Source organism: Perognathus longimembris, chromosome 14 (assembly GCF_023159225.1).
Source record: "Perognathus longimembris pacificus isolate PPM17 chromosome 14, ASM2315922v1, whole genome shotgun sequence".
NCBI classification, from domain to species: domain Eukaryota; kingdom Metazoa; phylum Chordata; class Mammalia; order Rodentia; family Heteromyidae; genus Perognathus; species Perognathus longimembris.
Window position 1 is genome coordinate 36,879,845 of NC_063174.1, and position 144,179 is coordinate 37,024,023.

General features: G+C 48.3%; 1 protein-coding gene across 3 annotated transcripts; it reads right to left on the minus strand.

Moving 5' to 3' along the window:
- Positions 1-944: 944 nt before the first annotated feature.
- Positions 945-98,641, minus strand: Actn1 (actinin alpha 1). Of its 3 annotated transcripts, XM_048361734.1 has the most exons (22): positions 98,274-98,641; positions 46,786-46,900; positions 39,929-40,048; positions 33,377-33,463; positions 31,351-31,438; positions 30,898-30,976; positions 27,964-28,045; positions 26,895-26,980; positions 19,667-19,759; positions 17,907-18,137; positions 15,209-15,356; positions 11,281-11,431; positions 10,608-10,716; positions 9,951-10,091; positions 8,762-8,944; positions 8,355-8,489; positions 7,112-7,291; positions 6,093-6,239; positions 5,139-5,219; positions 4,703-4,768; positions 3,344-3,502; positions 945-1,308 (listed from the first exon to the last, which is right to left on the minus strand). In XM_048361734.1, the coding sequence occupies exons 1-22, from the start codon at positions 98,376-98,378 to the stop codon at positions 1,150-1,152; spliced, it is 2,745 nt and encodes a 914-aa protein (XP_048217691.1). In that variant the 5' UTR covers positions 98,379-98,641; the 3' UTR covers positions 945-1,149. The 3 variants fall into 3 exon arrangements, with proteins under 3 accessions (XP_048217691.1, XP_048217689.1, XP_048217688.1); XM_048361732.1 differs by lacking the exon at positions 5,139-5,219; XM_048361731.1 differs by lacking the exon at positions 4,703-4,768.
- Positions 98,642-144,179: the final 45,538 nt, after the last annotated feature.

Here is a 144,179-nt window from a genome sequence, read left to right on the forward strand (position 1 = left end):
TCATCCCAACCCAGAAAGTTCTTAGTCTTACTCTTCATAATCAAGATCATTTTAGGAATTCTATTTTTAAGATTCTCATTAATGGAATGGATCCCCAGAAACCTAAAATAAGATTGGCCATAGCTAACACATATGCTCTGGTGTTCTCTAAGCACTGTTATACTATCAAGCTTACGACAGCATGACCGTCCCTATTTAGTAAAGAACCCTGTTGTTTCTAGTGTGTGTGTGTGTGTGTGTGTGTGTGTGTGTGTGTGTGTGTGTGTGTGCTGATACTGTGGCTTGAACTCAGGACCTTGAAGCTGTCACTCGGTGTTTTTCTGCCTAAGAGTGGAGCTCTATGCTTGAGCCATCCCTCCACTTCAGCCATAGCTCCACTTGCGGCATTTTGCTGGTTGGAGATAAGAATCTCTCAGATTTGTCTGCCTGAGAGAGCCTCAAACCTCGGTCCTCAGATCTCAGCCTCTTGAGTAGCCTGGCTAATATTTTGTTTTGTTTTGTTTTTTTAAGTATGCACTGATAGGCTAGTCACCCCTCTGAGATTTAAAAATTGGCCACATAAATTAACTTCCTAAAAAAAAAAAACCCAACCATTTCCAAAGATTTTCTTTAATATCATAAAATATTTTCATGGACAAATGAGCTAGCAAACACACATGCACCCGTGTGCCTTCCGACAAGAGAAGCCCCCAGCCCCCACCTAGTGGACATGAGATCAGAAAACTGAATACAGCAGGTGGAGCAGAAGGGGAGAAGAAAAATCAGTAAAAAGGATGGACCAGAACTTTGTGCTTGGTTCTTCTACTGTCACAACAAAACAAAACAAAAAGAAAGAACATCTCGGTGCAAATAATTTTTCCTCTTTTCTGTTTAAGTCTGGTGGAGAAAAAAATACTTTTTTCTATAATAAAATATGTAGGGGTTTTTGGTGTGTTTTTTTGTACTTTTTAATGTAATTTTTTCTTTTTTTTATTTTTTTGCAGAAAATATTTTTGTAAACTGTCCCTTGGCGGGGAAGGTGGCTGGAGGCCGCGTGGGTCGCTGCGCACGCGCGTCCCGCGGGGAGGCCGAGCGTGGGAAACCCGAACCTGGGCGGGAGGCGGGGCGGCCGAGGCGGTGGGGCGCGAGTGCGCAAGCGCGACGGGCAGGTTAGAGGTCACTCTCGCCGTACAGCGCCGTGGAGAAGGACATGTAATCCAGAGCACCGGGCACAGAGTCGGGGCCGGCATAGGGTGCCATTCTAGCGATGCAGTATTCGGCCTGGTCCGGCGGCAGCTCCCGGCGCAGTTCATCCACGGTGATGTAGTTCTGTGGAGAAAGCATGGCCACCGGTCGCAAAGCCAGCAGCGGCCGTAAAGTGACGCCGTGCGGCAATGCCGCAAAACCCTGTAGACCTAAACCCGCCCTGCAGGTTAGGTACCCAGGGTTTCTCCATCTTCCCTCCCTCCGGGGCCCTCTGGATATATGCATGCATACATGCACATTAAAATCATGTTTTCCACTTTGTGTTTTGGGTTTTTTTTTTCATGGTTGTGGGGCTTGAACTCAGGGCCTGGGTGCTGACCCTGAGCTTTATTGCTCAAGGCTAGGGCTGTGTTACTTGGAGCCACAGCACCACTTCTGGTTTTCTGGTGGTTAATTGGAGATAGAGTCTGCCAGGGCTAGCTTTGAACCACAATCTTTGCATCTCAGCCCCCTTAGTAGCTAGGATTACAGGCATGAGCCACTGGCACCCGGACTCCTATATTCTTTTGTCATGTTACTCTCTCCTCTGCACTAAGCATGTGCTTTCAACAGGCACAATGGAGGAACATAGTGGTTCCTGGTGGTTCCCAGACCCACTCAATTGTGCTCTGTGGAGGCCTCTATCACGATCTGTCATTAAGGAGTGTTGACCAGGTTAAGATGGGCATCCAGTTTGAGAATCACTATTACCCACAGCAGCTTGGCTACCAGCCCAAGTGTTGACCTTGTCCTAATTCACTAAGCTCCGACCCAGGGTCCTCTGCCTTCCCTGTTTCCTCCACTTGACAGGTCTGTGTGGAAGCTGCTTCCTATAGGAGCTCGAAGGCCCAAGAGCCCTCACTCAGCTCTGCACCACAGGGTAGTTCCATAGCCTCTCCCTGAGTTCCCTGGAAACGGGTGTGAGGAAGAGGGGCTGCCCCCTTGTCATAACAAAAGTTAGGCCTTTTGGGGCCTGTGCTCCCCCTCCTACAAAATGAATCATTTTCAGAGGATCCTACCAGCTCAAAGCGGCCCTCAGTCTAACGAGGGATCCTTGAACTTAGACTTTCAGGGACCCCTTCATCGGTTCTGCCTTTACTCCTTTATGGAGTGAAGCATTTCAGGGGTTTTGCTTTTTCATTTCAATTTTGAGGGAGAGATAACATAAAGATTCCCCTGTGAATGTTACAGAAAGGAAACCTAGCCCTCAGGTATCCTTTCCATTCTACATTTCCTCTGGATCCTCCTTGAATCTTTTTTTTGACCAGTCCTGGGCCTTGGACTCAGGGCCTGAGCACTGTCCCTGGCTTCTTTTTGCTCAAGGCTAGCACTCTGCCACTTGAGCCACAGCGCCACTTGTGGCTGTTTTCTGTATATGTGGTGCTGGGGAATTGAACCCAGGGCCTCATATATACGAGGCAAGCACTCTTGCTACTAGGCCATATCCCCAGCCCCCTCCTTGAGTCTTTTCTGTAGTATTTAGGGGGATCTGTGGCTCCTGAGAATCCCTTCAAATCCCAGAAGTAAAGGCTGTTGGTGTGAGTGTCATCCAAGTCCACCAATGATCATCTCGAATGGTCAAGACCTGGACTGAGCCTCTGACCTCCATGGAGACAGCCCCTCTGTACCCTGCCTATTTTCTTACTGCCAGGCATGGAGTTAGAGGTAACTGGAAGATTTGGGAACCTGAAGCAGGCTGCTGCTCAGGATAGAAAAACGAGACATTCCCTACTGCTCTCCGTCCTGCATCCTGCTTACCACCAGCATTCTCTGCCTATGCCCCAGGAGGATTTAATAGCCAAGACCCAGATATCTTCAGACAGACTTTCCCATTATCCAGCCATACCTCCCAACCCACTCCACTGCACCCAAACCATTACAAGGGCCCCTCACTGATTTGCATTGCACCTGGTAGGAGCCCCCCTAAAGCTAATACTACATCCTAACTCCTTAGCTGAGCCAAAGGCCTCATAGAAAAAGGTAACCAGGTAGAGGCTCATATCCATGGGCGACCCAATGGGGTCTGGGAAGAAAGGATGGCTGAAGTGCTCCCACCCTGGCCTTGTTTCCTCCAGCTCTAAGTCCAGCCAGGGCCTGTCACCCCGAGCACAGTGCTTACCTTGTCCCCAGCCAGGATCTTGAAGGAAGCCATGACTTGATCTGCAGTATCTGTGTCAGCAGTCTCTCGGGACATGAAGTCAATGAAGGCTTGGAATGTCACTACCCCCAGGCGGTTGGGGTCCACAATGCTCATGATGCGGGCAAATTCTGCCTCTCCCTGGAGGGAACAGCCAACCCAGGCCTGTCAGTCCATGGCCTGCTGAGAATCTCAGGTAGACCTCAAACCCCTGGGTAGCATATAGTTTGAAAGAGGAACATACAATAGCCAACCTGGCTAACCTGGCTTTCCTTGAGGATATGACAAGAGACTCAATACTCATCTGCCCAAAGGTTGAGCCCAGCTTAGGGCTTCCCACCCTTTACATGTATCTGGATTCTCCTTAGAAAAAAGAATATTGCTACTAATTATAAAATAACAATGGCTGACATCCACACAGCATATATAATATGCTAAGTGCTTTATATATTTAATCTTTACCACAACTGTATAAGATCTTGTCCTTTCTGTGCATAGATGAGAAATCTGAGGCCTAGTCAAGCTAAGAAAGTAGAATTTGACCTCAGGCAGACTGGCTCCGGAATCTGTGGTCTCCCTACTACTTTATTTTCTAAGTGCCAGATATGTGCATAGCACTGTTAAGGTCCTTCATTTAATCCTTAACAATAGTCCTTTGGGGTTCTTCTTGCTTCATATCTGAGGCCACAAGCTGGCGATGGCAGTGTGCTGCTAATTCCTAAGCTGACAAGCCCTTGGCCCTGCCTTGTTCTTCATGTAGGAGGTGAGGACCTGGGGTTGTTACCTATATCACAATCCAAGCTAATAAGGTAGGACTCAGGGGTTCTGCACTTGTCACCATGCCTCGGAGTTACCTGCCTGCCCAGAAAGCCAGATGACAGAGGGCACATGAAGAAGGTTAGCGAGGAACCTGGGATAATGGCAGAGTGATGGCAGACTTGGGCGGAGCCATCACCAGGGCAGAGAGAAAACTGAAACCTCCATGCCTCATATAAGATGAGGTGGAGCCAATCATATACTGGGAGTGTCCATCAAGGCTTCCTGCTTGCCTCAGAGGCAGACCAGGGATCTACACGAAGAGTAACAAAGCCCAGTTGCCATAATAAGTAGCAGAGGATAAGCAGGAACAAAGACTGAGGCAAGACGACCGGTCATCTGACTACACAAACCCTTGGCTTGGCCTGGCTTTTCCTGAGGAAGGACACTTGGGGCTCTTCTGGGGAGGGAAGCCCTAGGCAGAAGGCTTCCAGCCCCACCATTACTCAAGACCTGGCCTCTCCAGTGTGCTGGCTGTCTCCGGGCCAGGGCAGGCTTAGGCCAGGAGGGTGGGGTTTACGTTACCATGTTGTAACCCATGGAGATCAGGCAGGCGCGGAAATCATCCGTGTCCATCATGCCTGTCTTCTTCTGTGAGCCAGTGGCACAAGGCACAGGGGGAACAGACAGGGAGGAGGAAGAGGAAGAACCATCCCGGGACCAGGGAAGACAGGGAACAGATGGAAGGGAAAAGGAGGGTTATGATTGGAGGGCAGGAAGGGCAGAGGAATGTAGGAGAAACATGACCGCAGAAAAGAGAAAGACAGAACCGGGAGATGTCAACGGTTGGAGGAAGGAGGAGCCCAACACAGGGTAGGAAGAGACAGCAGAAGACGAGCCCCATGGCCCACAGGAAGGGAGACAGGAAGATCCAGACAGGGAGAAAAGAGAAAAAGAAGAAACGCGTTATTTCTCGCCCCAGAGGCCACCTCTGAGCGTGCTCCATGCAGGAGGTGAGTACCTGGGGGTCGTTGCCAATATCATAACCCAAGCTGATGAGGCAGGCTTTGAACTCCTCGGGACCCAGCGTGCCGGAGTGATCCTGGGGCCGTGGTGCGCCAGGCAGCGAGCCATGCGGAGCCAGGGAGGTGGAGGCCGTGAGGGGTGGGGGATGGGGTGGGCCATGCCCCAGGGGGAGAGTGGCATGTGTGGGGGAGACACAAGAACAAAAAAGGCATGCGGGTGGAGAGGGTGGAGGGTGGAGGATGGGGGAGAGGGGAAATAAAAGTGTACACGGTTAGACACACGGACGAGCTTCCATGAGGGGACCCTGTCCCTGGCACACACAGCTCTGCTTCGGGAAGCAGGGCCACAGGGGTGCAACGATGAGCCAGGAGGGTGAGAAGCTCCCCCAGAGGTGTCCTAGGCCATCCCAGTGTCCCCGAGGGCTCCACCCACCCAGGTGCCTGGAGGGCAGTGAAGCAGGCAGGTGGTAGGCAGTACCTGACCCCATGCTCCCCACCCTTATGGCTGCCCTACACCCTAGGGAACTGGAAAGGGACAGCCCCCCAGAATTGAGAGGACACCCTAGGTGGAGGTAGGCCTCTGCTTCTCTGTCTTGGGGCAGTGGGGATAGGCAGCAGCAGAGGACTTCAGTTGAGACTTTGGTAGCCTCCCTCCAAGGCTTTAGTCCTTTAGGAGAGGAAGGGTTAAGGGTCAAAGGCCCTCCTCCCACCAATGACATCAGCGCTCTCTTCAGGGAAGCAGGGGGGCTTATGGGGCACCAGGATGGCTTTCAAAGGCCAGCTCAGAAAGCCTGACTATGAGGTGCGCTGAGTCGGGGCAGGCTGATGGTATTTCCTCCCTCTTCCACTTCTGCCCATAGCATAGTGGCCGACACTCTGGGCAGTGCCCTCCAGGGCCCTGGGTCAGGGGCTGGGAGCTGCTCTAAGTGAGAGAGGGGTGGGGCGCTCACCCGGTCAAAGTGGTTGAAGGAGGCCCGGAACTCATTCATCTGCTCCTGGCTGATGCCTTTGGCATCTCGGGTCAAGATCTGATTCTCCACCTCATTGATGGTCCTGGCAATGGTGGTGAGCAGCTGCTCCCAGCCCACGCGGATGTGCTAGGGGTAGGGGGGAGGTGAGGGGGCTGTCAGGCCTGGGCTCTAAGTTGCCCCTGCCCATTCCTTTCTCTTGACTGTCATGAGCAGTCAAAGCAATCAAATTCAGCCTTCTGTCTGGAGCCATAGTATCACCGAGGTGAGGAGCGAGGACACCCTACCAGGTCAGAAGGACCTGAAGGTTAGAGGGCTGGGTGTTGGCCTCTGCCTGGAACAGCACTAAGACCAGCCCTCATCAATGAGGGTCTGTGAAGAAAAGGAGGTAGATCTGGTAGTGCGAAGGAGCAAAGGACAAAACATTGTGTGATTCCTCGAACATCCTTCTCCACAGCCACACAGGAATGCACACACCTGCACATACAAGTCAAAACAAGTACAGCCGTACACCACATAATGGTCTCCTAGCCAACAGCAGGCCAAATACACCATGGTGGTCCCAGGGACCACCTAGTGACATTGTAGCCATCACAGTGTGTCACAGTGATGTCAGCCCAGTGAGAAAATCACCTAAGGACACATTTCTGAGAAGGTACCATCCTTAAGAGATGAGTGGCTGTAATCTTTGGAAGGCAGGTGCCCAGGGCAGTGAGACTTGGGACTCCACCAGCACTGGCAAGGTTTGTTAAATTGAGAATTAGTGAGCCAAATGTTGGAGCCAGGGCACATGTGAGCTCATTTTTCAATGAGTTTCTGGGGTACCCAGAAAGCCCTGCAGATTGAAGACACAGAGCTTCAGGGGTACAGAGAAGTGAGTATCCATCCTCTTGCTGTGACCAGACTCCTTGGGGAGATGGGTAACAACCCTCACCCTGGCTCGGGTGGAGGGTGGAAGGGGATGGTGCCTCCCCGCAGGGAATCGGGCTAGCCCCACCCACCTCCATGGTGTAGTTGGTGTGCTTGTTGTCGAAGATGAGCGCCTCCTGGATCAGCTGGTGGTCGCACTCCAGTTGGTCGATCTTTGGCTTGTAGTTGACGATGCTCTTCTCGTACTGCCGCAGGTGATTGAGCTGGTCCTCCAAGGTCCCGTGCATCTCAATAGAGATCCTGCCGATCTCCTGCTCATCCAGAAAGAGGCACGTTGTCAGACCTCTCTCTGTCAAACTCATAGAATGCAGGCCCTTCAGGTCATCAGTCAGTCTCCACCCCTCTCCAACAGGCTGGATGATTCTGGGTTCCTATCTCAGCCCTAGCGAGGCCAGCACTGGTGATGCCCGACACACAGCAAACATGGGAGCTTCTCGGCATGGAAATAGCACTCTAAAAGCATATGATATGTGTAATCATGGGTGATAGCTCTACCATCCTTTAGGTTAGTTGCAGAAAGGAGATGCTGGCTTCTGTTGATCTGAGTGTTGTTTTGGTATTTTTTTTGGCTTGCCATTCAAATCCCCTCTCCAAGCCTGTTCTCAATTATTGCCTCTCATACAGTGGGTCTTCCTGGTGCCCACTGAGCCAGGACGGCCACAGCCTCAGTTATGCCCGGCTTGCCTCTTCAGATCCGACTCCTAAGATGCCTACTCTGATCCCCAAGTCCATCCCTCCCCACAGGACGTTTCCACCTGTCATTCACCCATGTAAACAGTGCTTGTGTGTGAAACCGTTTCTGACCATTCAGTTTAGCCCTGAATTGATATTCCCTTGAATATCAACTGTGGGCATGTGCCGTGTCCTGGGGGCAAAGGAAGGGGAACACACAGCACCAGGAACTTGACATGGTCTCTGGCCTTTCTTCTTGGCAATATCATCCTCTTTGTCTATGCCCTTTGCCAGTAGGACAATAATGGAGGCAGAAAAACCTGGCTAACATGGCAAGCCAAAGGGTTCATTAAGCTGACCCACGCATTCAGGAGCGAGTCATCCTGTGGTCTTTCTTATGTAGCTCTATAGAAATGCCCTCCTGTCCATCTTTGCTCCCAATCAGACATCAGAATCAAGCCAGCAGCCTTCCCAGCACAGGCCTCCACACCCCTACAGAGGGCACCCCCTAATCAGGGCCTTGTAGTTGACAATGCTTATCTCGTACTGGGACTCCTGCCCCAGAGGAGATAGCTGACCTGCCTGGCACAGATGGTACTGGGGAGAAATAGGAAAGCAAATACTTCCCATCGGGGGACCCACCTCCATTTTGGTCTGGATCCAGGGCCCAATGACATTGGCCTGGGCTCCAAACTGTTTGCGTAGCCTCTCATTATGCTGCTGGCGGGCATGCTCTTCCGTCAGAGCTTGGTCTCTCCGGGGCACCAGCTGCCGAACCTAGGACAGGGACAATCATGAGACCTCGGAGATAAACCAGCTGTCTCCTCGTGTGCCAGATGAGCCATGACACGGAGGGGTGGGACAAAACCAGAATAAGAGCAAAGATGCTGACCTCATCTAGGAATTCATGCATTATTTGGATAATGTTTACTATGTGACAATGAAGTAAATGAAATCCACGGAAAGCAACAAAAACAGACAAACATCTTTGTCCTTCTCAAATATCCAATGGCTCAACCTGTGCCCTTCAGCCCAGCCCTTCCACTTACATGGTCCCATTTGCCATTGATCTCCTGAGGTGCAATGCTTGTGTAGGGATTGGTGCCTGCCATGTTGACATGATAGGTCTGGACAATCTTGGACACCTCATTGTGGATACCCAAGATAGCCAGGCGCTCCTTGTCAGCATCAGGGAGGGTGGCCTTGAACTGCTCGTGGGCTGTGGTCAGTCCCTGAACAGACATAGAGATGCAGGATAAATACAGATGCTCAAGAAGGGCTGGTGATTTCCTGGGGCAAGATAAACAAAGGGAACCCTGGAGGTCACAGGGCAAGGAAAGCAAAGTCCCACACCAATGGGAGACCCAGAGGCATCAAATCAGATCTCCCGGCTAAGAACTAACTCCTAAGGCAGGGCAGCTATGGGAAGGAGAAGCGAGGGGCCAGCAATGCAATGGTTGCATCGTTGGAGCTGGTGAGAATGACAGCCATCACCCTGGGACATTCACCATCCCACAGGGGGAGCAAGGAAGCTCCAGAGCAATGGGCTCCAGACAACCTCTTCCCATACAGGGCCTGGGAGCACTCTGTACAACCTGAATCTAATACCCTGTAGTTTTGTCAAAGATAGAGGAAGGAGCTCATTTTGATACAAAATGAACTCCAAGATTCATGTTTTTCTAATTGTTATTGTAAAGGTGATGGCTAGATGGGTTACCGTCTCATAAGTCAGGTAAAGAGTATATTTCTTTTTGGACAATGTCACCCCTTCCTTGGCTGTTTCCCAGTTTATCCCTCCCATCCCCACCCACAAGTTGTATGGTTCATTTTTAACACAGTGCCTAGTGAGTTCCACAATCAATGTTAAAAGTTAAGGACTGGGATATAATCAAAGCTACTTTTTCTAAGCAACAAAAAAAAGGGGGTGTAGAGAAGAAGGTGCAAATAAATATGTAGACTGTATGACCATACAGCTTATGTCTGTGGAAGGGAGTAGGAGGGGAGGGAGGGGACAGGGGTAGCCGGGGACCTTACCATATACTTGTTTACCATTTGGATCTTATGCCATGTGCATATTGTTGGTTCAAACTAAGTCAAAGATTTCAAATCTGAAATCTTGGGATGATCTTCCTCAGTCTACCCTACAGGGCAGTCCTATAGGAATGCAGTCTAGAGCAGGAGCTGGGGACGGCTGGGGTGCATCTTCTTTGGGGGCGGGGCAGGACATGGCTGGCTCACCTGGATCTCCTCAATGGTATGCACAATGAAAGTGTCCTGCAGGTCTTCCATGGCCCCTTCCATCCAGTTGTTGAAGGGTGCAGCCCGCTTGGCGTACTCCAAGTACAGCTGGTCAATGGTCTCCAGCAGCTTCTCTGTCCGCTGGGAGTTACCAAGCAGGTGTTTAACAGAGTGATATTCAGAGCTACCCCCCACCTCCACCAAGATCTTCCAGGCTAACCCCAAGGGGTCCTGGTCTAGAAGCACTGGACTAAAGCAGAAAGAACCAGTTCTCACGAGGGCAAGGGTTCTGTGTGACAGGTGATGGATCACCTCACATTGGAATCATGTGGCCTGGCCCCCACAGAGTCTGATTTGTAGCACAGTTCTCAGTTTGCTAGGGTTGGGCTGTTAAGCTCACTAAACAGGATGTAATGCAACAAACATGAAAGAGGATGAGACATCATTAGGGTACAAAAGGAGGCATCTCCATGAGGGCAATGTCTAATTCCTATGCCAAAGTGAGTCTTGCAGTTAGGCTAGGGTGGGGATGATCCAGGGAACCATGCAGACTTTTAAAACAAAGAGAACCAAAGAGGAGGAAGATGCATGCGCACAGACACACATGCATGTGTGCACGCTCACGGATGGCCCTGCTCTCTCATCCAGGGCTCTTACCTCTAGAGCTTCCCTCCGCTTCTGAGTCAGGGCCCCTAGATTGTCCCACTGGTCACAGATCTTTTGACAACGAGCGTTGACACTGGGTGAGTCGTAATAGTCCAGCTCACTAGGGTTGGGGAAGGAGAGACAAGGAGTCAGGTGACATCTGGCACAGGTTGATTCTGGAGGCTGTGCTCCCTTTCCTTGCGTGGGGGTGGGCTGGGGACCACTGCTGGTGTTGGGAGAGTCAGGGGTGCTTCCATCTGCAAGACTTCCAGTCTCACCATCTTGTCTTTGAGGAGACCAGAGGTGGGAGACTGAAGACAGCCATTCTTTTTCTCTGATGTCCTTTGCCTCCAACCAATGCTGGAGGTGAGGCTGGCCTTGACCCTGATGCTTAACAGCAGGGGACCCTGGGATTCACGAAAAAGTGTAGCACCCAAAACCAAGGCTTGGTCCTGCCTTAATGACAGATGAAGACCCAAGGTCTGTACCAAGAATGGTGTAGTCTTAGTTCCTTCCCCTCTAAAAGGGCCATTCCTTATCTTCCATATGACTCCCTTCCCGTTTGGGCACTATCTGTGCGCCTCCCCACTTCCCACCCCCACTACCACAGCAGCTGACAAAGCCAAGCCTCAGCCCCACTCCTGGCACCAAAGGGTAGGGTGGGAGGGCACTGGGGCGGGCCTACTTGAGCTCCTGTGCGATGGCGGCAATCTGCTCCACGCGATCTTGGTGAGCAGCTAGGTCACTCTCGAAGGCCTCATGCTTCTTGAGCAGGGCCTTGATCTCTGACAGGGTGGCCGTCTCATAATCTTTCTGCCGCAGCATGGCCTCTTTGCCTGGATGCAGAGAGACAGGATCACAGCTGAGCAGGAGGCAGGGTATCTTCTTGGTCCTGACACCCACCCCTCAAGAACCCAGGACTCCACTTCTGGGGGTGCTTCCCACAGAGGCATCCTCCAGACTGTGATCCCCAGTGTGAGAAAGCAGGTGTGTGGCTGGACATCCAGGCGTGGTGAGTGAGGGAGAAATCGTCACTCTCTATGGAGCATGTCCAGAGCATGTGGAGCAGGTTTGAATGAAGGCAGGAATACATGGGAAGGTACAGCGCACAGCATTTGCTTTACACACAGCCAGCTATACCCCGTGACATACGTAGGAGGAAAACTTGCCAACACACCAGCCTCCCTCCAATCAGTATGTGGCTGGCTCCAAGCAGCCCTGCAGGGACCCCTCCCCAGGGAACCCTCAGAGCAGTCTAGATAGTTGGTACATCTGAACATTCTAGAACCTTCTCTGACCATTAGGGGCACGACCCTTTCTCTTTAGGGCAAAGGACACTTGAATTTCTTGGATCTCTTTCTACAGGAGGAAAGCAGGGATGAGAAACAATCTGACAACGCTTCTCAGCTGCCTGGTGACAGACAGCACAGGGAAGGAGCTAGCTTAGCTGGTCCTCATACCCACTCTCCATGCCACCCCTGAGGCTGCTCAGCCTCTGCCAGTTAAAAGACACTGAAATTCAAGCCATTTTGCATTCCTTCTATTGTTTTTTCTTTAAAACATAACAAGGAACATATGTTTAGATAAGAGAAATGATAAATAAGCTTACTTGCCTACTCCTTTTCACTTTTTCCCTGTATGGATATTATGTTAACTCATTAGATACACATAAATAGTTTAAAAATAGTTAGCAGTACATTTGTGTGTGTGTGTGTGTGTGTGTGTGTGCGCGCGCGTGTGTGTGCGCACACTAGTTTCAGAGCTTGGATTCAAGGCCTAGGCATGGTTCCTTAGCTTTTCTGCTGGCTCTCTACCACTTGAATCACACCTCCACTTTTGGCCTTTGGTGGTTAATTGGAGGTAAGAGGCTTACAAACTTTTCTGCCTTGGCTGGCTTTGAACCATGATCCTCAGATTTCAGCTTCCTGAGTAGCTACCATTACCAGTATGAGCCACTGGCAACCAGTTAGCAATACATTCCTGAAATTTCTGTTTAGATCTGTGGTCTCCCTATGTAAAGTCTTCCTTTGATATATCTTCGGAAAATTCATTTCAGGACCCTCAAGGATGCCAAAATCTAAAGATACTCAAGTCTCTTAAATAAAATAGTGTAGAATTTGCATATAATCCACTCATATGCTTTCAACCATCCCTAGATATCGTACAATGCTTAACACAATGAAAATGCTATATAACTGGTTGTTAAGATTATATTGTTTAGGGAATGATGACAAGAAAAAAAAAGTCCACATACGTTCAGCACAGATGCCCTATTCTTTTGTTTGAATATTTTGGTTGGTAGAGTCCAGAGATTTAGAACCCAGATATGGTGGGTGGGCTGGGCACCCCAGGCTGTACCCCCCAGGATAGAATCACTCACTGAACTACTAAAGGACATGCAGGACCCTCAACTTGCATGGTGCTAGATTTCTTATCACCAGTGTCTCCTGGTACATGATTTCCCCATGTTGAGGGTCAATTCCCTAGTCTTAGTATTTCCCGATTTGAATATGATGAAATCATTAGGTGTGAATTTGGGTAGCCAAACTGCTCTCCTCTGAGGCTGTGCTGGGTGCCGGGGTTCCTCATGCTCTTGCTGGCAAACTAGGAGAAGTGGGGGACATCCTTTGCTCTGTAGGTGGCTGTGAGCTGTCCTTGACCCAGGAGAGAACACCCCTAGTACCTAGTGGGTGAACCAGGACTGACTATCCACACCTGCATGGGCACTTAAAATAGGGTGCTCTAGCCAACCCTCTTAGTCATGAGCCAATGGCATGCCAGTCTTTATATCAAGCCAGGCCATTCCCAAATAACCATTGGTCCTTTCTGTTTATCTCCAGCCTAATGTTGGACAAACACAAAACAGGGCTAAATGGGGGAGAAGGGGGTCTCAACCTCAGGGTTTGCTATTGGCTAAGTGGGGCTCCCGTTGGTAGAGTTAGCAGGGCCCCTCCTTCCCTACTACTAGCCTAGGTTGTGAGGTCAAGATCATCCAAATATGAAGGCCTCTCTTCGGAGTGCTGGCTGCCAATAAGAAAACTATACATGGCCGAATGCCTGACTGTCAGAATAAGAGGACACATATTCTAAAGGCAAAGAAAGGCTTTGGTTCCCTGTACTCGGAGGCTAGAAAGCAGGCAGGAAGCACAGAAAAAGCCAAGAGCTGCCCTGTACTGAGGGCATTTCACTTGCCAGGCATTAAAGACTGAAGACAGTCCCTGAGACTCTCATCTCCAATTAACCACAAAAACACACACACACACACACACACAAATAAAAACCGGAAGTGGAAGTGTTGTTCAAGTGGTGGAGTGCTATCCTTGAGTGAAAAGGGACAGTGCCCAGGTCCTGAGCTCAACAACCAGGACAGGCTCAAAATAATAAACAAATGCCTCTATCTGAGCATGGGTAAATATGGTGAAAAAGTGGACTGGGATTGGATTCAAATTCACCTTAGGATGAGTGCTCCCTTGGATTTCACATTTGGTATATTCAGTCTTTCTTGCTGCCACACTGTTTTCTCAGTTGTCCAGCCTTGTTTGTGCTGGTTCTTTTTGAAGTAGGGTCTCATGAATGTCAAACCACAATCCTTCCTGAGTTAACCAGGATTACAGGCATGAGCCACTGAAGCCTGGCTTGTGCTGTGATTCTTAAGCCTCACAACCATAGTATGAGGAGGTAGGCAAATAATAAAACTCATTTTAACTTGGAGCTACAGAATGTAACCTTATTAGGAAATAGTCTTTGCTAAGGTAGTCAGTTAAAATGAGGTTAAACTGGAATGGGAGGGGCTAAATCCTTTGAGTGGTCTTTACTAACCAAGAGGAGAGAGAAAGACCCTCATAGAGAGTAAGGCTTGTGGGGCTGGGGATATAGCCTAGTGGCAAGAGTACTTGCCTCGCATACATGAAGCCCTGGGTTCAATTCCCCAGCACCACATATATAGAAAACGGCAGAGATGGCACTGTGGCTCAAGTGGCAGAGAGCTAGCCTTGAGCAAAAAGAAGCCAGGAACAGTGCTCAGGCCCTGAGTCCAAGCCCAGGACTGGCAAAAAAAAAAAGAGTAAGGCTTGTAAAAAGGGAGGCAGAGGCTGGGATAACGTCATTGGGTTGCCACAGACTCAGTTCTACCAGAAGCTAGGGAGAAACAGGATTCATCTCCACACTAAACCTCTAGAGAAACCAACCCTGTTGACACTCAATCTAGATGTCTAGCTTCCTGCACTGTGAGGAAACATTTCTGTTGCTTTAAGCCATCAAGTGTGTGGTCATTTGTTACAGCAAACCTACCCCCCCTCTACTGACTGGGGAGAAAGAAACTGACAGAGACAAGAATAATTAAAGACTAACCTTACCTAGCACTACACTATGTCTCAGCCCTTCCCATGGCCTTACTGATTCAATTCTCATAAATATATAAGAAATGTATAATAATAAATGCAGAAGAAGATAAGGACACTGAGATAATGCAATGGCTAACAAACCTACCTGATGCCAGAAAACTACTGAGAGACAAGGTGAAACCAATAGAAGGCCAGAGAAGGAACTGTGGCTGGGGGTTGGGAGGACAGATAGCCAGAACCCCTGGGGAGGTACGGGCTGGGCAGCCTCACCATCTGTCCAAGCCTCGTGGATGGAGGCCTTCTGCCGGAACTTCTCTGCCAAGTGGTCGAGCCGCTCCAGCCTCCGGATCTCATTCAGAAGCCATTCCTCATAGCCCTTTTCCGCCTGTTCCAGGCAGCCCCAAGCATTGTTGATGTCCTGTGGTGATGGCAGGTATATAGGGTCAAGGTCTGGCTAGGGCCTAACCCCTAGCCCCCTGGTCCTTGGAACCCTGCAGCTGCTTGCTTCATATTTCTAGGAAGTGTCTTCCCAATCTTAGCTCCCAGCAAAAAGTTTCGCCCTACCTCTGAGCTCCTATGGTATCCCCTGGCATTTCCCTGGGCTCCCAGGAAGCAGGCATCCTCGATGGACAGAGGGCCTGAATCCACATGTGCCACCAAGCTATGAGGATCTGACTGCGAAGCTCTATGGGGTAAGAATTCAAGACTCTCTGTGCCCTGCCAGGAAGAGCTTCCAACAGGCCCCTGGTTCATCCCAGAGGCCATAGAGCCAACCAGGAAACCAAAGCAAGGATGACAGGAAAGGGGGCACTGGATTCAGGCCTCTGGGTTCTGTGAAGTAGCCTGGGTGAGGGAGCCATGATTGTGACAGGACAGATGCTAAGCACACACACCAGGCAAGGTCACCCTCACAGTTAGTACACGCCTGTGGGCACAATTGGTGAAGCAGCCAGTGTGCCATCTATCCCTCTGTGTGCCCACACTGCACCTGCCCCATGGAAGGGGCACTTCTCAAGAAAACTGGCTAACAGTGGTTCTGGTTGCATAAAAGCTACTGAATCAGCCTGAGAACCTGAGAGGACTAGTTTTCCAAACTGCACACATGATACCAAAAGCCTTTCTCTCCCTTCAAGATTCCCAGATTCTGCTCCTGCCTGGTACTGTTTGTGTTTTTGCTCATCTCCTTTTAGTGTTGCACAATATGCCTGAACATTCTCACTCCTCCTGTGAAAAGACAAACACTTCTCCCACAGGGAATTGGTTCAACTTCCTTCTGTATGTTTCCCTGGCTTCTAAAATGTTCCCCAAGTCCCAAGGATGTAAAAAGGGACACAAGAATATTTCAGGCAATCGAAAGCTGGCTACAATAGAATGTTAGGGTTTTTAAAATATTGTTGCCAGAGAAGGGGTGACATTGTCCAAAAAGAACTCCTCTGTATATCGCCTTTATAATAATTTTAAAAGGTAAAAATGTTAAGCTAGGCAAAAAAAGTTGTTGTTTTAAGTCAATTAAATAAAATATATCTTAAGATTCCCTTATGGGGGAAACAGGTGAAAATGGGGGAGGGGATAACACTGTTCAGAAAGAAATGTACTCATGACCTCATCTATATACCTGTAACCCCTCTGCACATCACCTTTACAATAAAATTTTTAAAAATTAGAAAGAGCCCCTTGTAAATTGTATTTATACAGAAAAACTAAAAAGTTATTTTCAAAAAATTTTAAAACACTGGCAGGCAGGGCACTGGTTGCTCATGCCTGTAATCCTAGCTACTCTAGAGGTTGAGATCTGAGGGTCATAGATTGAAGTTAGCCTGAGGAGGAAAGCCCTGAGACTCTTATCTCCAATTAACTACCAAAAAAGACCAGAAGTAGAACTGTGGGTCAAGTGTGAGAGTATTAGTCTAGAGAAAAGAAGCTCAAAGACAGTACCCAGGCCCTGAGTTTAAGCCCCAGGACCAGCAAAACATTGACAGGTACATGCCTATAACCCCAGCTATTTGGTAAGTGGAGATAGGAGGATCAAACACACTCAGAGGGCAGTCCTTGGCAAAAAGCTCCAGATTTTACTTGAAAAGTAAAATGGGCTGGAGTGTATAGCTCAGTACCACCAAACTAAAACCAAAACCAAATAAAATATTGATTATAAGTAGTAAGATTGTGAGTAATCTTTATTTGTGCATTTTACTTATTTGTATCTTTACAATAGCCTACTCCCCAAATTTATTAAGCTTTTTCTTTTTCTGTTTCCCCCCCCCCCCCTTAAGTATTTAGGATTCCATGAAGGCTGGTTCAACATGTTCACGGGTATTCTGTCTTCAAAGATGGTACTGGGGCTTGAAATCAGGGCCTGGTACTCTCACTTAGCTTTCCTGCTCACAGCTGAGGCTTTACTACTGGAGCCACTTTCAGCTTTTTGCTGATTAATTGGAAATAGGAGTCTCAAGGACTCCTCTGCACAATGTGGCTTCCAATTTCTATCTCCAGATCTTGGCTTCCAGAATAGCTAAGATTATGAATGTGAGCCACCAGCACCAGCATCCTGGGATGACAAGGATTCTTAAGCTGGGCTGGTGGCTAGGATGTCTTGGAGTTGGAAGGGAAAGCTTGACCCAGAATGGTCAAGGGTAACAGGAACCACCGGTATGGCAGAGGCCAGAGAACCAGCTAGGAAACCAGAGCAAGGATGAACAAGATAAGTGGGTTCTGGGTTCTATGCATTAGCCGAGGTGAACGAGCCATGGTCGCTCAGAAGATATGCTGAGTACACCCACTGCGCTTAGGCTCAAGCTGGGTGATGATGTGGCAGGGAGAAATTACTTCGGAGCAGCAGGTGTGGGCAGAACACTTGTCCCACTCCCCCACCCACACCCAGGAGGCTGCATTTGGTCTGATCAGGAGCCACTCAGGGATGAAGGGATGAAGGCAAGCTAGGCTAGGAGCCCAGGGCCAACATAGCACTCACCGAGACCATCCTGCCCTCGGAGGGCATGAAGGCAGGTCGGTTGCTGAGGCGCAGCTTGGTCTGCAGTGTGTTGAAGTTGATCTCCAGCTGACATTTCTCCTGCACCTTGGGTGGCTTGTGCAGGCGCCGGTAGTCACGGAAGTCCTCCAGCTTCTGCTGCATGGCGTGCATGGTGTTCTCGGGCACGCGGTTTTCTAGCCATGGAATGGTACGGCGGATCCACTCCAACAGCTAGGGGGCAGAGGCAGAGGATGAGGGTGTCCAAGGAGGGAGTGTGCAAGGGCAACCCCCACCCCCACCCTGCATGCTCTTCCCACACAGGGTCTCCTGACAGCGCTCTCCCTACCCACTCCTATCCAGGGGCATTCCTACTCAACTGATGCCAGGCTCCAAGGTGCTCCTTCCAAGAGCCACAGCTCTATGATGCCTAGCTACCAGGGTATGGAACTTAGGGCTAATATCACTAAGCCTCCTAAAGCCACAAGCTCCATGATGCTTAGCTACCAGCCTATGTCAACTCAACTCAGAGCCAACATCACTAAACCTCCCTACCCTGCCAGAGGCAGAACCACAGAGCCATTGGCTGCTTCACCAAGGGGCAGAAGCCCTGAGCTGCAGCCCAGGTCCTACTAAGTGGTTGGGCTTCAATTTCCTCAGGGTAATAGCTGTTATCTAGAAATGTGGGTGCCTGGCCCAAAGGGGCACAGGCTGGCTTTTGGAACAGAGCTGCCTGGAGCCCAGGGCAGGGAAGTGCCTGGATTGTCTGCCTGCAGCAAAGGTGAATCAAAGGAGCAGGCAACACCTGCATGGTGTCAGGCCTGTCCTGTGAACTCACTTCCCAAGAACCACAGGAATCTCATGGGGTTTGGGTGTTATGATCTCATCCGTCAGATCATGTGAGTTGCTGCCACGACCTGGCAAGGATTTAAGCCTGAGCACCAGGCTCTATCTGTGCAGTACAAGAGGCTGAATTCTCTTAGGTAAGAAGCACGTGGATTCATAATCCAAACAAAGCAAATGGCAGAACAGCAAACCCATCCCTGTTCCATCCTCACCCCTGGCAGGTCTGGCTGCTACACCAGCCCGAGCTGCAGCCCACACCATCTCCACACCAGACAGAGCCCTGTTCTAATTCAAGTAAAACTCATAGAGCAGCAGTACACCAGGCTGGGAAAGCCTTTGAGATTCCCTGGCTCAGCTCTCATTTGATAAGTTTAAAACAACGACAGGAGCTACAGAAGTGAAGGGAAGCTGGGAGCTGGTGGCTCACACCTGTACTCCTAGTTTCACGAGGCTGAGACCTAAGGATTGCAGTTCAAAGCCAGCTCTGGCAGGCAAATCCATGAAACTCTTATCTCCAATTAACCACAAGAAATGGAGCTGTGGCTCAAAGTGGTCAGTTACTAGCCTTGAGCAAAAGAGCTCAGGGACATTACCCAGGCCCTGAGTTCAAGATCTCTGGCTGACAAATAAAAAGAAGGTGGGGGAGGTGAAGGGATTTCCAGACTCAGTGTAGCCCAGACAGGCCCCTCTGCCCTCCAACTCCCTATTTCTAGGATATGTACAGCAGAACCTAAGCTGCCCCGGTGTTAAATGAGGTGTGAGTGTTATCTACACCTAGCCATAATTCTGTCCCCAGGAGGGGTTTGGAAGTACTACCTGGGGTCTTTGTCTCAGGATAGGGTGCAGGATCTTGCTAGAACCAGGCAAAAAAAAAAAAACAAAACAAAACAAAAAACAAAACACCCAGGGGTACTCACATCGCTGGCCAGCTTCTCATAGTCTTCCATAAGCTGTTCATTCTCCTGGTTGACGGCCAACACCTTGCAGATGCGATTGGCTGCGGTCTCCGCCTGGCAATAAGATAGAGACAGTCACAAGCCAGATACCCCAGCAGCAGGGGCACCTGAACACACCTGTGCTGCAAGAGCCTCTCCCGCACCCTGCAGCTCTCCATGGTGAGGAGGAGCTCCCAAGGCTCTGAAGCCACCTCTCTCCTCACCAACTTCTTTGCCAGCCCCTGGCTGGGTCTCGTGGGCCAGATGAGTCTCACTAAAGGTCTAGCCTGGGCCCCTAGTGGAGAAGGGCCTTGACCTCCCAGCACACCTGCCAAGGAGAAACAAATCCAGTAGCCGATTGCCATCAAAATGCTCTGCTCAGGTGAAGAGGAAAGGACACCCACGGCCATCCTGGAATTCCTAGAATCTCAAGGCAAGATGTGGGGATTTAAATCTGGAGTCTATTGGAGCCTCTCAGGCTACCTGCAGAAGCATTCTGTGTCCCGAACTCAACGCCTGGAGCCTTCAGAGAAAACAAGGCACAGCGCAGTGTGCTGGGGGCAAGACTTAAAATCATCCTCTCATGGGCAAGATGCTCAGAATGCTGCACATCCCCTGAGCACCGCTGGGACAGCCAAGCTTGCGTTGGGTGCCAAATGCTGGGCAAGCAGAGGCCAGAGATGGACAGTCTCAGCAGTGAGAGAAAAGAAAAGACCTGGAAGAATGCAACTAGCCAACAAATGCCTGCAGAGCTGAGAGGCACAGCCTTCCCTACCTGAGTGTAGGTCCTAGTGGACCTACACTCCCTCTCAAATCCAGCTTGCTCTGAAGGTCAGCTGGGTCTTTGTACATACTCTAACCTATGCCAAGGGGAAGTAAATACGCACCCCTTTGGGGACCACAGGGTAGAAAGACACAATCTGGGATACAGATAGACAACTTGCAGATGACAAAGGATATCCGGTTTAGGGAAAGGAAGACAAAACCTCTTGGTGAACCAGACAAAATGGGTTTCAACTGCAGCAAGACCAACTCAGGTCACAGATGAGAAAGAACTTCCTGAGAATTGGAAGGAATGACTAAGTAGATTTAAATGCTTTTCCCTCCCAAGAACTTTTCAAAGACGATACACTCCTACCAAGTCACATGCCTTGTGGTGATGGTTTGGGGGCAGAATGAGATCATCCTACAGATCCCTTTAACTGCAAAGTCAAGAAGACTGTACCCTACAGGGCATCAGAGCAGGCTGGGCCTCCCAGAGAAACTAAGAGGTAGGTGGGAATTTCAATCTCAAGAAACAGGCAAGGAACACATCTACAGCCCTCACCCCCTGCCTCCAACTCAGCTCTGCCCGGGAGATGCCATGGCCCCAACTTGCATACAGAACTCCTGACTGATTGTCACTCTTGCATAACCACAGGGAAACTACATTCCTTCCCCAGAGCCTGGTGCACCCCAGACAGAAATTGGCATCATGGAAACAAAGCAGATGTATCCCAAGAGTCTGACAATCTGCAAGAAGTCACTGAGATTATGTCCATTGCAGGCTCCAACAGTGGCCCATGGAGAGAAAATGTGCTCTCTACTGGGATGACATTTATGTTGAGAAGGTGGGGTGCCACAAACCCCAGCCACCAATGTTCTTACAAGCAAAGAACCACGGGTGGCCTTTATCATAGGCAGGAAGCACGATTGCCTCTGTGATTTTATTATTATTATTATTGTTGTTGTTGTTGTTATTTTGGGTGCTGGTCCTCAGGCTTGAACTCAAAGCCTGGGTGCTGTCGCTGAGCTTTTTTGCTCAAAGCTAGCGCTCTAGCACTTGAGCCATAGCTCCCCTTCCAGCTTCTAGGTGGTAAATTGGAGATAAGAGTCTCATGAACTTTCCTGCCAGGGCTGGCTTTGAACTGTGATCCTCAGATCTCTCAGCTACCTGAGTAGCTAGGATTACAGGTGTCAGCCTTTAGCACTCTGTGGGCTGCTGTGATTTCTATGGGTAAGGCTCACCTTGACCTCATTCTCTGAACACATCCTAAAACCCTGGCCTATGAACTTTGACATGCATGGATTCAAAATGGCTATGGATTCAAATGGGCTGACAGGTGGGCCCTGTGGGCTTGAGGCCACAGCCCCTCCCCCGAGGCTACTGACTGTTTGGGGTCAAAGGGATCCTGTGGTTAAAGTCTTGAGGAGATTTCCCGTGGGATACCTGCTCCGTTCCAAGCCCACATCTCTGCCGGCCTCTCCTGGGCTGGCCTCAGCAGGCCACAACGACTGAAAATTTACCCAGGACAACCCACAGATCTGCTATTGGGAATAACAGGTCACCATGGGCCCAAAGGGTGCTTTTTAAATAAAGGGTCTGCTGCAAATGCACCTCCAGGCTGTAGTGTCCAGGGAACAGCAGGTAACTAACTGGAAGGCAGCTGTGCTGCATAGAGACAAACAAGGGGCAGATCCCCTGGAACTCTGTCCCTCCTACATGCTCCCTGCCAACTTCCTCCCATAGGATGCACCCCTTCGAAGCCTGCTGGGTGGCTGGGTAAACTGATTTCTCTGAAGAGGGGCCTGGTCAAGCCCAACCTCAGCCCAAGTGGTGAGGCAAGACAGCTCAGGAAGAATTAACGTGACCAACTTACAGATACCCCCACTAGAGGAAGGAGAAGGGGACAGCCAAAGAGTGGGAGGCACTGGAACCCAGGAAACCCAAGTGTTTGGCTTTCTAGCTTTGTCCTCTCACAACGATGAGAATTCTAGACCCTGTGGAAGACTGAGGGGCCAGCACCCAGAACTCCAAGTCCAGACGGGACCTCAGAAAGAGTAGTTCAGAAGCTTGGGAGAGACAGCCCAGGGGAGGAAAGCTGCATTCCTGAGAGAAAGGCAGAACTGCAAAGAACCTTCTTCTTCGAAGAAAACCCAGGTGAGCCCCATCCCCATCCCCAGGTTCTTTCCAAAAGAGACAGGCCACGCTGGAGCCTAAGGAAAGCCAGATGCCCTTCAGATGTGGACCAAAGTAACCTGAGACCACGAGATCTAGGCATAGCTATGTCAAGGGGCTGAGAAATACTCTTTAGAAACAGGCACATGTTATTTATTTCCAAGTATCAAAGGAAATGTGAGTTTCGTGTTCCATGATTTGTGTTCTCATGTGTCTTTGTGACCTACTTTTTAAATTGCTGAGTGTACCATTTTTGTTTCTGTTGTTATTTTTGTAAATTGTGTACAGTTTATTATCCTGGAGTACTTATTCCATTGTCCCAGGCCAATCTGCTACCCACCGGATCAGCACCAGATTACTTACAATAGGCATGGTGTAGAGAGGGCTGGCATAAATTAAGGTGACATCAAACATTCACATAAGTCCAGGTAAGGTACTATGGGTCTACCATACACAGCCCACAGATTCACATGAATACCATAAGAATCTTACTGCTGACATTTTTAGACCAAAAATTTCCTTCCTCCCACAGCCACTGGCTACATAGTCTCTCCTTTTGTCTCAAGCTGGCAACTAAACCCAGCCATGGGCCCAGGTTGGGCTCAGGTTGGCAAGAATCCTGTCTGTAGAACGTGTGCTTTCTTGAGATGAGTGGGCAAGGTTAGGTCACAGGACAAAGAGAAGCTGACAGGCAGATCTGCAATATCCTCTCTAGTGGTGCCTCAGTTTCTCCAGGACTCCCTGCAACACAGCAGCCTGGCAACAATGACTTGCTCTTGTGTCACAGGCTTCCTCTCTCACACCTTGGTCTCTCATGATTTCTGCATGTGGCTCCTTTGTTGACACCCACTGTTTATCCCTCTCTGAGCCTTTCCCATGAGGGCTTTTCTCGGCCTCAGTACCGCCCTGAGCTCCAGAGCTCAAGATCACAGCCCAGTAAGAGCCCTTGGCGTTGTGCACAGCGTCAGGAGAGCAGCCCTGTTTCCTCTGTGTCTCTGGGGCTCCTCTGGGTGGACCCCGAATTCCCAGGGCAGCAGCAGGCTGCTCCCGTAGAAGGATCACAGTAGTAGACTGAGTAGCTGACCAGTGGTCACTGGATGGGTGTGTGCAGCCCCACTGAACCCTAAAGTAGGCAGCAACACCCACATCAAAGTTCCGTCAAGCCTTCTCAGAAGCTATTCCCAAGAGATCAGGAATTTTGAATCCCTAGGGGAAGATGGGGAGAGGGGACTGAGAGAAAATGAGAAACAAAGGCAGCTTGTCTCCCAGGAGAGGCCAGGCCATCCACATATGTGTGCCCCAGGTGCTTGCACGAGCACACAGGCTGCGTACACACATGCCTGTGTGTGCCAGCTGCAGCCTAGCCGGTACCACCGTCCCATGTACACAGAGAAGGGCATAGAGGGGAGGGCTGCAAGCGTGAGTTTGGGAAGACACCCCCACCCCCCATCAGTGCCTGCCCAAGGGATGGTCAAGACAAGAAGAGACAAGAAGATAACGGGGCAGAAGGGCTCATCCTTGGCTCTTCTCCACCCTGCTCGCTCTAAGCAGCCACTTCAGAGGGGGCTGGATGGCTCTGGAGAAGACTCCTGATCCAGGCCTCACAACCCCTGTCCTACCCAGCTGGTGACCCTGTCCTGAGATGCAGACAAAAGCATGAAATGGTTGCAGCAGGGATGAGGAAGAGGTAAGGGGGCAGGGGAGGGAGGGAAGGGGACTCTGGAGGGAGAGAAGGCTGCCACACGTACCCCGACGCCACCACCCCCACCCCCACCACTACCCCCACATACATGCATGCACTTCCCCAATATACTCAACACACCCCTTCTGAGCAATGTCGTCAGCCAGGACAGAGCCCCTGAAGGAAAGGGGGACAGAGAGGAGGGAGGAGAGTCTGACAGAGAGGAAAGGCCGTAGCAGAGTCAGCCTGGCCGGAGCTGTGGGCAAGTGCACTCTGGGTGGTCACCAGGCTGGAAGCCCTAGCTGGGCAAGCACACATGCTGCTGCTCAGATCCAGAGGAAGCTGGTGAGAGAGCAGCAGAAGTGGGGGGCAGACAAAGCAGAAGGCAGGCTGGGAGGGCTGGAAGGGGCCCAGCAGCTGATGGCCTAACACTTTGTGTTTATCTCCTTCTGCATTCAGGGCCAGAGGGTCTGGGGTACCTTTCCAGCAAGGAATAGGGCTACAATGGGCCCATCTGGGGTTTCTTTGTTATTCTTTTAAAGGTACGTCTTCCCTAAGGGACTTCATCTGGAAAAAATACCACATTGCTTTTTTGTGTAAGAATGTGCCCGTCCTGGGGCCTAGGGGCTGTCTCTGAGCTTCTGTGCTTAAGGCTAGTGCTCTATCTCTTAAGCCACAAATCTACTTCTGGCCTTTTTGTGGTTAATTGGAAATAAGAGTCTCACAGACTTTCCTGCCCAGGCTGGCTCTGAATTGTGATCCTCTGATATTAGCTTCCTGAGTAGCTAGGCTTATAGGCGTGAGCCCCCAGCATGGGCAATATTGCTTTTTTAAGAAGGCTTTTTTACTGCCACCTGCAGGGTAATTTTAGCAGTAAGCATTTAACCCTCCACTGAACTGTGGTACACATGGCACTCTTACACAGTGTGCAACCACAGTGGCTCTGGCTGAGACGTGTCAGGTGGGGATCCAGCCTGGTCTGGACACCAGGGAGGAGGCTGGAAGCCTTCCCTTTGCCCTGGCCACAAGCTGAATGTAAGGACCTGGCCTAGCTCAGGCAAGAGGAGGAGGAGGAAGTGGGGAAGGGGCCCTGGGCATTTAAGGGAAGGGCCAGGAAGCAGTCACAAGTTGTGTGTCTTGGAATATGGGCTCCTGTGGGGTCCTGGGAAGAGGCTAGGACCCGAGCACACTTCCTGTCTTGGAATCTGCTCTGCCATAAGGATAGAGGCACGGGAGGCCAGGCAGAGGCTGGGCTTTTCTGGCATCTTCAAGCGTCCTGGCCATGGCTCAGAGAGCATCCTATCCCCTGCTGGAGGGAGAAGGGCTTCACCATCCTTCCTCACACCCAAGGCCTGGGGCTGGAGTGCCCAGCGAGGATGGAGGAGATCAGCCAGAGTGTGGCAGGGGGAGTGGGCGAGGCCAAGGGTGAGCTCACCTTCTGCGCACCGAGAAGGCGCGGCAGTGACATGAAACATGAGGTCACATGGCCTCCCCTCCGGCCTTAGCGGGCCTACATATCTGCACAGAGAAGGAAAAGAGGTTGAGAGGAGAAAGTAGCAGCACAGCACAGAGCAAACCCAAACAGCTGTAATGGGTGGGATGGACACAGAGAGGCGAGACAGACAGCAGAGAAGGGAAGGAGCAGAGAGAGGGGATGGCATGGGGGAAGGGAGGGAGATGAAGGAGAGAGACAGAATGGGGGCAGAGCCAAGGGTGGGGCAAGCTTCCCTTCATGCACTTCAAAAGATGACCAGTCGGACCCCTGTGGATGGTCACACGGATGCCATGCAGAACACGTGATAGGGCCTGCGGACTAAAGCTATGGCTGTTCTGTGGCCAGGGTGACACGATGCTTCTTCTGGGGTCCTGACTCAGAGCAGAGTCTGGAGGATGGACATTTGCTGCCCAAGCTAAGCTTGGTAATGAAAATGTTCCAGACTTCAAGGCATGTAGTGTGAACGGGGCCCTTATACAGTATAGAATCTGCACAACTGGGCTTTCACCTCAGGCCTCCCCGAGCACACCTGGACCGGGACACTTGTAGAACTCAAAGCTGCTCACCCCTCTCTCCTGTGCCTCACCCTCTGCCCCCCCGACTGGGGCTCCTGCTGGCTTACATCCCAGAACTCCAGTGACCCCATGGTCACTCCATGCGATACAGGAGGTTTCTAATGCTTCTTGCAAACATGGGGAAGTGAAGAGAGGGGATGATGCTCAGAACTGCCTCCCGAGGAAGCCCGGGGAAGCCCATCACTTCCAGTGAGGGAAGCCTGGTGGGTGGCAGCCCACGTGGCCCTCGCACCCGGGACCAGGCTGCACTTGCTCCCAGCCCTCACTGTGTAGCCCAGCCAGCTGGTCCCAGAGGCAAGCTCACCTTCAACCATCTCAGTAACAGGAGAGGAAGATGAGAGAGACAGCAGAGGTGAGGCATGAGAAAAGAACACTCCAGAACCCAGGCTAATTCTACCCAAAAGAACAGACCATCCAGATGCCTGCAAGGGGGCAAGGTGGGTGGTGGGAGGGGCAGGAGGGTATGGCTGGGGTCCCCCATGAGGTGTGCTAGGCCCAGAAGGAGCAGGGGCCCCAGGTACCTTCTGGGCTCCAGAGAAGGCGTGGTAGAAGCTGGACACATATGTCATGATGGCTTTCTCATCTGGCCGGGCGGTTCCAACAATGTCTGCCAAGAAAGATCTGTGGTTAAAGCCAGCAGGTGAGTAACTGGTACCTCCCCTGATACAGATGCAAACAGGCTTGCACCTTGGGAGGCTGTCTTGCCAGAATGTCAGTCAGCTAGCCAGCCTGCTGACAGGAACATGGGATGTAGAGGGATACGGGAGAATAAGGGATGCTCTGCAGGGCAGCAGGCCCGCTTCTGACCCACGTTCAGTGGCAGGAGGGAAAAGGTCAGAGGGAGAAGGAAGGCTGCGGATTAGAAAAGACACACAGAAGCTACCAGCCTAATGCCACAAGGGGGCCTTATTTGCCTCCTGCTTAAAACAACCCAAAAGTTGACCAAATACTGGTTGCTTGTGCCTGTAATCCTAGTGCCTCAGATGGCTGAGATCTGAGGATCTTAGTTCAAAGCCAGCCTGGGCAGGAAAGCCCACACCAGCTAAGGGACAACAGCCAGGCCTTGACTGCTGCCACAAAATCCTCAGTACTGGCATATGCAAGCGCACGTGCATGTACGTATGCGCGCGCACACACACACGCATACACACTTAAAAAACACAAAACCCACCTTTTTAGGTCAAGAGGGAGATTTGATTATGAACTAGAAGGTAGTCGTGGAGTGATTGCCATTTTGCTAGATGTGAAAACTGATTTCAAGATGTACCTATTTTTTATTATTACTTTTTGTTGGTTATGGGGCTTGAATTTAGGACCTGGACACTGTCCCTGAGCTTTTTTTGCTCAAGGCTAGCACTCTACCATTTTGAGTTACAGCACCACTTCCAGTTTTTTGGTGGCTAACTGGATGTAAGAGTTTCATAGACTTTCCTGCCCCAGCTGGCTTCGAACCACGATCCTCAGATCTCAGCCTCCTGAGTAGTTAGGATTATAGGCCTGAGCCACTGGCACTCAGCTTCAGATGGGGTTTAGCAGACAGACCAAGCCCTGCTGGGGAAGAGCCAGGGGCGTGGGAGGAAAGTGCTTCACCTTCAGCGTCCAGCATCTTGGGGATGTCCAGGTACTTCTCTGCCACATCAAAGGCTGTGTTCAGGTTTGTGAGTGGATCGTCCTAGAGGGAGAAGAGGAGAAAGCCATGATAAAGAGCAGGGCACCCCAGCTGGGGGTCACCAAGACTGGGTGGGGTTGCTGGGGTACTTCCTACCCATCACTTTCCTCCTTGAGTTTCCATTCTGGCAGAGAAATGAGGGAGGCATTGTGGCCTGCTGCTAGAATTGCTGAGAAATGCATGCTGGGAAGCAGGGCAACTATCTCTCCTGCCTTCTGATTTCAGTTCTGCTACCAGCCAGTGGGACTCAGTTTCCCCATCTGTAACTCAAGAGTTGAGCTGGAAGCTCTTAGGAGCTGGAGGAGGAGCCTCTGTTTCATGGCGTTTTTGAGCTCCTTCAAGCAGCCACAACCTTCTGACTACCGGTGCCTTGGCCGCCTTCTGGGGACTGGTGAGGATGTGGGGAAATGGAGATTCCTGCACCTCAGAATGTAATGTCAACAGGTAGGGGTAGAAAATGGTGTAGCTGGGGCTGGGAATATGGCCTAGTGGCAAGAGTGCTTGCCTCGTATACATGAAGCCCTGGGTTCAATTCCCCAGCACCACATATATAGATAGCTAAATGGCCAGAAGTGGCGCTGTGGCTCAAGCGGCAGAGTGCTAGCCTTGAGCAAAAAGAGAAGCCAGGGACAGTGCTCAGGCCCTGAGTCCAAGCCCCAGGACTGGCAAAAAAAAAAAAAAAGAAGAAAAGAATGAAAATGGTGTAGCTGCTGTGGAGACCATTAGGACAGATCCTCAAAAGCCTAGACACAGGCCGAGCACAGTGGTTGCCCAAGCCTGCAACCACTCAGAAGGCAGAGATCCGGAGGATCACAATTTGGGGCCAGCAGGGCCTGGGCACTATCCCTTAGCTTTTGTTTGCTCAAGGCTGGTATTCTATCACTCGAGCCACAACTCTACTTTCAGATTTTGGGTGGTTAACTGGAGAGAAGAGTCTCAAAGACTTTCCTTCCCCAGCTGGCTTGGAACCAGGATCCACAGATGTCAGTCTCCTGAGAGCAGGGATTACAGGTGTGAACCACCAGCGCCCAGCCAGCAAACAAGTTTTGTCAGCTCAGAACTCAGTTTTCCTGTGTGCTCAATACAAAGTAACAGAGGAATGAATGCACACACTTGGGGTGTTTTCAGTAGGAAATGGTTCAAAATAGCGCAAGTGGGGGTCCTTCTGGGAAACTGATGGTAGCTAGGCTGATTTAAAAAAAAATAGCACCCAGCAGTGAAGGTCATTTTCTATCAAGGGCCTGGCACAACAGAGGCAAGTGTGCAGGCCAAGTGTAGCCTGCCCACCCCCCTGCCAGGGCGGGAAGGAGGAACGTGCTAGTGGAAGGCCCCTGTCGGCTCTGGGAAGTTTTCCCAGTTCTCCAGGACCAAGTCTGTGCAGGGACTGTGCGGTGTGTCATGGGTGGTGCTGAACTGAGGAGAAGGGGAGAATGCCAAACGGGCAAACTGAGCAGAGAGGAAGAGGGGGGAGGGGGCACTAGCAGGGTACCAGACACTCCTGGACTCCCATTTCCCAAAGGGTTGCAGCTCCTGTGGCCTCTAGAATAGGCAAGTGACTCCAGAGGCTCAGCCAGCACAGGTGCCACTTTCTAAGACACACCTGTCAGCCCACAGCATCAGCTTAACAGGAAGGAGGCACTGTGATGCTGTTTTACCCGCCCTGAGGGTTTGCTTTGGTCACACAACTCCAGGGCTTCTCAATCTGATTCTTCCCCCTTTGCAAAACAGCTAAGCTACTGGGCTGGGATCCTCCCTGTCCCTAGGTTAGCTTGAAGAAGGCTGGGTCTTGGTGTCCACACAGACTGGACCTAGACAGGTCACCAGCTCCTCTCCTTCTGTAACTGGGCAGAGGTCCAGGCCCCATGCTTCAGGTGGTCTGAGGATAGAAATCTGTCCCTTTCTTCCTCACCAGTTCTTGGTGGCAGCTTGCTTAACTACACTCCCCCAAATGGACGGATTGCTCAGCATGGATATCGTAACACCTTGCTCAGACACTGGTTAGTGAAAGGCCCTTCCCAGGGTGCAGACAGGCAGGCAGGCAGAGCCTGCACTGAGCACAGTGCCTTCCGGGCATCAACGGACAGTGCAGAAATGCAAGACCCCTCATTCCTAATAGTCTCCTTGCCACAAGGCCTGATCATGAACAGGTGACATTCGATTTCATTCCAAATCACCAACTGGGGGCTTGGGAGGGTTCAGATGCCCTTGCCATAGGTGCCCAGGGCATGGGTCTCCTGACCCTGGGATGGATGTGGGTACAGGCCAAGGTCCTTTAACTAGCGTGGAAGCCAAGAACTGCTCCAAGCTAGAAACAGCCCCCACCTCCTCATCACTCTCCCCATTTCATACTTGCTGAAGAAAAGCACCTAGTAGTGCCATGCCAACAGCACAAAGGAACTTATCAACATGGTGTACACCTGCAGTCCCAGCTACTCAGCAGCTGTGGCAAGATAACATAACACCTTGAGCCCAAGAGATCAAAGAGCAGTAATGGCTGCGTAGCCAGAAGCATCTCAAAGACACAAATGTAACCCAGCAGCAACCAAGGAAATAGAACCTAGGGATGGGATACCCTGCCTGAAACTGCGCAGCAGGGCTGGGTCAAGACTGGGATAAATGTCTCCCAGGAGATGCAATGTTCAAAATCATGTAGATAAAATCTCCATCCTATGAAGCCAGAAATAATAGAAGAGAGAAGTATCATGCAGCCTGCCATCACACTAAGGATGCTTCTAGATAGGGCTTTGTCTGGGTGGCTTGTGGGTCCAATACCCCTCAGGCTGGACTTTCCTGCCCTCCCCCAGTCTACCCCACCCACTAGAGACCTGGCGAGGTGGAGCTGGAGGCCCACATACCTTCCGCAGCTTCCCATAGTCAATCAGTTCTGGCCGGTGTCGGTGAATCAAGGCACAGAAGCCAAGGCCATCCTTCCAGCTGCCAGAGAAGCGGGAAAACGAACAGAGTACACTAGTGAGACCCAGGGCAGTGGGAGGAGGCAGCCCAGCACCAACCAAGGGCACAGTGGCAAGATGCAGCCTCTTATATCCCACAGATGATTCCCTAACTCCATGGAGCGGGATTTAGAAGACAGGATAAAAGGGCTATTTCTGCCTGCCACACTCCTAGGCACTGAGGTCAAGCCTTGGATGGGCTTGGCAAGTTGAGATGAACCAGGAACATCCATCTTTCCCCACACCAAGCCTATGGTCACTTTCTCCCTGTGAGGGCCCAATGCTGATCTTGACCATCCAGACAAGGGGCCTGGAGGAGGCTGCAGGAGGCTGCACGAGCCCTGGCCCTGCACTCACCTGATGTGGAAGTTCTGGATGTTGACATTTTTGTAAGGGGCCGTCTTCCTCTGACACCACAGGAGCAGCCCTTCCTTGGCAGAAGTCTCTGTGGGAAAGGGGATGGGTAGAGGTCAATAGGTTGACTCAGGGGAAGGAGGGGGCTGGCTCACAGAGGGCCTCACGGTGACATCTAGAGTCCCACCCTGCTGCTAAGGCGGGGAAGAAGTCCCAGCTATTCTCTCTGGCTGTTGGTAGTTTCAGAAGTCATGTGAGAACAGAAAGGCAAGCTAGGAAGCAAGCTAGGCACATCCTACATGGAAAAGCAGACTTTCGGAGCACCTTACAGTTTCCTTTTCATTCAAAGAAGTGGTAGCAAGACACGATAAGTTAGCAACCTCTTCCAATTGGAAGCTCTGCTGAGGACTTGGAACAGACTTAAAAATCTACAGGTCCAGGAGCCTCTATGCAGTCTACAAAGCTCAAAGAGCACAGCGGGAAGAGCATGATAATTCCAGCCCAGGTTTGTATGTTTATGTAAATAAATAAGGGCCTTCTGTATTTACTGAATGGATCAGTGCCGGTGCCCTCTGATGCTGAGTGTACGCTGAGCAGTCAGGTGTCTGAAGACTCAGGGGACTCCGAGCTCCCAGCATCAAAGGCTGCAAACTGCACTGCCCCTTGTGGTCACGTCTGTGAACTGCAGATAATGGTACCCAGTGAAGTGAGTTCATGGTTGATCTCACTTATTTTCGCAAAGTGGACCTTAAAATGTTTAAATATTCCTACAGTTCTGGGAATGTGGCTTAGTAGAGTGCTTGCCTAGCATGCATGAAGGCCTGGGTTCGATTCCTCAGTACCACATAAACAGAAAAAAGGCCAGAGGTGGCACTGTGGCTCAAGTGGTAGATTGTTGCCCAGGCCCTGAGTTCAAGCCCCAGGACTGGTAAAGATATATATTCCGTCAAAGATTATAACACCTCAGGCAAGAGCACACAAAAATGCTCTCAGCCAGTGTTGCTATTTAGTTCAAGCTTCTCTCTAGCAATAGCAATGATTTAAAAGGAAAAAAGAAAACAAAATGGACAATTTGAGTCAATAAGAACTCCACCCAAAAGAATAAAAAACAAGACAACTATTTGAAAAAGTGATTTACATTCACTAGCAAGAAGCACACTCTAAGAGAGTATTGTGGGCCTCACTTTAAAATTTAGACTTTAAACTTTAGTGAATTATAACGTGTCAAAACCTAAAACAAACAATCCACATCAAGATATGCCTTTGAATAAAACTATTTGATATTTTTATGCCTAAAATGAACCAAAGAGCACCCAGGCCCTGAGTTTAAACCCCATGACTGACAAAAAAAAAACCCAAAAAACATTTTAAAAATATGATTTCCATTTTATATTTTAAATATTTGTTCTTGTACATGTGTTTAGCCTGTACATATCAATATACAATAATATCACAAAATATATACATGCATATCAAACATTAGCCTCAAAAACTGCTGGAATCCTTGAAATCCAGTTTACAGAAGGACCACTGTCCCAATCATTGCGGCCCCCTGCAGATCCACAGAGTGGCCACTAGAGGGTGGTGTGGGAGCAAAGTGGTGGACTTGGGGCCAGCTCTGGGTCCCTGCTCTCTATTTTTTCTCACCAAGAGTGTGGTGGGGTTTCCAATAAACTTCCCACCGCAGCTTTGGGCTTTCCCAAAGTGGGTAGTTTCCTTGGAGTCATAATACATCTGTAGGTTGTTTACAGGATGATGTGATTGTTTACTGCTATAAACTTCCCCCTTGAGGCTGTTGTCCCTGTATCCTTTTAAGTTTTGACCCAAAACAACCATTGGAAAAGCTCCATAAAAAAGCTCATTATGTACACACCAGAACAAGAGGCCTAGGGACAGAAATGACCTGTGATCCAGTGTCATTGTCCCAGGTGTAGGAGTTCCCCTGGTTGAGCCCAGAGAGGAAGAAAGTTAGAGAAGGCCAGGGAAAAGTAACAAGCTTGGGAAGGAATGGAAGGAAGCAGAAACCTGCCTTCTACGGAGATGTCCTGGATGGCAAAGCGAAGGATGATGGTCCAGATCATACCCAGGGTCATTTTCACGTTCCCGTCCACGATTTCTATGGAAAGAACAGCAGGCTACATGAGTGAGGATGGATTGCAGGAGGTCAGAATTAACATCCCCAGGGTTCCCGCATCTGTCCACCCACACCTAGAACTCCAAACCCACTGAGCTCCACCCAGCCTGCAGAGGAAAGGCTAGGTTTTTATTCTTATTTATTTTTGTGCTGAGGGTGGAACACAGGGCCTTGAACATCCCGAGTACACGCTCTCTACCTTTGAGCCATCCTACCACTCAATCCCTAAGAGGAACAGACAGATGCTAGGAAAGAAGTCTATCTGAAGCCATAGAGAAGAGGGGCCTTACTCTCTGAACTGTGTCACCAGCCTGACAGACGAGAGTGGCTAGATTTCTAAGCCATAGCCGGACGTTTGGGCAACTCCATGAGCTGAGTCCTAGACAATCACTGCCCTCAGAGCAGCCGTACACATAGAGAGCCCCAAACATGACAGTTCTATAAAATGCATCATCTCGAATGGCCCGCCAACTCACCAATCACCTCCCTTAGACCATTAGTAAGGTGCTAAATAGAATTTTATTTTTGAATTATACATCAGGTTCTTCACTCCGAAACCTGTTCTTTGGTCCAAGCAATCATTTTTAAACTCATAAATGCTATAAGTTCTATTGAGCTTTTCTTCTTTTTAATACCAGGCCTAGAAGCACAAATAGAAACATAAATCAGTTCTGTTTTTAAGGAACTTAAGACACAAAGCTCGCTATGAGGTGGTTGGACAGGGAGATTCCTTAGGAGACCGGGGAAAGCTGGCCTAGCACAAGGTGCCCTCAGTTGAGAGTAAAAAACCAAGGAATGTCTCATTTTTCCCTTTTTAGGGAAGATCCAGTAGAACCTGAGAGGGGTCATTTCCACATCCACAGGGGTCCTTAATCATGGAGATTCCCATGAGGAAAGGATCCTGGTCCCTTTCTCGAAAGCTAGGGCAGAACAGCACACAGCTCTACAGCCAACAAGTTTCAAAGTACAGAGCAACTTCCCGCAAGCAGCAGCTCCACGGAGTCTGCCTGTGAGTGGCTGGCAAAGGAAGACTGGGACATCAGAAGGAGAGAGGGTTTCCGGCTAACAGAGCCCCAGGCACTGGGGCGGGGGTGGGGGTGGGGGGGTGAGGGGTGGGGGGCATGACTCCATGCTGTAAAGCTTGGGTTAGAAAGATGTAGACAGCTACATTCAGCATTCAACCATTTTCATTCAGTCAAGCATAGTGCTTCACATCTGTAATTCTAGCTATATAGGAGGCTGAGGTAGGAGGATCACAGTCTGAGGCTGGCCCCAGAGAAAAAGTGCAGAACACTACCTGAAACACAAACTGAGAGTGTGGCTCAAGTTGCAAAGTATCTGCCTAGAAAGCAGAGGCCTTATGGCCAAAACCCATCGGTTCATAAAGCAACGATACTTTCAGCTACAGCTTCCAATCTGTAGCACTTAAGAGTTTGAAGTGATACGAAAAAGTCTCCGTTCTCAGAAGGTAAATAGGCAACAGACACAAATATCACAGAACATGAAATATAAATAACCAATCCATAAGCATGTTCAATCTTGTTTGGAATCAAAAAAATAAGAGATTATTTTCCCAGTGATTAAATTTGCAAAGTTAAAAAAAAATCAAAAACGGCTGGGGATATGGCCTAGTGGCAAGAGCACTTGCCTCGTATACATGAAGCCCTCAGTTCGATTCCCCAGCACCACATATACAGAAAATGGCCAGAAGTGGCGCTGTGGCTCAAGTGGCAGAGTGCTAGCCTTGAGCAAAAAGAAGCCAGGGACAGTGCTCAGGCCCTGAGTCCAAGGCCCAGGACTGGCAAAAAATAAATAAATAAATAAAAATAAAAATAAAAAACGGACACGGGTCTTAGTACTTGAAGGACTTACAGCTAGAAGCATAAATTGGCTTTGTACTTTTTTTCTTTTGTTTTTTGATTTGTTGGTGCAGGCCCGGATGCTTGAATTCAGGGCACTGAGCTTCTGTGCTTAAGGCTGGTGGTGCTCTCCCCCTCGGAGCCACAGCTCCATTTCTGGCTTCTGGGTGGTTAGTTGGAGATCAGAGTCTCATGGACTTTCCTGCCCAGGCTGTGTGCGTTCTGTCCCCTTCTAGAATGCCAGCTCCACAAGGTCAGGACTTTTTCCTGGTTCACGCCACTGCCGAGCACCCAGTGCCGCGCCTCACACTGGGGACACGCTCCTCCCACGTTTGCTGAGTGAGTGAATGAGTGAATGAATGACTCAACCTGGCAGGCATGTTCAGGGGCCCCCAGGAACACAGTGGGGCCCCCTACAGCAGGCCCAGGCATGGGGCAGAGCGTCGATACCTGCAAACAGAATGCACCCAGCCAACGCTGCTGTCATGAGTCTTTAATGGCTTGGAAAAAAAATCTTAACAATGACATTTTATGGACAGCATTTCAACTGGAGGAACCTCTTTAACTGGGGCTCAGCCTTTCTGAGGGGGGCTGTAGTAATGGTCCCCTCTGCCTCATTCCTTGGTGAAGGCCAAACATTTCAAATTCCCTCTGGCCACGGAAGCTCGGGGCCTGCAGATCTGCTCACCCCAGAAGCTTCTTTGGGGAATCCTTGTTACTCCTCTCTCCTTTTCCAGAGACTCCCCCCCCCCCCAACCTCCAGCGATTTCTGCAAGTCCTTGGGTACAACAAAGAAGCGATGCAGGAAAGAGACGCACCAAGAACAAATGGGGTGCTTTCAATTAAGAGCTCCCATCTTACCTGACTCCCATCCCACCCTGGGGCAGGGAACCCTCCTGAAGGGAGTCCCTCCAAACAGATGTTTTCTAAAGATCACTATGTTTACACCACAGACTCCAAACTCACAGGCAGCTCTGTCGGGGAAGGCTGGGCCCAAACAGAAGGTTCTAAAGGCCATACCTGGGGGCCTTGGACAAAACCACAGGGAAATGAACAAGGTCTGCTACAGATGTGGGAATAAACATCACCATTCATTGTGTAGAGGAGCTACACTGTGGGGACCTCCTCCCCCGCCTCCAGGGACTCCATCATCTGCCCGGGGTTCAAAATAGAATGCACGATGTACAGAGAGGTCACGTGATGGAAACAGGAACCCCAGAAACCACCCCCTCCCACACCTCTGCATGGGTTACTGCACCTACTATTTGCTCCCCTCTAGATGCCTAATGATTGACATGACCTCTAGGCTCTTGGTACCCAGACAGTAAGCTTTCCCTGCCTACAGATCTTCTCCTGGTTAAACCCTAACAATCTATCACTCAAGCCTCCAAGCCTCCAAGTCTAAACATTCTAGAACCAAGTATCATAGGAGAAATCTCAGGGATGTAATTCAACCTCAGGATGTTTGTAATAAGTGTCTTGGCTCCAACCTCTACCTGGACACCTTCAGGGATAGGGCCGGCATCACCTTCCTACAGCATGGGTTCTATTCCCCAAGGCTCAAGATGTTGTCTAGCTGGCCCATAGGGTGTCCCTGTCAGCCTGGCTCTGTCCTTTAGGTTCATGCAGAGTTCACTTGCACATCACATGATAGTCTTCTGATGCTGGAGCAGGGAAGAGCTGCTCTGGAGGGCCTCAGACACAATGGCTCCCAGGAAAGGAAATGGAACATCTTAGTTTAGGTCTTGGTAAGGAGGACCAGGAAAGAGCATCAGATCAGAACACAAGACACAGGACTGAACCCCAAACGTCCAGTGTCCAGCATGGCAGAGATAGAAATCAGTGCTCCCACCAGATATCTGCTACTGAGAGCAAGGCAGAGCCCTGGCCTGCATCCACTAGGAGCTGGGCAGGTTTGGTCAGGGCCCCAACGGGAGGCAGCAAAGACCAGCAATGTGGAAAGAAGTTCAGCTGTGTAACCTGAATGTGGGCATTCGAGCTATCTCTGTCTGATGAAGAGTCTGACATTCACTGGGCCCTAGTGTCTCACACCTGTAATCCCAACTACTCAGGAGGCTGAGATCTGAGGATCTCAGCACATGCAGGAAACTCTTATGAGATTCTTATCTCCAATTAATCACACACACACACACACACACACACACACACACACACACACACACATGCTGGAAATGGAGCTGTGGCTCAAGTGGTAGAGTGCTAGCTTTGAGCAAAGAAGCTCAGGAGCAATGCTCAAGTCCTGACTTCAAGCCCCAGATGGGCTAAACAAATAAATAAATGGACGTGTTTATTTTAGTTGCCCATTTTGTCCTTCCTACAATCCTGGATGACTGACTTCTTTGGAAAAGCTGGAAGATGGTATAACAGAATAAAGTTACTTCCACAGAGCGCCTGTCATGGCTACAGGACAAGCCTCCCTGAGCTCTCCAAAGTCCCCACCCAGCCCACTTGATACACCTTCTCCTCCTTCTGCCCTGGTGGGCATCTGAATTGGCACCAGAGCCCAGTGCTATTTTCCTTGGCTTCTCCTGCCTAAAAATGCCTGCCAAGTCTTTATTCCTCTCCACCAGAACACATTGTACTTTTCTTCTTAAGAGGCGGAGAATGTTTTCCCACTCACAAAGCAGAGGACTGAGCTGCATGCAAGGAGATGGGGCCACAGCGTGCTGGATATGTGGCCTCTGCCCCAAAGAAGCTCACAACTACAGGGGAAAGGGAGGGGTTTAAGGAATAGCCCATGGCCTTCTCAAGTACTAGGGTCAGCCAACTTATTTAACAAGAAAAACCTTTTGGCTTTGAGAGCCATATGGTCTCTGCAGCACCTGTTGAACTCAGCCACCAAGACCCGGAAGCAGCCACAGATGATATGTAAATGACTGGGCGTGGCCATGCTCCAATGCTTTACAAAAAGCAATGCAAGCTAAATTCCACCTCACACACTGTAGTTGGCACACCTTTTGGTGCCAGTTTCTCAATGTAATGGATTGGCATCAACTCCACAGCTGCTAGGCTGGAGGGGACTCTAAAGATCATCCAGAAGAGGGCTGGGGATATGGCCTAGTGGCAAGAGTGCCTGCCTCATATACATGAGGCCCTGGGTTCGATTCCCCAGCACCACATATACAGAAAATGGCCAGAAGTGGCGCTGTGGCTCAGGCGGCAGAGTGCTAGCCTTGAGCGGGAAGAAGCCAGGGACAGTGCTTAGGCCCAGAGTCCAAGCCCCAGGACTGGCCAAAAAAAAAAAAAAAGATCATCCAGAAGAGAGCTCTGCCACTGCAGACCTCGGTGCTGCCCAAGGACAGATCACTCTGGAATTTCTCAGAACTAGATCTGAGTGTGCTGTGGCTTGGCCACTTAAGGAACAGATGTAATCTCTGATTAAGGGAGATTACTGGCTGGAGGACCATAGTACCATACTTCCCAGAGCAAGCCAGCAAGCACTCAGTCCTCAGTGCTCTATCATGAAAATGAATGAATGAATGGTGCCATATCTATCTTTCCATCTCTGGCCTTGCACAGTGGGTGCCCAATAAATACACGGTAAGTGCACAGCTCACATTAATAAAGAGGCCTATTTAGAGTATTAACCCTCCAGACACACCATAATCTTCACTAATGAAGATTGTACATACTACCTTCATATGTGTGTGTATGCGCACACACACATGCACACATGCTGGTAGTGGGGCCTAAATTTAGGACCTCACACTCTCACTTGGCTTTTTCACACAAAGCTGGCATTTGTACCACTTGAGCCACAGCTCCACTTGTGTTTTTGTTTGTTTTTTTGTTTTTACTGGTCCTGAGGCTTGAACACTGGGCCTGGCTGCTGTTCCACACTTGCCATGGTTCCATTTCTGGCTTTTTGCTGTTACTTGGAAATAAAGAGTCTCACAGAATTTTCTATGCAGGCTGGATTTTGAATGGTGATCCTCACATCTCAGCCTCCTGAGTAGCTAGGATTACAGGCATGAGCCACAGTGCTTGGCTCCTTTTTCAGTTGTTAAGAGCATGCTGACACTAGGTTTGAGAATCATAGTTTAAGGCCAAACATGCAAAAAGGTTAGTATGATCACTGTATCTCAACTAACAAGCTAGATTAGGCATAGTGGTGCATGTGTGTAATCCTAGCTACACAGAAGCTAGAGGTAGGAGAATGGGGGTCTGACACCAGCTCAGACAAGAATCTTAAATTAAGACCCTGTCTGAAAAATAACAAAAGTAGAAAGGTGTGGGGGTGTGGTCAAGTAGTAGAAGGCCTGAGTTTAAACCCTTGTCACTGTGACAACAGCAGTATCCCAGGGTCTGTGGAGCTTTGGGGGGCCCCACTGGCTTCCACTCAGCCCCAGAACGCTCCCCTCCATAGAAAAGGGCAGTCTCATGGCAGGTAAGGAAGGCAACCCTCCATAGTGCAAGATTCTATACTGCGAGAGACTGGAAGGAAAATGCTATTGTGGGAAGAATGGCACAGGGGCAGACCAGATGGAAGGGCAGTCGCAGAGATGGGCAGGTTCAGGAGTCAAGGAAGGGCACCAGCACATTGGGGACAGCAGGAGGCCTTGCTCACCTTCCGCTCCAATGGACACCAGCTTGACCCCCTTGCTGGCGATGAAATCTAGGGCCTTGTTGACATTGGAGATCTTGTGTACCCGCATCTTGCCTCTTTCTGGCTTGGCCAGGCGCTCACCTGATCAGATCAAAGGGAAGAAAAGAGAGGTGAGATACAACCATGGCTCTTTCGCTACACCCCACCCAAGGTGCACCTCAGATGTGTGCGCACATGCATGCCCCTCAGTTGCTGGGGAATGTCACCCTGGTAGGGAAAGCGAGGGAGGCACAGTCCACCCCACTCCCTCTCGTCCAGGGTCAGGTCCAAAGCTGCACACACATTCACTCAATGCTTATTTGTTTACTCTTTTTTTTTTTTTTGCCAGTCCTGGGGCTTGAACTCAGGACCTGAGCACTGTCCCTGGCTTCTTTTTGCTCAAGGCTAGCACTCTACCACTTGAGCCACAGAGACACTCCTGGCTTTTTCTATATATGTGGTGTTGAGGAATTGAATCCTGGGCTTCACGTATACGAGGGAAGGCCATATTCCCAGCCCTATTCATAATTTTTTGAAGTAGTGGTACAAAGGGGTTGTGGTTGCCGTTCAACATGTCAGTTTGTAAGGACAATGCATCTTGATCACCCATCATGCTCCCCCATCTCTCATAACCCCACCCATCCCATCTGAACGTTTATTGATGAAGCCCCTAATGTAAGCCAAGGATTAGCTGGAAGGGAATGTGAGAGTAAATGAAACTGTTTCTTGTCTTTATGTAATTAAAGTCCAGTGGAAGAAACTGGCCTTACATACGGAAATGTGCAAGTCAATGCATACAATGTACAAACACCAATGACCAGTGAGAGGAAGGGGAGGGAGAGAGGGAGGAAAGGAGAGAGGGAGGAAAGGAGGGAGGGAGGAAAAGAGAGAGGGAGGAAAAGAGGGAGGGAGAGGGCTGGGGATATAGCCTAGCGGCAAGAGTGCCTGCCTCGGATACACGAGGCCCTAGGTTCGATTCCCCAGCACCACATATACAGAAAACGGCCAGAAGCGGCGCTGTGGCTCAAGTGGCAGAGTGCTAGCCTTGAGCAGGAAGAAGCCAGGGACAGTGCTCAGGCCCTGAGTCCAAGGCCCAGGACTGGCAAAAAAAAAAAAAAAAGAAAAAAAAAGAAAAGAGGGAGGGAGGGAGGAAGAGAGGGCAGAAGGGAAGGAAGGAGGAAAGAAAAAAGGGAAGAAGGGAAGAAGGAAGGAGGGAGGAGGGAGGGAGGGAAGAAAGGAGAGAGGGAGGAAGAAAGGGGAAGGGAGGGAAAGATAAAAGGAAGGCAGGACATTGATGGAAGGAAATCCTATCTAAGAAAGCACATTTCTTTAGAGCTGTGACATACCATACTTTGGGCCCTCTGCTGGAAAAGTAAAATTAAGTCTCAATGCCTTTTTAGTTGTACAGTAACCTCTAGTATGATAGATGCAGGACAGTACTGTATTATACCTCTGTGCATGTAAAATACCTTCTACCTGCTTGATGGTATGTAGTAAGTGACTGTGCTTTATCAGAGCTGTTTTTAATGATGTTACTCTAGTATGTTTTCCTTCCAGATGATGATTGAGAAACTAATACAAAAAAACTGTGCCAGGTACCACAACAGTAACAGAACTTCTCATTTTTCTAGGGTTTTGTTTCTTATCTTTTTTTCCCCTTTTTATTCATGGAGTGTGCTGGATGTCTAATTTTGTTCAGATGACTGTAGAACCTGGAAAAGCTGTTGCTGCTATTGATGCATAACATACTGTCATTGTTGGTGTATGTGTGTGTGTATATATATACATATATACACACATATATACATACACACATACATATATAATTTGAATTTTAGAAACTTTAGCTGTGCTGTCAACTTTGGAAAAAGTATCTTAGTTTATTGTGTTGAGTTGGCATTGTACAGAAGTTAATAGCCATATTGATCTAAAAATGTTAAACTTAATTTTTCCTATTTATACTGGGTAAATACACTGTATTAAATATGTGAGGCCATGGCTGGGAATATGGCCCAGTGGTAAAGTGCTCGCCTCCTATACATGAAGCCCTGGGTTCAATTCCTCAGCACCACATATATAGAAAAAAGCCGGAAGTAGTGCTGTGGCTCAAGTGGTAGAGTGCTAGCCTTGAGCAAGAAGAAGCCAGGGACAGTGCTCAGGCCCTGAGTCTACACCCCAGAACTGGCAACAAAAACAAAACAAACAAATATGTGAGGCCTTACCTACATGAGTTTGATTACAGAGACTAACTATTCTCTAAATTTAGAAAAGTAAGGGGAGAGGGAGGAAGGGAGAGGGAATAGGAGGGAGGGAAGAAGGGATGGAAAAAGGGAGGGAGGAAGGAATTGAGGAATGCTTAGGGAGACCCAAAGCACACAGTCAGGAAGACTGTAGGGAATGATAACCAAAGTAGAAGGAACAGCATGTGCAAAGGCTATGACATTCAGGAAGGAGGTGTAGGTCACTCTAGAGTACTTTGAAAAAGTTCCTTGGTGTTGAAATGGAGCTGCTTACAGTGTCCCTTATGTCTTTGAGAATCACTGCTGGGGCTGTCCTGTTATGTTGTCTCCAGTGAGCTCAGGGGCTCAGCCAAAGTCAGTCCCCCTCCCACACTCATCACAAAGCCGGGGGGGGGGGGTCTGCTTCAAGCTTCAGGGCAGAAGCCAAAGGAAATGGGGTAGAGAAGTTGATCCTCCAAATAACCCCATTAAAAACCAAGCATCTAGGGGGACAGGCCTGTCTGTACGGCTTGCGAGTCACAGCTAGGAGAAGGGAGCACTTCAGAGGCCCTCAGGAGTCAAAACCCCAAGTGATCACCACTGGAGAGCCGAACCCCAGGCCTCCTGAGCCTGCTGTGGTCCCCAGCCCTGCCTGGCAGCAGCCGTCTTCAGAAACTCGGGGCTGGGAGGTGGGCCCTGGGCCAAGTCTGGCCTTCTCAAGGGGTAGCCCAGCAGCTTTTGGGAGACAGCAGACTGCCAGCTGCAGATGTGCCAGCCTTGTCTACTCCAGAAAGGCACAGCTGCCTTCTTATTAAACCAGAACTTTCACAGAGTCCCTACACATCTGCTGGCAGAGCTCTCGCCCAAGAGTACAGGGTGCCTGCAGGTCTGAGCCCCCACACCCTCACCAGCTAAACACACAGCAGAAAGCAGACTTCTATCTGACAGACTAGCAGTTTGCAGGCTTGAGTCAGCCCAGAATCACCCGGAACACACGCAAACCTGATGTCCAGCCCTTCCTCCCCCCTGGTGTAGAGGGGTCCATGTGGGGACAAGCAGTCCTGCCGATTCTGGGGTCAATGGCCCCGGATCACACTTTGAGACCCTGTTGGCAGCAACCTCCTTCCCTTTTCTCACCCTTGGTAGCCAGGCCACCTCCCAAGACACAGGAGGAAGAGGCACAGAGGTCTCACTGACCCCATCGCCACCAGCCCTGGGAGAGATGTGTGCCCCTCACAGAAAGCCTGGCCGAGCTCCCTGTGGGTGTAGGCTGGGCAGCCCAGCAGGCTACACTGCGGGGCCTGATGGAACAGCCCAGCTCTGGGCATGCAACCATCCTAATATTCTGGGGGTGACTGACACCTGCTTGCCATGCCCAGTTCTAAGTCATCCAGTTCTAAAGAGCTCAGCAAGGAATGGGAAGACAATGAGCTGTAAATCACTGCACTGTGCAGTAAAAGACACAAGAAAGGAATAAGCAGGTGATATAGGTTCTGGCGGGAGGGTGGGGGTGGTGGTGAAGGGGGCAGCCAAATCAGATTTGGGAAGAAACATCAGGGAAGGCTTCCTAGAGCAAACACCATGCTGAAGAATGAAAGAGCAAATAACACGGGGTGCTGGTGGCTCATGCCTGTCATCCTAGCTACCCAGGAGGCTGAGGTCTGAGGATCACAGTTCAAAGCCAGCCCAGGCAGGAACGTCTGTGAAACTTTTATCTCCAATTAACCACCAGAAAACCAGAACTGGTGCTGTGGCTCAAAGTGGTAGAGTGCTAGTCTTGAGAAAAAAAGCTCAGGGACAGCACCCAGTACCAGAGTTCAAGTCCCATGACTGACAAAAAAAAAAAAAAAAAAACAACCACAAAAGCACAAATGGCAGGTTGGTTGATTAGCTGGTTTTCAGCTGGGGAAGACTGGGTGAGGAAGTAGAAAAAAAGACACCCTAAAAAGCAGAACAGAACAGTATAGTAGTTCCTTAAAAATTAAACACAGAATCGCCATATGATCCAAAACCCCCGCTTCTGGGTATTGTCTTCTGGGAACTCTTCAAATTTATTTACACATTCAAATTTCCAAAAGGTAGAAGCAACCCAAGTATCCATCCACAGATGAACGGGCAAACCAAATGGGGCTCATGCACTCAATGGAATAGTATTCAGCCTGAAACAAAAGAACTCTGACACAGACTACAACACAGATGAGCCCAAGCAGCGTTACGCTAAATGAACTAAGACAAATACTGCATGACCCTGCTTACGTGAGAGAGAAATCATCATCTTACATCAGAGAGAGAAATCAGATGGGCAGGGACTGGGACCTGGGAAGGGAGAGTTTGCATTAACAGAGACAGAGCTTCAGGTAGGGTGACAAGAACACTCTGGAGATGGATGGCGTGGGCAGCTGCCCAACAATGTGAATGACTGTTATGCCAGTGAACAGTAAGTGCTTGTAACTGACTGAAATGGTCAGTATCACATGACGGCGCACACACGCACACACAAAACCACAAACACCACACACTGAGGTTTTACCTGACAAGGAAGCATAAAGGACTATTATTTTAAGAGGCCTGAGCACATGCAAAGGCCCAGAGAGCAGAGTCCGTGTCATCTGGGTACATTTACCAGTGTAGCAGAGGCCCTCAGGTCCACTACCTTTTTGGGAATAGCTGGTTCAAAGCAAAGCAGGTGCCAGCTCCCTAAGGCTGCTGCAAGCTCTGGGAAGGAATGTGGACTCGGGTTGGGAGCCCTGGGGAGGGAAAGCAGGCTGCCGAGCAGGGAACTGTGTGACCATATTTGGGCCGGCAGACGGCCGATTCCTGACTACAGAGGAAGGGATGACAGTGGGTGGAGGAGACAGAGCCTCAGGCCTTTGGGGATAGCATCTTGGAGGGAGGTGACACAGCATCTCACTGACACCACAGTGCCCAAGGCTAACAGTCAGGTTGTGAAAGAATGCAAATGTCCAGCTGGAAAGACGGGCAGAGGCAGCAGTGGGTCTCAAGTAAGAGTCACAAGGACACAGCACAGGCTTCAAGAGGAAGGGAGGTGTGCGACAGGCCAGGACTCAAGCTACGCTTTTGGATGCTGAGGATGCTATGGGACATGCCCAGTGCCGAGACCTGGACGCAGTGTGTCCCCAGTGGTTTGAGTGTTAGAAGCTTGAACCCCAGAGTGAAGTCACATTGAGGTGGCAGGGACTTTTAAGGGGAGGGCCTAGTGAGGTCATTGAGGGGTGCAGGGCATTCTGAAGGACTTCATAGCATAGTTCTTATGAATGAACGGCTATAAAACAGAGAGCCTGGCCTCTCCTTGCTCTCTAGTTTCCTATCTCACATGGGGTCTTTCCTTCTCACGCTATGATGTAGCCAAGGAGCCCAAATGAATGAAGTCATTTGTCTCTGGAATTTCAACCTTGAAAACTATGAGCTATAGCTGGACACTGGTGGCTCACCCCTGTAATCCTAGCTACTCAGGAGACTGAGATCAGAAGATGGCAGTTTAAAGCCAGCCTGGGCAGGAAAGTCCCTCTGAGACTCTTATCTCCAATAAACCACTCAAAAACTGGAAGTGGCACTGGGGCTCAAGTGGTAGAGCATTAGCCCTGAGCACAAAGAGACTCAGGGACAGCACCCAGGCCCTGAGTTCAAGCCCCACAACCAACAAAAAAATAATAACTATGAGCTAAATGCATGACTTTGGGAAGTACTCAGCCTCCAGTATTTTGTTATAGCAACTGAAAAAGGACCAATACACACCCTAGGTTCATTATCTAAGAGGGTACTCAAGAGAAACATGAGACCTCTGGCTGAGATGAGGTCTAGGACTCACTAGCCTCAAAGCTGGGATGGCTGAAGAGTAGCCCATTATATACTTGGTGTATACCAAGGCTAGACTCTCCGGGACCAACATTTAAAGGATGGTAAGGGAGGGGCATCCATAGGAAAGCCAAGATGCACATTCAAGTGGACAACCTAGGGTCTGGGTAGCAGCCTGAGATCATCTAGCGACTAGCAGCTAGGCTGTAGTGGAGCCAGGTTTAGAGTCAGGACCCCATAGTTACACTCTTGCCCACAAATACTGCCAATTTGGAGAAGGAATCTCAGATCCCCCTTTTCCAAACTTCTCTTGTTATAATCGAGAATGTGAGACAGAAAGGCAAAATAACGGGGCTGGGAATATGGCCTAGCGGCAAGAGTGCTTGCCTTCCATACATGAAGCCCTAGGTTCGATTCCTCAGCACCACATATATAGAAAATGGCCAGAAGTGGCACTGTGGCTCAAGTGGTAGAGTGCTAGCCTTGAGCAAAAAGAAGCCACGGACAGTGCTCAGGCCCTGAGTCCAAGCCCCAGGACTGGCAAAAAAAAAAAAAAAAAGAAAGGCAAAATAACTGGGCCAAGATACACATCTGTGGAACTGAAGGTGTGGCTCAAGTGGTAGAGTGCCAGCTATGAGCAAGACACCACATACCCCACGACAAAACCAAGGCTTTCTATTCCTACATCACCCCCACTTGGTTCAAGATTTCCAAAGCTGGTTATGACCATGGACAGAGTGAAGTGGAAGGGTTAGGACAGAGGCCAGAGCACATGACCAAACCCTGGGCGCAGGATCACCTCACCTGAGATAACCTCCAACAGCAGCATGAGCTTCAGGCCATCCCGGAAGTCCTCCTCTATGTTCTCGATCTGAGTGCCGGCCTTCCGGAGGTGGGAATTGCACCATGCTGTGAATGTCTGGACAGAGGGAAGATGAGCAAGTGGTCAGTCTCTTGTCAAGTCACATGGTCCCCAAGGCTCTCATCAGGGCCCTCAATGGCTCCCCAAGACCCACCTCCTCGTGAATCTTTCCAGGTGTTCTATAGAGGTGCTAGTCACTCTGCTGCTATCACCAGGGAGGGCTGACACCCACCCAACATGGCTGTTACACAGTCTCCTTTACCTTGTCATCAGAACTACAGCCCATGTGCCCTATGGAGCTCACTACACACCCAGGCACGAGGGCATGAGTGTCACAGCAGCTCCTGCTAATGCAGTGCCCCGGGCCCACCAGCCCTCTTGCCAAAGCATTGTTCCCAGCCCCATCTAGAAGCACCACAATTCCATTCTTGGTGATTTCCCCTTGTGGTGAATGAAGTTCGGTCTTCACAGTGTTATGGTAGAGTGAATCAGAAGTGACATATTAAGCCCCATTGGGTAGATTTGATTATGAAACTTAGCAGCTACAAAGGATTTGACTTTTTCTGGGAATGGAGTTCAGAGGCATAGTCGAAGGAAAAGTGGTCAATGTATGGATACATGTTGCAAAAGTATGTATGAGGAAGAATTCCAGAAAGGGAATGGAAGATTAAATACATAGACCATCAACTCTCCCCTCTTCTCTGCGAAGCAGATGATGATCAGATGGGATAGCAACCAAGCTGCCCTGTGCCGGCAGCACCACCTGGTGGCTCAAACTAGTTAGGGCTGCAGGCTTCCTACCACCTTGAAGGGACTCTATACAGAAGAGGAATGAATGTGTGTGGTTAATCCCATTTGTGTCAATCCTGTCTTTAACTGCCATTGCCCACAGCAAACAGAGAAAAGAGTGGTTCTCCTGCTGTACTCAGGAGAGTGGTTGTGGCTGCTCCAGACTTCTCTGCACCTGATGGCACCATCAACAACCTCTCTTCAAGCCACGGTCCAGCTTACCCCTGCAGGGCTACTTCCTGCCAAGGCCTAGGTGTGTGGCATCTTATCAAAAAAGCAGCAAGGGGCTGGGAATGTGGCCTAGTGGTAGAGTGCTTGCCTTGCATGCATGAAGCCCTGGGCTCAATTCCTCAACACCACATAAACACAAAAAGCCAGAAGTGGTGCTGTGGCTCAAGTGGTAGAGTGCTAGCTTTGAAGAAAAAGAAGCCAGGGACAGCACCTAGACCCCAATTTCAAGCCCAGGACTGGCAAAAAAAAAAAAAAAAAAGGCAGCAGGGAACCCAGTGCTAGTGGCTCATGCCTGTAATCTCAGCTACTCAGAGTCTGAGAGGTTTGAAGCCACCCCCAGAAGAAGTATCTAGAAATAAGCCTCCTCCCAGAAAAGTTCACCTAACCCATGCCTCCCACTTCCTGGTCTAGAGAAGTCCCAAGTCAAGTGGCCACAAGTAGCGGTGAGTAACAGTAGCCCAGTGTTGACTAGGAAGGGAGAAATGGCTGCCTAGATACATAAACAAAACCAAAGGCCTCCTGTGAGCAGGAGGGAAGAGGATGGAGAGATGAGAAAAGGAAGAAAGGATAGTATTTTACAACACCTCCCCCCTTAGGGACCCGCCTTTAAATCTCACTAGCAATGCTAACACTGGACACCTAACCCCTCTATAAAGACACACAAGGGCCCACTCCCTGTGACAGGGAAAAGGGGGGCATGTGCCACCACCATGCTTTGGGAAGACTATCACACAGACAGGTAGGCAGGGGTCTATACTGATTCCTCAGCCCAGAATAGCCTCTGTACTTTGCTGGTGAACTCATATTTGTCTTTCAGGATAATGAGTGATGCCATCACCTCCTCCAGGAGGACTGCCAGGTTGGGTGCAGAGTACACAGCACCACACATTCACTTCACCACGGCCTGGCCTTTCCTATGGTCAGCTCCAGGCCCCCAAACTTGGAGTTTCTGAGGCTAAGGACTCAAATCTCCGAGTCCCAGAGCTACAGTAATGAACAAACCAACCAGCACAAGTCACAGCCCCTGGGCTGCAAACATTCTAGTGGGTGTGAAGAGCCGGAGGGTCCTGCAGATCACTGACACTGATTGCTGGGGGAAGGACGGGGTGGGGGACACACAGTGCTCTGTGTGCAGGGGAAAGGGCTCCCAGTGAAGTGCTGTGGCAGGGTGAAAGTGCTCCACCTGCCCCTGGTGTTGGCCTAGGAGCCAGGCAAGGGCTGAGAGGGCTGCAGCTTCCTATGGCCTTGAAGGAAACTGCTCAGGATCTGTGAGGAGTCCAGCTGGGACTGGGAAATGTCCCTGTTTGTAGACCTGGTCTTGAAGAGGGGGTGGGGGTGGGAGGGAGGAGGGGGAAGAGCTGTTTCATAAGACAGGGCTTGTGAAAGGGGCGGAGCACTGTTGAAAGCAGTCAGCCCCATTTCCTGGGGAAGCTGTGGAGCAGGCAGCCAAAACCACACCTGTGTTTGCTCAGGTCTCCTGGACAAAGCCAAGGGCTTTGCTCAAACCCCTGCCACCCCACCCCGCCCCCCTGTTCATGGCCCTGAGCCACTTCCACTTATTTAAGTCAAGCCCAGGCACAGGGAAGAAATGGAGCTAGCCTGGGGGTCCAAGCATGCACTCTGGATTGGACCCCAGGTCTGGACCTGGATCTCGGGACCATGGCCTACTGTGTGAGTTTCCGAAGAACCTCCCCAACCTTCATTTCCTTAGCAGGGAGACAGCACTCCCCTAAAAGTCACGAGGATTCACCAAAAACTATCCACAAGGAACCTGCCATTTACCAAGTACTTGACTACAGGAGACACACACACAAACACACACACACACACACACACACACACACGCATGCACGCGCCAACATGCCTGCAGCTGGGCCTGGAAAGGCTCCATTCTCTGTACCCCAGATCCCTTCCTGGCCTCTACTCACCAAGCTTGTCAAACCCCCATACCCCCACCCCAAGTGCTCAAGTGTGACTACAGAGGCTACCAATGGTGACAGGTGCCCCAGCAGAGGAGGATGGCAGAGGAGGGTGCCCGCTACTCAGTAGTGCTCTAGGGGTCCAGCAAAGAGAAAGAACCAATCTCTGCCCTGGCCTTATGGCCTCCACCCAAATACCCAACCTGGTGGGCAGTGCTACGCCAGAAGGCTGAGCTCTGGCCTCGTTCACATGACCACTGAGGGGGCATCTGACCTCCTGACCACAGCCAGGATCTGCTCTGGCTCCCCCTAGCTCGGAGTCTTCTGTCCCACCCTGCCCCCCCCCCCCCAACCCTCAGGCTTACAGCAGGCCTGACAAGGAGACAGGAGAGAGACTTCTTCCCTGGACACACTCAGCCTGCAGGAAGGCGCTTGGCGATGCTACCAGGTCTCAGCAAACATGCTAGGACAAGGACCAGGCTGGGACAGCCACACCAACCTCCCCTCTTCCGTCACCATTTTTGGGGGACGGGAGAGCAGAGGGAGCAATACTAGGGTTTGAACTCAGGGCCTTGCACTTACTAGGAAGGCAATTACCATTTGAACCATACCCCTATCCCTTTTAGCTTTATTTTTCAATTAAGATCTTATGGGTTTTTTTTGCCCAGGTCAGCCTTAGACTACAATCATTCTACCTAAACCTCCTGCTGGTCTCATGTAGCTGGGATGATAGACATGAAACATCATGAATAATGTGTTGGTTGAGATGGGGTTCTCATTACATTTTGCCTGAATTGACCTCAAACTAGGACAGGACGCTCCCACCTCCCACCCCCACCGCCAAGCCAGATGTAGTGTGTTGGCTGTGCTAAAGGAGGCGCAAGTGAGAAGGCTAAGGAAGGAGTGGTGCTGAGCTGAGAAAGGTCCCCTGTGACACTGATTCTCCAAGATACCAGGCCACACCTGAAAACATGGATGAAGGTTGTGTGGAATAAGCCAGAACAAGACCCACATCTGTGTCAAAGCAGGGCAGTCTCCACCTCTGTACTTGGGGAACTGGGGATTGAAAAACTGCTTGAAGCAGGGTACCAGTGGCTTACATCTGTAATCCTAGCTACTCCAGAGACTTGAGATCTGAGCATCGTGGTTCAAAACCAGCCCGGACAAGAAAGTCCATGAGTCTCTTATCGCTAATTAACGACCAGAAAACCAGAAGTAGCACTATGGCTTAAAGTGGTAGAGCACTAGCCTTGAGTGACAAGGCTCAGGGACAGCACACAGGCCCTGAGTTCAAGATCCATGATAGATAAACAACCAATCTGCTTGATGGAGGAGGGCTGTCTTATGCATTAGGGCACTTAGCAAGCCTCACAGGATGTCACTAACACCCCTATCCCAAGCTGTGGCACCCCAAAATCATCTCCTGCTGAGACCAGCAACACACACCACAGGTTATCATCATAAGGTATGTTTCCTGGACACTTACTTTGGACAGACCCCCCCTGTATGCTCTGATTCTTACATATACATGTGTATATTCATGACACTATAGGACTGTACCAATTTCCCCATTTAATAGATAAGGAAACCAAGGCACAGTAAAAAAGCAAGGAGGGCCAAGTGGGAGGGAAGTCAAACTAGTTGGTCCTCACCTCCATGTGCTCTTCCTCATTTTTCCTGAAACAGTGACCCTCTGAGGCTGTCCTTTGGTTTCCTGCCCACATGACAAGCTGCCCACCTGCAAGTGCACCAGTGCGCATGGGAGAGAACAAACAGCAAAGAGAACAAGACTAGGAACCAGGGCGGGAGGCGGTCTGCACACTCGGACACTGGCCCTCACTGCTACACTTCCAGTGGAGAAAGCCAGAAATCTGAACTTCAATGTGAAATCCTTTGGTCTTGAAGTGATGCTAAATTCAAAAGAAAACATTCTACAGATAACCACCAGCCCTCTTAAAAAAAAAAAAAAAAAAAAGAGGTCAGACTCACTGATGTCTGGTTCCATGCAAGAAAATATGAAATCTTCCTAAGGCTCCTTGTGAAAGGGGTTACACAAATAATAATTTGGAGTGTACTAGAAAAGCACCTTGAAGACACACATATTGACTCCTGAGCAGGCCACTGATGATATCAGCTATCTTGGGAATCTGGTAGTAAGAGCTCAGGGGACTTTTGTGGATGGAGGGGGGACACCTCTCATCTGAGCTTCATCAACAGCTGGTACATTTCACAAGGGACTGCAATAAGATGTGCCGCACGCATAGCACCATGTCATGTCAATTAAAAACAAGAAAACATGTCATTGATTACATATGCAAATAAGTGTCTGCTAATTCCTGCCATTAGGGTGGGTACAGAGACAAAGCCTACAATTCCTAATGTGTAGCTGATCTTCCCTAACTCCAGAAGAAAGTTAACTTGCCACAGTAAATGAGAATGGGCAGAAACCTCCGACTCCAATTCTGGGGCTCTATTCTAGGTAAATAATGCTTATGAAAAGGAAAAGCTATAGCTGGGCACTGGTGGCACAAACCTATGACCTTAGCTACTCAGGAGGCTGAGATCTGGAGGCTGAGGTTTGAAGCCAGCATAGGCAGAAAAGTCCTTGAGACTCTATCACTAACCAACCAGCAAAAAATGCTGGACTAGAAGTATGGGTCAAGTGGTATAGCACCAGCTGTAAACAAGAAAGAAGTTGAGTCCAAGCCCTGGTATAAGCACATGCCCCTGCACACACACATACACACACAGACAAACACAAACACAGGAAAGGCTAGATAAACATGAGAAAATGTTTTGCCAGCCTTATTTAAGAGGGAAAAAATAAACTAGAAATAGCCCAAAATTATATTAATAAGGTATCAGTTAAGTAAATTATGGTTCATTCACTTAATGGAAAAAGTTCAAGGTCAAAATGATGGGTCTGAACCTATGTTATGGGAGAAGGCTTACATATAATTAACAAGAAAATCTGGAATACAATTGTACACGCTACAGATTTAAAACTTGAAGCAACCACACAAACATGACAAAGTAACTAAAACCAAATGTATCTCAATACACACATGGTTGTGCAGTGGAAAGGAGCTGAGCTGTCCAGGACCCTAGGCTGTTTCCCTCTCCCAATCTCAGTCCCTGTCCCTGTAGCTGGCCTGTCTGCCCTTCTCCTGACTAGGCCTCTCCTGTTGGATGTTTCCTCTTCTAGGCACCACCCAGGCTATCTACTCTCTATGATTTTGGCCAGAAAAGCCTCTGGTGACAAAGGTGTGAGTCAACAACCCTCCTGCAGCCAAAGGATGGGACACCTCACATGCTGCCATCTCTGCTGGAATCAAGGCCACCGGCCCTGCCAGGGTCATTCCAGGTGACCTATTGTTCCAAGGACATGGGTCAGGAAACCTGGGCACTGCCCTGGCTCAGGCAGGCATGGGAACTCACATGAGTTAACTCCTTCCAGGGCTGTTATCCCAAACCAGTCCCTCTGACTTGCAGGTAGGGTCTATACCCATTCCCTTCATAATGTGCCTACACAACAACTAAACAGGGAAACCTGGTGTTCTTGAATAGTTTATTCTAATCTGTGGGCTCTGATCCTTGTCATGGGAGGCCCATAAATTCCACAGAGTCAGTCATATCTCCAGAGACTCAAAGCAGCCCCAGTATCTCAGTCTCAGCCAGCTCAGGACCCTTCCACAACAGCAAACACCAAATATTAGTTCACAGGATAGTGCCTAGAAGTGTGGTGCTGGAGTGTCCCTGAACGACACAGGAGGACATGGGAACCACTGCTGTCTTCAGTGAGGCAAGCTGGGATTGCGGGGGGCGGGGGGGGGGCGGGGAGGAAGAAGGGTAGGGGGCAGTGGGGATATGCTTTTCATAGAATCCTTTTCCTTTTGAATTTTAAACCATATGTAAATGGTATGTATATGAGATACAGAGAAAGGGCTTAGAGCTTTCAAGCGATGTACTGGTGTGACACATGACAAAGAAAGTTCTAACTAGGGGCCAGGACAGAGGACATACCAGAGAGCAGGCACATGCACTCAAATAGCCAAGATGTCAATAGTTAATTGCAGAAAGAAAAGATGGCATGCTTCTACAGGGCCCCAGAGCCCTCCCTCTCCCCTCACTAAAGGGGCTTCTGAACCTCTTGAGCGTGGTACAGGGCTTTCTCTACAAGTTATTGAGGCAAATATTCAACCCAGTCAAGTGCCAATGGCTCAGGCTGGTAATTAATCCTAGCTACTCAGGGGACTGAGATCTGAGGATGGAGGTTTGTAGCTAGCCCAGGCAGGAAAGTCCACAAAACTCTTATCTCCAATTAGCTACCAAAAAGCTAGAGTGGAGCTGTAGCTCACACAAAGAACAAAACCCTCAGTCCATCAGGTTGAGGCTGAGATGCCTTGGACCTCTGATCAGAGCCAGACGACTGCCACAGTATTCAGGCACCAGGCCAGCATCCCTTCAGAGTGCTGTGCTAGCATGTGTGCTCAGGGTCAGCTTCCCGCCACATCCAGCGGCTGACACAGGAAGAGTCATGACACCGACAGAGCAGCCAGGGAGCATGCGCCGTCCCTCAGGCCACCTTTAGGTCCCTTGGAGCCCCACCCGCTCAGGGTCAGGGTGTGGTCCCTGCATGGTTTGTCTAAGCAAAGACCTGGCCAGAAATGATCTCAGGTGCCTGGTGTGCTGGTAACATAAACAGCAGTATCTGGTTAACTATCATGGGCCTGCTGCCAGCCTTTGAGAGCAAGCCGTCAGCTGGCTCCCCACAGATGAAAAGCTGACTTCTCTGGAACATCTCCATCCAGATCTGTGTACTTTCCACCCACCTGAGAGCCACTGCTGAAGAAGCTGTGCTCTCCCACAGCCTGACCCCACCCTCGAAGGCTGGGGTCATGAAAGCTCTAAGTGCAGGTATCAGGCTTGCCCAAAGGGGCCGAGCACCAAGACAGACACAAGCTTCACTCCAGTCCAGGTCTGCCTTCTTGAATACTACTCTAGCCTCAGGATCCTCATCTGCAAAAGGGAGGGGGCCTAACAAGACCTACACCAGCACAGAATGGGTCAGAAACAAATTGATACTATATACCTCAAGATTATCCAGTGTGACATCCACAACAGATACCTCCAAATGTGAACCCAGCAGATCCTGGCCATCACTGGCCATGAGATCCTGGTTAACCTGGCCAGGCCTCAAAGGCCTCATGCAACCAATCGTGTGAACATCACCACCACTTTGCAAGGTTGTTGTCAAGACTAGGGCACGGGATGCAAAACATCAGGAAGCCCTGGTCACAGCAGGCGCCCAATAAATGTCTCTGTCGCTTCCCATCCACTTCTGTTTAATCAAAGTTAATCATTCACAGCGCTCCATGAATTGGCAAGAAAGAAGTCCTGTTATTTCCTTCTCATGGGTGAGGAAACCCTGAGACCAGCCTCCAACCACCGTGAGGGCCTGAGTTTCCTGTTTGTGCCCACCTTCAGCCCATCTTCAGAGACACCATGCCAGCTATGCAGAGGGCAGCCAGGGGCCATGGAGACTGGCATCACCAGCACACCCTGCATACAGAAGGCTCGCAGGCCCTCCACAAGATCCTGGCACAGCTTTCCTGCCCTCTGCAGGTGAAACCCGAGGATCCTAGGCGAATTCAGAGCCAGTTCTAAAGGCAGAGGGACAAATAATTCCAGGGAACAAAGTCAGTCCTCTTAGCTTCCTCCCCAGTGAGTCAGCTGCCCCCACCAATTTGCCACCAGCCAACCTCTCCTCTACCAGAGACCAAAAAACCCACAGCCATTGCCCAGCCACTGCAAGCTCTGTCCATCATGGGTTTTCTCACCCAGGACTGTGCTAGGGTCCCTGCCTCAGTCAAACACAGTGCAAAATGAGCCTCTATTCCACAGGGCTGCTATAAGCTGTGTGAAGGTCTCCATCCAGTGCTAGACACAAAGCACTCACCACAGGCTAGGAACAAAGCCATCCACACAGGCTGGCAGGGCATTTGGGGCTCCTTAGGGCTGGGGACAGAGGAGATGGGGGCAACTGCCATGGGGTCTGGGATTCTTTTTCAAATGTTCTAAAATTGACTAGCAATGGTTGCATGTATCTGTGAATATAGAAAAAATGACTAAGTTGTAGAAATATATATAGATATACATATATATGATTTGTTTTTGTTATTGTTGGTTTTTTTGTTTTTTGTCAGTCATGGGGCTTAAACTCAAAGCCTGGGCGCTGTCCCTGAACTCTTTTGCTCAAGGCTAATATTCTTCAACTTTGAGCTACAGCTCCATTTCCGGTTTTCTGTCGTTAATTGGAGATAAGTCTCACAAAGTTTCTTGCCTGGGCTGGCTTTGAACTGTGAACCTCAGATCTCAGCCTCCTGAGTAGCTAGGATTTGTAGGTCTGAGCCACCAGTGCTCCACTATCCATATATTTTTTTTTAACGCCTAAACTAAAATGTCCTAGAACCCCACTAAGTCCTTTATATCCCCCCAAGTGTTAGAGGAAAGCAGTAACAAAGGCAGATCCTGGACCCTCAGCTCCTGGGGGGGAAAGTGGATGAGCTACAGCAAGTCAAACGGGGACGGCAAGGTGGGAGACTCTGGCCTTCTCAAGGGAGAGTGGCACAGGCTCCAGGAGACCAGAGTTGGACTGGCTTTTCCCCACTGCGGTCCCTGAGCTTGGCCCCCCAGCATCTGGAGTCTGATTCTGGCCACAGACCTGACAGCTCACAGACCTTAGGGAGTTAGGACTTGCAGGAGCAGCCTGTACATTCCTTCTCCAAAGAAGGAAAAGCCGTGCAAAAGTGAGCTCACTTGGTTTTTTCTGGCACAGATGCTAAGAGCTTCAGGTCCCCAAATCCACAGAGAACTTCTCCAGATGACAAGGCCCAGCCTGATAATCACACATGATGTAAACCTGTGGTCTGGCAGGCACTAGCCCCTAACTTGACTCCTCCAAGTAAGACGCCAGGGCCTCGATGGTCTTATCTATGAAATGGGACTGGCCAAAGCCACTTCTGTGGTTGTGGAAAGAACTAAATTGCATGATGCTCGGCTTGTGGTGGGAGCTCAAAACAGAAAACAAAATTAAAATCCAGTTCATTTCTTATCCTCGTCCACAGTCATTTTTACAGACAGTGCTATGTGGACCACCAAGGAGAAACTTACATAGACTCCAATCCTCTGTGTGGAAGCTCCCTCTCCTTGGGTCAAACCATTTGTTACAAATGTGCAAGAAAAAAAAAACCAAAACTTACTGCTTAGGTGAAGGAATGGTCCAGGTCTCCTCTGGGCTGCAGAATGGCCTCGAAGAAGGGGGCCACAGCTCTGGCCTGTACCAGCCCTCACATCTGAGACCCTCTGGGGCAGCTCCCACCTCCACGGCCATAGCTGGAGGCAATGCCTCACCAGTTCTACCATCAACTGCCAGGGACCTGGGAGGGAGGGGGTCCTGGAGGTCTCAGACTCAATGGGGAAAGCCCACGGCATCTCTGCAATGGACAGGAAGCCCCTGAACTTTAGCCACAGCCCAAAGTCCAAGTTCACACTGATCAGCCCAATGACCAAAGAGGAGTGGAATTGGAAAAAACAGAGCTAGGCAGGTAGAGAAGCTATATTTCTAATGTGTGTCCAGGAGGTGCTGAAGATCTGGACTTAGTGCTTTGGGCTTAGGCTAAGATGATAGGTTGGGCAGTGCTGCTTTACTAATCCCAGGACCTGCACAAACCCTTCTGAGCCTCAGTTTCCTCACTAGTAAAATGGGAATAATAACTTTTTTTATGTACAGTAAGCATATCTATGCAAAAAATTCAAACCTACCAATTAACCTAGCCCATGTAGTTTACAGCACAGAGTTCATTATGAAAAGAGAAGAGGAAGGGTTTTTATGGGAAGGAGAGCAACCACTGGAACCACTCCAGGGCCTGTGGAGTTGCTCTGATATACTAAATGTCTCCAGCACCACAGTGGGGAGCAGGAGAAGGGGCATCATGAGGGACAGAGGCACTGGTATCCAGCCTGACTCTACAGAAGGATGTAAGAAGATTAGCAGGCTCTAGCATGCACCTTGTCCAGCTTCCCTGACCCAAAGAGACACAACCAGTAAAACCTCAGCGCAGATTCCAAGTCAATGCCAAGATGCCACCCACCCCCTTCCCCAAGGGATCGCCGCCTAGCTACCACATGACCTCCAAAGGGAAAGCTCAAAGCTCCAAAGAACCCCCAAGCCACTTCAAGCAGAAAATAGGAGGTTGAGGCACAAGTAGAATGTCCTATTTGCTGCACAAACCATACCAGGGACATGATCCCAGGGTGAGATCAGGCATCCCTAAGGGGACAGAGGCAATAACAGGTGATATCCACAATCCAGCACTCCCTGGGGGGCAGGGATCATCTGCGGAGGACTGCCATTATTCTGGACTGACTACCTCACACCTAACAGGAAGTTTCTGGTTTCAGAAGAGCTGAATGGAGGAAAGCACTTCAAGAGCTCATCCTCTGATGTCTATGAAAACAGACTTTTATCCTTTTATGCCTGGCAGACTGGGAAACTACCAGAAATGCCAAGCGGGATGAAGGAAGCCAGGAGCCCTCGTGCCCAGCTTGGGGAGGGGGCAGGAGTGGACTGTGACAGCTCTCCTAGAGAATGACCCTGCATTTTATCAGGCAATTCGGTGTGTACATACATATACCCCAGCAACTCTCAGCCCAGGACCTTCCCACCATGCCAGGTGGGTGTCGGAACACCGTCCCTGCGATGCTTGTGTTGCTGGGAAGGAAGTGGGGACTGTCTGCATGTCCAGTGTGGGGAAACCACAGGTTAAATATGAGGGTGCAAGAAGCCTTGCACACAGGCCATGAGCTGGGCAGCAGGGGTGGGGAGGGGGGTACTTACTTACCTTACCTCCATTCTCACAACACATATCAGTAGTTAAAAAAGCCCACAGAGCCGGAGGTGAAGCTCGATGGTAAAATGCTCAACAAGCACGTGCAAGGCCCTGGGGTTGAATCCTTAGCACCAGGCAACACCCTCACTGCCCTCTCAGCCTGTCCACAACACCCCTCAGTGGTCAGGGGTGTTAGGAGCCCAGCACCACAGGCCTGTGTACCAGGCAGCTAGGACCTCAGTATGAACAGCTGGCTGGAGGGCCAGGGCAGCAAGGCGATCCACAGACGAGGAATGAGAACATGTGCGTGGCAGGGCTCAGAGCACAGGATAGTTAGAGGCAGATCTGGCTGGGGCCCTTTAGCCCTGCTAGGAAGCCCAAGGATCTCCAGGCAGGGTAGGGTAGGGTAGGACAGGGGGCACAGGACAAGGCCAGAGATTCCACCTTGAGTGGTTACACCCTCCTCAAAGATGGAAGACTCACACCAGCTCCCTAGGGAGGCTCCTGTATGACAGAGACCCCTCAGGGGTACCTGCTTCCTCCCCCAAACTGTCTGAGAGGGAAACACCATGCAGTAAGGCCTCACTTTAAAGAGGAGGCCTCTGAGCCAGGCACTGGTGGCTCACACCTATAATCTTAACTACTCAGGAGGCTGAGATCTGAGGACTTGTGGTTTGAAGCCAGCCTGGGCAGGAAAGTCCATGAGACACTTAGCTCTCATGAATTACCAAAAATGCTCCAAGTGGAGCTGTGGCTCAAGCGGTAGAATACTAACCTTGAGCAGAAAAGGTTAAGGGACAGCACCCAAGCCCTGAGTTGAAGCCATCAAGATTTGCAGAGCGGTGAGGGGGCACTCTGAATGCGAAGAGGACCTTGGGAGCCCCAAGGGAGGGAAAAGAAGGAAGGAATCAGATCTGGCCGCTGCTCAAATGACAACCATTCACTTAATATTATCACTACTCAGCAAAGCTGCTCAACAAGCAGCCTCTCACTCTTTAATAAAGAAGCTTGAGTTTCCATGTTATTTTGCCTGTGAGCACTTTGCTAGAGATCCAACCCAGGGCCACTCAAAAGGTAGGCTGAAGTTTGAAGTAGGGTCTGCAGAACAACAAAGCCTTGGTCCTTTGGCCATGGCTCCAGCTCTACCAAGTAAGCCATTGGCCTGGTAAAGACTCAGCTGACTCCCCAGCTCTGCCTGCACCTACTATCTGCCGGATGCACCCATCTAGGGCCCCATGAGGACCTGTTCAGCTCCTCTCTAGGCCAGGCCGGGGGACTGTTGGTAAAGGGCAACCCAGGACACAGGGCTGAACACCACCTCTAGCACTCACAGCACCAAGAGAGGGCTGTGGACCCTCTGGCTCCCTGGGGATACAGAACAGGCAGGCCAGGTTTCTAAGTCTCAGCTTTGGAGAGGGAACAAGAGGATTTGAATTCCTGTGTCTTTTGGCTTCTGAACACAAAGTCTATTGAGAAAGACAATGAATAATTAAAGGGGCAGCCAAGCCAGTGGGGTGCATGCCAGGGTGTGAGCAAGGGGCTTGTGTGGGCTTGGGTTGGCTCTTAGTCAGAAGCCTCTCTCACAGCAGGTCACCACTGATCCTCCTGCCCTGCCCAGACTCCACGCTCTGGGCAGGCAGCTAGAGCAGAAATCATTCATTCAGTTCATTCTTCCTGAGTGCTGATTCTGTGCCAGGCTCTGATTTCCAGGTGGGCAAAGAGCACGGCCCTAGGTCACAGAGATTAGAGTGTTCCTGGGAGCCAAGTGGCAACCAACGGGAATCAATGCACACAGAAAAGGCCCCAGGAAAGAGGCTTGAACCAGCCCTGACCTGGTTCTGAAGTGAGTGTCTGACCCTGCTCTACTCTTAGGACAGCAGTGAATTCCTAAGGCTGAAAAGTACCAGCATGATGAAGGCGAACGAGAGCCGTGTAATCTTGAAAATAAAAACTGGTGGAGGCCTGGGAATGTGGCCTAGTGGTAGAGTGCTTGCCTAGCATGCACGAAGCCATGGGTTCAATTCTTCAGCACCACATAAACAAGAAAAGCCGGAAGTGGTGCTGTGGCTCAAGAGGTAGAGTGCTAACCTTGAGCAAAAAAAAAAAAAAAAAAAAAAAGAAGCCAGGGACAGTGCTCAGGCCCTGTGTCACAAGCCCCAGGACTGGTTAAAAAAAAACAACAACAACACAAAATTAGTGGGCTGGGATGTAGTTCAGTGGCAAAGTGCTTGCCTAGTTAGTGTAACATCTTGGAAAAAGTAAGCACTTTGCCACTGAACTACATCCCACCCCCATACACACACACACACACACACACACACACACACACACACACACACACAGAGGGAGAGAGAGAGAGAGAGAGAGAGAGAGAGAGAGAGAGAGAGAGAGAGAGAGAGGCAGCAGTGGCTTATGCCTGTAACCTTAGCTATTCAGAAGGCTGAGATCTGAGGATCCCAGTTCAAAGCCAGCCTGGGCAGATGAATCTATGAGACCCATATCTCAAGTTAACCAGCAAAAAGCTGAAAGTAGATGTATGGCTCAAGTGGCAGAGTGCCATCCTTGAGTGAAAAAGCCAAGTGAGAGTACAAAGCCCTGAGTTCAAGCCTCACTACCTGCACAAAAAAATAGAGAAAGAGAGGAGGGAGGGAGGCTATTACTAATAACATCAGGATACCAGGTGACACAGAACTGTATGGTGGCTTGTGCACATGTGTGGTACAGGTTGTGGTCAGTGGGACTGTACTGCCCAAACAGAGGACACATAAAGCCCTAGGGAGGCCAGAGGGCTGCCTCTGGAGATGCAAGGACAGGAGAGGGGCCAGATTTGCCTGGAAGAGGTGAAGAGTATTTCCTCTGAGAAAGTCAAGGCCACAGGAGATGTTTGGTCTGATTTCAGCTGACAAAGTGAAAGAGGGGTGGGGTGGTGAGGTGGGTGTGGGAGTCAGGTGCCAGTGGACACAATGACGCCTGCATCCTGGAAAGAAAGAGACCTCTGATTGCCTCCGGAAGAGCAAGGCAGGGGTGGCCAGAGACAGCCAAGAGACCAGATGGAGACAAAGGTTAGCTCATGTGGCGTGGTAGAGGCAGAGAGATGGGTGGACCAGAGTTACTGAGGGAGGGAGGCAGAGGTCAGGGGCCACACCCTGATGTCAGACCTGAGCCAACAAAGGATTCAACAGGAAGGTGTCAGCTGCTGACAGGCAACTATCCACTCCACCCTCTTCATCCAGCCCAAACACCTCCAGCCACTTGCCCCAGCTATAAAAAGACACCCAGAGCCTCAATCTGACTGTGTTTGGGAGGCTAGAGCATTTAAGATGAGGTACCCAGACCCCAATTTCAAGGGCTCTCCTCTCTCTGTCCCTCTGTCTGTCCCTCCCTCCCTACCTCCCTCCTTCCCCCCCTCTTTCTTCTCTCTCTCCAGTCCTGGGTCTTGAACTCAGAGCCTATGCACTGCCCCTGAGCTTCTTTTTGCTCAAGGCTAGCACTCTACCACTTGAGCCACAGTGCCACTTCCAGCCTTTTCTGCTTATGTGGCGCTGAGGAATCAAACATAGGGTTTCATGTATGCTAGGCAAGCACTCTACCACTAAGCCACATTCCCAGGCCTCAAGGGCTCTCTGAATGTTAACTCAGTCCTCCCAATCCACCCAGGAAGGAAGTGCTCTTTACAGATGAGGAGTGCAGGGAAGTTCATCACAAGCCATAGCCTGGTCCACAAAGCCCATAGTTCCCAACACCATAGGCTTGGGCAGCTCTGCCACCTTCCACTGTCACTGTTCTCCAACCCAAATTGCCAGCTGGGGCTGGAGCTGGCAGAGGATGAGCCATTCCCAAGAACCGCTAGAAGAAGGGGTGCTGTCAAAGACCTAAGGAGGGTTTCTCTTAGAGACTCTATATGATGCTTGCTTTTATTCACTGGCTGGTATTCTACCGCCTAAGCTGTGCCTCTAACACGTGACTGGTTTCTTTTTCTTTGGGGGGGGGCATATGCCCACACTTCTAGAAGGATCTCAAACCAATCAAAATGAGGAGGGGGAATGGACGTTATCTATCTATGGGCTTTCACTAAAAGCCCTAGGAAGGCATGCTAGCTCTGTCCATCTGGCCTACACCATCTATAACTGGGCCTTCCTAACTTGTATCACCGCCCAACCATACTTGCCCAAGTACTCTGGAAAGCAGCCCAGCATGTCACCTAGGAGCTGGAATGCAGAAGGTACACCTGGGGACCTGTCCCAGTGGAGGTCAGGGTTCAGCTCACCATCTGTCCTTCAGCTGGTATTTGTAGGGCCCTCAGGCTGTCTCTGTATCCAGTACTACATACTGACCTCCTTCCTGAAGCTACAACTCTCTCGATCCCCAACCTTGTCCATGCTCCAGTGGAATCATCTGTAGGCACAATGGACTCAGCACTGGGAGATCTAAGTTCTAATTCAGGTTCCACCACCAGGGAGCTGAACCGCTCTAGCCAGTCCCTTCCAACTTCTTACCAACAGGGCTCCTCACTCTCAGAGGGGACATCCCCATGTCATTCCCATGGGTTCCCATGAAGAGCAGATGATACAACCACCACAGTTCCCCAACTGGCCCCCTTGTCATAAATGTTGAACTTCACCCTGACAACTTCCATTCTGGTTCAGGAGTCCGGGGAGGAGCCCACAAACTGATGCCAGAGGCAAGGACTCCAGGTGAGCCCTGAGATCAGGCAGGCAGGGAAAACTGTGGGCTAAGGAAATGTACAGGAAGTCTGAGGCCCTTCACCTATGCAGAAGAGGGAAAGAATTTGCTAATCAGCATCCTTGGTGTACCCACACCTACATACCCACACCTGCCCAGGCACAAGACACTAACCTGAATGATCTACATCCATCTTCTCATTTGGTCCTAGGAACCACCCTATAAGGTAGACTGCTTTATTTTTTTTTTTAACAGGTGGAGAAACTAAGGCTCAGAGCCAGAAAGATGGCAGGGCTTTCCTGCATTCCAGGTTGCTGACTCTCATGGTATGGTATGAGGAATTCCTTCACACCAAATCCCAGTTCTTACTATCTTCTATCACTAGGACAGAGGTACAGCCTGCCACATGCTCACAGGGGAAGAACCTTTGCTCCACAGTGTGTTGTGATACCAAGCTAGGGTGTTCAGTAAGCCTGTGTTTTCAACGCACTGTGAGCTTACAGGGATATGACTTCATCCCCAGTCTAAGAACATCTGTATGGAATACCAAACCAGCCACTACCAGACCCCAAGAAAGAACAAGAAATGGCTTCACTCTTGGGAAGTTTTACACACACACACACACACACACACACACACATCAATGAGGTGTATGTCTCAAAAATAGCACAGAGCACCCAAGAGGGACCACGTGCAGATCCTTGCAGGATGTGTTGGGGGCGGGGGGATCAGGAATGTGGCTCTGGATAGAACTCACACCCAAAGCACGCAAAGACCACATTGTCTCGCTTGGGGTCTGGGTGGCCTGTATTTAGGGCCAGCTTGATTCAGGGGCAGACGGCGAGGTTCAGCAGACTCAGTGAGAGCCGGAATCAGGACAGGGGATCCTGCTGTTAGCAAAGAACAGATGGAACTCTGCTGCAAAGGAAGCTAAGGAAGTTTTGTATTAGTGTCTGTAACTCACTGGCCAAAAATGTGTCAAACACTAACCTCTGGGAGAGTCTCTGAGAGAGAAACAGCCCAGGGGCAGGAAGAACTGGGGAAGGGAATTGCATGCAGCAGCAAGCTCAGGGGTCCCCACTCTTTCCCTACAATGCCTAAAAGGCAACACCCCCCTTCCTACATCTGAAGCAGGAAGGATAGGGGGAGGGAGGCCGCTGGCCCCAAAAGGCTCTTCTCTACCAGAATATTTCTGAAGGTCTCGTTAGCTCTGCAGCTCCAGATTTCCCCAGAGCTGTGTGGCAGCCATTGCCCAATACAGTAAATCCTTGGGGACCCAGATGACACACCCCCTCCCCCCCCCCCCCCCCCGCTGGCCTCTGCAGACTGACAGCACTGTGACAGGGCTGGCGGGGAAGTGCAGAGGTATGGTATGGTATCTAAAGCCTTCTGCTGACCTGTCTACCTGCCTGGAGGCTCCAAGTACCCGAGAGACACAATCAGTCAATACAACAGCTAGGAATTCCATGTTCAGTACACACACACACACACATACACACACAGATGCAGGGGCACCAATACTTATATACCCTACTTCATAGCAGCACTATTCACGTAGCCAAAACATGGAAGCAACCCAAAGGTCCATAGACAGATGAATGGATAAACAAAATGTGGTCATGCATACAATGGAATATTATTCAACCTTCAACAGGAAGGAAATGTTGATACATGTTACAACTTGGACACACCTAAAAGCAATCAGGCTAAGTGGAAAAAGCCACTCACAGAAGAACAAATCATGTAGGATTTCACTTATAGGAGGTACCTAGAATAGTTATATTTAGACAAAGTCCCTATGTCTTCTAGGATAGGGACAAAAGGAGTAAAAGATATTTCATGCGTAGAATTTCAAGATGAATATTCTGGAGATGGAAGATGGTGAGAGTTGCACATCAATGTCACTGAACTGCACACTTAAAAAATGGTTCAATAGAAAATTCTGTTAAATATTTTTAGCACCAAAAATTTTATATGTGGCAGATACAAGTAAGTACTACCTGTAGAAAGCTGGTTTATGTTGTAACGTAAGTATGAAAACGGTGTGTGTGCATGCATACGCATGCAGGTGCCATTAGTGGAACTTGGACTCAGAGCTTGGGTGCTGTCTCTTAGCTTTTTCACCCAAGACTGGAGCTCTACCACTTGAGCCACAGATCCACTTCTGGCTTTCAGCATGTTAATAAGAGTCTCACAGCCTTTCCTGCCCCAGCTGGCTTTCATATGGATATCCTCAGATCTCAGCTTCCTGAGTAGGCTAGGATTACAGGCATGAGCCATTGGCCACAGCTGCATGAAAAACTTTGATGATTTAAAAGAAAACAAAAACAGACATGAAGGGGCTATAAACCAAAAACATTTCAAATAAATGGCCTTAAGGACTCTGGGTTGGAGGGGGTGAGACAATATCATCTGACTCCTTGCCTTGCCTATGAGCACCAACTTACCCCAGAGGACACAACTATACCCCCAATAGCAATGGAGGCAGACTTAATGCAGGGCCACCCAGCACTGTTCAGGCCTTTCCTAGGAGTGAGGCAGAAGACAAACTCCGGTCCCCATGGCCAGAGAAGGTGACTAGTGACTCCCTTCCTGGGCTCAGACTCCAGGGTGACTGAGGCTTCCAATTTCCCAGAAGGAAGGGAGCCAGCCTGCCTTTTTCCCTTTCTAGGAAGGCACAAGAGAATGACAGGGTCCAATCCCAGAGGCCTCGTGGTTTTCCTCAGCCTGCTCTGGCCATATTCCTCAGCCTCCTCCAGGAAGTGACAGCACACAGGAGCTTTCTTCTCTCCATTCTCAGATGCACTGACTTCCCTGGTCCTGAAGGGGATAGAGCAGGAGTTCTGTCTCTCCAGCCCCCTGCAGCTGGAATTCTAGGCTTCTGTCAGAGTTGGATGTGACTGAGAGAGAACAGGGGAAGACCAGACATGGCCTCGAAATGAGAGGTGCTTAGGGAACAGGAACAGCCTGGCATGCTTCCCAGAGGCCACAGTTCCCACTGGAACACCTGTGTCATTTCACCCCCCACTCCCAGGCCAAGCAACACCTGCAAGGCCTGCTATCCTACTGTATCCCCATGGGTAGCCTTGGAGGAAGGGTAACATGAACAGCAAGGCAGAAGGGGAGCCAATGAAAGAAACTACCAACTACAGCAAACCAAACTGTGAGTCGGGGAAAGTCTGGTTTGAATACCCCTGTTGCTGTCTGCCACTGACCACTGACCTTGGCCTTGGAGGAACTCCTTCAGTCCTCTGGGCCTCCTTTCTGTCTCCAGCAGAGGAGACTTGGCTCTGGTCTCTGCGGTCTCTGCAGGACCCTCCAGCCTTCACCGTCTCTGGGGGGTTGAGGGGGAAACTCTGTGAGGCCTGCTGGAGCAGCTTCCTGCAGCCCCCGCCTGGACCAACAGCGCCCTGACCCACTAGGGACCTGAGGACCACAGACAAATGAGCTGACAGGCAGCCAACTCCAGGGAGTTCGAAGACATGAGGACACAGCTTCAGCCTGGCAAAGTCCAGCTGCTGCGGGCTGTTTGAAAGCAAACATCCTGCTTTAACTCCAGCTTCGGATGGGGTCAGAAGACAAAAAAGCAGCTACATGTATGGATCCTGTGCTGATGGCCTGGTAGGGGGAGGCTGCATCCCCCTCCCCTCCTCATCTTGCTGGTTTTAACCATAAACACAGGCCTTTCCTAAGGAAAGGGCTTAACACAAACCAGATGCTTGGGCACCTTCCCCCACCCCACTCTTTGGCCCTAAAATTAAACGCTCAGTGTCTTCTCTGCCAAAATTCACTGGAAGGTCCAGCCTTAAAGAGCCAGGGCCTTCGGCTCTCACCCTCGCACACTCTCAATCACATCCCCACTTAAACAAAATGTCAAAGTCCCCCAAATGTTGAGTGCGAATGGTGGCAACCGGCAGCGCCTGACACCCAGGTCCCCAGGGACAGCTTTGAAAGGAGAGGTGGCCAAAGAAGGAATATGGATGCACGGCTATTAGAAAAGGCACAGAAAGGACAACCTGGGAGGGGGAGGTTTCTGAACTTGGGGATTTGCCCCTGGGGTAGTACCCATTTCCAAAGTCTAGAAGACAGGGTAAAATATCAGAGTCTGAGCTCAGGAAATGAGCAAAATCTATCTTACCAGTGTGCTCTGCTGATCATTGCTGAGATGAATATATCCCTGTCCAGGAAGCTCTCCTGGTCCCACAAACTAGGATGATCCAGGATGAAGGTCCAGACTCTCTGCCCACTCCCACCATCAGCCTCAGCCCTGTGTCTTCCCACCAACACCACAGCCATGTCTCAGCATCTAGAACTAGACAGTTTCCCTAGCACAGAGACATCTGGGCATCTGGACCTCCTGCCCATAGGTTCTATTCTTCATACTCCATCAAACCCATGCTGAGGGGCTCCAAATGCATGCTTAAATTTCACCAGCCACCACTACTCAAGTAAAGGAACAAGCAATAGGAGAGAACTATTTGAAAAGAGGTAATGCTTCAGAAAGAAATTCCATAACTTTCTATAAAATGTTAAATCTGTTCTTTAAAAAAAAAAAAAGCATTTAATCGCTGGGCACTGGCTCATGTCTGTAATCCTAGCTACTCAGGAGGCTGAGATCTGAGGTTCAAAGCCAGCCTGGGCAGGAAAGTCTGTGAGACTCTTATCTCCAATTAACCACCAGAAAACTGGAAGTGGCACTGGTGGCTCAAGTAGTAGAGCACTAGCCTTAAGCTGAAGAGCTCAAAGACAGTACCCAGGCCTAGAGTTCAAGCCCTCCAATTTGTCTGCTTGAGCTGGCTTCAAATCAAGATCCTCAGATCTGTCTCCTGAGAAGCTAGGATTACAGGCATGAACCACTGGCACACGTCCTGATTTGCTCTTATGGATAGCACAGATTATTTCTTAGCATGTCTTCCCAATGAACAGTTTCCTTGGGACTCAGTCCTGGCATCTGAATGCTGGGGTTGAAGAGCTGGCTACAAGAAGAGCCACTGTGCAAGCACAGGATGCTCCAATCCACAGCACCTTAGAAATGAGAGCACCCACTTGTACTATTAGTTTCTTCCTTTTAAAGCAGATTCTCAGTTAAGTGGCTTTGATGAAAGATTTCCCCTTGTCTGGTTCACCAGATGTAGGGCCCTGGGAGCTCACAAAGCTTCCCTTAAATCTTACCTCCCAGTCCTACCTCCCCTTGACCATGTCTCACATTCCTAGTGCATTCTGTTGCCAGTGGACCTGCGGGACTCCCCAGTGTCCATTCTCCCTCTCTGCCCCCTCCCGTCCACAACAGCCTCCACCTCTAAGCATTCTCATCTCTGTTCTGCTCTGTGCCTCCTTCCTGGGCCTCCCCCGGATGAACTTCAGCACAGAAGTAGCTGGAGACTAGTTTTACCTAGAGTCCCCAAATGGAACCATGGAAGTATGACCTCATGAAGGGATTATCTGAGAAACAGTCATTGGGTCTTCCGGGCCTCCACTGCCTGAGCTTATCTAAGGGGACAGTGTGAGCATGTGCTGCTGGCAGACTTCCAACCATGGCCTGGTCTCGTGAGGATGTGGGGCTCAGAAGCTAAGAGCAACCCTGATTCCTGCTGTCAGGGATGGACGCCAGAACACAGACAGTGGCCAGTCAGAATTTGGCTCAGTGGGAACCAGGGGGTCAGAGGTCACTTAGGTGGGCCAGGGAAGGAAGCAGTGCAGGGCCAGGATACAGGGAATGGAAATGCCCTCTCTCTAGAGGAAGCTAAATAACAAGAGCAGGGCAGGGTAGGAAGAATTCAGCTGTATGTGTTCACTGCAGGGGAGGGCCCACAGCACAGCCAAGCTGGGAGGGACCAGTGGGCAGGGTGGGCTATAGACAGGTATAGGCAGCCCCTCACAATCCTAGATGAACAAAACTCATCAGGATAGTCACTGCTAGCACTGCAACACTGCTTTAAGGCAGCCTTACAGATTCCCACCGGCCCACTGGCCCCTAAGTCAAAAGTAACTGACAATTCCTCTCCACTCATTTTTCCCTCTTACTAATTGGGATTTGAGGGCCAAAGAAATAGCTGGTTCCCATTTGGGGGGCAGCTAGTAAATGTAGTGTCTAAGTCACAAGAAAACAGCTTAATTAGAATGTTCTAGAGGGAAAACAGACAAGAGTGAGGGAATTAAGTGTATTCAACAGAACTTCTGCCCACCCCATTCATATGGAAGCAAAGAATCCTCCTTAGACTTCCCCGGCATTATCTAAGAAGCAAGTAAGGGTTTGCTACAAATGCAGATTTCAAGGCTCTGCCCAGAGACTTTGGTCCATGGGTCTGGATGCAGGAGGCCCATGGACCAACCACCTTTTGTGGAATATAGCCCTGGAGTAAAACACTCCATTTGGAAGGCAAAAGGTGAACGAAGCCTTTGGTACCAGCATACCAGGGAAGTTGAGGTCCCCTAGAATGGGGGACTGGTAGCCTGAAGCAGGAGAGTTGACATTTTGTGACCCACCCCAAGTCCTCAGTGCAAGGAAACCTCTCCACTGACCACAGCACAAAGCCACCATCTCCCAGAGAGGCCGCTCTGTCTTGCAATCACCATGATCTCCACTGGACCAGCTTGTACCGTTCACTGTGGTTTTCTGGGTGGAGAGGGAAAAAGAAGGCACAGTGTCTAACAAAGCAGACAGAACAAATCAATCCCAGCCCCGCCACATGGCCACAAGCTGGAGGCGGGACAAGGCCCCTGTAGGGAGCTCTTTACCCAAACCACGCCAACAGCTGCCAAGACATTCCAGTGGCTTTTCCTTTTGCTGCACCCCCAGGAAACATCCCCAAACCAAGTTTCTCCCCCATAAATAAAGTCCTGATCATCCAGAGCCCCTGGAAATTGGAAAAGTTCCCAAATGTGTCTTGACAGGCGGGCCAGAGGGTACACAGCCTAAGGACATTGAGTATCCTCTAGAGATCACACCTCTGGGAAAGCTAAGCTTCGCAGGTGACACTGAGCTTTGGGACAGTGCTGTTGCCATCATTCAAGCCATCATTCTTCTCCCAGGGGACGCGTGGCCTGCCAGTCCCTGTCCAAACCCATCCATATTGTGACGGCCAGAGGTGCAGGTGCTGGGGTGTGCTGGCCATCAGCTCCCACGCACTAAGCAAGCCTCAGTCATGCAGGTGAGTCCCCGCAGTGGCTTCTCACCTATGCTGGCACTTGAGGCCAGAGTTGGCAGAGTTTCTAAGAACCAAAGCTTCCCTCCCCTTTGGAGGACAAAGAAGTTGCACACTTTTTTTTTTTTCCTCTTGCCCCAACTTTTGAGGAAGTCAGTCAGACATGAGGTGGCCCAGGTGACAGTGGCAAACCCAGCAACGGTGCCCTGACTCTGGGTCAAGAGTTCAGCAGGGTATATGGCCAGCCCTAGCCCAGAGCTTTCTCCTATATACTAGAGCACTGAGGAGAATGTGCTTCCAGATCATGGTGAGCTCCGAGAAGGGAGAGGAGTGAGATAGCAGACTCCCATTCTCATTTATGACCTCTCCCATGTCCCTTCAGGTTGACCACACACTCTGACTCCAGGCAAACTTCATACACAGATGGGAACTTGGGGGATGTGGTCAAGAGCTAGGGCTGGGCAAAATGGCCTCAGACACACATTACACTTCCTGACCTCTTCTCTTGCCCCTGCCCACTCCTGCCTCTCATCAGGCTGTGGCAGCCACCAAGGGAAATGCTAAGGTGACAGTGACCTAACACTTTCCTTTTCATCTTCACGAGTTTTCTAAACCCCCTACTACATGATACTAAGGCTCAGCATATTGGATATGTAAGCTTGGGGCCAGTCATCACAGTGGCTGGTTAGATGGTTTGGGGTGGAGGAATTCAGTGGACCCCAGGGGCCACTAACTGTCTGTTCCAAGCTCCACCATCTGGGCTGACAAGGAGTAGCCAGTTCACTTCAGTAGCCAACCACCTACCCATATTCTCAGGCTGGTATAAATTCTGCTAATCCTCCTTTTCTTTTTTATCCTTCTCTGTGGTTTCCTGACTTCTTACCATAAATATTACTTTCCTTTTCAATTAGGAAAATAGGCACATATAGCTGGTGGCACAATACACTGGTCAGTTTTTTAGAAGCAATCGATTAACATGTAAAAGGAACCCAGAAATTATCATCTCCTGAGCCACATATAGTGGTGTATGCCTGTAATCTTAGCACCAGGGAGGCTGAGGCAGGAGGATGGAGACTTCAGGGCAACCTAGGCCAGTCACAAAAAACAAACCAACAAAAAGAAAAGACCATCTCCTTCCATCAACCCAGCTCCTGAGGTTACCCTTAATGCAGGAAAGTGCCCCCATGAAAGGAGCAGAAGCATCATCTACAATAGCCACAGGCTGGCAAACACAAAATACACATCACAGAGACTGCAGATAAAGGTGCCCAGGCCCAGCCCCAATTGACCACATTGTTTTGGTCCTGAAAAGCCTTCACCCTGCTCTGTGGCCATACAGAGCAGATGCAAACAAAACTGGTTCTAGAAGGCAACTTTGGCCTGGCCAGACATCCTGTTGAAAAGGTGGGAAAATCAAGCTCTCATTTTCATAGCAAGACAGCAGCCATGGCTCTCCTGTGCCAGCACCTACTCAGTAGAGTGCTCAGAAAACCTAGGAACCCAGAGCCATGTGAGGCAACTCCAAGAAACAGCAGTGCTGGGTTTCACGACTTCCAGCTCCCCACAGAAATGTCTTCAGACAAGGCTGATTTAACACCATATCTTTGGCTTTTATGGGAGTCAATTTAAGAACCAAGAATAGAGAAAAGATTTCTGTGTGTCCTGTGAAATACTTCACAGAATATCCACCACAACACTTGCCTAAAATGGTCAAATCCTGAGTGGTTAGGGCTCACAAAGTATCATTCCCCTGAATTGGCATACTTCCTCATACTAGGAAATAAACACTGGTGGTTTCCAATTTCCCTTTTTGTTTTGACAGCCAGGAAACTCAGAACTAGAGTCAGGACTGATTTGCAAATTTTAAGCACTTTTAACATTACACCAAGAAAAAAAGTCACATACAAAAAGACAAATACTTCATGATTTTCTACATGGCATTGAAATTTGAAATAGCAATAGAGCTAAACAGCAGTTACTAGGGGGAGGAAGCAGGGGAAATGGAGTATAAATGCTCATTTTAAGAGCAAAGGCTGGCAACCTACTGGCCACCTGTAATCCTACTCTGGAGGCTGAGATCTGAGGATCGCAGTTGAAAGCAAGACTGGGAAGGAAAGTCCTTGAAACGCCTACCTCTAACTTACAAAAAAATCTAGAAGTAGAGCTGTGACTCAAGTGTAGAGCACTAGCATTGAGTAAAAGAGCTCAAGAACAGCATGCAGGTCCTGAGTTCAAACACTAAGAACGGCACAATCAACCAATCAATCAACACAAAGATAAGGAGGTGTTCTAGAGGTCTAATACACAGTAGTGACTATGGCTGCTTACTTGGAATTTGCTGAGAACAGATTGCTTAGTGTTCTTATTACACACACAAAAAGATAACTGTGAAATGATGGCTGTATTAACTTGATTATGTTCATGAAGTCATTACACTGAATACTTTAAATATATATTTCTTGTCTTTTTCTCTTTTTTTTTGGCAGTGCTAGAGTCTCACAATTGCTAGGCAGGTACTCTACCAGTTGAGCCATATCCCCAGTTCTTTAGCTTTTAGTGTGTTTTTCAGGTAGCCTACCTTTGGACTGTGATTCTCCTATCCCTGCCACCCAAGTAACTGGGATTGCAGGCACGTGCCATCCCACCCAGCCAGAAAAAAGACAGACAGACAGACAGATAGGGCAAAAAGATTGGAGGAGAAGGCACTGTCTAGCAAGTAATGGGGCATCTGCATAGAAAACATGAGGCTAGGTTCAATCTCTAGTACTACAAAAAGAAAAAGCTGAGGGAGAAATTATTATGTTATTTTTTTAACTAGCTTTATTTTTGCTCTATGAGACAGAGTCACTGTGTAGCTCAGGCTGGCCTTGAACTCCAGATCCTCCTGCCTCAGCCTTCAGAGTGCTAGGATGATGGGCTATTTCTTAACTGCCTCATCCACCCTGGCCTCTGACTTAAAGAGGGCTCTCCAGGAACCTTTTTATGTGTCTGCCTCAAATGCTTTCGAAAAAGAGGCAGCAAAAGCACAAATAAATATATAGTCATGACACAACCTCTATGCTTGGATCTCCCTTTCTCTAGGGAAGGAACATTAAAGGCTGCAAAGCTATATTAGAAAAACATATTTTTGATAAAATGCCAAGTGTGGGGGAATAGAAAAGGCCAAGTGAAATTTTATGTAGACTATGATTACCACCATCAGAATAATGCAGGGAATAAAGATAAAGCCACAAATAGATTTCTACAAATATAAGCCATTTTGTTTAGGTGAAAGGGGTCAGACAGTCATTTTCCCACAGAAGTCATTTATCTTCTCAGATGGAAAGGGAAGCCACATGGGCGAAGCTAGAAAGTAAGGCAGGAGCCAGGACAGCAACACTCCCAGGAGAGGGGAGGGAGCCAGGCCTTTCCCACCTCACTGCACAGGCTGCCATGCTTGGGGGAGGTGGAGGGGTGGGAAGGGACACTGAGTTCTTGTTTGTTCTTTGCACTACTCTTAAGTTTTGAACTCAGGTCCTGGGTGCTGTCTCCTAGCTTTTGTGCTCAAGGCTAGCATTCTACCACGTGAGCCACAGCTCCACTTCCAGATTTGGGGTAGTTAATTGGAGATAAGAGTCTCAAGGACTTTCCTGTCCGGGCTGGCACTGAACCATGATACTCACATCTCAGCCTCATGAATAGCTAGGATTACAGGTACGAGCCATTGGTTCCTGGCTTATAAAGGCCCATTTCCATCCCTAGGGTCTGACCCTGTGGCAATGGGAGAGGTGCTTAGTGCTTGAGTTATGGTCTCTGAGATTTGGTAAGCCAGTTGACATGTTCTGAATACTCCCCTTTAGGAAACAGGGGTCCTAAAGGAGAAGCCACGAGCCTTGACCCCTGACCTCCAGATGCCTAGGAACTTCTCAGCCAAACAGCTGTTCTCAGCTATCCTGTATCAGTTCAAATGCTACCCCTTCCTGCAGTCTTTGCTACCCACCTCCAGAAACTACCCATCAACTGCCAGACAGCCAAATATGTTCACACAGCCTGCTCTTCGTCAAAGTCTGAGCCAGCTACCCCTGAGCTGACCCTGTCAGCATCTGTCTAGCCCCTGACTGAGCACAGAGCCAGCAAAGGTGAGGCTGGTATCCAGTCGTAGACACTTAGAGGCTCCCCCTTTATGAGGACTACAGTTTGCCTACACAGATGGAGGCCCCTAGAACTAGAATCCTGGTGCTGCCACAATGGGTGGCAGCCCCTTTTCTTACTTAGTCTCTGCTCTGGTGACAACTGTCCACATCCAGGGTAGGGCAGTTGGATGGTAGGGGCAAGATCTGTCGTCCAAGTTCCCTGGGCCTTGGAAAGCTGGCAGGACAGCAGGGCTGAGTCATCACCTTGCAAGTGGAGTGAGCTCACTTCATTCCAGGGCATCCTAACAAATGGAGAAGGTTTCCATGGCAACCTCCAAGTGCCTCCTCCACAGCCTTCCTTGGAGCACCATTTGCCTGTGCCCACTGTCTCTCAACATGCCCTTGTGTTGGCTTAATGCTTAAAACAAAGTCAAGAGGAGCTTGGAAGGCCATGCGATAACCCCATCCCTACACACACCTCACCCCAGCTTTGGGACTCCTTGTCTAGGTAATATGTTCAAGATCACACCACTCTGCCCTTGTTGGTTACTCTTGCTTTGGAAAGTTTACTATTAGAATTCCTATTCTAACTCAGGCACTGGTGGCTCACGCCTATAATCCTAGCTACTCAGGAGGCTGAGATCTAAAGATCACAGTTCAAAGCCAGCCCAGGCAAGAAAGTCCATGAGACTCTTATCTCCAATAAACTACCAAGAAAGTTGGAAGTGGAGCCAGGTGCTTGGTGGCTCATGCCTATAACCCTAGCTACTCAGGACGCTGAGATCTGAGGATCATGGTTCAAAGCCAGCCCAGGCAGACAAGTCCCCATGAGACTCTTATCTCCAATAAACCTCTCAAAAACCAGAAGTGGCACTGTGGCTCAAGTGGTAGAACATTAGCCTTAAGCACAAAGAGGTTTAGGGGCAGAGCCAAAGCCCTGAGTTCAAGGTCTACCACTGACAGAAGAAGAAGGAAGGAGGAGGAGGTGGAAGAGGAGGAGGGAGAGGAGGAGGTAGAAGAAGGAAGAAGAACAAGAATTATTTCTATTCAGAACTAGACCCTATTGCCACACAGCTTTCATAATCCTACATCTCCCACTATGACGGGCCACAGCTGCCTCTAACTAGCCTGACTGACTTCAAATATCCCTTTCCTGCTGTCTCCACCCATGGAGTTTATGTACATATGGGTTGATGTACATGGGATTGTATCAGTAATATAATTGAAGGGGTATAAGTCCAAGAGCTACATGCTGCACAAATTTCAGAATCAGCCTGCCATGTGCTACTGCCTGATAATGAGCAGAGTTGGTCCCTCAGCTGACTCAGCAGCCATTGTGCATAGGCCTTCCCCGGGCACCCCCCCATTCCAGCTGTTTGGGTACCTCCCCTCCCCTCCCCAGAGCTACACACACTCCCTTTCTCCCACCATTGGTCACACACTTCCAGGCCCATCTCCAAGCATCCTTTGCCACCACTCTTTTTATCCTTCTCTTAATCTCCCTTCCCTCCCCCTTGTGAGACAGGATCTCTCTATGTAGCCCAAGCTGGCCTCAATCCTCCTGTCCTCTATCTGAGTGATAGGATTACAGACTATCACGCCTGACTTATTTCTAGATTTGGTTTTTGTTGTTTTCCAATGCTGGTGACCTAACCCAGAGCCTGATGCATGTTGGGCAATTGCTCTACCATGGAGCTCTACCCTGCTCCCAGCCCTCAGTATTTGATTGTAGCTCATCCTTCAGAACTCTTACCTGTGTCCCTCAGACTTGGTTGGGGCCTCCCTGTGGGTTCCCTTCACCATGACATGTTTGTACATGACAGGGAAAGTGCCAGCCCATGGGCCCCTTACCCCCTGGTCTGCTCAGAAGTGGAGACAGCTTCTGGCTGCTACCTGGAATGAACTAAATACTGCCTTGTACTCCATACGATGTACAGGGACAACAGGCCTCATACACCATGCTGGGCCCATAAAATTCCTATGGAGATGAAAATTTCCTATTGCTAGTGACGCCATTGCCATCTTGGCTTGCATGAGTATACTCTATACTGTTTGCGCAATGACACAATCACATAACAGTTCCCAAAACTTGTTCCTCATGATGGACACTGGTATTTGTTATGTGTAGGGTGCAAGCACAGGAAGCTTAACTTTCTTGTATGCTTGAGATATCATCTGACAACAAGGCAGTCCACAATAAAACATGGGTTAAATGGAGGAACGAGTGGAGGAATGTATGGGAATTGCATGTATGTGTCAGACACTGTCCTGCTGCCCTGGGCTTGTAGAATTCAGTGCTAGCTGGCCAGTAGGACATACGCAGTCAGTTCAAACTCTCAGGTGAACACCGGCAACTCATCTGGCATAGCACAAGGGTGAATTTCCACTCAAACTATCTTATTCCATTTTTTCTGTCTTTACCCTGTTTCCTTTGAGAAGTTCCTAGCCTGTCTGAGAGTCAATGAAACAGCCCAGGTGATTAAACATTACAGGCAGACCCTGTGGCTAATTGTGAAAGCCGGATGGCAAGTACATAAGAATTCACAACTCTATCTGCTCTACTCCTGTGTGTGCATTTCCTGTAAAGTTGTTTTTAATTTCATTCATGCATGAAACTAAATGTGCATTATGGATAGAGAGAAAAATAAGTATCCACCTCTATGAAATGAAGCCTTTATTAAATTCTAAATTACCTGCTATCTTATCCCTTCCTAGAAATTAAAACATCTAATGATATGTGTGTTGTAAAGGCCATGCTGATCTCTCAATGAGGGGCTTCCAACCCAGCCCCCACTGGCTGCAGAAAGCAGGGAGTCTACCCAGCCCTGCCTACTCCACTTGCCCTTGATGTCTCCCCTCATAGTCGTGGTAGTGATGAGCATTGAAACTCTACTTGAAGACATCCCAGAGGTAAGACCACATTCCTGGGAGAGGCTTGACTGGCCTCTGTCTACACTTACATCTCCAAGTCTACCTGCCTGAACTTTTCTGAGCAATGAGGCAGCCCCAAATCCAGCCATGCTGTTCCCCCTTCAGACAGGAAGTGATGACAGGAAGCTAAGGGAGAAACTTTACCCCAGGGGACCTCATACTCCACCAATAACCATGATAGGATTCCTCCAACTTACAGACTTCCCTTTAAGGGGATCTAAAACTTGGTTCTAAGAGTCCAGAAGACACCAATACCATGCCAGCACTGGGAACAGAAACAGAAGACTATGGCTGAGACCCTTGTCTCCAAGAGAATCATGGTGCTATGACCATGGATTCAAATCCTAGCCCTGTCACTTACTACCTGCAAGATCTCGGGCAAGGTGCAAAACCTCTCTGGGCTTTCAATTCCCCACAATGTTCCACAATGAGGATGCAAGTTTCCACTTCCCAGAGTTGCTGTGAGGGTTATGTGGGTTCAGGAGTGGAAAGCACGTCCCCAGTGCTTATTTGTAAAAGGCTGAGAACAATCCAGGCACACAGCACCAGAATGCTACTGGTATCATTATTATTATTACAGTCATGCAGTGGAAATTAGTGTATATCTACAGTTATATAAAGAGATATATACAGATATATACATATATAAATATATCTATATATAGATATACAAATACAGATATCTAAATGTCTATTATCTATACTGTATCTCCTACACTATATCTCATATATATACTATATCTATAATATATACATACTATATGCACATTTTATATATACTTATACTATATCTACATATACTAAACTATATGTACATATATAGTATAGCATATGCTATATACATATACACATAATATATACTATATGTATATACTATATATACTAGATCTATATATACATAATATATATGTAAGTATAATATATCTCAGTGGAGATATATTCTGAGCCCTGCATTGTCAGGTGACTGTTGATATTAAATGAACCTCATAGTGTACATACACAAATCTAGAGGGTACAAGCCTATTGCTCCCAGGTAACAAATCTATATCACATATTACTGTCTAAATACTGTAGGCAACTGGAAGACAACAGTATTTGAGAACAGAAAAGATACAGTACAAATACTAAGTAAAGCCAGGCACCAGTGGCTCACACTTGAAATCCTAGCTACTCAGGAAGCTGAGATTTGAGGATCGTAGTTCAATGTCAGCCTGGGCAAGAATGTCCATGAGACCCCAATTAACCACCAAAAAGCCAGAATTGGAACTCTGGCTCAAGTGGTAGGGCATTAGCCTTGAGCAAAAAAAAAAAAAAGTTGAGGGACAGAACCTAGGCCAAGTTCAAGCTTTAAGACTGGAACACATGTACACACATGTGAATATGCCCATGCATATGTGTGTGCACACACACACAAATATTAGGCAATAGGAATTTTCTTGGTTCATTATAATTTGTTGGACCATTGACATACATGTGCAACAGCACCTGACTACATATTATACTAGTTAGTAATCTATAGTAGATCCAGTCCCTGTCAAGTCCAGTGATGATGAGGATTGAAACATCACTTGAAGGAATCACAGAAGTAAGTCTGGATCCTTGGTAGGGATGACTGGCTGCTGTCTACCTTTCTTACATCACTGTGTCTACTTGCCTAAGCTTTTCTGACCCAGCCCCAAGCCCAGCAGCCATGCTGTCACATGGTAGAGGTCCCGAAAGCCTGGTGAACATTTTCCATCTGACCTCTTCTCAAAAAATCCCCCGATGCATCTTCATCAAAGAGACACACCAGCCAGCCCTCCCAGCTCCAGAATGCTACGGCCAAGCTGAGAAATATGTTGGATATTGATGGTGGTGTTTGCAGGTTTCGGTTTTGGTTTTTGAGCCAGATGCCGCTTTCTGCTCACTCTGAATGACATGGAGAGTCCGCCATGACCTCCATGAGCTATTTAACTCCTTAAGGTTTTGATTCTGCACCTGTGAACAGGGTGAATCCCCTGCCTCATGGTGGGATGAAATGAGGTAAGGTAGGGTAGCAGCCAGCACAGCCTGCAACAAGACCACAGCTGTTTCAGAAAGTGGCAGCCTGGGACTCCTACAAACTCAGGATCAGCCAGGAGACTGCCTGGCTCAGGACAACCAATGAAGGCAGGGCCAGCCCTGAGCGACCTGGGAGAAAAAAAGAGGTCGGTTCTTGCTTAGAAGGAGGGCCCAGCAGAACCTCACTTCCAAGACATTTGGGGATGGAGGTGTTGGGCTGCCACTGGGAAAACAGACTAGACTAGAAGGAGGACAACGAGAAGGGCAAATAAAAAGCCCAAGCCTGTGTCTCAAGTCACCCCTCCTCCACAGTGCTGGGACTTAAGTCTCCATGACCAGAGAAGGCCACTTCCTGGTTCCTCAGGAATGTGCTGGAATGTGCAAGTCAGGAGAGAAGTATGTGGCACCCAGGGAGGGTGGAAACTCGCTTCCATGGATAATGGAGCTCTGCTCTAGCTGGGGCTGACAGCTGGTGCTCAGTGTCAGCAGGAAGAAGCTGGTAGAGGGAGGCAGTCAGGGCAGCAAGTGGCTATCTGGGCTTGGGCTGCACGGCCCTGGGAGCGACACCCATCTTCTACCAAGAGCTGTATGACTTGGGGCAAGCTATTTCGTTGCACTAAGCTTCAACTGCGTTTGTAAAGAGGATAAAGGTATCAAAAGTACTGTTTCCTTCAAAGGGTGGTTCCAATGATTCATGGACAGGGTGCATGAACGGGCTCAGCACAGGACTGCAGGCAGTTCCCAGTCCACCATTGCCCTTACGCTGCTTCTACCTGTCCCAGCTGCCCTCCCCAATGGAAAGCTCTGGAACCAGCCCAGGGCAGGTGAGAGTGGAGAGGTCTACCTGCTCATCGTTACTTTCTACCTGGGAAAGTCCCCTGAAATGGACCACCCACACACTGGCCAGAAGCCAAGTGGCTTTACCTGCCCTCACAGCTGCGGCCAGGTATGTGTCTACACAAAGGTATTTCAGAACTCACCTGCAGAATGACATCAGAATATGGGATTTTGTATGTGCAGAATAAAGACCCTTACAAAGCCAGCCCCACAAAGAAGAAACTTGGAGCAGTGTCCTTAGCCAAACCAAAGTGTCACTAGGTAGCTCAGTCTCTCCAGCTGCGGAGTAGGGGTTAGGTGATGGTGGAAGTTCTTGTGGCTTGGGATACTAGAATTAGATGGTTTCAAAGTGCGGCAAAGGAGAAGTACTAGAGAAGGGCCCTGAAAGTAAACAGGCTGCCTATGGACACCAGACCCTTTGGCAAATTTCAGGATGAAAGTTGCTCCTGGATTCTGGCCACAGTTCCCCAGACCTACCGAGCAAGCAGGGCAGGTGGCCACCTCCATTCCTAGGCCAGAGAGGGAAGGGGAAGGGGGCATGTTGGGGTGTCAGCCAAACCAACACAAAGGGCTGCTTATGAGCAGGGGAAAAGGATGTTCTCCCACTCTTCCTGAGCCACCCCACACCACACCTGGAGCACCCAGGCTTGGGGGTAGAGCTAGGCAGCCTCTCCAACCCCAAATAAGGCTTCCCTAGCACTGCCCTCCTGGGACACCTGCCTTCCCACTCAGCCACACCCTAGACAGGCATTTCCAGAGTCAGAAAAGGCAAGGCCAAAGACACTAGAGGGGAAGTGCACTCACCTGGCCCTACCCACGCCCTCCCCCTCCCGAGAGAGTAGGAGCAAATTCCTGAAAGCTGAGGGCACTGCAGACTCCCTACAGAATGTAAGGACTAATGACTTACTCCCTACATATGACTTAGCTTCAAGGGCAGGCTGGGAAGTCCAGAGGTCACCTCAAGGTCACCCTCCACCATCCTGCCACCACCCTACGACCCAGCCTTCCGGTGTCCCAATGGGGATTATGGTATGACTTGTCCAACAACACAACAACCTCAGATAGGACTAAGTCACACTAGAGCTGGGGTCTCCTGGGGCCCTGGTACATCATCTAGGACCATCTGCCCTAATCATTAAAAAGGGGTAGCCTTGCCACACCTCTCCTAAATGCCATCCCCTATGTCCCAAGAGAAAGAGGAGAGGAGGAGGCAAACAAACTGAGGCCCAGCTGGAGAAGCCACAGTTCCGTCTAGATATATAGCACCAGGATGAGATGGCTAAGGAGAGCCGCTCTCGTGAGCAGCATGAGCATACCATCTCTGCAATGCTTTCTGTTGCTAGAATATTTAACATGGCAGGAAACTAAACATATACACTAAGTGGATTTTGAAGACATCTATGGGTTTTTATCATTTGAAATGCTGAAGAGTTTGTTAATCTCTAGGGTGATAGGCAAGTTAATAGGTCTTTTTTTTTTTTTCTTGGCAGGGGTCCAGTCCTGGGGTTAGAACTCAGGGCCTAGGCACTGTCCCTAAGCTTCGTTTGCTTAAGGTTAGTGCTCTACCATTTGAACCACATCTTCACTTTCAGCTTTTTTTTTTCTTTGCAGGTCCTGGGCCTTGAATTCTGGGTCTGGGTGCTGTCCCTAAGCTCCTTTTGCTCAAAGCTAGCACTCTACCACTTGAGCTACAGCATCACTTCTGTCTGTGTATATGTGTGATTAACTGGAGAAAAGAGTCACATGGACTTTCCTGCCTCAGTTGGCTTTGAACCGTAATCCTCAGATCTCAGCCTCTTGAGTAGCTAATATGACAGGTGTGAGCCACTGGTTCCCAAGAGTAAATAGTTTTGAAACACCCCTATCATAGAAGAACATCCTAAAAGGAAAGGTGTTCACTGGAATGACTTGCTTCACTTAGGCTGTTTCTACAGCAATATCTGCAGAATGAATTATGCTGGTTTGATTTGTGGATTAAAGAGACATTTCTTCAATTAAAAAGGTGCAGCAATGGTACTCACTGGGCACTATATCGAAAGGGAACTCTACAACTTGTGGGTGGGAGTAGGAGGACAAAACTGGGGGAGAGGGAGGGGAGGAGTGACACTGTCCAAAAATAAATGTACTCTTTACCTGATGTATATAGCTGTAACCCCTCTGTACTTCATCTTTATAATAACAATAAAAATAAAAAAGACACAGATCCACTAATGTCCACCCTCAGGAGGGAACCTTATCCCTCGCCAGGGGATTAGAAGGAGAAGGAAAACTGAAATCTAGGTTTCACTTCCTTTGAAATGCCCAAATCCACAGGGTTTTTGAAGCAGGGAGCCCAACCAAATGCAAAATGTCCAGGAAGAAAGGGTCAGGGTGTAAGGGACAAACCAGCATGTCCAGCCCCTCAAGAGAAGATGAGTACTGGCCAAGAAAAAAGAGTAGGACTGTCTACAAGGGAGCTGAAAGGCCAGTACTGCGCAATCACTCATCTGGAGGGGAGTGCCATGCTGGTGGTAGGGCCTGAGGTCATCAGAGGAGGCTCTGCTCATTCCTGCCTCTGGCCTCCCTCCTGACTCCAAGAAGCCAGACATACCTCGGCCTTGGGTCCAAGAACATGCCAGAGTGGCCCTTGAGGACTCAGACCACTGCTACCTAGCTCCACAGATCCTGCCAAGCCCCTCCTGCTGGCCTGTAACTGCCTATGCTTGTGGCTGGACTGACTACTCAGTCTCCAGGAAGCCGGACTGAATCAGTCAGGAACCCCATAGACCCAAAGCCCACCTTTCATCATCCAAGCAGCGTCAGGCCACTGGTTAGTGACAGCCCCTGAGACTCCTCCAAATGTGCTCAGAGCTTCATGGAAGTGCCCCAGAGGCTGTACCAGGCCTGCCAACAGCCTTGCCAACACAGCTGTCCTTTGCAGCTCTCTCGCCAGCAATCGTCTGGCCCAGGCACTAATTTGGCAATAGCGATGGCTGAGTGGCAAAGAGCCAGGGAAAGAGGAAGAGGCAGGAGTAAGGAAAGCAGGCTGGGCCAAGGGTGACAAGACTGTGACCCCATTGGCCCCCTTGCTGAGAATGGTACTGGCCAAGAGGGGCTTAGCATAGTTCCCAACTCTGGCCTTGTCTAAAACTCTATGTACAGTCAGAGCACAGCTTCTGTCCTGTGGACAACTGGTAGCTCCCATAATGTTCCAAGAATCCACTGTGAGATATAAACTATAAACTCATTGAGAAGCATTCCCAAATCCACAGTAGTGTTGTCATCACATAGTTGCTTCTTCAAGAAGTAATAAAGTTAGGCACTAGAGGCTCAAACCTATAATCCTAGCTATTCAGGAAGATGAAATCTGAAGATCACACATCAAAGCTAAGCCAGGGGAAGTGGTGCTGTGGCTCAAGTGGTAGAGTGCTAGCCTTGAGCTGAAGAGCTCAGGGACAGCACCCAGGCCCTGAGTTCAAGCCCCACAGCAGACAAAAAAAAAAAGCTAACCCAGGGAGAAAAGTCCCTGAGACTCTTATCTCCAATTGACCACCAAAGTGCTGGAAGTACAGGTGTGGCTCAAGTGGTAGAGTGCCAGCCTTGAGCAAAAAGGCTAAAGGATGCAGAGTGCTGGTGGCTCACACCTATAATCCTAGCTACTCAGGAGGCTGATGTGTAGATTGCAGTTCAAAGGTAGCCTGGGCTGTCCAAAGTCCGAGGGACTCTTATCTCCAATAAATTACCCCCCCCAAAAGAAGTCAGAAGTGGGCTGTGGTTCAAGTGGTAGAGTGCTAGCCTTGGGCAAAGAAGCTCAGAGACAGTCCTTGGCCTTGAGTTCAAGACCGAGGAGCATCATCAAAAAAAGCTCAGGGACAGTGCCTAGGCCCTGAGTTCAAGCCCCACAACTGACCAAAAAAAGGGGGGGGAGGGCTAAGGGAGAGTGAGAGGCCCTAAATTCAAGTCCTAAGATGGGCAAAAGGAAAAAGGAAAGAAAGAGAGAGAGAGAGAGAGAGAGAGAGAGAGAGAGAGAGAGAGAGGTGGTGATGCATGAGTTCAAGGCCAGCCTGGTCTGTTGTAAGATTCTGACTCAAAAAAAAAAAAAAATCACCATTCATTAGAGAGTTTGGTGCTTAAAAGTTCACCTTGAGGGAATAATGGGTAATACAATTTGAAATAAAGATATGGTATCTTAAGAGCATTTTAACTGATAACACTGTGACTGGGGTGAATTTGTTAATAAGTGAGTAACTTTGATAAAGTTTTCATGAACAGGCAAAATGTATTTATTAGATTTCTATGTAGTAATCTGCTTTTACTTTGTAATTTGTAGTCCCCAAAAGACTTTTTTTAAAAAAAAAATAAAGTCCATCCTTACACTTAAAAAAATAGAAAAAAAAAATCAAAGTTTATAGAGTTACCTGCTGTAACCACCTGAGCCTTCGGGGTCTTTCCAAACACTCTCCAATGTCCTTCAGCCCTTGCCAGCTGTCTCAGACAGGTGTGAGCCCTGGATGAATGATCATCTGTAAAGTGTGCCTAGCCTTGCACAGTGCCAGAGTGGAGCTGCACGGGGGATACGCTTGCGTATCCCCGCACAGCGCACAGATCCGTGCACATTCCTGGCCAGGGCCCCGGTCTAGTGAGACAGGCCTAAGCTGAGCCTTTGTCCCAAGCGCAGCTTCCATTTAAAGAGGCTCAGGGGCAGGTCCCCAGCTGGGCATCCGCAGATGCCAGCGTGGTCTCCCAGTCTATGACCAACAGTCTCAGTCAGGGCGGGTGACAGGTCCAGACTCAGTCCCTAACAGAATTCTTTATTTAGAAGGAAAAAAAAACCAAACCCAAACTATGTATGATCAATCTCCAAATTTATGTTTGCTTAACTAAAAAAAAAAAAAAAAAAACTAAGAAGAAAAAGAGCTAGAGTAGAGCTCCGTGGTCAAGCCCTTGTCTAGCATGCATAGGGCCCTAGGTTGTATCTTCAGCATCATAAAATGAAAGAAAGAGAGACAGACAGACAGACAGACAGACAGAGAAAGACAGAGAGACAGAGAAAGGAAGGAAGGGAGAGGGAGGGAGGGAGAAAGGGAGGGGGGCAAAGAAGGTCAGAGAAGAGAGAAAAGAGAAGACAGGTCTTTTGTTTGGACCTATGTCTGGAAGAAAAAAAAATCTAAATTGATCTCAAAGAGGCCTCAGGGCCTGTGTGCATAAAGATACCTCCAAATGGTCCTGGCTACCAGCAACTCAGATGAAGGAAGGGCAGGAAACCAGGGTCTGGCCCCAGTTCCGTGCCTCCCGGAAAACATATTCATAAACTACCTCCCCCACGTCTCAGCTCCCAGTGAGGAGTCTGGAAAAGCACTTTGGGTTCCTGGAAAGAAAGGCCCTTCCAAAATATCGGGAACTTGACTGGAAAGTGCCATTATGTATTATCTGAAGGACGTCTGCAGTGTTTAAAGGGAACTGCTCCTCCGCCAAAATTAAGGCTATAGCCAAAAACAATAGAGGGGCTTCTGGGAGCCAGAGGCACAGGGGCAGGGCTGTAATCTGGCTGACAGGCGAGGCAGGGATCCTGTTTCCCACTGGCTGGGCCTGGACTGAGAAGGACTGAAAGGTCTACTTCTCTATCCACCCCCTAACAACAAGCTGTTATGCATGGACATGGATTTGAGGAGAAGAGACAGCACCTGGCTTTCACAGCCCCCTCCCACCCACAAGCCATGCTCCCTGAAGTGCCTTGTCCAACACAGAAGGCCAGGTTCCAGCAAGAGACCTGCCTGAGGGAGGCCACCCACCTCGAAGCCCCTCCTCTCCTGTCATTTCACCTACAGACTATTTGAACAGAGAGCTCAAGCACCAGTCCAGTATACTCCCATCAGCTATAACCAGCTTTGCAGATGGTTTTTTAAGAAAAATAAATCTTTAGCCCCATAAAAATGTTCCTCTCCCAAGTCCTGGCCTGGATTCCAACTCCAGTCCTGTGACCTGTGGCCATGCTCCAAACAACCCCACAAGGTCCAATCACCAAGAAACAGGAACCACAAGGTAGCAGAGACAAGAACGCTCCCTTCCCCCACCCCACTGCTTTCCTACCCACAGCTGACCTCTCAGGTCTTTGGTTTACACACACACACACACACACACACACACCCCGCTGCTGCTGCTGCTGCTGCTGCTGCATTAGACACAAAGCTGGGGGGGTCAAGACACAAAAACATTCTCTCACAAGACCATCCTGGGCTATTCTTCATGTAGGTCCCCAAACAACTAGCCCCACAGTGTCAAAAAGCCACCCTAAGCCACTGTCTCCCACTACTTTCATTCTTGAGTCTCAAGGCTTAATCACGAGCCTCAGGCCTTGTAGTTTTCATGTGCACAGGATTTTAAAATCCAAATAATCCTGAGCCCAGCTGCGGGGTTCAAAGCCTATTTTGTTCCCCTGATGACCACAGAGGAAGACTCTCCAAGCAGAGGATGAGGCAAGTCCAGGAGAACAAGAAAGCAGCTGAGTCCTCCAGGAAGAAGCCCCCAGGGCCAAAGGGACTCCTCCAGGTAAAGGGGACACAAATGTATTCCCGACAGAGATGCCTTGTATTGGAAAAATGCGGAGAAACCTAATTGCCATTCTCCAGAATTTTCCAACCAAGAAAGGTGCCTTTGGAAAGGCCTGTGCCCACCACTGTTAGCCTCCAGACCCTTCCCCTCCCCCCCACCCCGCCACTCAAAGGCATCAGCCCAAACCAACTCTAAGCCATTCTACCGTGGCCAAGACCCTGAAAAAGTCTCCTTTCTGAGCCTTACATACGATTCTTCAGGCTTGCTCATTATGATTAATGGAGAGAAATCACGTAATGACCAATGTGAAATCATAAATGCTAAAAACCATGAATCACAAAATGAGTACTTGATTACACACCATCTTGAGTTGTTCTTATTGCTTCACTTATGTTTAAGACTTGTCATTCAATTAAACTCCTCATCTTCCCTCCTCCCTGGAGGCCAACCACCGCCATGTTGGTGGAGCTGGGAAGTTCTAGCAGGCACAAGTTCTACCCCCAAATTTTTTTAAGTGACAGAAAAAAATGTATTTGTTTGTTTGTTTATTACTTATTTTGCTGGTCCTAGGGCTTAAACTCACAGCCTGGGTGCTATCCCTAAGCCTCTGTGTGCTCAAGGTTAGCACTCTATCACTTGAGCCACAGCGCCACTTCTGGCTTTTTCTAAGTAGTTTATTGAAGAAACAAGTCTCATGCATGGACTTTTCTACCCAGGGTTGGCTTCGAACTGTAATACTCAGATCTCAGCCTGGCAGACAGAAAAAGATGTAAAAGAGAAGTCAACTTGAAATCAGATCACAGGTTGTGTGCCCAGCCAATATATGACCATGAGGATCAGAAGTTAGAAAGTCTCTGTGACAGCAAGCTACTGTGTCTAACAAGACAGAAACAGTAAACTAGAGGTGTGGCTCGAGTGGTAGAGAGTCAGCCTTGCATGAGCAAGAAACCCCGAAGTTAAGCCCCCGTACCTGTATACACACACACACACACACACACACACACACACACACGCATTCATGGCTCATACCTGTAATCCTAGTGACACTTAACCAACAAAATGCCAGAAGTGGAGGTATATGGTTCAAGTGGTAGATCCCCAACTTTGAGTAAAAAAGCCAAACAAGAAGTTGGATGCTGGTGACTCACACCTGTAAGTCAGGAAGCTAAGAGCTAAGGCTCCTGTTTCAAAGGCAGACCAAGCAGGAAAGTCTGTGAGACTCTCATCTCCAATTAAATAATAGAAAAAGCCCAAAGTAGAGCTGTGGCTCAAGTGATAGAGTACTAGCCCTGAACTAAAGGAGCTAAGGGACAGCACCCAGGCCCAGAGTTCAAGGCTTAGGATCAGAAAAAAAAAAAGGCTAAACAAAAACAAGGCCCTGAGTTCAAGCCACAGTACCAGCAGACACACACACACACACACACACACACACACACACACACACACACACACACACCATTAGCAGCTATGAAGACAGCACCAAAATAAAAGACTGTAAAAAAAAACCTCTGGAACTTTCTGCTCCCTGAGTTGGTGAAAAACATGAAGTCAGAAAATCAGAATTTAAAACTGTCAAGAAAAACAAAACAAAACAAAACAAACAGGGGCTGGGAATATGGCCTAGTGGCAAGAGTGCTTGCCTCGTATACATGAAGCCCTGGGTTCAATTCCTCAGCACCACATACATAGAAAAGACCAGAGTGGTGCTGTGGCTCAAGTGGTAGAGTGCTAGCCTTGAGCAAAAAGAAGCCAGGGACAGTGCTCAGACCCTGAGTCCAAGCCCCAGGACTGGCAAAAAAAAAAAAAGAAAAAAAAAACCTGTGTTTGTACTTCTGGTTAAAAAAATAGAATTCTGAAGTCAAGTTTCATTCATAACTCAGCTTTACTGGCTGGTCACTCTCAGGCAAGTTGTGTAACATCTCTGGGTATTAATTGTCCTGTCTATAACAAAAAAAAACTAACAGGTACTTTCCGCACAGTCACTGGACAGACTGAGGTAATCCAAACCAATTAACTTTCAATCACTGTAAAAATGATTCATCTTTTTTACTTATTTGAAAAACCAAGACATTGTTAATAAATACTGGTTGGTTGGTTGGTAGAATAGATCTCTCTCCCGGCCAGCTTGCATTCAACTCATCTCTTCTCTTCCCAGGAGGTGAACAGTGTTTATCTTTACCTCTCAGTATCTTGGGTTTATGAAATGTTCTGAACTAAAACCAACATTTCCCTTTAAGGAAGGAGTATACCAGCTGCCTTCATTTCCAGCCCTTTCTCAGAGCTGCTGTGAGGAGGTTAACTCTGTATCGCTCGTCTATGAAGAAGGATCATCATCCCACATCCATCACCAGAGTGCTGTGAATGTCAACTGAGGTCACTGACAGAACATGGCTGACACACTGTGCACCCTCCACCCTGTGACCTGACTCCCTCTCGGTGCACAGCCGATTCCGGCTCCAGAAGTGGTCCATGGTAGCCAAGGACCAAGCCGGTTGTTTCAGCAGTTTCCAGGGGAACCGCATCCTCCGTATCTACGCCCAGTTCCCATCCTCAACTGCCTTTTATTCTGCTCCCGCCTCTGTAGTAGGCTAAGTCACCTTCTTGCTATTGCTAGGCAACCTCCTGGGAGAGGTGCCACTGCCTCCCCACCAGACGCCTGCCTTGGACCCTAAAGAATGCTAATCTTGAGGACAGCTGGCAGAAGAAGCAATACCAGGACAATAGAGTTTAGCTCTTTGGGCACCAGGACTTTCCCCCAAGCACTGAGACTTGGGGAGGAAGAAAGCCACTCCCGCCTCCCCCGCCCTCCCCAGCCTTCTGTTCCCTGTGCTTATCTGTCATCTATTCTTAGGCAGCTTCCAAGAAAAGGGCCACATCAGACACTATGATTTTTATGAAAGCAGCCTTCTTTTTTTTTTTTTTTTTTTTTGGCCAGTCCTGGGCCTTGGACTCAGGGCCTGAGCACTGTCCCTGGCTTCTTCCCGCTCAAGGCTAGCACTCTGCCACTTGAGCCACAGCGCCGCTTCTGGCCGTTTTCTGTATATGTGGTGCTGGGGAATCGAACCTAGGGCCTCGTGTATCCGAGGCAGGCACTCTTGCCACTAGGCTATATCCCCAGCCCGAAAGCAGCCTTCTTAATGCTTCTCGATTTCTCAGCTTTCCTCTGTCACAGTGACCCCTGGCCCCTTGCTTTAAACAGTGAGCAAGAGGAACAAGGGGGAAAACACCTCCATGAGGGCAAGAATGGCAGGTGCCATCAAAACACCTGAGCAGTATTCATGTGTGGAAGGTGGGATGACAGGCAATTGTCATCCTCTTCAGATGATGCACGCTTATCTGAGGTTTTTCAAAATTGTGCTCAAATTCTTATGCCATCAGTGTCACCATTTTGAAGTATACAAGCCAATGGTTTTTTGAATATATTTGCAAGGTTGGGCAATCATCCCCACTATCTAATTCCAGAACATCTCCATCACTGGAGCTTTGTTTGTATACATTTGTCTTTGGTTAAATGTTCCTACCCACACAGGCATTTGTTTTTATAAGCAGCAGAGCAAAAGTTGTAAGGAGTGCAAATGTCGGAGCCAGACGGCCTGGCTTCAGATCCCAGCACCTCGGCGTGCTGGCTGTGTGATCCTGGAAAGCTCCTGTCCTGCTGGGTGCCGGGCCTGCAGCAGTGCCCGCCTCACAGGGCTTGATACACGCATGCACCGGGTCCCCAGGCTCAGGACAGCCACTGACTCTCAGTACATAGTCACAAAGCGTGAGCTGTCGTAATTAGAAGAGGAATTGTTTGTCTTGTAAACTTAAAAAACAGGCCAGGTACCAGTGGCTCACAGCTGTAATCCTAGCTACACAGGAAGCTGAGATCAGAGAATTTCAAAGCCAGCGGGAAAGTCTATGAGTCTCTTATCCCCAATTAACTAGCAAAAAAGTCAGGAATGGAGCTATGGCTCAAGGAATAGAATGCTAGTCTTGAGCCAAGAAGCTCAGGGACAGCACCCAGGCACTGAATTTAAGCATCTGTGCGCAAATAGCCAGTGTTCTGGGAGAATACTGACATTGGAGGTGGCCCTGCACAATGGCCCCTCCCCTCTCCAGCCACCTGGGGGTAAATGAATGGAGCACATGGCCAGGGCAAGTAAGGGTCATGAAGTTGCCACACATGGCCTGGGGGCATATACATTACTAGGCTGAACTGTGGTAAGCTTACCCTATAACCCCCAGGCAGGGCAGGGCAGGAAATGACAGAAGGCAGAAGAGAGAGGGGGCCTGAGCGGCCCTCTCTAACTGCTTAATCTGACCTGGTAGGAAAGAAGGATTTGGGGAGATTGGACTTGATATCTACCCTGGAAAGAGGTGGGAAGTCTTGATTGTGCACTGAGGAAGGCACTCTGCTTTCCTAGCTCCCTCCTCCAACCCCATGCCCTGGCCCCTGTCCTGGGGCTTCCCGCCTCCCAGGGCCAGGTGTGGTGTACAGTACTTACAGCAATGGATGCTGGCTCTTAGGCAGTAGACACAGAAACCTGGGCTGAAGAATGAGTATAAATGGGGCTGACCCATCCAAACAGTACTGGGGAATTGGGCTAAAGGGGTTTTCCTCAGCCTGCTGCCTTTGCCCATGACTTCTGTGGGGAACTGTATGTTAGAATTCTCCAAAGCACCCCTCACTGGTGCGCTGCAGACCCCTGATAAGTAACTGACCCGGCTCTCCTGCAGAGAAGTTTGGCTACTGGCCAGTCTCAAATGGGGACAAAAGCAGGGTGGATAGGGACGGGGGTGGGCAGCCCAGAGAGGCTACCTGGCTAGCCTGCAGAGGTGCAGGCTTTGAGAGCCTGACCTGCCTCATAAACTGACCATCCCTGTCAGAAGGAGCCGAGCTGGGCACTGGTGACTCAGCCATATGTCACAGCCTCCTAGCTACTGAGGAGGCTGAGATCTGAGGATCACAGTTCAAAGCCAGACTGGAAAGTCCATGAGACTTATCTCTCACCACCAAAGAGCTAGAAGTAGTGGTGTAGCTCAAGTGGTAGAGTGTCATCCTTAGGCAAAAAAGTTATGGAATAAGCCCTGAGCTCAAGCCCCAGTAACAGAACAGCAACAACAATAATAATGCAGAAGGAGTAGAAACCAATTTAAGAAGAAAGCACAATGAAGGAGAATGGATATCCCCAGCGGATGACTCACAATGGCTTTGTCCCGTCTTCCCCACCAGGCTCCTCTCCTCTCCCTCCCAGTGTCCTTTCAGGTCCTGCTCAAACTGAAGGAGGGCTTCCTCTTCTCTACCCAGGCCATGTGCTGGCTGCTGCCCATACAAAACTACAGCATCTGCCTTGGCTGTTTGCTTATCCCCCTAGCCATTACTGATCCAGCCTGGTATGACTCTAGGTCTTTCTTACTCTCCCTGTAATCAAGACCCCACTGAAAACAGAGCATGTGATGGTGAAGAGGAGATTCAATGAACAGCCCAGCTCTCTTCACAATGGACGTTTCAACATTCCTACACTCTCTTTCCTAGAGCTGCCCAGCAGTTTGCTCATGACCAGCTCACATGCCTCAGGCTCCAGCTGCCCCCCACCCCAATCCCATCCACGGTCCAAAGTCCTGTGTAACAAGTCCTCAAGCCAGGTGGATGGTTTGTGGCCAACAGCCAGGGATCCCGCCCCAGGCCTTGGAAAGATGGAGGAGAAGTGGCCTTGCGATAGCTCCCTGAGAACAACCTCAAGCAAACCCCGAGGAGGAAGATGACCTCACAGCCTTCAGGAGCCTGCCAGCCCCTTAGTCCTACAAACCCACCTCCGGTGTTGAGGACAGTGACAGCCCCTGGAGGTCCTACACATTCCTCAAAACTGGACAATCATCTTTGAAGCTCAAGCCAGGCTTCCCATACCTGCCAGGTCTGGGGCCAGCGGGCCTCTGCATGCAGGCTGATGGCCTTGGCATTCCCCCTCCCTGTCAGCTTCTCACTCAGAGTAATCAAGCAGTGGGCACCTGTTCTTGACATCACCACATGGTGCAGGGTCTTAAGAGGAAGGGGCTGTATCAAGTCCTACAGTATAGTGGAGCAAGGGGAAGCTGCTGGAAGATGTGGGCAGCTAAACATTGGGGCCTGAAGACACTCCTGAGGTAACTGGCTCTCAGAGCCATTCACACTGTGGGGATACTTTCCTTGTACCATAGCAAGCTGAGCCATGTGTGTGTGTGTGTGTGTGTGTGTGTGTGCTTGCATGCGTGCACCTATGTGCACACGCACTAGTCCTGAGACTTAAAACCAGGGCTTGGGCGCGGTCCCTGAGCTTTTTTGCTCAAGGCTAAAACTCTACCACTTTGAACCATAGTGCAGCTTCCAGTTTTCTGATGGTTAACAGAAGGTAAAAAGTCTCACAGACTTCCCTGCCTCCCCAGACTTGAAACCACAATCCTCTGATCTCAGCTACCTGAGTAGCTGGGATTACAGGTGTGAGCCACCAGCATCCGGCTCAAGCTGACCATTTTTAAGCACTTTTAACATCTATCCTTTGGTCCCAGAGAACCAGGAAGTAGGAAAAGGGTAGGTAATGGAGTCTTCATCATTGCATAGGAAGAGACTACGCAATCCGAGGTTTTTGACTTAGAATGAGCCAGAGGTGAACTCAGAATTACAAGCCAAGGACAACACAATACCCCTAACACCCTAGCCAACCCTGGCTTGTTCCAAGATGGGCTTATATACTTGCTATGTCTTGTCTGAAAACCTGCTGGGTAAAGGCCACAGAAACTCCAGTTCTTCCAAAACAGTTGATATTTATTGAACATTAAACATGTGCAGGTTGATATGTCTATCTGTTCATACAGTACTTCATTTACACCTCTATATACCTTTACCAGGCAGGAACTACTAACCCTATTTTCCTGATGCTATCATCAGGCACAAAGAGGTAATGTGACTTGCCCAAAACAGCACACCTAGTCAATAGGGAAGCCAAGATTTGATCCCTTGTGTGCCTGGGCATATTTATCTGCAGAACCTAAAGCCAGGATATAGCCAGTCCCTAGATGGGTTGCTTTATCTGGATTAAGTATATCATCTCTATTCCTACCCCACAGCCTGGGGTTGAGATCGAATCATGCATGATGCCATTCACCCCATTTTCGGTGACACTTTTTAAGCAGGCCACCTACAACAGTCCTGCTATATGCTAGGCACCAAAAATTCAGGAGAGAAAACAGGACATACTAGGTCCCTGTTGACATTTGGCCTCGGGTAAAGCAAGCAGGAGTGTAGAATAGTGAGGGATCTGAGAAAGGGAGAGCCAACTCTTTCCTCCTTCCAGTCTCACCATTTCAGCTTTAGAAGCCCAATCCTTCCCCAGGTAAGGCTTCCACAGTGTGCCTTCCTCTCTTCACACTCCTCCACCTTGCCCAGGGTCCTTGGTTAACTCCTGAAATTGTTTCACTGTCCCCAGAATGGAGTATAAACAAGGTGGTGTATCATCATGGGGCATGTGGAGTCAGGATCTGGAACTTACCCACAGCTGCCTTCCCTTGCCTGCCAAGGCTGCTCTCTGTTTCAGCAGACATTCACTTAACAAATATTGATTAAGCTTCTCCACATTAAAAAAAAAAAAAAGTCCAAAGACTGACACCTGTGGGAATACACATTCAACCAGGATGTCCAGGGGAAAGAGAGAAAATGCAATTAGACATCAGAAGCACCATTTTACGTATCTCAAGTCAACTTGCATCAGCTCTTTCTTTTTGTTTTTGCCAGTCCTGGGGCTTGGACTCTTGGCCTGAGCACTGTCCCTGGCTTCTTTTTGCTCAAGGCTAGCACTCTGCCACTTGAGCCACAGCGCCACTTCTGGCCATTTTCTATATATGTGGTGCTGAGGAATCAAACCCAGGGCTTCATGTATACGAGGCAAGCACTCTTGCCACTAGGCCATATTCCCAGCCCCTATCAGCTCATTCCTATAACTAAGGATTTGGGGGCTCCAAGAGATCACATATCTGGAAAGAAGTACAGAGGCAGGATCCTCCTCCAAGCCAATGTTCTTTCTAGCCTGCCTGATACCTTTGTAGGCATACACATACAGGTAAAGTTGTGGGTGAGATGTAGTGAAGGAATGAAGCAGGAGCTATGGTCATCCTGGAAAGGGCAGTTGACCTGTAAATGGGGCCTGTGAACACGGACAAAGAACTGGTGTCTCCTTTACTCCACATGCCCCACCCACCCGAGAACTGCATCTGCCTCTGGAGGCATGGGAACCAGCTCCAAGAACTCTGCACTGAAGCATTCTTCGAAGAAGGACAAGCCACAGCCACCCCCACACAGCACCTTGAGTCATGCTTCTTGCCTGCTCAGACTTCTACCTGCATCCGCATCAGGCCCAGTCTCCGCCAAGGAAGCATTTCCTACTGCATCATTTCATTGGAACCCGTAAGTGCCCTAAGGGCTGGCAAGGCAGAAATGCATCCCATTTATAGATAAGGAAAAGTAAGGGAACTGTCCTAAGAATAGGGGCCAGGTCTATCTTGCTCAGTGCCCTATTTCTAACACCTAGAACATGGACCTGGCTCAGTTCCCCGCTTACAAATCATTTGTGAAATCATCTAATTTTTAAAAGCTCAGGGAAGTAAATGACTTGCTCCAAGTCCCATGAATAACCATGGTTGAACCAGGTTAAAAGCAAGATCTTTTGCCTCCCATGAAATAGACCACACTGTGTCCTCCCCATCTCCTACATCTCTCCCCTGCCTCTCCCCTTGGAAACAATCAGCTCTGCCTACTGTCCTGCCCTCGTCCCATATGATCCACTCGCCACTCATGATCAGTGGGGAGAATGTCCAAAACTACAAGTTGCTTTAAGTCTTACATAATAAGGGGAAACATTCTGGAGATGAAGAAATTGAGGCCCACAAAGGATTTTCCAATTCAGAACCACAGGGCTGCCTGCCAGTCCCCTGCTATCAAACCTGGTGTAGGGGTTGATATCAATCTCTGATATCAAAACCAGTTGTAGGCTACCCCAATCCCAAGAAGCTCTGGCTCAGGATAGCAGGCCCAGCCTTCCTGCCTTCTTCACCAAGGAGAGCCAAGTGAGTGGAAGATGCCTACCCTTAGCATCATACCAGCCTCACTATGCAGAGCCAGGGGCTCCAGGGTAGCTGCTTTCCCCACTCTAGCCCTGGTTTCCTCATGCTCTTGCATGCCTGGCTCACAGAGCTGTGGGAGTAACAACTGGGACAGTAAAGGAGACATGATCAGAACCTGGCACACATCAGCCATGGCCAGTTCTTGTCACAGTTAGATTTTGCCCCCTAGATGGCCAAGTTTCCCATATGACCTGTTCCCAACCAAGTCAGAGTTCCCCAAAATATATTTAGTGCATGTGTGTATTCATTCATTCTGTCATACTGAGTACTCCTTGCAGGTTGGGTCTCTGAGTCTGTCTCCCAGGAACTGAGTCTCACTGCTCTTTCTGGGCCTTGGTTCTAGGGCAACCCCATCATTCCTGCCTTCCTGGGCACAGTCCAGGCTCTCCACCAGCATGTCTCTTCTACTCCCCATGAGCGACCTGGAGACTTCCACCCCCCTAATCCAACTCCTCCTATCTAATTTTAAAGCTATTTTCAAGAAGGATTCCCCTTAAAATTAAAAATTAATCATCATCACAATCATATTCAGAGCCCCTGCTTTGTCCTACCTGGGAATCTCCCAATTGCTCACTCAATTCTTAGTTTTACCAGCAGCCCAATGGTTCTGGGAAATAAGCTCCCTCAGTGAGGAACTGGTCAATAGGTCGTCACCCCCCCCCCCACACACACACACACTTCTACCCAGATGCGGCCAAAAGAAATTAATAAGTTCTTTGAAGATGTAGATGTGGCTGTATTCCTTTGGGCACAGCAGAAGCTGTGCATGCAGGGGCCTAGGGTGGCCACTTTAAGGAAACCCATTGTCCGTGTGTTTTAAATTACCTAGGCTAGTCTGATGAAGTGAGTAAAAAAGGGCACCGTTTCAGGGCTTAGGATTCCTGAGTGAGCTAATACAGGATGCCTTTGGCTGGAAAAAAAAAAAAAAAAAAAAAAAAAAAAAACTTCAGTCGGCTCTCAAAACTCCCCCCCTTTTAAGTTTAAAAAAGGGAATGAATGTTACCATTTTTGGACATGAGCATTCTCCCTCAAGCCCAACCCTAACCGCACTATCCGGAGGGACGCGCCATCCTGTCCCCCCCCCATTCCCAAAAGAAGGGGGGTAGTGAAATGGGGAGGAACCGGATGGGAGCGGGAGTGGGGGGGGGAGGTTCGGGGTACGTGGCTGCCTGGGGCAAGGGCTCACTGGGCAGGCAGGAAGCCGAGGCAAGATTGGGGCAACCTCCCTCCCCAATCAGATGGTTTCTGACCTCTTCCTGCTCCTAGCCACTATGCCGGGTCCGCTATACCAAGCTCTCCAGCCCGGCCCCGGTAGTGAAGCGCCAACCCTGCACACAGAGCCTGGGGCACAACTCTGTGGCTAAGCAGAGATCCCCGACGACTGACCCCAAATATCTCTGGAGATCGATCGTCCCTCACTCTGGAGCAACTCAACTCGAATCAAGCTGCCCAAACTCGCTATTCTCCAGGGAAAGAGCGAGGGGGTCGGTGGAGCGGGACGCAGACGCCAAGCTCGAAGCTAGCAACCCACTGAATTAAGCAATAAAAACGGTTCGCTGTCCTGACCCCGCCCCCATAGGGCGCGCTGGAGAGCCCAAGGAGCCCCCCACCCCCAGTTTTCTGGGCCCGGGCTACACTCAGGCAGACCTACGGGCAGGAGCCCATCCCTCCAAACCCGGATCTCTGGACAGCCGGGGAGCGGGGCTGTAGGGCAGAGTCCCCGGTAGCTACCCCTCAGGTAGAGCCCGGGGCGGCCCCGGAAGCGCACAGCCATCGTGTGCCATATGGAGGCGGCCAGGGGGGCGGGGAAGGGAGGGTAAATCGATCCCCAGCAGCCACCAGGCCGGGGTCTCCGCCTCAGTCTCCAGAGCACCACCTCCCGCCCCTGCCCACGCCGGGATGGTGGCGGCAGCCGCGGGGCGGCCTGGATCGCAGGACCCCAAAGCAACCTGCCCGCCGGCAGCGCCACCTCCCCGCGCTCAGGCTTGCGGTTCGCGGGCTCCGGAGCTGGGGCGCCCCCCTGCCTCCCCAGCGCCTGTAACCCAACACCCCACCTCTCAGTGGCCTCGCCGTCCCCGCCTCCGCCCGTGCACGCCCCGAACCCGTTCAGAGCCCGGAGCCCCCGGAATGAAGCCGGCGAAGCGGGTCCCGGACGGGGGCTCGGGAGCCGGGGGACCGCCGCTAACCTTTCGCTGCTGCTTCTCCCAGGCCGGATCCAGAAGCAGGTCCCGGTCCCAGTCCTCTTCGGGCTGCATGTAGTCGTTGGTTTGCTGAGAATCATAATGGTCCATGATGGTGCAGGCGTGCCGGGGACTGGATTTCTTCCTCCACCTTCTCTCCGGGCGATAGTGGCGGGGGCTGCCCGGGCGTGCGCAGGGAGTCGGCCGGGCAAGGCTGAGCTGGCGGTGCCGGGCTGGCTCCCCGGCGCCCGGTTCCGCCGCGGTGCTGCTGCTGCTGCTGCTGCTGCTCGCGGAGGCCGCTGCAGGCGGCGACGGGGACGGCGGGAGCTCGGGGACGGCGGGCGCTCGGACCTAATCTCCACGCACACTGAGCGAGTGAGGAGGACACACTCGCGCTGCGGGAGCCGAGGCGGGCGGGCGGGGGCGGGGGAAGGGGCAGAGCCCTCCCGAGGCTCTCCATTGGCCAGACCGAGTTGCCCAAACTTCCCCCCTTCGCCTCTCATTGGGAATTCCTGGCATCCGTCAGGCGGGCCGCGGTGCACAGAGGTGGACGGGGCGGGACCCCCTCCCGGTGTGCACGCCCCCGCCCACTCCCCGGGTTCCCACTCCCCCGCCGCTCATGTGACACCGGCTTAGGCTGAACGGGGACCAAAGACGGGGGCCGCCTCCCAGAGCTTGGGGACCGTGCTGCAGCGCGCTCGGGAGCCCTGGGAGCCGCCGGGGATTGGATCTATTCCTGACCGGCGGGAAGGCCCCGAACTCGAGTGCCACCGGCGTTATTGCGTGCGCCCCACACTCTGGGCCTGGCTGGGGAAGGGACTCTGGAAACCCCAGGATCATTTCATTTTCTCTTTCCCAGGGAACCTGGGCCCCAACAAATAGGCACACACACACACACACACACACACACACACACACACACACACACACACACGGTGGGGAGGGACAGCTGTGGAAAGGAATTTCCTGAGAATTTCCTGACTCTGCCACCACCCCTGCCCCGCCTGCCCTCCCGGCTTGACCCAGTTGATCCCTGCCCTAGCAGATGCCAAAGGTTCTCAGAGGCCACCGAGAGTTCCTGCCTCTGCCACAGGGTCCTTACGGCCAGCTCTCTTAGGGGACTGCTTCGCCAAGGGCTTCCCTGGTGGGTGTGCTGCGGGTAGCTCAGCTAGAGCTACCTTGGGAGGGTGGGTCATGACCTTCCTTCCCCTCTGTCAGATACCGACACCATCCAGGCAACTGAGAGCAGAGAGGGCCCCCGAGAGCCTCTCTACCTACACCACATCCCCTTCCCATTGACATGCACCTAACCCGTGGAGAGGCTGAGGTGCAAAGAATTGAACTCCGCCATAAACAGCAGGCTCAGAACTCGGCTGCCTAACAAAGCCTGTGGTCACTGGAGGAGGAAGGAAGGCACAGTTGACAGAATTGGTACCCGGCTAGATTCCCTTGGAGTCTAAAGGGAGAGTTGGAAACCTGTTGGCCTAGCAGTGATGGATCCTGGAAAGGCCTCACATGTGTGAGTTAGTAAGTCTGAAGACCAATAACACATGAAGAGTCGCTGTGTTATGCACAATGATGTGGATTATAGATATGCCAATCTGGTACTCAACACCTAGCACAGTAGAGCTTAATTTATAGTCATCCATCGGTTTCTAGGAGGATTGGTTCTAGGAGCCCCACAGATACTAAAATCTGCAGATGTTGATGTCTCTTATTCAAAATGGCACCGTGTGTGTATGTGTGTACCTCTATCATCTCTAGATTACTTATAATGATTAATGTTGCTGGATGCTAGTGGCCACACCTATAATCCTAGCTACTCAGGAGGCTGAGATCTGAGGATCACTGTTCAAAAGCCAGTCCAGACAGGAAAGTCCATAGGACTCTTATTTCTAATTAACCACCAAAAAGCTGGAAGTGGAGAGTGGAGTTGTGGCTCAAGTAGTAGTGGGCCAGCCCATCTCCTTCCCCCCCCCAAAAGTACCAGTATGCATGCACACAAAAAAAGAATACTAATGTTACATAAATACTATGTGAACCATTATACTCTACTCTTTTAGGGAATAAGGTCAAGAAAAAGAAGTGCACGTGTTCAGCAACACAAACATCCCTCCTCCCTAGGATATTTTTCAAGCCCTAGTTGATTGAATTGCAGATCCTAAAGTGTGAAAATAGAGAACCCAACTGCATTTGTAGGACACATGGCTGGGTAAAGGAGAAAATGAACCACAAAGATGTCAATCCAGAGATTAGTGTGAGTAAAGGCGTTAGAGGAAGATAACAGGAAGGGCCTTGAATTAGGATACTTGAAAAGCCAAGATGGACGGGGAGGTGGGGGGGCGGAATGGGGGGAAGTGCCTCTGATTGGAAAGAGGAGCCAGCTGCTGCTGGTATAAGCAAATATCAACAGTGTTGGTCCACGCATCATTAGTCACCCATACACGTTTATGCAAGTGTCACATCAGCACTGTGCCTTCCATAAGCCCCTGGCTGAGGAAACACTGTTTCTGAGCCAGAGACAGTAGATTTATGGACTATTTTATAACCACTTCTAAACTATGGCTCTAAACCTAACATAGAGGGTAATGGTGGTTGCTGAATCTATTCATTCACTTAATAAATATTTTCTGAGCACCATCTGTGTGTCAGGGAATGTGCTGGGTGTTGTGGATATAGAGATGAAAAAGCAGCCAGGCACTGGTAGCTCACACAGCTCACACGTGTAATCTTAGTTAGCTACTCAGAAGCTTGAGATCTGAGGATCACTGTTCAAAGCCAGATTAGGCAGGAAAGTCCATGCAACTCTTATCTCAAATAAACTAATCAGAAAAAGCAAGAAGTGGTGCTGTGGCTCAAGTGGTAAAGTGCTAGCCTTGAGCAAAAAGAAGCCAGGGACAGTGCCCACTCCCAGACCCCAGGACTGGCAAAGAAGGAAAAAAGTAAGAAGGAAGGACAGAAGAAAAGAAAAAGCTACAGTCCCTGCCCTATACAGAGGCAGACACAAAAAGCAAGTGTGAGCCACTGACACAGAAGCAGGAAGAAGCTGGAGTATCTTCAGCCCACAGAAGGGCACTGAGCTGCATGGAAAAGAAGACTCCAGTTTAACTTTTTGGTGAAACTTGAGTGAGCCTTAAGGAATGAGAGTCAGAGAGAGAGAGAGAGAGAGAGAGAGAGAGAGAGAGAGAGAGAGAGAGAGAGAGAGGATATTCCAGGTGGAATGAACCAACACAGCAGCAGGTGACTGTGTGTGGCATACAGAAAAATGCCTAGCATCTCCAGGTGGCTGAACCAGAAATCCAAGGCTAGGAGGGGCAAGAGATGGGGCTGCAGCAGTGACCTGTGCTGTATAAAGTGAGAATTGTGAGAGCAGAGGGGATGACAGGAAGGTACAAGGTAGGTTGCAAAAACTGTTGCAACAATCTATTTAGGAATGGAGAGAAGTGGAAAAGATGTTCCTAGGAGATACAACTGAGAGATCTAGAGATTGAGAATGCTGTCTGACATACCACAATGGACAGGATAGCCTCCCCACAACAGGAAGATAGATGCCCTGAAGTACCAAATGGATGATCCATCCATATACTATCAATAATATCATTATCGATGAGGATCATCGGGCTCAGTGTCAGGGAGAATCATTTATCTTCTCTGCTGAAAAACTCTGCTTTATCCATGGTTTTATAGTTTGGGCAATGTGGTGAATAGTGAAAGTACAACTAATTGAGATGGAAAGGTGTGAGAGTTTTAAACACATTGAAAGGTTGTGAGAGTTTAAACACATTGGGCTTGAAGTGCTCTTCAAATATCCAGATTCCATCGTCCAGTTTGACTGCATTGCCCTGATCTCACGGGAACAGATGTCACAGTCATCATATGGATGTTATAGCCACCTTGAAGATGATAGAGCACATCATCTGATGAATACATAAGATCCTGGGTTTAATCCCCAGCACTCGGGAGGAGATTGGATGTAAAGGGGGAGGTGTAGTAAAGAACAGAACCCCTTAAAGAGCTGGGCATTGGTGGCTCACACTTGTAATCCTAGCTACTCAGGAGGCTAAGATCTGAGGATCGTGATGATTCAAAGCCAGCCCAGGCAGGAAAGTCCACAAGACTCTTAGCTCCAATTAATCACAAAAAAAGCTGGAAGTGGTGGTATAGCTCAAGTGGTAGAGTGCTAACCTTGAGCAAAAAGAGCTTAGAGACAGTGTCCAGGCCCACAATTCAAGCTCCACGTCTGGCAAAAAAGAAAGAAAAAAAGAACTCTTTAAAGAGCAAGGTTTGAGTGAGCATGCCTGTAATTTTAGCTACTCAGGAGGCTGAAAACAGAGGATCACAGTTTGAAGCCAACCAAGGGAAGGAAAGTCCAAGAGACTCTTCTCTTCAATGTACCACCAAAAAGCCAAAACTGGGGGGTGTGGCTCAAGTGGTAGAACACAAACCTTGAACAAAAACACTCAGGGACAGTACTTAGGCCCTGAGTTCAAGTCACAGGACATGTACCAAAACATCCCCTGACCCCTGACCAGAAATGGCAGCATATACCTGTAGTCCCAGCTACTTGGGAGACTAACGCAGGAGGATCATTTGGGTCCACAAGTTTAAGACCAGCCTGGGCAACACAATGAGATCCTGTTTTCAAATAAATAAAAGAAAATCCTGGGTTGAGTATATAGTTTAGTGGTAGAGGAATAGTTAGCATGAGTGAGGCCCTGGATTCTTGTCTCAGCACCACACAACAAAAGGAGTTCCATGTGCAATCAAAATAGAGTGATGTAATATCTCAAAGGGAAAAGGCAAAGTGGGAAAATTCCTCTAGGAAATAAACTGAATCCTTTTCTCAGAAGCCCAGATGTCACTTTTTTTTTTTTTTTTTTTTTGCCACTCATCTTTCGAATTTCTCTCAATTCACTGACAAAGGAATGGAAATTTTGAGCAGTGTTCTTGTCAGTATACATACTCCATGATCCATGTGAACTGAGTTTGCTTAAGTCAGTGGTAAGGAAGAGAATGAGCCTTTTCTCCGCACCCCCCCCCCCCCCATGGAGCACCCTTCTGCTGCTCCAGGGAGACAGAAACCTGCACCTTTTTCATCTGTGACCTTGCTCAGGGCCACTGCTTAGGTGAGTCACGCAGAGAACCACAGCTGCTCTGTTGTTGGGAGAACCTCGCTCTGGAGCACAGGAGCCATTCTACCTGGGCAAGAAGGAGATACTGTGGTTTCTGTGAGCTTAGACAGCATGCTGAGAGGTTCAAAAGAGCCTCTTTCTCCCCAGGCTCAAGCTCTTGCCAAGAGCTTCCTCCCCATAATCCAGCCAACAGATAGTTAGTAACCAGTAGAGTCTGAGAGAATAAAGATGAACTGAGCAATTGTGAAGTGATGTAAAGAAGGCAGAGTGGCAGCCCAGGGCCTAGCAGCCAGCGGAACACCTCACTGGTTCCTCTTCAGTGCCCTGAAAAGGTCTTGCGAAGCCCTGTGGGGAGACACAGATAAATAGGATCTGCAAGACAGAAAGTTCAGGAAAGTCTGAGAGTTTCCTTCCTTGGGTCCCAAGGGTTTCCTTCACCATCCTAGTGATTGTAACAGGCTCCTGTGGGCTCTTCTAAGAGCTAAGAGCACATAAGTCCTTACTTGAGTACAGAGTGAGCATGCTGAATCTTAAACATCTAAAATTTGAAATGCTTCAAATTGCAATTTTTTTTGTTTTTTTTGGCCAGTCCTGGGGTTTGGACTCAGGGCCTGAGCACTGTCCCTGGCTTCTTTATTTTTTTTTCTTTTTTGCTCAAGGCTAGCACTCTACCTCTCAGGGCACAGTGCCACTTCCAGCTTTTTCTGTTTATGTGGTGCTGAGGAATCAAACCCAGGGCTTTCTGCATACTAGGCAAGCACTCTACCATTAAGCCACATTCCCAGCTCTCACCGGGACTTTTCTGCCCTGGCTGGCTTCAAACTGTGACCTTCAAATCTCAGCCTCCTGAGTAGTTAGAATTACAGGTGTGTGCCGCCAGTGCCTGACTACAAAACGTTTTGATTGCCAATCTAACACCATAAGTGGAAAATACTGTACTTGATCTCATGTGGTGGGTTACAGCAAAATGCAAGTGCACCAAAAAATATTGTATAAAGTTACCTTCAGAAGATGTGTATAATATGCATCAGAAACATAAATCAATTGTTTATTTTGACTTGGAGCCCGGCCCTGAGATATCATGTTATGCATATTCAAATATTCCCAAATAGGGGGATAAAAATCTGAAATCTCAGGCTGGGCACCAGTGATTCACACTTATAATCCTAGCTTAGTTAGGAGGCTGAGATCTGAGGATTATGGTTCTAAGTCAGCCTGGGCAGGAAGGTCCATGTGACTCTTCTCCCCAGTTAACCACCAAAAAGTTAGAAGTGGAGCTGTGGCTCAAGTAGTACAGCAACAGCCTTGAGTGAAAAAGCTAAGGGATAGCACTTAGGCCCTGAATTTAAGCATTAGTACCAACACACATACACATCGCAAGCACTTCAGGTAAGTGATATTCACTCAATTTTTATGGAAGGCTAGATAGAGGTAGGGAAAAAAATACTTGATGGTTTCTTAGACCTCTGGCTCAGGAAGCCATAGACCAGTCTTGTGCAATCTGACTAACAGACTCACTTTCCCTGCACTCCTAGTGTGTACCATTTATAGCCAAGATCCTTCTCTGTTTTATTTGACCTCCAGTTCAATCTTTGTTATGTGAAATAGAGCTTTAATTCCATCTCTGTGCCTCAGTTTTCCTATCAAACTGTGACAGGCCTTGGGCTGTCTGTCAGTCCTCTGTCATAGTCTACATAAGCATTTCCCAAGTCCTCTGGCATCCTGAGAGACCAGTTCTGGAAAGTGCTGGACTGTCCCTTATGTGCCCCAGTCAGCAGCTAGTAGCCCTCAGCAGACCCAGTTCTTCAACCACCAGTCTGCTTAGCGCTATTTCCATAGGGCCATTCCTCCCATCCCTCTAGACTGCTGGGGGTGGGAACAGCTTCCCTCTTGCAGGATCTCTAGTAAAATGCTGGCCTGGAATAGGCAGACAAGTTTTCTCTGGCTCCCATGTTCTTCCCAGAACATCGGGCCTGACTGGCACCCTCTTTCCCAGAGATTATGCTTACATTCCCTCCTGTCCTCCCCTAGCCCCGAATTCCAGGGATGAAATTTAAGCAGTACCCTCAGACATCTCCAACTTAGACAGTTATTCCAGGTGCTAAAATAGCCATACCTGAAAACTGTCCTAGCTGAATCCTTCCTGGGCTGGGAGCTCTCCTCTGCTATCTCCAGCTCCTAGCAAATCTCAGTGCAAACACTGGAATCGCAGCTGGGAATTCCTGTTGGGTAATAGCCCCCATTTTGGATGGGTAGGAATGTGCCTAACAGATTCCAGGCCGGGGGAGGAGGGACAGGGGAGCTTTTAGCAACTAGATGCCCCTAGACTTCCACAGATGCTCAGCACTAGAGGCCTGTGCAAGTCACTTGTGGGGTGGGGGGCAGGGACAGGATAGCTTTGGTAGGAAACAGAATAGGGGTCAGGGAAAGAGCCCTGGGGTCAGGAGTCCTGAGCCCCCTAGCTGAGTTTACTCAGCTGCAAAACAAGAAGTTGGACTATGGAAGGTATTCTTTAAGTTCCTGGTTGTGAAATTCTGAGCCTTCTCCTAAGAACTTCCCAAATTCCTTCACAGCTGAATGAGAGACAAGAGGAGCTGGTGGCTCATGCCTGTAATCCTAGCTGCAAGAGGCTGAGATCTAAAGATCAAAGTTGGAAGCCAGCCCTCACGGTCCTGGTCTATGAGACTCATATCCAATTAATCACCAAAAGCCAGAAGTAGAGCTGTGGCTCAAGTGGTAAAGTGCCAGCTTTGAGTGAAAATAAGGGACAGCACCCAGGTTCTGAAAAGATAACTTGTGTTCTTTTTTTTTTTTTTTTTTTTTTTTTTGAGATAGGGTCTGATCTGAAACTCTTAGCTGTTTGTTCTCAAACGTGTGATCCTCCTGCCTCTGCCTCTCAAATGCTGTGATTTCCTCACCATCCTGCTTTGCCATCTTGACTACTAAAAAGCAAGTCTCTTTTACAAAGGATACAAATCCTCACAAAGTTACTTAATTTTTGTTTCAATGTTTCTTCAAGGTGTACAAACCTAAAAGGAGGTGCAAACTTCTCCAAGGCTTACCATCAACCATAACAATTAAAACAAGCTTACAGCTTCTATTTGAAAAGAAACTATGAAACCAGTAAGATTCAGATGTGCCACATTAATTTAAAGGAGACAGTTGCTATTTATTGAAACTAAATTGCTACGCCCAGCAGAGATGGAGGTCTGACTGTGAGTGAGCAGGTGGTTCACTCTGCAGCCATGATGCCCATACCACAGAGAGCCAGGCGATGACTCAAATTTCCTACCACTTTCTCTGCCTAAGTTGCTGCATCAGAGCATTGCTTAACCTTCACTTGGTGGGAATGCGCTATAGGAATGTTCCCCTCTGCTCTTTTCTCATTAACACTACACAATGAGAGGTTAAAAAGAAGATCTTTTTAGATCTCCATGCTATCTCTGGGGTCCTTCTCTCAAGTTTTAGTCTCCTTATCTGTAATGGAACTTCACCTTTATCTCACCTGCTTCACAGGGTAGTGATAAACACTCAGTCATCCATATAACCATTATTCTTTTGAGTACCTACTATGTGCCAGACACCATTCTAGGTAGAGAGGATGGAACAGGAGCTAGAGTGGACCAACACCCTGTTCCGTGGAAGCTGACATTTCAGTGGAAGAGCCTGGTACGAAAGATAAGTAACACAATAGTGACTGCTCTAAGGAAAAAATAAACAATGGAGTGTGGGAAGTTGAAGGAAAGGGCTTTTTAAGTGGGGTTCAGGGAAGGTCTTATTGCACAGATGGCATGGGAGACATGCACAAGACCAGGAAGTGAGCAGTCCAGGAGCAGCCAGCTCCTAGTGGCTAGCAGGGAATAATGTGTACAAGGCATACACTGAAAAGTACAATACAAAGGCAAGGATAATAGACACCTGTTGTTTCGCTGCCCAGCAACCATTTTTCCCTCCTGGCAACTGTGCCTTGATATTTCTCTAGGGAGACACCAGTCCCAGTGCTTCAGGTAGAATTGACCCCACCCCCAACTACCAAGGCGGGACAAACAACTGACCTAGCCAATCAGAGCACAACTGGATTAGGAATGGGCATGAAATCCAGTCAGACTAAAGGACACACAATGAGCCTCTTGATGGCACTCCTAGGAGAGAGGCACAGCAGTCTTTTCCCCCTGGAGATCCCTGCAATAAGGAAGCTGAGGAAAGAAAAAAGCCAGTGCCTCTCAGAAGTACAAGTCAAAGAAAACAGAAATGAAGTCTTCATGACCATATTGATCCCTTCCACCCAAGTTGTTCCTACCTGTTGACTTCTCAGATATGTGTAGCAATTAAATCTCTCTGTGAATAAACTGGTGCTGTGTAAAAATCAAATCTAAAACTTAGCAATTTCCAAGAATAGGCATCTCACAATGTCTGCAGGTCAAGGACTTTGGAGCAGTAGAAACCAAATGGTTCTGGCTCAGTCTCTCCTGTGACTTAACTGGATGTTAGCAAGGACACTGAAGGCTTGACCAGGCCTGCAGGAAGTGACATCATCACGTCCCCCCAATGTGGCTGTGGGCAGGAAGCTTTGGTTCTTTGCCAACATGGGCTCTTCATGGGCTGATTGAGTGTCCTCATGACATGGCACTGATGTCTTCAAGATAAGCAATCCTAGAAACATCATGAAGAAGTCGCAGTGCCCTTTCTGAAGCCACACATTATTGCCTCCATTTGTAAGTAGTCAAGCCCAGACTATGCTCAAGGGAGAGAAATCAGTCTCTATCGCTGGAAGGCAGTTGTATTAAAGAATTTATGAACATCTTTTAGAACCATCACACCTAATTCAAACTTACTTTTCTGTTGCTTACAATCAACCATGTTCTTATTGGTTATTTCAAGGTATATTACTATTATGTTATGGCTGTTATAAGATGGCTTTTCCTTTCCCCAAGACTAAACTAGGACTCAAAATCCTCCTGCCTCTGCCTCTTGAATGCTTGGATTACATACTCAGCAGCAAAGAAACAAAACCAAGAGTCAGGTAACACTAACAGCCAGGTGTTTGATGGTTCATGCCTGTAATCCTAGCTACTCAGGAGGTTGAGATCTGAGGATCAAGGTTCAGAGCCAGGCTGGGCAGGTAAGTCTGTGAGACTCTTTATCTCAAATGAACTGCCAAGAGGCTGGACATGGAGCTGTGGCTCAAAGTGGTAGAACACTAGCTTTGAGGGGAAAAAGCTCAGGTACAGTACCCAGGCCTTGAGGACCTGTACTGAAGGAGGAAGGAGTGGAGAAGGAAGGGGAGGAGGAGGAGGAGCGGGTGGAGGATGAGGGATAGGAGGAGGGGGGGTAGAGGAGGAAGGGTAGGAGGAGGGGGCGTGGAGGAGGAGGAAAGAAAGAAAGGACTGAAAAAGAAACACTAATGAAACATACCTTATAAATGCCCATTTGATCCTAAGCTCAGAATCCCCCAACAGTATCCATTGCCTAAAGGACCAAATTTCTTTGCACTGGGGACCAAGCCAAGCACTGCCAGGTCCCATTTGGCTCTCTCCTCAGGAAATGGTCCTGCTCTGGAAGCTCCAGTGCAGTTCTGTTGAACATTACATGGCTCCTGGCCTGCATTCTGCTGGCTGTTTTCTCTCTTTAAAGCTGTTTTCATCTCTCTGAACCTAAATAAAATGTCACCTCTTCTGTGATTTGACTCCATTCCTGAAAATGATGGTGCTACTTTATTGATACCTACTGCATCATACTTTATACTTATTATTTCCAATTCATAAATTCATATCTCTCATGTCTGTGTGCTACTTATACTGTGCAACTTTACCCATAAGAAAGTTCCAGCTTCACTGCAGAGCTTGAGGAAAATAGCTTATAGTCACCCAGAAGCAAGAAACTGTTGGTATACCTGATTTAAACCTAGTTCCTTCCTCTATCCTTACCCACTTTGTTCAGACACACTGAGTGGAGCTGTTGATGAATCTTGCTCCCCTGAGAGACAATGAAAGACCTTTGCTTCCATCTTGTACAGCCATCTTTTGTGGAACATCTACTATATGTGGTAGGCACAGGGATGAATGGCACCCATTTCCTAGAGGAGGAAAATCAAGGTTCATCAGCATGAGATAACCAAGACCTAACTTCAAACCCCGTGTCCTTATCTCCCATGCATGATAGTTCTCAAAAAAATACATGACAGCAAAGAATGTGTAAGGACTGGGTGATCCCAGTCTTTTCATTTCCCACATCAGCTACAGGTTGAACAAAGGCTACAGACAAGGTAGAGATTCTAGAACTAGAGCCCAGAGCCCCAGTTCTGATCCAGGCTTAGCCTCGATCTAATGGAGCGACCTAGGGCAGGTCTCAGGTTCCCTGAGCTTACTGCTTAATCACTGTGGCTGGTGTTGGCCTTTTGGGCCTTTACCTGAGCCTTAGGTCTTCTAAAAGACACTGAGATGTGTTCCATGTGCCTTATCTTGCACGTCTTCAGGTTAAATTTTAGCTGCCCTCTTAGCCAGGGACCCAGAGGAGATTAACTGCATGTGGGGTTTCACAGGTCTCCGCTACCTCAGCCTGCTGAAACGTGTTTAGACCAACAGTCAACTTTGTCAACTCATGTCCACCTCCAACCCTTCCTGAACACATTAGGCAACAGGAGCCCCAAGGTTGACCTTTGCAGCCTCCATTGTCAGCTGTCTGTTATTACAGACACAAAAAAGAAGCAGGATAATAATGCACAGATAAAGGGTCCTTTAACCAGAGAGCTAGGAACATTACCTCATAGTCACTTGACACACCCTCCCACAGGTCTTTTCTTTATGCCCCTCTTCTGGGCTCCTGCTTTCTGGAAAGCCCTCCTCCACATCCCCTGTGACTCTATCTTGGCACAGCTTTTGACTGTTTGCAAGGCTTCAATGAGAGCTCCCCTGAGGAGAAGCCTCATGGAGGAGGATGTCCGGCTCTCAAAGGCCCTCCTATCTCCCACTGTGGTCCTGCCTCCCTCTGTGGCCCACACCCCTCTATGGACCTGCTTCTCCATAGATGCAAACCAGGAAGGAGAATTGTCAACAGTTAATATACTGATCTGTTTTAAAATACTAAGGAGAGAAAACAATGGATCATCTTGTAGCTGCTATGTGGCTTGCTGCAGTTGTTGGCCCCCATATTCCTGGTGAGCCAGAGGTACCATTTGTAGTGTGTCTGCACATACCAGCCATTCTCACAAAATTATTACCATCTATGCACATTCATACTTGGTTGCTGAAGGCTGCTATTGATTTCGTTCATATTTTCTTTCCTTCTTTCTTTCCATCCCTTTAAAATCAGAATTCACTCGCTGTCACATTAAACTAACCCAATTTCTAACCAAGAAACCTACTCTGTCCCCCAAAGAATTGTCAAAACATTTTGAGAACCAAAGCAGATAAAAATGTGAGGGATAGATAGACTCCTTTTCCAGATACATTTTGGAAACCAACTTATAGGCAGGAGAAAAATGATGGAGAGATACAGTAGAACCTTCTGTCCAAAATGATGATTGCAGCTTGACAACAAAATGGAATATTGTAAGTTCTGAATTGGGTTCTTTTTTGTGGGAGGTGGGTCAGTACTGAGGCTTGAAGTCAGGGTGTGAGTGCTGTCTCTTAGCTTTTTCCACTCAAGGTTGGTTGGTGCTTCATCACTTAAACTACACCTTCAGTCTGGCTTTCTGGTGGTTAATTGGAAATAAGAGATTTACAGGTTTTTCTGCTTAGGTTGGCTTTGAATCTTGATCCTCAGGTCTCAGCCTTCTAAGTAGCTAGGATTACAGGCATGAGTCACCAGTATGCAGCTTCTGAGATGGTTTCAACTGTGTAAAAAGGAAGTAACCACAGAACCAGGTATGGCCAGTGTCTGTGTTTAACACACGAGTCTCTATTGGGCTAGTTCCATTAGGAAGAAGGCTGATGAAGGAGCTGCCTGCACAGGTGAGCTGCAGAGTGCTCTAGACTTGAGGAGGAAGGAGGCGGAAATGGGAGAGAACTGGATGAGCAAATGCAGGCACTGCTGCTAGAGGGCAGGGCAGGGTTAGCTGAGTGGGAATGAAACTATGACCTTTATCAGGAGAGCATATTTTAATCTGGAACCAAGTTGGGAAGGGCCTGGAGTCCAGAAGAAAATCTGTCAACTTTCTCAGGGTCCTCAGGGGTTGAAGATAGATGGCTTTGAGCCTAGGAGTGGCAGCCACTCGCACCTCTGAGGTTGAGGTCTCAAGGAGACTCCTGTGTTTAGGAAAGGGAGCAGTGGGGAGTCCCTAAAGACAGCACTTTATTTAAGGACGTTAAGTCTGCCTTTTGGGCTTGCTCCATCCATGACACTGACACTGACCTTGAATAAACTATAGAATAGTTTTCAGAGCTGGCCACCAATCAGTGACTCTGACTCGGAAACACATTCCCATCTGAGGATATTGGCAAAAGTTGTGCAGCATGGTGGATTAGTCAGGGCTCTCCAGAGGACCAGAGCTGATAGTGTGTATATGCATGTGTGTATAACTGTGTGCATGGGCATATGTGTGTAGTGTCTGTGTGAGTGTGTGTACGTATACCTATGTGTGTTACAGGGAATGGGCTCATGTGTTGATGGAGGCTGACAGTTCCCTGGGTCTGCAGGGTCAGTCAGCAAAAGCTGAGATCTGCTGGTGTGGCTCCAGTCTGAAGGCTGGCAGGCTCAAGATCCAGAAAAAGATGATGCTTCCAGGCTGGGAATATGGCCTAATGGCAAGAGTGCTTGCCTCGTATACATGAAGCCCTGGGTTCAATTCCTCAGCACCACATATATATAGAGAAAATGGACAGAAATGGCATTGTGGCTCAAGTGGCAGAGTGCTAGCCTTGAGAAAAAAGGAGCCAGGGACAGTGCTCAGGCCCTGAGTCCAAGCCCAGGACTGGCCAAAAAAAAAAAAAAAAAAAAAAAAAAAAGATGATGCTTCCATACAAGTTCAAAAGCAGAACAAAGCAGAGGTTCCAGTTCTGAGGCCAGCAGGCAGAAAGAATCCTTTCTTCTTTGGGAGCAGGCCAGCCTTTTTGTTCTGTCCTAGCCTTTGACTTGTTGGAGGATGCCCACCCACAACAGGGAGGAAATTAGCTTTACTCAGGCTGTCAATCCAAAGGCTAGTTTCACCCAGCCCCTCAGACACACCCAGAATCATGTTTTGACTAAATAGTTGGGCATCTCTGTGGTCCAGTCTAACTGACACATATAATTATCCATTGTACAAGGTTATTTTGAGGATGGACCAAATGGAATCAGACCTGTGGGGGCACTGGGTGAATGGTCTAGATGTAATTATTTGGATAAATCACTCAACTGGACCTTGTTACTGCCCTGAATTCCCCTTCTGCACTCTCAAACATGGATTGTGCCCTTGGACTGAGGAAGGGGTGGAGCACCATGGAGGGAAAAGAAGGGGACCAACAATAGACAAACTGGCCTGTGAGTAGAGCCAGAGCCAAAGCACCTGGGCAACTTCGCATGTGAGAAAGACAACTGGAGAGGCCAAGATACAGAGGGATGCAGAGAGAAAGGGTGAGGCAAGGCCTGGCAAGAGGTGGATTCCCCACCAAGAAGCCACATGTAGCCTCCTTTCCCATCCCATCCCATCACAAGCCATCCCATCCCATCCCGTCCCACCCCTTCCCTTCCCTTCCCTTCCCTTCCCATCCCATCCCATCTCATCCCAACCCATTCCTTCTGTTGTGGTCTTTTCAGGCCTGTGATTACATAATCACCTTCATTCACTAAAGAGCCAGGCCAGTAGGCCATCTCTCCCTCTCTCTCCTATGTCCATAGACAAAGGTTGTGGGTGCTGAAGCTAACACACACTCACACATACACATGCACACACTCATACATGTACATACAGATTCACATGTATATGTACATTTATGCACACTCACACACACGCATACACACATACCTACATCCACAAACAATCCCTATAAGGTTAGATTGAATTAGATGGGCAAATGAGGATTCAAACTTGTCTCAGAGACTAGGACATTACACAGTAAGAGAGCTTGTCTAGTCTGCACGAGGCCCAGGATTCAATTCCCAGCACCACTGTGTGTGTGTGTGTGTGTGTGTGTGTGTGTGTGTGTGTGTGTGTGTGTGTGTGTGTGTGTGTGTGTGAAGCAGGGAAAGGCTATAAGCAATAAAACTCCACAAGTTTAATTGGCCCTTAGAATTCTGGAAGAGTCAGTTGGGATCTCATTAGAAGGTTGTATTTCTTTTTATACCACCCTTGTATTTTACTAAAATTTATACCATGGTTCCAGAAAACTTTACCTTTAATGATCTACATGCAACCAAGAGAATGTTTGTAAATAATCTTTTGGCCCCAGCCAAAAGCACTCACAGTATTGGGGGTGGGGGGGCAATCCCTTCAGACCTAGGCAGGTGTCTGAGACAGCTGGCACCCTGTGGTGTTCCTACTGGGACTCTGTCTAGAGAGATACCACCCAGGTCTACATGAGTGGGTGTGTCTGAAAGAAGCAAGGGTGTCTTTCCATCACTCTTAACTCAGTGAGTCCATACTGAGCACCTGTTCAGAGCCTCAGGGTCAGGTGAACTGTGACCTGGGACCTACTTACTTTCAGTGACACTTGGAGATAGTTACTCAGTCACTGTGATCTAAAATGCACCTTTCAAACCCTTCTCCACTATTGGTAGGAGTGTAAACTAGTACAACCACTCTGGAGAACAGTATGGAGGTTCCTCAAAAAGCTCAGCATAGACATATCCTATGACCCAGCCATACCACTTCTAGGCATCTATCCTGAACAACAGGTCTCAGGATATCATAGAGACATCTGCACATCCATGTTTATCACTGCACAATTCACAACAGCCAAAACATGGAAACAACCCAGATGCCCTACTACAGATGAATGGATTCAAAACATGTGGTACCTATACACAATGGAATGCTACATAGCAACTAGAAATGATAAAATATTGGAATTCGCAGGGACAAATAATGAACAAATTGAACAAATAATGTTGAGTGAGACAAGCCTAGAACTCAGAGAACAAAGGGGCATGGTCTCCTTGATATATGACTGTTGGGGGAAGGGGGACAGTAGAGACCAGGTCTGCAAAATAACAAACTTCTTTTCAAATGGTATTTCCACACGTTTGGGTCAGCAACTTTACATTATGTGTCTAAAATCAAATAACTGCTAAACATAAAAAGGTCTAGAATAAACCTATCAGTGGATCACAATAGCTCAACAACTATGTACACATGATCATATAAGATGAGGATAAGCAAAAACAACTCCAAGAGAAGGACACAGGAGGATTCTACTGTTGACATTACGTTTAAAGTTCTAGGTGAATTTCCTTTGGCGTACCCTATGTGGTTACTGTATATGGTTTTGGTACACTAGATATTGTATATATGCTTATCTGAACTAGGGAAGGGAAAGAAAAATGAGGGAGTGTGTAACAAATATGATAAGATATGTACTCACTACCTTATTATGTAACTGTACCCCCTCTGTACATCACCTTGTCAATAAAATTTAATTTAAAAAAATAAATAAATCTACAAAATAAAATAAAATGCATCTCTCTCTCTCTCTCTCTCTCTCTCTCTCTCTCTCTCTCTCTCTCTCTCTCTCTCTCTTTCTCTCTCTCTCTCTCTGCCAGTCCTAGAGCTTGAACTAAAGGCTTGGGCACTGTCCCTGAGCTTCTTTTGCTCAAAGCACGGCACTCTACAGCTTGAACCACAGTACCACTTCTGTTTTTTTCTGGTACTGAGGAATCAAACCCAGGGCTTCATGCATGCTAGGCAAGCACTCTACCACTAAGCTACATTCCCAGTCCTAAAATGTACCTCTCTTAATGCATTGGTTTCTCAGCCTGGTTAGACTGACTTGGTGAACTTAAAAAAAAGAAAAAAGACAAACCCATACAAGAGTCAAAGTAAGATCCAGGGACTCAGGCTCTCAGGAGTGGAATGCAGGCATGGAAACTTCCATGAGAACTCAAGAATGGATCTCTAGCTTTTCTAGTTTGCTACTTCCAATCTGCACATATCAGTCACCAATGACTTGACTTGTTAGGATGAAGAAATCTAGGAAAGAAAGCAGATATTTGCCTCAGGGTTTGAATTGAAGCCCAGGGGCAGATGACAAGGGGGCAGTAATTCCTCCCCTCTCCCTGAAATGCCTCTTTTGGAACTGCCTTCATGACCAGCTATGGACCACACAGGATGAACCATCTTGTACTAATCTATACCTAATTGTGCCAAGCTGGACAACTTTACCTAGTTCAATAGGTGGTACTCCAAATGGCTTCTGGCTGTTCCCAAAAATCAAAGCCATTTCCAGGAGTTATTGTGGTGCCACCTCCTCACCAGCTCCTTGAGCCCTAGAACTTCCTGCTTCCTTCCCAAGAAGGTCAGGATGCCCACCACATGCCTCACTGACAGGGAGGGCAAGAGACCACAGGGCATTTCACAAGGTCCTTTGGTGGACTCTGACTGACAGTGGCAAGAATCTGCATGTATTTCTAGTCCTAAAAATTACTCACCCCTGGCACGGATGGCTTGAAGTCAACCTGGGTTTGACTTCTGGCTTCCATATTTATTGGGGATGCCACTTACTGAACTTCCATTTTCTTGGCTGCTATCAGGGCTGTGGTGGTCTGGTGGGATAATACCCATGATGCTCTTAGCACAGAACCTGCTGTTTGGCCCATGCACTGTAAACGTCCATACCCTCATTGTTATCATCATTGGAGGTCAATGCATGGTCCACCTAGGTGACCGCAGTGACCATGTTTAAGTGCTTAGTTAAAACATCATTCGAAAGCAGCCTCCACTCTGTGGTCACAGTTTATTCGGAGTCTCATGGCCAGGTGCTCGACATTGGGAGATCCACTCTCGTAGAGTTTGTCTGGGCGTGAGAATAGGAGCCAGGGATGTGTTTGCTTTGGAACAAAGAAGGGACAAAGATGGATTTCTGGAGGCGTTCACCATCTCAGAGCAGGGAGTCATCTGTCATTTATTTCTCTTTAGACAGAGTGTGGGAAAGAAATCCATTTTCCTGGACCAGCTAGGACAGCTGAGAACTATTGTGAGCAAGACTTCTTCAGGTCAGGACCAGACCCCACGGCAGCCAGGTTACATTCTGAAAATGGACTTGAACTTCTTCTGATCTTCAAGGATGGGCTTGAAAGCCTTTCCATTTGCTGCCATCCTCATCCCCATACCCACATGAGGAAGCTGGGAGGGAAGCAGTCCTCATTGCTGGTGCCTTGTTTTAAACTGTCAAGGGATTCTTTGTTTTGATTTGTGTTGATATGAGGTCTTACCATGTTGCACAGCCTAGTCTCCTACTCTTGGGCTCTTGTGGGCCATCCCACAGGCCTGTCTCAGAGCTGCCTTGCTCCGACATTCCCTCTCTGTTCAATGAAAGAACCTCTCCCCTCAGCCACCTGACTGCAGAAACTCCCAACCAGAACCACATTACAGACAAACCCAGGCCACAAACACGGGGATGGAGCTAGTCCATAGAGATGTAGTTTCTCTCTATTGAGATTTCCTCTTCATGGTTTTCTCTCTGCATTATCATCACACCATTAAACTTTACTTTAAAAATAAAAAGGAATCCACAACCCATTCTAGTTTTGTTTTTATTTTAAATTTTATTTTGTTCTTATTAGTGCTGAGGCAGGGACTAGGTGAAATTCGGAAGCCCTAAATGCTGATACCTCCAAATCTCTTTTGTCCTTGACACTGAGGGGACAATCGTTCATGGTAATGAGGATGGAAGCACTCTCCCTCATGCTGGCCCTTCCGCACTCCAGGCCCGCTTCTCCAGCAGGATAAAAGCCAATTGGATAGTGGTGGAGAAAACAGAGTTGCCACAGCTTATTACAAATGGAAAATGAATGTCAGTGGCTGTCAGTATCATATCTCTCAGCATCCCCAAATTACTGCCCGGGATTTATATGAAATGACATAGGAAGTGTGGAGAGACAGAATTATAATCCCTGCTGTATAATATGAGGAACTACTGAGCTCATTGTTGTGTCCCAGAGGCCCATGGGAAAGACTGGTCAGGTGGGCTTAGCCTCCTTTGTCAAGAATGTGCAATCTGGCTAGAGAAGGCCAAGGTTCTAACATTTGATCTGCTCATAGAGGAAGCTAAGAGCTTAACACACATTCTCTCCTTACAACTTCACCATGAACCATGTAAAATAGCTATCATCACAGAGAAGGAAATGGAGACTTAGGTGGCATTAGGCAGGACAGGCTAGGTTGTGCTGCAATAGCAAAAAGCCCCAAGGACCTCCATGATTTTACACAATTCATGTGTACTTCCCCCTCACACAGCTGCCTTCCAAGTAGTGAGTCGATCATCCTGGTTGCTTTGATCTTTTGGTCCCCATGTCAATAAAGGGCATCGTCTATAATTGCCATTATGAGGAGGAAAGAAACTAGAGAATCATAAAGGGCTTCCTGCCATGTCATTTCATTAGCTAGAACAAATCCCAGGGCCTCACCCATTGGCAAGGGACCTGAGGTTCATAGACTTGCACGTGCTATGTATCTAAAACCAAAGCTTAAGCTCTGTCCATGACACTCCTGATCAGTGAGAGGACTCCCTTCCCTCCAGCCTTAGCCAGCCAGAACTGTGTGTGTGCGTTCACATTTGCCTCTGCTGCGCACACCTGCAGTCCTTGGGTAGCAGCATTGGGCCCGTCTAGATGTGAAAACAAACATTCACTACTTTCAAAGCTTTTTCATATACACTGGTTCACCAAATCCCCAAAACACCATAAAGCAACAGCTAGAAATCATTTGTGGTCCCATTTTACAGCTCCTGAAACTGAAATCAGGAAGGTTATAAGAACTGACATGCTTGATTGGAGCAACCAAAACCCCCAGACAAGGACCTAGTCTTTTGAAAGCCCAATTCCAAGCTCTTCCTAACATGCGTGACTTCAGACACAGTAATTCTACAACCTAGAAAGATAATCATTTCCCCCAAATGATCTTGCCAGTCAGTTCACTAATGCCTAAACGGTTACCACTGAGACTTCATGCCTCCACTATACCTTCCTCTAGAGGAAGTGACAGTGTGTGTGGGGGGGGGGGGTGTCACCATTAATGCACACTAAATAGTCCGTGTTCCATCACGAAGCTTTAGGTTCAAGAACATTTGAGATGGAATTCAAAAAACAGGGTGAGAGGGCAGATGGAAGAGTTAAGAGTGAAGGAAGGAGCTAGGTGCTAGTGGCTCATGCCTGTAATCCTAGCTCCTCATGAGGCTGAGGTCACAGGACTGTGGTTTGAAGCCAGCCAGGGCACGAAGGTCCATGAGACTCTTATCTTCAATTATCCATCAGAAAACCAGAAGTGGAACTTGGCTCAAGTGGTAGAATGCTAGCCTTGAACACAAAAGCTCAGGGACAGTGGCTAAGCCCTGAGTTCAAGCTCCAGGACAGGGAAAAAAAATTCTGTGATGTGTGAACTTATTATTCTACCCTGAGAATTTATCCTAGGTAAGGCCTCCAGTGTTCCCTCTTTTCCTTGAAATGACCATATTCATCCCCACACATCTTCTTCCTGAAGTTCCCCACCCATCTGGAACTCCATTCCTCCAGAGTTGTTTATCACTATCATGAAATACTCAAGACAGGCTACTTATAAATAAAAGCAGTTTATTTAGTTTGCAGTTTTAGAGGTTCAAAGGTCAAGATCAGACACCCTCATTGCTTCCACCTCTAGTGAGGGTGGTGGATGGCATCACATGGCAAAGCATGTGTCACATTGGGACTCAGAAAGAGGGGGGGGGCTGAGAATATGGCCTAGTGGCAAGCCTGGGTTCAATTCCTCAACACCACATATACAGAGAATGGCCAGAAGTGGCGCTGTGGCTCAAGTGGCAGAGTGCTAGCCTTGAGCAAAGAGAAGCCAGGGACAGTGCTCAGGCCCTGACTCCAAGGCCCAGGACTGGCCAAAAAAAAAAAAAAAGAAAGAAAGAAAGAAAGAAAGCAGAGAGGAAGGGAGAATGGTAAGGGCCAGGTTTGTTTTCTAATAACATGTTCTTCTGAGAGAACGACCCAGGGGGGTCCAGAAAAACTATCTGAACCCCTTTCAAGGGCAGTGTCCCCAATGATCAAGGACTACCTGCTAGACCCCAGGACTGCCCAGTCCTGCCACTAGCCTTCAACACATGGTCCCCTGGGGATACCCAGAGCACATCAAACCACGGCAGGTGTTCAGTCAGGCCTCACTTCCGATGTCACCATCTATAGGTATGCACCCAGGGCCCATGCATGGCCTCTGCCCTACACATGTTCCCTGCCATTCATGTGACCCTGTGTTACATTCTCCCTCAAACATGCCATTCTCTGGCCTCACCTTGTGTAATTGTTGGTCACTCATTTGTTCTGTCTCTCTCCCCCACCAAATGCCAAGTCTCTTGAATTGAGAGTCTTGGGGGCCTGCCTTGTTGTCTGCTGTACCTCAGCACCTGGCACACAGTCAGAAAGCAGATTGTGAGTGGCAGTCTGTGCTATTCATGAAGCCACCACCTGGTACTTAGGCATGAGATGTTACTTGACTTACCTGGGAACCCAGGCAGCCACCTCTGCAGAGGTGTTCTTGTTGCTCTCAAAAGCCCAAGGCGCCTGTAGGGGCATCAGGCAGCCTCATGGCCAGCCTGTCCCTCCTCCAGCAGAATAGCTGCCTTTAAGATGTGGGCACAAGGCCTGCATTCTGCCCTTCCTCTAAACTCTTTTTGTTCTTGGCTTCCAAAACAAAGAAGAGGTAAAGAGAATCTGCTGGGCCAGAGGCTGTCAAAATAACATCCAAGCCACACTTAATTAAGAGGAGTAATTTGAAGACTTTCAAGAGAGACAATGGAAACCTTAAGAGTTTCCACTGAAACATGAACTTAGCCAAATGGGCTGGGTCACCAGAGCCTCTGCAAATACTCTCTGAAAGACTTCTTGCTTGGCCTGGAGGTAGAGAGTGGGGGTGGGTGAGGAAAAGATGGGAGAGAGAGAAGTTGGGTTCTAATCTGCGCTGAGTGACTCCAAATAATATTTCACTCTGTGTCTCCATCTCTGTCTCTGTCTCTGTGTCTGTTTCTGTCTTTGTCTCTCTTTCCCTCCCTTCCTCTCTCTGTCTTTAATGTAGGGCCTTGGTATATAGCCTGGGCTGACTGGGAACTTTCAATCCTCCTGTTCCAGGCTTCTGAGCACTGGGATTACAAGTGTGCACCACTTCTCTGTTGATTTATTTATTTTAGTTTTTATTTTTTGGCCTCCTGGGGCTTGGACTCAGGGCCTGAGCTTCTTTTTGCTCAAGGCTAGCAGCACTCTGCCACTTGAGCCACAGCGCCACCTCTGGCCTTTTCTATATATGTGGTGCTGAGGAATCGAACCCAGGGCTTCATGTATACGAGGCAAGCACTCTTGCTACTAGGCCATATTCCCAGCCCCTGTTTATTTTCTTATGACAAAATAAAACACGTTACTATATATGAACCAAGAGAAAAGTTGGGCTGCAAGTGTTGCTCAGTGGTAGAGTGCTTACTTAGCATGAATAAGGATCTGGGTTCAACTCCAGAGCCATCTCCTTGTAGCAGTTTTGTTTGTTCTACCCTTCCCCTTAGTTGTTGGTATAAATAAGCTTTAATAGGTAAAAATGAGATTATACAACCAGGACCTGCCTGTAATCCTAGCTGGGAGGCTGAATAGGATTGAAGGAGTAACACAGTTTGAGGCCATTTATGGGCATGCATTCGAGACCCCTTCTCAGCCAATATCTGGATACAGTGGCTCACACCTGTCATCCTAGCTACATGGGAGGCTGAGATGTCAACAGAAGATGCTGGGTGAGGTGGTATGCTCCTAGTGTCCCAGCTACAACTAGAAACCTAAATAAAATGTGTGAACCTCAGTCCAGGTAGGGGCATGGACAAAAGTGAGGCTCTATGTCAAAATAAGCACTGCAGAAAAGGGTTGGAGACATGGTTCAGCAGTGAAACAACAGCCTAGCAGGTGTGAGGCTCTGCGTTCAAACCCCAGAACTCCCCCCCCCCCAGCCAAAAAAAAAAGAGGGAAAAAGAGATTCTACTATCTGCTACCTAATAGATTACTTTTCTCATCTATTAGATTGTGAACCTTTTCTCATGACATGGATGTTAATCAATCTTGTTAATCTGTGGTTGTGTAGTATTTCATTGTACAATTGTACCATACAACAACTCCCCAGCACAACTAGGCTGTTTCCAACTTTTATGAGCATAGAGCTCAGTGAATATTTCTGAATTTCATACATGGCTATTTCCCAAAGCCTGATTCTCAGAAGTAGCCTTTCTATGTTAAGTGGTTTTTCTATGCCAGTTTGAAGGACATTAGGATCTGTAATCTACCTACTTCCTTTCTTGGTGTCTCTCTCTCTCTATATATATAGATATATAGAAATAGATATAGATATAGATATAGGTATAGATAGATATATGCACACACACACACACACACACACACACACACACACACACACACACATGTCCCATGGGGGCTGGAACTCAGGGCCTGGGTGCTATTCCTGAGCTTTTCTGCTCAAGGCTAGCACTCTACTACTTTGAGGCATAGCTTCAGTTTCAGTTTTCTGGTGGTTAATTGGAGATAAGAGCCTTACAGACTTCCCTGCCTCGGCAGGCTTTGAACTGTGATGCTCAGATCTCAGCCTCCTGAGTAGCTAGGATTACAGGCATGAGCCACCAGCAACCAGCATTCACTTATATTTTCACTAAATGTTTCAATGCTGAGCTAGGAGCAATATACAAAATTTACATTCGAGTGCAAACTCCTGTTTTCAAAGGATCTTGTACTGTAAAGGAAATGTTTTAAATTCTTGATCTGAATAAACATAAATCAATTCGACACAAAAGATGATCAATTCATTAATCACACTGATTAACAACACAAAATTAATAGAAGACTCTGATCTTTCCTTTTTTCTTCCATTAAAGAATGAGTTAATTAGGTAATAATTTATTTTCCTGGAGCTGCTGTGTGTATTTACATCTCATGTGTGCATTTTATGACATATACTGATGACTACTTAATAGGCCTAAAATCCCCTTCTCTTACTTTTGCTTCCCTACTATAGAAAATAAAAAAGCCAAGTGCTGGGAAGGTGGCTTAGTGGTAGAGTGCTTGTCTAGCATGCATGAAGCCCTGGGTTCCATTCCTCAGTACCACAGACATAGAAAAAGCCAGAAGTGGAGCTGTGGCTCAAGTAGTAGAGTGCTAGCCTTGAATAAAAGAAATTCAGGAACAGTGCCCAGGCCTTGAGTTCAAGCCCCAGGACTGGCAAAAAGGAGAAGGAGGAGGAGGAGAAGGAGGACAAAAGCTTTGTTTCAGGGATTCTGGGAGTCCCCTCAGCCTTGTTCCCCACCTTGCTATGTTTCTTAAATGATATGCCCCTTCTGCCTCAGTCTTCCTCCTTGTTCCTTCTTGTTCAAACTGTTTTCCTCAAATCCATATGTCCCACCTTCTGGCTTCATTCTCTCAGGCATCTCTCTGGTCAGTGTTTCCTCATCCTAGGACTTCCTGACCCCATTTGAGAACAGCTCACCCCCTTCCATGCAGTTTCTCTCCACTGACTCACCTCATACTTCCTCTTAACTCTAATCTGCAGGCTGGATTGGGTTGTACATTGACTTGTTCGCCTCATCTTGTCTGGTGCCCAGCTCCCATGTAAACCCCAGACCAGCAGAACCTCATCTGTCTCATGAACAGCCAACTACAGAGCTCAACACCATGCCTGGCATGGTAAGTGGCCAATGAACAACGGGCTGAACACCTTAAACACTGAAGATGCAGTCCCAGAGGAAGGTTTTTGGCCTGGGCTGATGGTTAAGATGCCACTATGCCTCTCAGTGCTGTCTCTGCAGAGGTTGCAAAGAGGTTGTTCTAGTGATGGCTCCGTAGTCCTCCGAACCACAGTTCCTTCCCTTATCAGAATCTCTGGGACTCCTTCAGCCTGCCCCATGGGCCATTGGCCCTAGTCCCTTCCATTTTCATTCCTGGGTCTCCAAGGTCTAGAGATAAGCAGGGCTTCCATGCCTGGCCCAGGTATGGATTAGGGGCAGGTGCCCTTGCAGGACTGACTGGCACACCTTCTGCCATCTTGTTCCAGTTGTCTTGAAGGATGGTGTGAATCCTTGCATGGTCATTTCAGCTTACTGGCTGGGCCCCTTGGGCCCATCTCTCCCTACCCTGAGAAGTTAGAGAAGTCCACCACTACTGCCTGAATTGTGTCATACTTTCCAATTCCTGTGTTGAAATCCTAGTGTCTGATATGTTTGTATTTGGAAGTAGGGCCTTTAAGGAAGTAGTCAGAATGAAATGAGGTTCTATGGATGGAGCACTGATCCAACAGAATTAGTGAGACACCAGAGAGAGCAGGGCAAGCTCCCACTCTGCCTCCCTCTCTTCCCTCAACTTCTTTCATCTCCCCCCAACCCTCCCCCTTCCCGCCTTCTCTCCACTCCTTCCCCTCCCATTCCTCTCCCTCCCTCTCAGAAGAAATCCCGTGGGTACAAAGTAAGATAGCCACAGCCTTACAGTGATGAAAAGAGGCCTGGAATGAAATCTATCTTGCTGGCCTCTTGATCTTGGATTGCTAGCTTCCAAGACTAGGAGAGGTAAACTTCTGTTGTCTGACAGGACCCAGCTTCTGGCATTTTGTGGGCAGCCTGAGCAGACCAGCACATCCACCATGAAGGCTCAGCTGCCCTAGGGTAAACACATCTGGAGTATGCCAAGAAAAATAAATAAATAAACGGTCTCCCAGTCTTTTACCTAGCCCTCCTCCCCCACCCTTAGGAATTTGCCCTTAAGGAAGGAAAGCCACACAGCCCAATCTCCTCCAGAAAGCCCCTTGGGCCCATCTCTGCCTACCCTCTGCCATGGACATTCCTTCACTAAGGTCTCTTTCAGCCCCCAGCCCTCACCTCCCCTAGGGCCTGGTAAAGCCTCTCTTCTCCCCACCCCCGACCCCCTACTAAACTAGGGATCCATGGCAGATTGGGCCTGTTTATGTTGGTGGTGGATTCTAACAAGAAGTTCAGGTTCCTAAAACTGACTGCTGAGGGTTAGAGAGCAAGTCTGGGATTCACTCCCCAGCCTGACTCATCCGGTGTGGGCCGAGGCCTGGAGACTGCACTTTAAGCAAACACATACTGTGGGCTTCTGGCACCACAGCCCCTCAGCGGACACTGTGAGAGAGATGAGGCAACTCTGATGGGCAGACCCCGGGGTCCTGAGTGTCCTGGGTCTCAGGACTTGAATGCTCTTCCTTCCTTCCCTCCCCCACCCTGCTGTGTAGCCAGGGTTGAGGGCCGGGACTTACCATGCACTCCGGGAACAAGCTTGACCTGAGTAAGTCCCTGGGTTGATTCGGGCATCTTCCCGGGATGGGTGAGTCATCGCTCCATGCTGCCAGCTGTGAACAATTGGGTCTGGCCGGCATCTTCCTGGGCGCCCTGGCCAAGCCTCTTGGTTGCCGGGGAAATGCAGAGACAGGGCCCTCTCTGAGTTTTCAGCCCCGAGAAGCCAGCATCGGGAAGGGGTTCGTGGCCTCCACTGGGGGCTGTGAGGAGGTTCAGCGTGGGAGTGGGTGATAACTGCTGGGGATGGGCATCCACCCCAGGCCTGGCCAGCTCTAGACACAGTGTGTGTCAAGCTGGCCCAGTTACTCCCACAGGGCTGGCATTAGAGAGGTGTCATTAGTAAGAAAGTGAGATCCACATCTGAGGGGCTGGCCTTGAACACAGGTGTGCCTAACCTTAATCAGTTCTGCCTCCAGGAACCTGACAGTGTAGATACAGGCTCCCCCTGCCCTCCTGCCCCAGGTTTGCTTCCTGGACTCTCTGGGGCCATGGGAGCTTGTAGCATAGAGGACAGGATCTCCCCATCCATGAAGGCATTGGTGGCTAAGTCCCCCCGCCCCCCAGCCTGTGTCTCATTCCACCCAGGCCGTTGCATGATCTCCCCCACATCATGAAATCCAGCAGAGGGAGGGGCAGGCAAAACAGAAAGTTAAGTGTACACCGGTCTAGGAGCATGGCTGTGAGGAAAAGTGAGACATGACCACAGATGGGGACAAGATCATGGTTCTGTTGTTGTCCTCATGACAGTACTGTTGTCTGTTTTCCAATTTGACTCTGGGCTAGCTCCAACTACAGATCTTAGATTTTGAGACTGGGCTATTCTTCTGGCCTTCCTTAGCCTCCTTATCCTAGTGTTAGTCAGACCAAATGATCTTGAACTTGGGATATGGCACAGCCTTAGTCACACGTTAAAATTACCTGGGATGCTTTGAAAACTCCTAATACTCTCTGGGCATCCATGGTCCATACCTGTAATCCTATCTACTCAGAAGGCTAAGATTTGGGGATCACAGTTCAAAGCTAACCCATGCAAGAAAGTCGGTGAGATTCTTATCTCCAATTAACTACCAAAAAAGCTGGAAGTGGAGCTATGACTCAATTGGTAGAGCACCAGCCTTGAGCAAAAAAAGCTCAGAGACAGCCACCAAGCCCTGAGTTCAAGACCCAGGACAGGTACTCACACACACAAAAAATAACCCTAATACTTCAAAGCTGAGCATGGCGGTACATGTCTATAATCTCAGTTCTTGGGAGGCTGAGGCAGGAGGATGGTAAATTTCAGGCCAGCCGGGGGATACATACTGAGATCTTGCCTATAAAAAATTAAACCAAAGTGGTTGGAGGTATGGCTCAGTTGGTAGACTGCTAGATAGTGAGTGAATTGGCTGTGGGTACCCAGTTCAAGTCCTAGGCATAGAGCTAGAAAAAAAAGAAAAGAAGCCAGGTGCTGGTAGCCCATGCCTGTAATACTAGCTACCCAGGAGGCTGAGATCTGAGGATCACCATTCAAAGACAGCCCAAGCAGGAAAGCCCACAAGACTCTTATCTCCAAGTAACCAAGAGAAAACTGGAAGTAGAGCTGTGGCTCAAAGTGGCAGAGCACTAGCTTTCAGTAAAGAGCTCAAGGGCAGTGTCCAGGCCTTGAGTTCAAGCCCTACAACTGAAAAACAAAAGCAAACAACAACAACCAAAAGAATCCCAAAAGGATCCCCTTGGGGCCTGGTGGCTCAAACCTGTAAGCCTAGCTACTTAGGAGGATGAGATCCAAGATTGTGGTTTGAAGCCAGCCAGGGCAGGAAAATATAGGAAAGTCCATCTCCAAAATTTTATGTATCTATATATCTATATAGATATGTGTGTGTGTGTGTGTGTGTGTGTGTGTGTGTGTTAAAAAAAAATCCCAGGTGGAGATGCAGTTTAAGTGGTAGCACTCCAGCCAAGCAAGTGCAAAGCTCTGAGTTCCAATCCTTGTACGGGGTGGGGTGGGGGGAGAAAGAAAAAAGATAATCCCTAGGAGCAAAGCCTGGCCTGCACACATTTCAAGTTCTCAGGCAATTCCAGTAAGCAGAGATGGAAGGAGTACCTTCAGAGTGGGCAGGCAAAGCGCCCTTCAGTGGCTGAAGGCTGGCCCTGGGAACCAGAGAAGTTTGGCTCTTGACCTACAAAGCATTTGATCTTAAGATTGTTGAGACTCAGTATGCAAGACTCATTTGTAAGATGGAGAGTGGTGCCTACTTCAAGCTGGGTTTTGAAGAATAGCTTTGTGCTATAACAGGAATTAATTGCATATCATTATAGCTTAAAGTCCCTCATTGATTGACATATCTGAGGAGAGATTTTATTTTATCACACACATACACACACACACACACACACACACACACACACACACACACCATGAGGACATTTTAAATATTGTTTCCCAAGCTTATCTGAATTCTATTGTAATCCTTGCCTCCCACCATTGCCAACAAATTTCCTAGCATTGAAACGCTTGTGAGGCTGTTCCTGGCTGCCACCTTGGAACCCCTCACAGGTGCCTCTTAGATGGCAACGGTCAAGGAGCTGCTGCTGCTGCAGAACCCTGCAGGGCAGGCCTTTCTCTTAGGAATCATCAGATCCCTGGCTAAGGAATGGGGGAGAACTCCCAATGCATCCATCCAGCAAAAGCTACACAGCCTGATTTCAAAGTTATGTTCCCTGGCTTGGGCTAAAATTATCTTACCTCATGCTGATTGGAAACTCTGGCAGCTATATGCCTCTGACTAATATAAATGCAAACAAAAAAATCAATTATTACTTACTAAATGCATTTGTTTTCCCCAACAATGTTCTCAAGTATGAGGTTTCTAGAAAAAAATCCTAGCAGTACAAGGGATTACTACTAAGGCTATGATCAGAGACCCCAGGTGGGACTAGGTCCAGCCAATTCATCTTCAGATGCTTGGGCTCAGATCACAAGCAAGAGGCTATCAGAAAGAATGACATTGCCCCATTCGTAAGGAAATGGAAGGACTTGGAAAAAATTATACTAAGTGAAGTGAGCCAGACCCAAAGAAACATGGACTCTATGGTCTCCCTCATAGGGAATAATTAGCACAGGTTTAGGCTAGTCACAGCAGAGGATCACAACAGCCCAATAGCTATACCCTTATGAACACATAAGATGATGCTAAGTGAAATGAACTCCATGTTATGGAAACGACTGTTATATCACTGTTGTAATTACTTTCAACATGCCATGTGAAACCGTAGCTTCTATTGTTGATGATCCTCTTGTATCCTCTTCCTGTGGTTATACCTGCACTATCACTGTATCTTATCTGAGTACATCGGAAACTGTGTATACTGGTATTAGAACTAGGAAGGTGAAAGGGAATATCAAAATCAAGAGACAAAGGATAAAAAGACAAATGACTCCAAAAGCAATACTTGCAAAACTGTTTGGTGTAAATCAACTGAACAACTCATGGGAGGAGAGGAAAAGGGGGAGGGGGAAGGGGGGAATGAGGGAGGAGGTACCAAACAGTACAAGAAATGTACCCAAGACCTAACGTATGAAACTGTAACCTATCTGTACATCAGTTGGACAAAAAAAAAAAAAAAAAAAAAAAAAAAAAAAAAAAACAGAAAAAAAAAAAAGCAAGAGGCTGATTTCAGTTGTCCTGGGGGAAGGGACAGCCCTTGAACTCTGGGGAAGTGGCAGGAAGCCACACCCCAGAACCTGCCTCCATCTTAGGCCAGGACACTGGATGTGGGGGCTGAATCTAAGGAAGCTGCCACAGCCAGGCCTTTGCCTCAATAGACAAGATTATTATAGTAGCTAAGTTTTCACAGCAGACATTGGCATCTTAAATTCTCTAGCAAGCCCCACATTAGTATGAAGGCACGCAAAGTATCTCCATTCATCCCCAAGTACTTCTTGTGTCCCCTTCATGTGCTTCTCTCTTGTAAGTTGTAGAAGTTTACAGGCTAGAGTCTAGCCTGACCTTATGGGACAGTCACAGAACACTTCTGTGTACATGCTAGGCAGTTACAGACTGCCCCCCCCCCACCCTGTGTGATAGAGAAATGATAGGCAGAATTCAAGGAAAATCCCCAGATTCCAGAGATTCTGCAAGAACTCTAAGCCAGAAAGAGAAGGCGCTGAGCCTGGAGCTCGCTGGGAGTTTCCTAGATAAAGGTCCATGGTCCTTTCAAAGCTGGAAGGGGGTCCCAGCACATACAGGTGAAAGTCAAGAGCTGATGCTCCTGAATAGAGAATGGAGGTTTAAAGATACCCCAGTCAGAGGAAGAAAAGCTAGACAAACTAATAACCAGGCCTGCAGTTAGAAGAAGCAAAACCCTAGCTCAGTTCAGGGTTTAGGTGGGAGAAAAGTTCCTGTGGAAGGTGAAGGGTCCACAGAGAGGAGAGGTGAGCTGTTCCCTCGGCAGCCCTCACTGGCATGTCACTCTGGTCCCAGGACTGTGGAACACAGGGCCCTGTGTTCACATGAAAGTTCAGGATACTAGCCTCTGGCAGAAGCAAAAGACCAAGTACTCTGGTAATGGCAGTTTTACAACCTGAGGCTCACAGAGGACATACCCACCACTGAAGATGAGTTTATAACCCCCAATTACCAACCACAATGGGAAATAAATCACTGTGGGGAACCAGCAGTAAAAACAAAACACAAACAATTAACTTCAGAAGAATTCACCTCCTAAGAAGTGGAAGTATTCACGAAACCTAAAAACTTAAAGCAGATATTTTAAATTACATAGAAAAAAATTTCCCTGGGTGTGGTGGCATATACCTGTAATCCCAGTTGCTCGAGAAGCTCAGGTAGGAGGATAACAAGTTCAAGGCCAATATAGGCAACTTAAAGAGACCTTGTCTCAAAAGAAAGTGGGAAGAAAAAAAACGTGGGAAGGGTTAGGATAAAGTACTTGCATAATATGTACAAGATTCTGGACTCAATTTTTTTTTTTTTTTGGCCAGTCCTGGGGCTTAAACTCAGGGCCTGAGCACTGTCCCTGGCTTCTTTTTGCCCAAGGTTAGCACTCTACCACTTGAGCCACAGCGCCACTTCTGGCCTTTTCTATATATGTGGTGTTGAGGAATCGAACTAGGGCTTCATGTATATGAGGCAAGCACTCTACCACAAGGCCATATTCCTAGCCCCTGGATTCAATTTTTTTTTTAAGAAGAAGAAGAAGAAGAAGAAGAAGAAGAAGAAGAAGAAGAAGAAGAAAAAGGAACAGCATGGGCTTGGAATGTGGCTTATTGGTAAAGTGCTCTCCTCGCATGCATGAAGCCCTGGGTTCGATTCCTCAGCACTACAGAAAAAGCCAGAAGTGGGCGCTGTGGCTCAAGTGGCAGAGTGCTAGCCTTGAGCAAAAAGAAGCCAGGGACAGTGCTCAGGCCAGGCCTAGGACTGGCAAAAAAAAGGATAACAAATTGATAGAAAATAAGTCAGATAGAAATTCTAGAAAGTAAAGTGTTAGAATGGATGGATTAAATAGTAGAACAAGATGAAGCTAAAGAGATATTTAGCAAACTGGATGCTCTGAAAAAGTTAACCCAGAAAATTCTGGAAGCAATTATGGCTAAGAGCTATAGAGGAAACAACAAGAAGACCTAATACACATGAGCTCAGTATTACCACAGGGGAAGTCAGGAGAGAATGAGGAGGAAAAATGTTTTCAACAATAATAGCTGGGAGGCAATAAAAATTTAAGGAATATTTGAATTTTACACCTGAATAGCACTTGGAGAACTAAGAATAAACAAATTCACCATGAAGATGAGTATGTTAGCTCATACCTGTAATCCTAGCTATTTGGGAGGTAAGGATTAAGGGAACACAGTTTGAAACCAGCTGAGGTATAATGATTCATGCTACCACATGGCCTCAGATATGAGGGAGGCCATAGGTAGGAGGATCAAAACTTGAGGCTGGCCCCTAGCAAGCTTAAGACCTAGATTTCAAACCCCAGTACCATCAAAAGCACAAATAGATAAATAAATAATAGAGTAAGCATGTCAAAAAATACATTGTGGAGGGCTAGGGATATGGCCTAGTGGCAAGAGTGCTTGCCTTGTATACATGAAGCCCTGGGTTCAATTCTCCAGCACCACATATACAAAAAATGACCAGAAGTGGCGCTATGGCTCAAATGGCAGAGTGCTAGCCTTGAGCAAAAAGAAGCCAGGGACAGTGCTCAGGCCCTGAGTAAGGCCCAGGACTGGCCAAAAAAAAAAAAAAAAAACCCACATTGCAGAAACACACCAAGATATCAGAGTTTAAGCATGTAGTAATTCATGAACAAAGAAGCTGAAAAGCATAGAACAGGAATGAAGAAGCAACACAAAGAAACTATTGCCATGGTAAACGTAATTGCCCTATTTGTCCATCCTGTGGGAAGTGAGAGCCAAAACAACTATGCCTAGCTGACCATTTGTTGAACTTATGTTTCATGGTCTTTTAAATTATTATATTATTCTTCTGTGGTGCTAGGATTGAAGTTAAGGCCTTGTGCTCTACCATTTAAACCCTTTTTACTTTTGTTATTTTTCAGATAAGTTCTGTCTGTGCTGTTTGCACAGGGCAGATGAGGACTTCTCTGGCATAGTTTGGGAGTCTAGACAAGAGCCACTGCATTCAGCCTTTCTTTTCTTTTGTGTTCTGAGTTGGGTTTTGGGTTTTGATTTGTGCACATAAGAACTCTCAGCATCAGAGCCACCTCTGGCTAATGTCTCCTATTTAATTAACAGTATCCCATAGAAAATCTTGAGATCAACCAAGGTAAATACAACAGTGTTGAGGAGGTACATAGCCCTACAATAATATGTAAGTGAGGATAGGGTGTGTGATGGGGAAATTTATTTTATTTATTTATTTTTTTTTTTGCCAGTCTCGGGCTTAAATGGGCCTGGGGACTGTCCCTGAGCTTCTTTTGCTCAAGGCTAGTACTCTACCACTTGAGTGACAGCACTACTCCAGCTTTTTCTGTTTAGGTGGTACTGAAGAATTGAACCCAGAGCTTCATGCATGCTAGGCAAGCACTCTACCACTAAGCCACATTTCCAGCCTGAGGGATGGGGAAATTTATATGTCACTTTGGCACAGTTTTGGTACATATGTTTGGGCAAATACTAGTTTGGATGCTTTGTAAGGTGTGTGCGTGCGTGCGTGCATGTGTTTAATGTGTGATTAATATTCACAGTTAGTGGGTTATCTAATAAATTATCTTCCATAACATGGCTGGGCCTCATCCTATCAGTTAAAAAGTGAAGACTTTTGTGTCAGATCAGAAGAAATTCTGCCTCAGGACTGTGAAAGAGAAACCTTGTCTGAGTTTCCAGCCTCTTGTCCTGGCTTTTGAACTCAAGACCGCAATTTTAGGTTTTGAGGGCGCAGCCCTGAGTTCACTCCCCAGCACTACAAAATACCAAATAACAAAAACTCTTCAACTTCAACTCCCACTTGGATTTTCAGTCTGCTGGCCTGCCCTATAGACTTGCAACTTGCCAGCACTCATAACCATTCAAGCCATTTCTGTGTCTTTTAGGCATCCAGGCAGTGAGTTGAAAGGTTGAGTTGAAAGATTGAGAGAGCAGCTAGTTAGAAAGAATGGTTCAGGTGAGATTCCAAGACTGAGGACAGACCATAATGACTTTTGAAGGAATTCGGGGGCTTTTCCTAAGTCTGGTGGGGCTTTTGGTGGGGGATTCCACAGTTCCAAGCCAGAAGCTCTGGGGCTCAGTGGTTACCCAGGTCTCCTTGCCACAGAGCTGTGCCGTATTCCCACCCCAGTTTGTTATTTTTAGATCTGGCATACATTCTGGTTCTTTAGACTGTAACACTCAGATTTCACTTTTAGGGGACTCTCTCCCTCTCTCCCTCCCTCCCTCCCCCTCCGTCTCTCTCTCTGTCTCTCTCCCACTTTAGTGGGGTTGTCATTGCAGATCTCTTCCTGGGGACTCCAAGTTCTGAGCAGAGAACGAAACCAGAGTCAGGCTGGGGTCTTCTGGCCTGGGCAGGGGTGGGATGGGGGTCCAGTGCCTGCCATGGAGGGCAATGTGCCGCCCCTCCCCCTTGGACAAGTCTTGCCTTTTATTCTTTCTTTTCTTGCAGTGGTTTGCATATGGTTGGTCCTGACCAAAATTCATGCAGAAGCCTGGTCCCCAGTGCTGAGAGGTATGGCTTTGGAGAAAGCATTGAGTTATGAAGGGTCCTCTTTCATGAGTGGATGTGTTCTTTTCCTTGCAGGAATGAGTTCTCACTCTCATAGGACTACATTGGTTACCCTGAGAGCAGGTGGTTATGGGGTAGGGGGGAGCCTAGCCCCTCCTCTCTCGTATACATCTTTCCTCCATTTATGCTTCCCACCAGGAGTTGACCCAGCCAAGATCATCCCAGAACTGTGAGGTAAATGTACTGCTTGTCCCTCCCTCCCTTCCTCCTTTCCTTTCTTTCTTCTGTGTGCCAGTCCTGGGGCTTAAACTCAGGGCTTCATCACTGTTCCTGAGTTTCTTTTGCTACTGCTCTACCACATGAGCCACAGAGCTACTTCTGGCTTTTTCTGAGTGATTTATTGGAGATAAGAATCCTGTGGCCTTTCCTGCCTGGGCTGGCTTTGAACCGCGATCCTCAGATCTCAGCCTCCTGAGTAACTATGATTATAGTCATGAGCTACCAGTGCCCAGCATGGGCATTTTGTTATAGTAACAGAAAATAGACCAAGACAATCTCTATTACATATTAATATCTATTTCTGTTTAATCCCTAGGTTGAGGCTGTGTTCACTGTGGTTTAAGAAGTACTGAGTGAGGGCCGGGGATGTGGCTCAGTGGTAGAGTGTTTTGTCTAGCATACATGAAGCCCTGGGTTCAATTCCTCAGTACCTCAATACCACATAATCAGAAAAAGCTGGAAGTGGTGCTGTGGCTCAAGCAGTAGAGTACTAGCCTTGAGCAAAAAGAAGCTCCAGGACAGTGCCCAGGCCCTGAGTTCAAGCCCCAGGACTGGCAAAAAAAAAAAAAAAAAAGTGAGTGAGAGGAAGGCAGTGTTTCTGTGGAAGTGGAGCCTTTCAGGTGACCACCAGGCTGGGCCAGGGCCAGGCCCACTTGCTGCAGGACCGATCTCACTCTCTCCCATTGAAGCCCTGGGCTCCAAGCACACGGCCCTTCCACAAGACGGCAGCCTGAGATGGGGACAGAGTAGACCAAGAACTCCCATGGACAGCTGAATTTCATCAGCTATGATACTCACTAATATAATACTAATTAACATAATGCTAATAACAGTTCACGGATGAAAGGTCCCACTCCATGGGGCCAGTGAGAGGGAAGTACTTTCTCCTCTCCCACCTTAGAGAGAAAACATAGCATTTCCCCAAGGACAGCTGACAGGAGGTCAGAAAGTGCCAGAAAGACTTCAATATCAAAAGGCATCCTTTGTAGTTGGTCATGGTCCCCCTCCCACCAAGTTCCTTTGATTTTTTGGCTGCTCCTATCCCTCACTAGGGACCCAGCCCCCACCCTGCAGTCATTGTGTTCATAGGCCTTACGGACCAGGGCAGACAGCTGCTTCCAGAGTGACAGGCTGGCACAGTAAAGCACATAAAAACCACTTAGGCCAGGCACCGTGACTCACACCTGTAATCCTAGCTACTCAGGAGGCTGAGATCTGGGGAATCGAAGTTCGAAGCCAGCCCAGGCAGAGAAGTCTGTGAGACTCTTATCTCCAAGTAACCACCAGAAAACTGGAAGTGGCACTGTGGCTCAAAGTGGTAGAGCACTAGCCTTGAGCAAAAAGAGCTCAGAGACAGAGCCCAGGCCTTGAGTTCAAGCCCTACGACTGATCACAAAGAGAAAGAAAGAGAGAGAGAGAGAGAGAGAGAGAGAGAGAGAGAGAGAGAGAGAGAGAGAGAGAGAGAAAGAAAGAAAGAAGAAAGAAAGAAAGAAAGAAAGAAAGAAAGAAAGAAAGAAAGAAAGAAAGGAAGGAAGGAAGGAAGGAAGGAAGGAAGGAAGGAAGGAAGGAAGGAAGGAAGGAAGGAAGGAAGGAAGGGCCACTCTGCTCCTAGGCCTTAAGTTCAAGCCTCAAGATCAACAAACACACACACACACACACACACACAAAACAAACAACAACAACAACAAGCCTACTTAGCTGAGACTACAGGGGCAGGCACCAGTGGGAACTGTTACAGGGCTAGAAATGTTACGGGGTTCGAGGGCGGGATTCCCCGTCCCTCCAAGAGTCCACCACTCAGAGACAGTCTCAAGCAAAAAGATGGATTTATTGGGGAAACAAAAAGCAAACTGACCAGCCAGGGATGCAGCACAGACTTGGGAGCTGAAACTACAACAGTGAAAAGCCGGCTGACCGGCCAGTGACACAGTGTAGACTCGGGAGCTGCCACCGTGACCCCAAGCAGTCCTCGGATTAGGGCTTATAAAGGTAAAAGCATAACACAGATGTAGGGGGTTGACGCAGGGGGTAGAGCAAATAACAAGTTAAGCAAGCCATTTACAGAAGCAGAATTTTGGGGTCAGGTTGACCTAATAATCAAGATGGAATCAGCTCTATTCCCCCCAACATTTCCTACCATGTTTCCCCAATCAAGATTTAGTCAGCTCTGCTCCCTGCAACAGGAATTGCATGGAAATCAGGTGTGCTTGGCACTCTTTTTTGTGTCCAGGTAGTGTCTGGTATAGGGCTACCCAGAGCATAGACATTGAAAACTTGGGACTGGAGGCATAGCCAAGTGATACAAGAGTGCCCCCTCAAGAGTGGGAGGTTCTGAGTTCAAGTCCCAGTACTAGCACCAAAAAGAAAACTTGGAGCTCAGTCCCTCTTCTCAGGGACCTGTAAATAGAGCTGCGAAGGATCTGCCCCCACGTTCTGACTCCGCGGTTCAGACGCGGGTCCCTGGAGATGGTTACCAGGATGCCAGGCTGTAACTAGGTGCTCCCTCCACCAAGGAGAGTTTGTCTCCTCTGCAGGCCTGCAAGGGACAAGTGGGCCAGCAAGCATCCTCTGCTGTGCCCTGTTGGGTTTCTGGGGAGTGTGGCTCATTGCCAGAGGGGCTCACCCCCACCAGGACACATCATCCGTGGGAAGACAGTCGAGTCTTCCTCCAGCTCTGTCCCACACTATGATCACAACCCTGCACACCCAGGCACACACACCCTCTCACACATTCAGACACACACTTGCACATTCCAACCCACTCCCACATGTGCACCACCCTCCACACACACACACACACACACACACCCCTCACTCACCCACGCATACATGCTCATGTACATCCTCAAGAACACATAAATCTCAGTATGCCTTATATAAAGTCATTTTAAGTTGATGACACACATTTAAAGTTTTGGTTTGGTGCCAGTCCTGGGCTTGAACTCAAGGCCTACACACTGTCCCTTCTACTCTACTACTTAAGCCACAGCTCCTGGCTTTTTTGGTGGTTAATTGGAGACAAGAGTCACATGTACTCTTCCTGCCCTGGCTGGCTTCGAACCACAATCCTTAGATCTCAACTTCCTTAGTGGCTAGGATGACAGGCATGACTCACTAGCACCCAGTTACAAGTTGCAATAGGGATTTATCTTAATATTTAATGGAGAAAATGATAAACCTATCCAACTAGGAACTCCATAGCAATGATTGTTTAGGATAAGGCTGAAGTAGGAAGAAGAGAGTTGAAGGAACTGGGCCCCCATGCCTCATGCCTATAATCCTAACTACTCAGGAGGCTGAGATCTAAGGACCACAGTTCAAAGCCAGTCTGAGCAGAAAAGTCCCTATGACACTCTTATCTCCAATTAACCACTCAAAAACCAGAAGTGGGGCTGTGGCTCAAAGTAGTAGAGCACTAGCTTTGAGAAAAAATAGCTCAAGGACAATGCTCAGGCCCTGAGTTCTAGCTCCATGACCAACAAAAAGAAAAAGAAAAAAGAAAGTTGAAGGAGTGAATTACATTAAGTTGGTTAAATCATGGCAAAATTTGCATTTCTATATACAATTTAAGATCACTTTGCCCCAATAAGATTCTGATTAGGTTTTACTGTAAATGTACAGTATTGAATCTGAGGAACATTAGCATATCTACAAGACTGGCAAAGTGTCATTGTTCCCAATTTGCTGAAGAGAAAATTGAGGCTCCAAATGGTTAAATAAGAAACTCGCCACTGTCATTAACTCTCACATGGAAACTGATGGACCTCTAAGACAGAGGTGGAAGCTAAATAGTTTTTTTACTATATAGCCTTTTATTCCTTCTAGAATTTTAAACATGTGCATAAATTAACTCTTACAATAAACATTAAGTAACTTCTTTAATGAGGTCAAGGTCACAGGGCCAATAAGGTATGGACCTGGGATTTCAGCGCTAATCTTTGGGGTCTAGAACCACATCTTCACCATGCTTTCCCAGCCATAGAAACCAGGAAATTCGGATCAAATGTAAGGCATTTTTTTGTATCATTAACAGTGGCACTAGAGAAAGAGCTTTTCAGGAAGGTTTACCGGGAATTGGCTTTATCTAATTGATGGTGACATGTAGCACAGACGAAAGGAGAGGGACCGCAGGCTTGGGCACAGTAGAGAGCAGCTTCTCTTCAGTGCAGTGAGGACCAAGGCAATTAAATGTGTCCACAAGGGAATATGACTGACAGCTAAACCTGTGGAGGAGGACTGTCAGTAGCCAACCTGCCATAGTCACAAAACCTAGCTCCCCCTCTCTCCTACCAACCTATTAATCCTGGTAAGAAAGCTGGGCCTACAGCCATTCACACAAGCATGCTCTCATTCTCCATAAGCTTCCTAGTTGGAAGCCAGAGTCATTATGACCATCCCCCCGCCTCCCCCAGCCCCACCCGTTTCCCCTTCTCAGATCCTGCCCTAATGTAGTCACAAGGGCTGGAGATATGGCTCAAGTGATAGTCTCCTGCCTAGCAAGCAAAAGGTCCTGGAGTTCAAATCTAAAACAAATTTGCCAAACACAAACCACAAAAATGTAAAATGTAAGTCACATAATATCATTGCTTTCCCCAAAATGTTCCAATGGTTCTCTCTCATTCAGAGCAAAACCCCAAATCCTTCCTGTAGCCAGTAAGACTCAGAATAACCAGGGAAGTGACTCTTTCCATTTCAGCTTCCATCACTTCCCTTTCTCAATAACAGCTATGTAGGCATCCTTACACTTCCATCAATATGGATGTACTCTTGCCTCAGGGCCTTTGAGCCCTCTGCCTGGAATACTCTCACCCCAGAGACAGGTAACACACCATATATTTCATTTTAATGTTTATTCTCTGAAGATGGAAATCCTGCAGAAAAAGATCAGAACAGTAGGAGCTCTCCAAAATGAGTGATGGAAACTCAGTGACCTGGAAAAAGTACAGAGATCTGGCATACATGTAACTAAAGCCCAGGCTGGCTCCAAACTATGATTCTCAGATCTCAGCTTCAAAAGTACCTGGAATTACAGCTATGAGCCAAGACTTTCACTTATCTTTTATACCTTTGGCCATTTTTAAGGTTTTCTTTTTACCGGTTTTCCCTTCTTTTTTTTGGTTCTGGGGAATTTGAACACAGAATGCTGTGCTTGCTCAGCTGGTATGTTACTGCTAAGCCATGCCTTCAGTATTATTACTAATTTTTTTTATTAAATTAAAAAATATATGCTTTGTCTCTTTTTTCCTCAAGAATTGAAGGACTTCATTGCTTGTAGACCAACACTGGGAGAATTGTTAAAAGGAAGTTCCTCACCAGATGGATACTTGGATTTAATTAAAAGAAGAAAGAGCATGTGAAATGTTAAAAATATGGTAAATGTAACCTACATTTTTCCATATCTTTAAAAATTTCTCGCTGCAAATAAAAATAATAGCAACAAGCTAGGCATTGGTAGCTCATGCCTCTAATCCTGGCTACTCAGGCAAATGAGATCTGAGGATCATGGTTCTGAGCTAGCCTGGGTAGACAAATCCAAGAGACTCATGTCCAATTAACCAGAAAAAAGCCAGAAGTGGAGGTGTGGTCTAAGTGGAAGAACACCTTGATGATAGGGCCCAGAGCATGAGGCCACAAGTTCAAAAAACAAAGCAAAACAAAGTAAGAAGAAACATGTTGTGATTGAAAGCATTTATAGAATGTAGATGGGGAGAAAAATGAAGGTATGTACTTTTAAAGTTCTTATACTCCACAGAAGTTAGTATAAAATTAATTGAAAGCCAGGCACCACTAGCTCATACCTATAATCCTAGTTACTCAGGAGGATGTGATTTGAGGATTGAGGTTCAAAGCCAGCCCTGGCAGAAACATCCTGATGAGGCTCTTATCTCCAATAAACCACTCAAGAACCAGAAGTGGCACTGTGGCTCAAGTGGTAGAGCACTAGCCTTGAGCACAAAGAGGCTCAGGGACAGCACCCAGGCCCTGAGTTCAAACCCCACAACTGACAAAAAAAACAAAACCTTATGCATAAATGTTCACAGCCAAATTATGTATAAAAGGCAAAAATAGAAATGATTCGTTTTTATCAACTGGTGAATGGAAAATACACAGCATATTCATATAGTGGAATATTAGTTGGCAATAAAAGGAATGAAGTATTGATATATAATACATATGGATGAGCCTTGAAAAGATTATGCTCAGTGAAGCAAAACAGACACAAAAGGCCATATATTATATTATTTTTACTCATATAATGTAGGGGATGGCTATACCTCTAAGACCTGGGACTGTTGGCTGCTAGCCACTCCCACCTTCTCCCCGGGTCTGGAACCAGCCCTGCCCCTCATCTGCGAGCACATGTCTCCTAATGGCACCAGCCTGAGCCGGACGGGTCCTTGGGGGACTGTGGTCTCCGCCTCTGTGGGAAGTTCCGTGACATCACCGTGATGGACAGTTCATTAGCCAATCGTTAATACCCAGTTAGTCCCTCCTCTTCCTCCCTCCTCATTACTGTTATATAAACCCCTCCCCTGAATAAAACTTTTGGAAGCCAGTAGTCCATCAGATGGCTCCCCGAAATCTCCGTGTCCAGCGTCTGCTCTTAAACGTAAGGGGGGCTGGGACGGGTGGTTTCAGCAACCCTACTTCTTCTCAGCTTATCCCCAACCGGGACACACTCTGCCCTCCCGCCGGCGGAAATAACACACAGAGCCGAGTGTCCCCCACAATTAAAGGCTTGGCATCTCCCCAAAGGAGACGTAGAAATTTAGCCCGACAATATAAAATGTCTAGAATAGGCTAATCTATACGAACAGAAAGTCGAATGGTGGGTAACAGAGAATTGGATAGGTATGAAGTTTCTTTCTGGAATGATGGAAATGTTCTAGAACTGGATCATGGTGAGGATTGCACAATGTTGTAATTTAGTGAGTTTAGTAAAAACTTCTGAACTGTTAAACTTTAAAATGGTTAGAGTGAATTTTAATGTTATGTAAAATTTATATCAAAAGTGTTTAAAGTAAATTGGATTAAAAAAAAATCTTCCCACAAAGAAAAGTCCAGGCCCAGATGGCATCAGTGGGAAATCCCACCTAAATTTAAGAAAGAATAGCATCAATTCTACACAAACTCCTACAGAAAATGAAGGGGAAAAATGACACTTTTCAGCTCACTTTTGAGGCCAGCACTACCCAGATACCCACATCAGACAACAGATTTGATTATAAGATTACAAGAAAAGAAATAAATTCCTAATGAATGTAGATGCATAGATACTTAACAACATTTTAGCAAATCAAATCTAGCAATCAGAGAGAAAGGGAAATGAGGTATGACCAAATCAGGTTTACCCCAGGAATGAAAGGTTTGTTTACCATGAGAAAACCAATCAATGTAATTTACCATACTAACACAATATTTTTTTAAAAAAAAGACCTATATGATCATCTTGTTAGAGTTATAAAAAATAGGACTCCAGGGCTGGGGATATGGCCTAGTGGCAAGAGTGCCTGCCTCAGATACACGAGGCCCTAGGTTCGATTCCCCAGCACCACATATACAGAAAACCGCCAGAAGCGGTGCTGTGGCTCAAGCGGCAGAGTGCTAGCCTTGAGCAAGAAGAAGCCAGGGACAGTGCTCAGGCCCTGAGTCCAAGGCCCAGGACTGGCAAAAAAAAAAAAAAAAATAGGACTCCAAAATCTACTCAGCAAACTGAAAATAGAAGGGAAATTTCTTTTTAAAATATTTTTATTGTTATTATAAAGGTGATGTACAGAGAAGTTACAGTTTCAGAAGTCAGGTAATAAGTTCATTTCTTTTTGGACAGTGTCACCCCTTCCTTCCTGCTCTCCCAGTTTTTCCCTACCACACGTTGTATAGCTCATTTTCCACATAGTGTCTAGCGAGTACCACAGAAGGGAAATTTCTTAACTTAATGAAGGATATTCTACATCATAATAATGTCTCTTCCCCCTTCAAGATTACGGAAAGAGCAAAAATGGCTGCCTAGATGACTTTACTGTATTTTATTAGCTGTCCTAAACAGAACAAAAGGCATATAATAGAAATGAAAAGCATACATATAGAAAAGGAAGACAGGTACACACCTGTCGTTCTTGCAATGGGGAGACTGAGGCAAGAGGAGCATGAATTTGAGACTAACCTGGGCTATAGCAAGACTTTGTCTCAAGAACAAACAAAAAATGTTGGCACATATATACATACATATACATATATATATGAATATATGATTTCTTTCTTTTTAGTGTGCTGATCCTGGGGCTTGAAATCAGGGCCTGGGCACTGTCTCTGAGCTTTTTTGCTCAAGACTAGGCCCTCTACCACTTGAGCCACAGCTCCACTTTACAGACTTTCCTGCCCAAGTTTGCTTTGAATTAGGATCTTCAGATCTCAAGCCTCTTGAGTAACCAGGATTATAGGCATAAGCTGCTGGAACCCACCAAGAAACTATTTCTTAGGGATAAATTTAAACATATATGAGGAAATCTATCTATACAAGGGAATTACAAAACATTGCTATGACAATTTTAAGGATAGACAAGAGTGAGTCAATCTACTCCTAGAGAAAGTAGACAGAGGTCACTTGGGTCGTGAATGACAAGGCCCCAAGTAGGGGTGGGGCTTCCCCAAAGCCTACTTGCTCAGGTCACAACCGCGCATGCACAGCTACTGGCATCTATCTATAGCGCTTAGCGCTTGCCCTGCTAGATTTAGGACTTCCATTGGTTCCACCCTTCTTTTCTGTGCCCTCTGGAATGAGAATGCTTACTCTCTTCTATCCTGTAGGTAAGGTCCACCCCCTGGAAGGGCTCCATGCAGATGCCCCCGGCTGTCTAAAGTCTCCGTCCAGTACCTGAGTTACCTAGGTAACTGGCATACTTGGAGGCAGCCATCTCCCCTCACCTGGCCACACCTCCCCGCCCCTGCCCTAGGTAAGGTGCAGCCAGGCCGTAGGTCAGCCCTTCTTTCCCGCCATGCATCATATCATCTCCACCACAGGCTAGCGTTTTCTCTCCTGCCTGAAAACTGAGTAATGTTCTCCTTCATCCGCTACCTACTTTAATAATCCTTACACTATACAGAAGTATGTAATTTGCTCTTTAAGTTTTCCAGTAGTTCATGCTTAGGAATTTGCTTTGATTCTCAAGAGACTTTAGCCATGAACGTTTGTTTCTTATTTTTTTTTTTTTTTTGGCCAGTTCTGGAGCTTGAACTCAGGGCCTGAGCACTATCTCTGAGCTTCCTTTGCTCAAGGCTAGCACTGTACCACTTGAGCCACAGCGCCACTTCTGGCCTTTTCTGTTTACGTGGTACTGAGGAATTGAACCCAGGGCTTCATGCATGTTAGGCAAGCACTTTACCACTAAGCCACATTCCCAGCCCTAGCCATGAACTTTTAACAATGGAGTAACTCGTAAGATCATGGAACATTTGGAGATGGATGTTACATTTTGAGATAGCCATGAGTTTTTGGAGGCCCAGAGGCTGAATATTAGTTTGAGTATGAAATATCAACACCACTGCCCCTAGACTCATTGTTGAAAGTTTGGTACCCAACTGTTGATGTTATTTTGGGATGTGGGCAAGTAGGGAACTGGAGACAGGTCCTTGGAGGCTGTCTTGTCTCAATTCCCTTCTTCTTTCCTTCCATCTGCTTCTTGTCTGTCATGAGGTATGTAGCCTGTGTCATGTGCTTCTGAAAACAAGACTTTCTGCCTAACCATGCTCCCACTATCAACAGAGCCAAGGGCTGTAGACTGAAAACTCTGAAATGTGAAACAAATAAAAAAATTGGAGGATGGACACAGAAGTGATATAAGCAGATTCATAAAAGACTGAACAGACAGACTCAAAAAGTAAAGCTACATTGGAGGTTCCAAGACTTCATTTTTTTTTTGGTTGCCAGTATTAGGGCTTAAACTCAGGCCTGAGTGCTGTCCTTTAACATTGTCACTTAAGGTTAGCACTCTACCATTGAACTACAACTTTACTTCTAGCTTTTATCTTCCTTTTTCTTTCTTTTTTTTTTTTTTTTTTTTTTGCCACTCCTGGGGTTCAGGGCCTGGGCACTGTTCCTGAGCTTCTTTTGTGCAAGACTAGCACTCTACCACTTGAGCCACAGAGACATTTCTGGCTTTTTCTGTTTATGTGATGCTGAGAAATTGAACCCAGGGCTTCATGTATGCTAGGCAAGCACTCTACCACTAAGCCACATTCCTAGCTCCCCACTTCTAGCTTTTGGATGGTTAATTGGAGATAAGTATCTCACAGATTTTCCTTCCCAGGCTGGTTTCTAATCACAGTCCTCAGATCTCAGCCTCCTGAGTAGCTAGGATTACAAGTGTGAGCCACCAGAGCCTGGCTTGACCTCAAGCTTTTACTGGGATCTGCAAACATGTGGGTAACCAATTCTGTCAAACTAGGACAATGTGTCACCAACTTCTGGAACTGGGTTATGGGCCATCTGTCCGTCCACATGTCTGGCCAGCGGAGTCTTTGGACTTGGTCAGACCAGAGTGTTTTCTTTAATTTTTGCACACTTCAGGGACTTTGGGACAAGACCCTGTTGTTATTCCTTCAAGTCATCAGACCAAGATGTGCTATTGCTGTTTTTTTTTTCATCAACATCTAAGTCATCATTTCAGGTGTTGGGTTTTCTGACTCCCCGCCTAGCTCCTGTATCATTGGTGTTCTTATCAATCAAAGGGTTCTGTAACGTGGAAGCCTATTTCCTGTACTGTGCGTGAGTACCTGTGCATGCACATGTACATGGATGTGTTGTCCTGGGGCTTGCCTCAGGACATGAGCTTTTTTGTTCAACACTCAACAGTCTACCAATTGAGCCAC

Coding starts and splice junctions, on each gene's coding strand:
- Actn1 (XM_048361734.1), bottom strand. CDS start 98,378: ATGGACCATTATGATTCTCAGCAAACCAACGACTACATGCAGCCCGAA. Junction 26,981..27,963: donor CAAGATGCTGGACGCTGAAG/GTGAAGCACTTT, acceptor CTTTCTTGGCAG/ACATTGTTGGAACCGCCCGG. Junction 4,769..5,138: donor ATATTGGCAACGACCCCCAG/GTACTCACCTCC, acceptor ACTGGCTCACAG/AAGAAGACAGGCATGATGGA.